The following is a 144179-nucleotide window of genomic DNA, read 5'->3' as shown; positions in this document are numbered from 1 at the left end:
CGCCACGGTAGAGGACCCCCACGCCTCGCCGGCGCTCGCTTTAACGACTCGACGCGCCTCCGCCGAGATTTCCTCCGGAGTGCGCAGAGATCCCGCTCCTTAATAAACTGCTGTTCTCGCCCACGCGCCCGAGACGGCAATGGAAATTTATCGCCACCCGGAATTAAATGTTCGCGTCGTAAGTGCGGAAGGTGAATCGACCGCGGCGGGAACACTTTAATGTTTCAGAAGCACTAACGTCTTGGCGGGGGAATTTGCTCCCAAGATAATGGGGCCGACGAAGATGGTCAAGACTCTGTGCACGTATTTGGCAGAAGAGGGGCATCGTGATTTAGGTCTTCTGCACGAAAATACTGGGATGGTTCCTGTAGTGGACTGTTAAGGCAGCCAGTCCACAGTGAAGTAGCCGAAAGGGCACACGTACACACACGCCGACTGGCGCGAAGTCTGGAACAGGATTCGTAATGAATGTGATAAAGAAAAGAACGTAGCTACTAGAACACGTAACTTTTATATCGTCCTTTGGTATACAGCATTCTTGATGATACAAGTGAGACTCTTTAGATTCATGAAGTAACTAATGGCGCCTTGCTAGGTCGTAGCCATGGACTTAGCTGAAGGCTATTCTGTCTCTCGGCAAATGAGAGAAAGGCTTCGTCAGTGTAGTCGCTAGCAAAGTCGTCGTACAATTGGGGCGAGTGCTAGTACGTCTCTCGAGACCTGCCTTGTGGTGGCGCTCGGTCTGCGATCCTGACAGTGGCGACACGCGGGTCCGACATGTACTAATGGACCGCGGCCGATTTAAGCTACCACCTAGCAAGTGTGGTGTCTGGCGGTGACACCACAATTCCAACAATGGCACCACGGGCGCTTTCTTTCTCCTTCCGCGGGTAACTGACAATTAGTAAAGTGTCTCTTTATATAGAGCGGGAAATAGATTTGGCGCACTGGTAAATGAGAGAGTTACACTACTTTACTGTTTATAGCATCTTCATCTGTGTCAAAGGAGGCTCACTTAGTTCGCAGCAACGCGCTCTTGTCGTTAGCAATCAGCTTTTCACCTATCTTTGTGTTCGCTCTTCTTGAAAGAAACGTCCCAAGCGGTGTCCTTGCTGTAGTTATTGTAAGCAGATAATCTGACATGTGTCTGTTCTTTCGGGAAAGTTGCAGAGGCAGTTGGTCACAGAAAAGTCCAGGATGTCAATTAAAAGCACTATTTAATGTAATCTGACACCTAGAATCTGACGCCCGCTATTGGAATCTGACACCTAGACTGTGATCCCTTCTATTGGAATCTGACACTTAGAATCTGACGCCTGTTACTGGAAACTGATTTATGGAAATTGACGTCTGGAAACTGACGCCTGGAAACTGACGCCTGGAAACTGGCCTGGAAACTGACGCCTGCAATCTGACGTCTAGCATCTGACACCTGGAATGTGACATCTGGAACCTGATATTTATAAACCGATGTCTAAAACCGACGTCTAAAAGCTAGCGACCGGCGACTGATAACTGACTGTTGACGACAGGTGGCCTATGATAGACAACAACAACTGGCAGCTAGTGATAGTGCCTGGCAACTGGCACTTGGCAACTGACGACTGACACTGATGACCCGCAACTGTGACGACTCGTGGTTGGTGATAGCCAAATACGACTGTCGACTGGAAGCTGATTGAACCGTCAATTATTTTCAAAGAATATTCTTAAGAATTTCTGATCTAGCTCTGAAATATTACTTTGCAAACTTTCAATCGAATCAGCCATCAGAACTAAGTCATCGGCATATGCAAGACTGCTTATTTTGTGTTCACATATCTTAATCTCACCCAGCCAGTCTATTGTTTCCAACATATGATCCATATATAATATGAACAACAGTGGAGACAAAAAAATGGCTCTGAGCACTATGGGACTCAACTGCTGTGGTCATTAGTCCCCTAGAACTTAGAACTACTTAAACCTAACTAACCTAAGGACATCACACACATCCATGCCCGAGGCAGGATTCAAACCTGCGACCGTAGCAGTCGCACGGTTCCGGACTGCGCGCCTAGAACCGCGAGAACAGTGGAGACAGGTTGAAGCCTGGTCTTACCCCTGAAACTACTCTGAACCATGAACTCAATTTACCGTCAACTCTAACTGCTACCTGACTATCCATGTAAAGACCTTTAATTGCTTGCAAAAGTTTGCCTCCTATTCCATAATCTCGTAGAACAGACAATAACTTCCTCTTAGGAACCCGGTCATATGCCTTTTCTAGATCTATAAAGCATAGATACAGTTCCCTGTTCCACTCATAGCACTTCTCCATTATTTGCCGTAAGCTAAAGATCTGGTCCTGACAACCTCTAAGAGGCCTAAACCCACACTGATTTTCATCCAATTGGTCCTCAACTAATACCCGCACTTTCCTTTCAACAATAGCTGAGAAGATTTTACCCACAACGCTGATTAAAGAAATACCTCTGTAGTTGTTACAATCTTTTCTGTTTCCATGTTTAAGATTGGTGTGATTACTGCTATTGTCCAGTCTGATGGAACCTGTCCCGACTCCCAGGCCATTTCAATTATCCTGTGTAGCCATTTAAGACCTGACATTCCACTGTATTTGATGAGTTCCGACTTAGTTTCATCCACTCCAGCTGCTTTATTGCACTGCAATCTATTGACCATTTTCTCCACTTCCTCAAATGTTATCCTATTTCCATTATCATTCCTATCCCATTGTACCTCGAAATCTGAAACATTACTGATCATATTTTCACCTACATTGAGCAACTCTTCAAAATATTCCCTCCATCTGGCCAAGCAATCCTCAGGATTCACCAGCAGTTTTCCTGACCTGTCCAAAATACTTGTCATTTCCTTCTTACCTCTCTTTCGAAGACTGCTAATTACACTCCAGAATGGTTTTCCAGCAGCTTGACCCAAAGTCTCCAACCTGTTTCCAAAGTCTTCCCAAGATTTCTTCTTGGATGCTGCAGTTATCTGTTTGGCTTTGTTTCTTTCTTCAACATAACTTTCTCTGTCTACCTGAGTTCTATTATGTAGCCATTTTTGATACGCCTTCTTTTTCCTTTTACAGGCTGCCTTGACTGTGTCATTCCACCAAGCTGTTTGCTTCATCCTACCTTTACACACTACTGTTCCAAGACATTCTTTAGCCACTTCTAGCACTGTGTCCCTGTACCTTGTCCATTCCTTTTCCAACGACTGTAATTGACTACATTCAACTAACTGGTACCTTTCTGAGATAATTGTTATGTACTTGTGCCTGATTTCCTTATCCTCAAGTTTCTCCACTCTTATCCTCCTACATATGGACCTGACCTCCTGCACTTTCGGCCTCATAATCGCTATTTCACTGCAGATTAAATAGTGATCAGTGTCATCAAAGAATCCTCTGAATACACGTGTGTCCCTCACAGCCTTCCGGAATCCTGATCTGTTATTATATAGTCAATGACAGATCTGGCTCCCCACGAGATATGAAATTTTTATTATTTTTATTCTCTTTAAGAAAGATTTACATAATAAGAGATTGATGGGGAGTTCCGAAAGTACCATGGACCAAAAGAAGTGCAGACAAAACAAAAATTTATTTGTACCAGTGCTCAACGCACATTTTTAGTGGTACGGGATGATGGTTTATGCAAGGGCGTATGCAAGTTGACAGAATCCGGTGAGGTGAAAGGGGGGGGGGGCGGCTTGAGTTTGAGTGGTTTGAGATTGAATGGATTTATCTCTTAGAGAAAAATATAAATTGAGTACAGTTTTAATAGTCCTATCTGCGTTGCAGTATCGGACTTGAAATGTTACTAAACGTAGTTGTGATTTTTATTTACAATTAACTGTTTAACACTGTAACATATGTTTCGAGTATATGTGACCATCCCGGAGTTTATGAGATGCTAGCTGCAGAACAGGATTAAAGTTCGCCATGCCGATTACGAAAGTCCGGAAAAACCTAATAAAGCCGAAAATAATTACTGTTCTATCCAACCTTAACAGATACAACATTGAATCTATGCAGCAAACTTTTGAAAACTAAATGTATTTAACTGTACTTAAATTTCTTTCCGAAATTTTGGAAATGAATGAAAAATAAATTTAAGAATATCATTCTTGAATTTAGTGTTTCTACTTAAGTTTCAAGAAGAAGTAAAACTAGTAACAGTACTGGGTACCTCAACAAGTTAGTGTGATACAGAGCATTGAGGTTTGAATTTGCTTATGGACTAAATCGCTAAAGACACTTATCCCATTAAATGGCCCAGCAAAAATACTTCTGTGTGCCATGTTATCTTATAAAATACTCACAGTGCAAGGATACTCAAACAGCCGACATGACGGTCACGTTGCAGTTGCATTTTTCAGGGCATAGATTAATGTGAGACGATAACAGGAAAAATATGGAAGTACACAGCTATAATAATGGGACCGAAGTCCACATCTCGATTCGTTTGAGACGGAATAAAAGATATAACCAGAATAACGAAAATGCATGAGAGTGCTCTTGGTAAAGTAAATAGGATTATCAAAATTGAGCTTGATATATGTGTAGAAAGGTAAGTTTGCAGTTAGTGCGAATAACCAGTTCTGACTGTCCAAAACAGAAGATTGGTAGACGAGCGTGGTATGGCTGACTATGAGGGACAGGTTAACGAATGAATGGGCTAGGAAACAGACCATGTTGAAAGAGAAAATTGTGGTAGTAAACTGAGTAGAAGCAATGGATGGTATATGCCGCTGGGCGAATAGGTGAAAATAGAATCATGAAACTTCTTGGCTACACGAGTTACAAAATCCACAGTGGTCCAGTAAGTTATTTTTATTTACTACATTTACAGACCACAATATTTCATACAAGGTAATTGAATTCGCTCTACGGTAATCACCTTCAGAGATGAGTACAGACATACGTTCCTCCGATGTGACTGGAAAATGGGTTGTACTCGGGCCTATCTGTATAAAAGGTTTGGTCCGTAAATGGAACAAATATACAAAAATTTTTGCTATGTTCCAAGAGATAACAAAAATGTAGATGGTGACTTTGTGGAAGGTGGGTAAATGACATCAGGAAATATGTCGGATCACCATCGTAATGAGTGGAAGAATCTAGGGAAGCCTTTTTCCTGCAGTGAATATCAGATGAGCAATCATTGTCATCATCATCATTAGATAAAAAAATAGCGTCTTGTCACCATTTCCTAATGCACTTATTGTATAGAGGGCTCTTCTTAATAACAGAGCTTTCCAACTCAGAATTCGGATAGGCATAGAATAAGGTCAATGACTCAATTCAGGATTAGTGGTCACATTTTCTGGCATTAGTCAGGGAACTGTGTGGAAGTTGGACTTAACAGACGATTCATCAAGGAAGAAAGCACAAATCGTGAATCCGCATTTACATTTGTCCAAGCTACACTGTTCAAAACACTATCTATACTGTATTACTCAGAATGGAAATTAAGATATGTTTGTATATATCGTTTATTAAACAAAGGTATTAAAGATACTGGAATTTCTGACAACACTTGTAACAACGAAAATAAGATTTCCGCGCGTAACTAGATTAGACTGCTCTTAACAAGTCGATCTCGATCGTCATCTGTAACACTGGTGAATTATCTAGTGCAGACAAACGAATAGTTTAATATTATGTAGTTTTGCCTTTTGCAGGTTCTGTCTATCATATTCCCGAAAACTCGCTGTGACGTGGAACGTGTAAATAGGTTTACAAGTAATACACATTTTCTACGTCAAAGTGTGGCTACATGCTGGCCATTCTCAGAACTGAATATTTAGTTAAATCTTAATCTACAGGAAGTTTTCATAAATATAACCGAAGCAGGTACTTACTATCTATTCAGAAACTCATCCGCGCATTTGAAGGAATCGACAAACAGTAATTAATCTATTTAATTATCAAATATTAAATTACGTGACAGCACCTTCCATGCACGATGCATGTGAAGAAATATACACTAATGAAAAAATATCCCAACGCCATGAAATAATGTAGTGTAATGTCTAGGCAAAACTCACAGTTAATGTAAGCGCGAGAAAAGCTATTGCCAGTGTCACGGGGTGATACATTAATAACCGGTGCAACCGCCAGAATTTTGTGTGCAAGCATCTGCAAACGTGGATGTATTGTGCTTATACGTGCCAGACATCAGTTCGTGGGATGGAATTCCATGCCTTCCACTTGGTCGGGCAGTACAGAGACGGTTAATACTGTTTGTTGATGACGCTGGAGTTGTCGTCCGATGATGTCCCATATGTGCTCCATTGGTGACAGATTTGGTGATCGAGCAGGCTGAGGCAACATGTCGACACTCTGTAGAGCATGTTGGGTTCCAACAGCGGTATGTGAGTGAACGTTATCTTGTTGGAAAACACACCCTCGAAAGCTGGTCATCAATGGCAGCACAACATGTAGAATTACTAGACTGACGTAATCAGGTGCGTGGGATAACCACGAGAGTGCTTCAGTTGTCATGCAGACCATAACAGCATGTGTAGTCCAGTGTGTCTAGATCGCAGGCAGGTTGGTTGAAGACGTTCAACTGGCCTCCTTCTAGCCGACACACGGCCATCACTGGCACCGAGGCAGAACCAGAGTTCGTGAGAAAACACAACAATCCTCCACCCTACTGTCCAATGAGCTCTTGCTTGACAACAGTTCGCAAGCGGAGGTGGTTTGGAGTCAGTGCAATGCACGCTGCAGGGGTCTGGCTCGGAGCTGTCCTGGAAGTAACCGATTTTTAACAGTTCGATGAGCCTCAGCGGTGCCAGCTGCTGCTCGAACTGCTGCTTCAGATGCAGTGCGATGCACAACAGCCATACGCTTCTCGGCAGTGCCACGTGGCCATCCGAAGCCCGGTCTTCTTGTGACGGTATCTTCCCGTGACGTCCGCTGCCAGCCGTCATGTATAGTGGCTACGTTCCTACCAGTTCTGTCTGCAGTATCGCGGAAGGAACATCCAGCTTCTCGTAATCCTATTACTCGACCTCGTGCAAACTGAGTGAGATGTTGATAATGGCGGCTTATTGGTCATAAAGGCATTCATGACTAACATTGACTCAAAGGTCAAAGGTAGCCGAGGCTCACGACCGTTACGTGTGCATTTAAAGCAAAGCTGATTTGCATCCTCATAATGAAGCTACTAACGTCACTCTTGTGCGACTGGTACGAATATGAATAAACATTTCTGGAAGGTGACTATTAACAGCCGTCAAGTAATGTACGAGGGTGAGTCAAATGAAAATCTTAAATATTCTTTTAAATATTATTTATTGTGCAGAAGTGGTACAAAGCTGTATCACTTTTCAACATAATCTTCCTCACGCTTAATGCAAGTCCTCCAGCCCTTACAAAGTGCATGAATTCCTTTAGAAAAAAATTATTTTGGTAATCCGCGCAACCACTCATGCACCGCGTGGCGTACCTCTTCATCAGAACGGAACTTCTTTCCTCCCACTGCGTCTTTGAGTGGTCCAGACATATGGAAATCACTTGGGGCAAGGTCTGGTGGGTATGGTGTATGAGGAAGACAACCTGCAGGCCTGTGATTGTTGCAACTGTTGTACGGGCAGTGTGGGGCCTTGCATTGTTGAGAAAGTACACCTGCTGACAGAAATCCACGTCGCTTTGATTTGATTGCAGGCCGCAGATGATTTCTTTAGGAGATCTGTGTATGATGCACTGGTGACAGTGGTACCTCTAGGGATGTAATGCTCCAAAATGACGCCTTTTTCGTCCCGAAAGAGTCAGCATAACTTTCCCTGCTGATGGTTCTGTTCGAAACTTCTTTGGTTTTGGTGATGAGGAATGGCACCATTCCTTGCTCGCTCTCTTCGTTTCCGGTTGGTGGAAGTGAACCCAGGTTTCGCCCCAGTAAAGATTTTTGCAAGGAAGCCATCACCTTCTCGTTTAAAGCGCCGGTGAAGTTCTTCACAACCATCAACACGTCGTTCTCTCGTTTCAAGAGTCAGCTGCCGTGGCAGCCATCTTGCAGACACTTTGTGAAACTGGAGCGCATCATGCACCATGTGGTGTGCTGAACCCATGACTAATCTGTTAACATGATGCAATGTCATTCAGTGTCACTCGGCGGTTTTCCTTCACTATGGCTTCAACTGCTGCAATGTTCTGTGGAGTCACAACTCGTTGTACCTGACCTGGACAAAGAGCATCTTCCACTGAGGTCACACTATTTGCGAACTTCCTACTCCATTCGTAGACTTGCTGCTGTGACAAACATGCATCACCGTACTGAACCTTCATTCGTCGATGAATTTCAATAGGTTTCACACCCTCACTATGCAAAAACCGAACAACAGAATGCTGTTCTTCCCTGGTGCAAGTCGCAAGTTGGGCGGCCATATTTATACTGATACTGCGACGGTATGTGTGCATCTGCACTATGCTGCCACCTACAGGCCATTCTGCACGCTGTTTGTAGCACGCTTACCAACTTCAATTTCTTGTTACAAATTTAAGGTTTTCATGTGACTCACCCTTGTGAACAGTACTGAAGAGAAGCAGCAGTCGAACATTTTCTGTATTCAGAAAGGCCCGTACAGGACCTGCAACATGCGGTCGTGCATTATCCTGCTTCTTGAAGTCCTGTGTCGTATAATGATACTCATGACATGCTCTACGCATTAATTAAGTAATGACAAATGCAATGTTGTGGCTTAAACCATTTTAATTCTAATCCGTGATGATGGTACATGTATGAAATCGGTCGATATTTGAGTTTAAAAAAAAAAAAACCTAATGGTCAAACATGAAATATGAATAGACATCATCTTTCAAATGCAAAAAGACGCCTACCAACTTTAGTTTATGTGACAAAACTGCTTCTTCACGTGGCGATTTTTTTTCCCGTCATGGTATTCGTTCCTGCTTACTTTACGCCTTACTGTGATAAAGTATGGTTGAATTTCCAGAACGAAAATTTCACTCTGCAGCTGAGTGTGCGCTAATATGAAACTTCCTGGCAGATAAAAACTGTCTGTTGGATCGAGACTCGAACTCGTGACCTTTGCCTTCCGCGGGCAAGTGCTCTACCATATAGAGCACTTGTCCGCCAAAGGAAAAGGTCCCGAGTTCGAGTCTCGGTCCGGCACACAGTTTTCATCTGCCAGGAAGTTTCATAAGGTTAAGTTTTCGAAAACGGAGACTGTTTTCCTAATTGTGGGTGATTCGTTACAAAAACTTCGTAACAGATTAGATATTTATGTGGTTCTTGCTTCTAGACCAAAATCTGACTAAAAACAAGAGTTGTTACCAAACGGAACCCTGTGGAATTTCAGTAGCAATTTGTCCCAAATTATAATATTCACCATGAGAGCTGCGTGATCTATCTTGGACGAACCTTTTGTTCCTCTCAGTCAATTATGGATCGAAGCACTTACTCGTTGTACTTAGAAAATCGTAAAATTTGCGTATCTACAGAAGAACTAATGTGCAATTAACGGCGCTACACATCGGAAAATTTCTATTACTTGGGTTAAGTGCATTTTGGAACATTTCTAGCCACGCGGAGTGGCCGCGCTATTAGAGGCGCCATGTCACTGATTGCGCTGCCTCTCCCGCCGAAGGTTCGAGTCCTTCCTCGAGCATGGGTGTGTGTATTGTTCTTAGCTTAACGAAGTTTAAATGGTGTGTAGTGTAGGTACCGATGACCTCAGCAGTTTGGTCCCTTACTTTTTGGAACATTTCTATGACATTCTCTGTGTATGTCTGATGGGGCTAACTGGCATCTAACAACTCGGGCAGACAGTGTCCAACACGGGCAGGAATTAGGAGCAGCGTCCAGTATCTTATTAAATCAGTCTCCCGCGGTCCGGCCGAGCGAGCCTTTGCACAGCCGTGCATGACGCGCTGATCAATCGCACGCAATTTGCGGCTTTAATTCGCCCGTATCAAGATGGCGGCGCGCTGCGCCCTCTGTGGCGCAAGAAATGTGCTCCGTCAGACGTAAAATTGGAGCCGACTCCGCCAGGTCGGTCGTGGCGCGGGGGCCCGCCTGTTGGCGTACGCGTATCGCGGCTGGGAATCGCGCGTCACATCGACAACGCAGCCAGCTGAGAACCGATGGTGCCGCAAACAATGCGGTTGTTGTGCGGCGGTGTCAGAGTACAGATCTGCATCTGGAAAACAACAAACCGTACATCACCTAAGCCAGCGTTGTTCCGACTGTCTACAGGTAACCATCGCGTACGTCTATAAATGCTATCTTTACGAGCTTAGAGAGTAACTAATGTACAGTGTGACAAAATCGTTGTGAATCACGTAATACACTGCTCTGCAAAACTTAAGGAGGACGAGAAAGAGAAAGTGCACTACTGGCCATTAAAAATGCTACACCAAGAAGAAATGCAGATGATAAACGGGTATTCATTGGACAAATATATTATACTAGAACTGGCATGTGATTACATTTTCACGCAATTTGGATACATAGATCCTGAGAAATTATTAATCGGAACAACCACCTCTGTCCATAATAACGGCCTTGATACGCCTGGGCATTGAGTCAAACAGAGTTTGGATGGCGTGTACAGGTACAGCTGCCCATGCAGCTTCTACACGATACCACAGTTCATCAAGAATAGTGACTGGCGTATTGTGACGAGCCAGTTGCTCGGCCAGCATTGACCAGACGTTTTCAATTGGTGAGAGATCTGAAGAATGTGCTGGCCAGGGCAGCAGTCGAACATTTTCTGTATTCAGAAAGACCCGTACAGGACCTGCAACATGCGGTCGTGCATTATCCTGCTGAAATGTAGGGTTTCGCAGGGATCGAATGAAGGGTAGGCCCACGGGTCGTAACACATTTTAAATGTAACGTCCACTGTTCAAAGTGCCGTCAATGCGAAGAAGAGATGACCGAGACGTGTAACCGATGCCACCCCATACCATCACGACGGCTGATACGGCAGTATGGCTATGACGAGTACACGCTCCCAATGTGCGTTCACCGCGATGTCACCAAACACGGATGGGACCACCATGATGCTGTAAACAGAACCTGCATTCATCCGAAAAAATGACGTTTTGCCATTCGTGCACCCAGGTTCGTCGTTGAGTGCACCACCGCAGGCATTCCTGTCTGTGATCCAGCGTCAAGGGTAACCGCAGCCATGGTCTCCGTGCTGATAGTCCATGCTCCTGCAAACGTCATCGAACTGTTCGTGCATCGTGCAGACGGTTGTTGTCTTGGAAACGTCCCCATCTGTTGGCTCAGGGATCGAGACGTGTCTGCACGATCCGTTACAGCCATGCGGATAAGATGCCTGTCATCTCGACTGCTAGTGATACGAGGCCGTTGGGATCCAGCACGGCGTTCCGTATTACCCTTCTCAACCCACCGATTCCATATTCTGCTAACAGTCATTGGATCCCGACCAACGAGAGCAGCAGTGTCGTGATACGATAAACCGCAAATGCGATAGGCTACAATCCGACCTTTATCAAAGTCGGAAACCTGATGGTACGCATTTCTCCTCCTTACACGAGGCATCACAACAACGTTTCACCAGGCAACGCCGGTCAACTGCTGTTAGTGTATGAGAAATCGGTTGGAAACTTTCCTCATGTCAGCACGTTGTAGGTATCGCCACCGGCGCCAACCTTGTGTGAATGCTCTGAAAAGCTAATCATTTGCATATCACAGCATCTTCTTCCTGTCGGTTAAATTACTCGTCTGTAGCACGTCATCTTCGTGGTGTAGCAATTTTAATGGCCAGTAGTGTAACATACCATACAGTGGTCAAAACAAATGTTTCATATTGCCGAAACCTTAATATTGAGCCTTGTGATCCAGAAACACGTTATGATATCAGTATATTGGTTCGCTTATAACGTAATTCTAGAGAAAACAGTTCGTGTTTCTACCCTGGGGATCATAAGTGCAGTCTATAGCAACCGTGTCATCAGTTAACATTGCAATACTTGTGCTATGTATCACCACGAGAATTGTGTTGCTTCCTAATGTTTTGGACAACAGTACTGCTTTAATGGGGCAGCGAATGAGAAAGGCGGACTTCCCAGTGAATGTCACTGTGCGTCGATGTAATGTCCCTAGAATATGGAACAAGTTTCTAGCGCCAGAATCAGTTGAGGATCGTCACACTAGTGGCCACGGAAGAAAAATAAACAACTGTGCAGGAATGATATCTTCTTATAACTGAAAGTAGACACACTCAACAAATGCGACACCTCTACGGCGGCAGCTCCAACCAGCTACAGGGGCGCAGATGTCAACATAAGTGACCAGAGAGTACGTTCAGACCTCTCAAGGCTGATAAATGCATTTTGGAGATTGGCTTGTGTCTTGTGGGCACGAAACTACTCTTTGTGGACTAGGCAGCAGCGGGACACAACGCTCTTTTCTGAAGACACCCGTATGATATCCATGTGTGGAGGCAACTTGAACAACATTTAAACCTCATCTGTATCCTACGCCGCCACCCTATCAAAGTGGTTAAGTCATGTTTTGCGGTAGAATCATCCATCTCTGCAGGATACCCCTTGTGCAAACGCATGGTAAGATGACTGGTATGAAGTATCGAGATCACATTGTGGCACGCACTGTGCTCCATTTGGCGAACATACTGGGGCGGGATTCACTGTGGTAATGCACGCACCTCATTGTCACAATCTTGTGAAAACCTTCCTAATGGAGGGTACGAACAATGGGGTGGAATGGCCCCATTATTCTTCAGATCTCAGCTACAATGCATGGACCATGCTAAAATGTTTGCACCCACCAGCGAGCACACAGAGGCTGCTGTGGAGGATTGGAGCAGTATCCCACAGTCTTATCTGGAGAGTTTGGTAAGGATTACGAATAATCCAGTTAAGAGAAGGGCCAATTAGTTCATGAACAATGTGTTATGCAAGGTGAAAGTGAGAAAAAACTGTAGTGCCTGCAGTGGAATCTTTTGTAAGGCTTTTTCTTTATTTATAAAGTGGATATATGTTCATCCTCTTTATTTACATTTTCCCGTAGCTATATCACACGGAACAAAACCAATTTTGTTTCCTATTATATTCAGTATTGACAGTAAAGCAATATGCAACATTTATTCTGACCACTGTATTGACAGATAATTAAGTCAAGACCCTAAGCTGTTGACAGGCGTTGATATACAACAACAGGGACAGTTGAAAATGTGCGCCCCGATCGGGACTCGAACCCGGGATTTCCTGCTTACATGGCAGACGCTCTATCCATCTTTCTTGTTGATCTTATTTTGTTCTATATTGTTCGTTGAATTTGTTCGTAGCGGACTTCCGATGACACTCGTTCAAGTTGTTCGTTGACCCGTTCACTCAGTTGTTTACTGAGCACGTAGCTAAACCCTCTGACCGAACACGCTGAGCTACCCTGCCGGCATCCATCTGAGCCACCGAGGACACAGAGGATAGTGCGACTGCAGGGACTGATCACTTGCACGCTCCCCGTGAGACCGACATTCCCAACTTAATGTCCACACACTACATTCGTAGTGCCCCTGCCCACAACGAGCACACATTTTCAACTGTCCCCGTTGATGTATATGAATGCATGCCAACAGCTTAGGGTCTTGATATAAATATCATTTCATTCTAAGAGATCTGCACGGTCACCGACGGTATCTGTTCTTTCGGGCATGTCCGAAAGAACAGACACAGCCCGGCTCGGAAACACGAGGAGTTGAAGGAACGGGACAAGACAGTGCGTGTGTCCATCAGCGAGCAGTTAAGGCGAACTCTACTGGTGTTCTTCATTAAAACATGTTCCCGGGGACTATATTTGGATGACTTTACACTTGCAAGCATCAGCGGGAAAGAGGAAGAAGAACGAAATGTGACGAGTCCAGCTCAAGAATTTGTTGTTGCTGACAGCATTGTTTCACGTGCATTGCCGAGCTTTCCGAACCACAGGCGCTGCTGTGGAGTTGGTTGACAATGGCCAACTACAGCAGCAGATGACCGCTACAACAGGCAAGAAGAGACCCACGTCCAGCAGCGTGTGCAATTGCTCTCGCTCTCCACAATGGGGGGGGGGGGGGGGTTGTCTTTACCCGACGATCAGTACATTATGTTCCGTTGACATCCACACATCGGCGGCTCCATTTGCGATGGTGCCAAGGACATAGGGACTGGACCAACGAGGAGTCGCGTGCTCTTCTCGGATGGAGAGCTTACTGAATAGTGATTCTAGACATTCCCTCATTCGATGAGAGGTAGGAACATGTAGTGCACCCGGAACACTGTAGGACACGATCGTTTTCGTGATCCAGGTGTTAACGGTGTCCTCTGTATCTCTGAACACGACGCACACTCCGGTTGGTGCTATTGTGAGACAGAAGACCTCCCCTTTCCTGTTTTTAAAGGGGCGCATTCGCCCCTGACTTCATTTTTATGGATGATAGTGCGCGACCGTATCGAACAGCGCAGGTGGACGATCATGATGATGGTGATGATGTTCGGTTTGTGGGGCTCTCAACTGCGCGGTCATCAGCCAATCTGAACACAGTCCAATCTCGCCAACCTGGTCGGGAATCGAATCCGGGATCCGGAGATCCAGAGGTACAGGTGGACGAGCTTACCGCCAATCGTTCTCCCCGTGGAATGTTCACGATTGGAACAGAAGTACTCTCCGCCCCTCTCTGCAAGCACAGATGTAAATGTACGTGTGAATTTCCAGATACACTCTCTTTCATTAACTCATAATTACATAAAGGGAACACAGGGACTGAAAAGAACTTGTATTAATACATAAAAGTCAGCCTACTCCTGCTTAAGTGTCTACTAGTCTGCGGAACAGGTAATTAGGAACAAGGAAATAGGCGTTACAAATAAAAAGTCAAAATTTGAGCTCAACGAAGTACGAGTATATACTAACTTCTAGGGCACCATAAGAGCATTAGGAGATGTATTTCCAATGCGTGTAAAATCTAACGGGTATGTGAACACATTTTATGGTTGCAAAAGAATAGTCCAAAGCCTTTATGCAGCGGCGGATCCTAGCATAGGAGCCCCGTTTTATGGTGTTTACACAGCAATAGCCGATACCGAAAACCTAGACTTTCAATTTTAGTACATCTCTTGTTTACGTTTATGGAAAGTTTCAGCGCCAATATTAACAAGTGTTATGTGAATGTACGCGTATTTCTATAGCTTTAGAAGTCATTGGAACAGTATGTCGCTCGATTAATGAAAAGCATGCTTTCTTCGATATACATAGGATTTGGACGCGTGGGGTAGCCACGCGGTCTATGGTGCCTTGCCACGGTTCGCGCGGTTCCGCCCGTCGGAGGTTCGAGTCCTCCCTCGGGCATGGGTGTGTGTGTTGTCCTTAGTGTAAGTTAGTTTACGTTAGATTAAGTAGTGTGTAAGCCGAGGGACCGATGACCTCAGCAGTTTGGTCTCTTAGGAACTTAACACAGATTTCCAAATTTCCATAAGAGTTAAGTTTGTTCCCGAACTTCAGAATTCTGTGGCTTTCTGCCTACTATCAACTGTCGTAAATCTCGTTTGCTGTTTTGAACCATTCGCAAATGAAAGGGGGTGGGGGTCGTAGGAGGTTCATTTTTTTTTATATCCCGAGGATGCCAATACGTTATAGGGTTGAAAGATCACTATTTGTTCGGTTTCATCATACTCATTACTAAATTAACTATCCTCGCGGTTGTCGACAAATGAAACTGTCTACTTGTTCTAAATTGATTTAAAATCCTGGCAGGACTTCCTGAATGCATCTCAACTGCTGCTAGCAATCTGTCTGTCTTAATACGAGGGCTATTCGGAAAGTAATGTCCAATCGGACGCGAAATGGAAACTACTGTGAAAATCAAAAATATTTGCAGCAGTTCGCTACACCTTCCTGCTACTTCTCTATATAGTCGCCGCACCGTCTTAAACATGTATCGCAGCGTACCAAAATTCCAGCATCTAGTAATAGAGGGCATCCGCCTATTCATCCCACCAATTCTCTACGCTGGTCAATAGCTCACCGTCTGTACCAAAATGTTGCCTCCGTAGCCAGCGATTCAAGTGAGCAGAGATGAAACTCAGGGGGAGCCAATTACGGCCTGTATTGTGGGTGTTCAAATAATTCCCGTCGGTAATGCTCTGCAGGAGCATTTTCGTTTCCCCTTTCAGAGTGCGACCGAAAAGTGTTACAAAGAAGGAAACGCATGACAATTATGTTACATCGGCTGCATGAAAGCAGGCGAAATCCCTCACCAGGTCCTGATACGTAGGGGCAGAGACTATTCTCTAAGCATTTTTACGTGTTCCTTGTACACTCAGAACTGAGAATAGCGACGTGACACGATCGAAAGACACACTAGAGACACTGCCCAACACATCTGTGCAAAGCCTCATCAGATCTTCACTGTGGTTTCCGTTTCGCACTTTCCTTTCCGAATAGCCCTCGTAACTGAAAAGGTCTTGTGGCAGGGAGAGTTAACAAAATTTTTAGACAATATGGTTGTATGGAGATAAACAGTGATTAATTTACTTATAATCAATTATTCAAAATGACAGTCACCATCACATTATTTATTTTGCCGCCAACCGTTTTCAACCCGCAATGGGGTCATCTTCAGGGCAATTTACACCTTTTGGTCGCTCGCTGGAGTCGTCATCCTGCCTGTGCATGGTTGGTAACTATATTGGAGATAGTTACCAACCATGCACAGGCAGGGCGACGACTCCAGCGAGCGACCAAAAGGTGTAAATTGCCCTGAAGATGATCCCATCGCGGGTTGAAACCGGTTGGCGGCAAAATAAATAATTCGATTGTGACTGTCATTTTGAATAATTGAGTTAACAAAATAATTAATTTAGAAGGTTAAGTCCTCGGCGTATATAATGGCTGATCACTTTAGTGTAAATAAGTTCTTTCTTATAAGGAAACCCCCTGCAAAGTACATGTTTCTCCTGTAGGTACTGGATCCAAAAAATAGCTGAAAAACGCATTTGGCTTCCATAATCGCCACATAATATCGCCACTGGCTTGTCACCAAGTCCATGTAATGTACGTACTGCACGTGCTCTCAGCTTGTAGAACTCACTTTGGCGAAGCTGAAAAGCAAAAAAAAAAAAAAAAAAAAAAAAAAAAAAAAGAAACATCGCTTTGATAAATTAAATGATTGAAACGCTCAAGGCTTTGCGTAGTCTTGTGGAGGTATCTGAAAGAGGATACTGAGGTATGTTACTATGAAATCAGGAAAGTCAGTCGTGAGGGCGGAATAAATTCGCAAAGATGTTCTCATTTAAGCAAGAAATTATGCATGCAGGGACTGATGGTTTTCTTACGATCACGTAAAGGAAATGACATGACCTACAAAGGAGTCTGCTGCTCATTTTCTATAATATAATCAAAATACAGACTCTCACAGAGAAATGAAGAAAAGAAACTGCTGTGTCTAGACAAGACAGTCTAGACACAAGGGAGGTAGCCGAAAGGGCACGGGTCAACTCAAGCCGTCTTGCGTTAAGTCTGAAACAGGATACGTGATGAAAGCTATAAAGAAAAGAACGGAGCTTCTCGTATACTTAACTTTAATTCTTTGTGGTACATTTCTCTTCATAATACAAGTGAGACTCTCTCCAGATATGGTTAATGGCGCCTTGCTAGGTCGTAGCCATGGACTTAGCTGAAGGCTATTCTAACTGTCTCTCGGCAAATGAGAGAAAGGCTTCGTACGTGTAGTCGCTAGCAATGTCGTCCGTACAACTGGGGCGAGTGCCAGTACGTCTCTCGAGACCTGCCGTGTGGTGGCGCTCGGTCTGCGATCCTGACAGTGGCGACACGCGGCTCCGACATGTACTAATGGACCGCGGCCGATTTAAGCTACCACCTAGCAAGTGTGGTGTCTGGCGGTGACACCACAGAAACCATTAAGAAAATTCATCTCAGGAAAACGTTCCTCTTAAGTCGTAAGTAAGTACGTTGAAATAAATTCTTAATTCACCACCAAACCTACCGAATCTCACAGAACACCTTGGGAAAAAACACACAAAATATCGTCTGCAAGTGAGAGCTTACTCTCATTTCCGTTAGAAAGTGGCTGGTTAGAGTAAATACTGGTGCAGATGGGCAAATATCGAACGGATACACAGATACAGTAATACAGACTGGCCAAACAGCGCTTCACGATCGCGACCGCTCTGGCCACACTCCTGTCTAGCGCTCCGAGCTCCACGGTGAGTGAGGCTGAGGGGCGAGTAGCAGTCACCTAGTAGACGCCAAGCAGCTTGCTGGCAACACTGTTTGAGTCAGACTAGGTTTACAATCTGTATTAGGAATACTATGGTGTCTACAACTTGTGCAACAACCACAAAGTGGAGAAGCTGCATCGATCAATGAGAATTGTCTTACTTTTCGTATCGTTTGAAGGCCATGCAAAGTGCTTAATACACCATGGCAATGCTGTGTTACTGGAACATCATTACAATTTCAGCCACAATGACGACATAATGCACTTGTTTTCTGACGAAAGTAAATACTGGCTGACCTGAAGGCGGTCATTTACGGGAAAACATTAAATAGTAAGTACAGTGCCACAATGGGATTTTCACTCCGCAGCGGAGTGTGCGCCGATATGAAACTTCCTGGCAGATTAAAACTGTGTGCCGGACCGAGACTCGAACTCTGGACCTTTGCCTTTCGCGGGCATGTGCTCTGCCAACTGAGCTAGCCAAGCACGACTCACGCCCCGTCCTCACAGCTTTACTTCTGCCAGTACCTCGTCTCGAACCTTCCAAACTTTACAGAAGCCCTCCTGCGAACCTTGCAGAACTAGCACTCCTGAAAAGTAAAGTTTGAAAGGTTGGAGACGAGGTACTGGCAGAAGTAAAGTTGTGAGGACGAGGCGTGAGTCATGCTTGGGTAGCTCAGTTGGCAGAGCACTTGCCCGCGAAAGGCAAAGGTCCCCAGTTCGAGTCTCGGTCCGGCACACAGTTTTAATCTGCCAGGAAGTTTCAGTAAGTAGAGTGGTTGGAAAATCTGTAATACTAGACATTACCAATGACTTGAACTCATTTAATGTCTTAATGCCAGGGGAGAATTATTTGGTAACAGATTTGTTGGATAAGATTGATGCTAAGGTATCCTATGGAAAAATCAGCTTGAATTTCATGACTATGTTTCAGTAATTGAAACATTTCATCATGAATTCTCAAAGAGTTTCGCCTAACACTGCATTTCGATCTGTTTGTTAGAGCATACTCACATTTCGCTGCTGACAGACGTGCAGCGTGGCAAACAATTCAACGGCCTGTTTGTCTAGTTCAGGAATGTATATGACATTTATAAAGCGTTATCCCAAGAGCAATATCCGGGATTTCACAGACAAGCCACTAAAGTTATTTCAATTTTTCGTTCAACACATGTGTGCGCTGTTATGAAATTGAGAAAGTCCCGCCAACGTTCAGATTCAATAGATTTTAATATGCGTAACTCAATTTCAATATACCGTACACAAACTATACTTCCAAATGTGTTACATATTACAAAATCGAAAAGTTTTTGGGTGTATAAATATCACAGCTTAATCTTAAATGCCTGTTTCTAAAGCTTTATGTAGTTCTGCTACCATATTCATTGAAATGCTGAGTGTAGATTGAGATATAAGGCAAAGTGCTTCGAATTTTGAATGAATTTTATATCATTCTTACAGAATACTAATTAAAAAATTATTAAACTCTCATATACGATATACACTCCCGGAAATTGAAATAAGAACACCGTGAATTCATTGTCCCAGGAAGGGGAAACTTTATTGACACATTCCTGGGGTCAGATACATCACATGATCACACTGACAGAACCACAGGCACATAGACACAGGCAACAGAGCATGCACAATGTCGGCACTAGTACAGTGTACATCCACCTTTCGCAGCGATGCAGGCTGCTATTCTCCCATGGAGACGATCGTAGAGATGCTGGATGTAGTCCTGTGGAACGGCTTGCCATGCCATTTCCACCTGGCGCCTCAGTTGGACCAGCGTTCGTGCTGGACGTGCAGACCGCGTGAGACGACGCTTCATCCAGTCCCAAACATGCTCAATGGGGGACAGATCCGGAGATCTTGCTGGCCAGGGTAGTTGACTTACACCTTCTAGAGCACGTTGGGTGGCACGGGATACATGCGGACGTGCATTGTCCTGTTGGAACAGCAAGTTCCCTTGCCGGTCTAGGAATGGTAGAGCGATGGGTTTGATGACGGTTTGGATGTACCGTGCACTATTCAGTGTCCCCTCGACGATCACCAGTGGTGTACGGCCAGTGTAGGAGATCGCTCCCCACACCATGATGCCGGGTGTTGGCCCTGTGTGCCTCGGTCGTATGCAGTCCTGATTGTGGCGCTCACCTGCACGGCGCCAAACACGCGTACGACCATCATTGGCACCAAGGCAGAAGCGACTCTCATCGCTGAAGACGACACGTCTCCATTCGTCCCTCCATTCACGCCTGTCGCGACACCACTGGAGGCGGGCTGCACGATGTTGGGGCGTGAGCGGAAGACGGCCTAACGGTGTGCGGGACCGTAGCCCAGCTTCATGGAGACGGTTGCGAATGGTCCTCGCCGATACCCCAGGAGCAACAGTGTCCCTAATTTGCTGGGAAGTGGCGGTGCGGTCCCCTACGGCACTGCGTAGGATCCTACGGTCTTGGCGTGCATCCGTGCGTCGCTGCGGTCCGGTCCCAGGTCGACGGGCACGTGCACCTTCCGCCGACCACTGGCGACAACATCGATGTACTGTGGAGACCTCACGCCCCACGTGTTGAGCAATTCGGCGGTACGTCCACCCGGCCTCCCGCATGCCCACTATACGCCCTCGCTCAAAGTCCATCAACTGCACATACGGTTCACGTCCACGCTGTCGCGGCATGCTACCAGTGTTAAAGACTGCGATGGAGCTCCGTATGCCACGGCAAACTGGCTGACACTGACGGCGGCGGTGCACAAATGCTGCGCAGCTAGCGCCATTCGACGGCCAACACCGCGGTTCCTGGTGTGTCCGCTGTGCCGTGCGTGTGATCATTGCTTGTACAGCCCTCTCGCAGTGTCCGGAGCAAGTATGGTGGGTCTGACACACCGGTGTCAATGTGTTCTTTTTTCCATTTCCAGGAGTGTATATAATCAGAATTCGCGCAAACGCACTGATGTAAAGAAGCCAGTTAGCAATGATAGCAACAGTTAATTATAGCAACGGATTTCATGCACATGGCGTAAGTAAATCTCACTAGCGGTAAACAAATTTGAGACCACCAAGATCTGGGTCCTTACTCTGGAGACACTGAAACATCTTGCGCTCCATGCTTCATCTGCGGTCGCCCAAAGAACACGCGAAGATACTACCGTCACCCGCCTGCATTGTCGAATCAAAAAAGCAAAGTATATAGCGAAATTGTTTCGACTGTCAAGCACATCCCAAGAGATGCCACACACCATTACACGCATGCGCAAAAGAGTTGCATTGTAATAAGAAACGAAACTCACAGCCGCGATTTAGTGTGGAAATACACGCCACTGTTTCCAGATGTACAAAGAAGAGATTAAAACTGCAGGGAAATATAAATGTAGAAAGGGATGAAGAAATTTAATTAGCGACTGGTATACTGTATTGTGGATCTATAGAACTGAGAGGAAAGAGAAATATCAGTTCACAAATTTCCGTGAACATTCACGTATGTCATAAATTGCGCCTACGACCCGTGAAATGAATAATTCTCTAATTTCACATTTTTTCGTATGGACTGCTTGTAATTGACGAATTTTTGCCACATTTACTGGAGAATGGAATAATAAATGCAAGAAAATAGTGTAACAGAATTAAGTTGAATTTATGACGGTTGTGTTCTTTACGTTCGTACATGCAGGTTTTGATACAGCGAGGCGACACATATGATGTATGGTAGTTAATTTCAGCGCCGTGCTTTCTTGCGGGTGTTACGCGTGCGTCCCAGGAGACGCTGCGGGGCTGACGGAGTAGCGTGTACGTCGCTGTCTACGCTGTTGACGTCACAGCTAATAGAAACGTAATAGAAACGGCGGTAGGGAGGTGGAAAATTGAATGGCTCGTACGACAAGGAGCGGCGCCTGCGCGCTGCGGGTTGCGTCGCGGCAGGAGCAGGGGCCGGGGAGATCGTGCTGCTGAATGATGCATGGACGGCTGTAGGTGGCGTTTCGCGCCGTTTGGCAGCGGCACAATCTCCAAACATGAGCTATAACCCCGGCACCGGACTTCACGCTAGCCACTTTTCTCATTTTATTCTTTCATTTACAAAAAAGAAGAACGAAGGGAACAGAAAGGGAGGGATATCGAGGGTCTGTCACTGAAACGTGAGTAGAAAGGAGGTCTCAAAATGTCATGAATATTTGAGGCGTGAATTTGTTTTGTCTGAGGCATTTCCGTGGTATGACGATATTCTGTGACAGTCACCGCTACAATGAAAACGCAGTGGGTACTGATGTTGTGTTAAGAACAATGACTTGCAAAGTAGCAGAGCAGCTGAACAGCACGATTCTTCTTAAACACTGTACACAAATCACACAACCATTGAAATAACCGTTGTATAGCAACCAGTTACATATAAATTTTCGATTTCGGTACTTTTTCATTATCTTTCTGCAGCTAAAAATGGTTCAAATGGCTCTGAGCACTATGGGACTTAACTTCTGAGGTCATCAGTCCCCTAGAACTTAGAACTACTTAAAACTAACTAACCTAAGGACATCACACACATCCATGCCCGAGGCAGGATTCGAACCTGCGACCGTAACGGTCGCGCGCTTCCAGACTGTAGCGCCTAGAACCGCTCGGCCACCCCGGCCGGCTCTGCATCTAAACACAGGGTGATTCAATAGCCCCTACCGATGTCGTTTTAGGCCACCCACATTGTTATATCTGGCCTTTAAAAACCACGTGCGAGATTTTCATATCCCCTCACTCGCTACGGGGAAACTATTAGGCCTACAAAAAGAAATGGACAGGAACTTTTTGTAGGAAATGTAATTTAGTTTAATTTTATGCTGGGTTACATTTTCGCTGAGGCCATGGTTTTCGAGCAACTCAAGAAAAACGAACAAAAGTGATCTTCAAACACACCTCCACCCCCACACACATCCTTCATCAGTGACGTCTCCTAGTATGCTGTTCGTGGAACTGCCTCCTGCCACCGTACAAAAATTTCCGACTACTCGAACTCTTCTCAGTATTACACCTTTCTCGTGTGCATTGATTAGGCTATTACTTCACATAGTCGACTACTTCGTTAACATTTTGGTTTAAAAATGTTAATGAGGGTGAGGAAAGAAAAACGACTTTTGTAAACATTACACTAAAACTCACTACGTTTACAATTCGATTCAAACTTAACCCTTAAAAGCACGGTAGTTTCGTAGTAAGAAGGCTTGAGAATACGACTATGTCATTGTTTATTTTAGGCTGCTAAAATTCGCAAAACTATTGATTAAGATTTACGCAAATGTCATCTTTGGAATTTAAAGTGCTCGATTAAGCCGGTGGCGTAATAAGGGCAGCCAATGAAGACCAAAGCAGATAGAATGTTGGACATAATTCGTACAGTCGCAAATTTTTGAGCAGAGATAGAACAGACAGCCACGAAAAAATACTAGAAATCATGACTGGTGGGGGCTGAGATTGAGAGTGGGGGTGAGTTTGCAGGTCACTTTCGTGCTTTTTTCTTAATAACTCGGTTAACATGGCCTCTAGTGAGAACTTTTCCCAGTACAAAATTTAACTTAGGTACATTAAAGTTCCTGAAAAAAGGTCCTGTTCATTTGTTGTAGGACTAACTGTCCGTGTGAAGCGAGTGAGGGAATGTGAAAATCTCGCGCGTGGTTTTTGAAGCCCAGATATAACACTGCGGGTTATTTAAAATGGTAGGGCCAGCTGAATTATCTTGTATAGAGAATCTAGCTTTTGGTGAGTGGTGAAGTGTAATTGGAGTATTACTATCACTTTCCCTGTTTTCCATCCGCGAATGGTGCTTGGGGATAACTACTATATAAGTTTGAGTTTCTCTGACATAGTGTTTTCGCGAGATTTAGGGGAACGGTAGTTGGTACGGTCCAGCGGATAGTGTGGGCCACTTTCTGTTTGTCGCAAAACAGTGAACGCACGCAGTACTTGCATTAAAGCACAGACACCCCTTCACCATTTGCTAGAACTTGAGTATGTAAAAGTTAACTTCGTGTTATAAATATATTTTATTTGTTTCTGAATTTCGAAGCAGGTGAACGGCGTAATTTACAGCACTGGCTTACACTTTTAAACTTACAGTGTAATATTATCATATTAGCATTAATATGTACGTAGTCTAATGTAGATTATATCGTAATAAAGAAATACTGTTCAGTCAATCCGGTTTCTGTTCCTGCCATGTCAGTCGACTACTGTGGGCTGTACCAAAGTCGGGTGGTACGGGTGACATAAGCATTTTTTTGTTTTTGTTTTAGGACACGATACCTAGGTTGAATAAGAAGCGTGTAATTGGAGCCGAGGGGCGTGGTCCGATCGCTTTAATTTTCCTAGTAGTACACTGAATAGAAGATTAAAAACATTGTAGGGAATCAGGAGACATCCGTGACACCTCAGACAGGCTTTGAAATCAAAATTTGACGAGAATTACGAAGAAATGCCCGATTAGCGACGCTAGATAAGACTGATGAATTGCGATTCGGCTGAAAATTTAAAGCTGCTTCACAGATTTAAGAGAGAAAAGAAATTGACAGGTAAAGATTTCTACCAAAACTTCTGGAAGAAGCATTCAGAGCTGCGTTACAAGAAACTTCAATGCACAAGCTTAATGTGTCTGTTAGATTCAATGGATCACAAGTTGAAAGCTTTTTTAAACATTTTTTTCTATTTTTTCATTTCATATACAAATAAATTTGTTTGTTTGTGATCCGTGAAAAACACCTTTTTTAAATTAAAAACCTACATTTTGTCGTATGGTCCGTACTGCCTGACGCTTTTCTTAAAACGTCGAATTGTATGACTTGGAGAATCTTTTCTTCTCATGTGTCGTTTTGATTGGGAATCTTTTCTTCACCATTTTACACCAAAACGAATGTTCAGTTTAATATTGTATGCAGTTATATCTTATTTCAAAACAACAACAAAAGTTTTATGCCAGACTTAGAATAAATGATCCTTACTAGCCAACGTTCTCCGATGGGAGGAAAGTAAGACGTTTTTTAACTGTTATTGGAAAGAACAGCTTTCAAATTATGCACAGCGCCTAATTTTTGGCTTGCTGCATTTAGATTTTAGTTACGTGTTTTCATTCCCGATATGAAATAATTCAAAGCAAGGCGATTTACAATATTAGTATTATCGTTTGAAAATTCTAACCGTAATGGCTTGTATCACTGTATCATACACAAAGTGGAGTAATGAAGCTAGACTATTTTTTTATCTTTCACATCCTACACAAGAGGACAGGTGTGCCACTTTAGAACTCTCCGTTCCGATTAGCGTAGTTCCATATAGTTTGAAGAGGGTTACAGTGGTTCAAATTTAAGAATTTTTGAAAGTGGATTGCCATAAAAATGACGACCGAGGGAAATTTCTCAGAGTCACTCGTTCTGACCAGGGTTTGTAACTAAGCCAAATGTTAAACTGTTGTTCAGACAGCTCTGTTCCATTGGAAAATACGCTGATAAGACGAAATACACTCTACGATAAAAATAAAGCGTCGACGTATCACGAAGGAATTATCCGAAGGGAACGAAAATTGGTAGATGTGACATACATGTACAGACAAACAGACTATTACAGTTTCAGAATAATTGGATCATATATTCAAGAGAAAGGGCTTCACAAAGTGAGTAAGCCAATAAAGCGTTGGTCCACCTCTGGCCCTTATACAAGCAGTTATTCGGCTTCGCATTGATTGATTGAGTTGTTCGGTGTCCTCCTGAGGGATATCTCGCAGAATTCTGTCCAATCGTGCGTTAGAGCGTCAAAATCCCGAGTTGATTGGAGCGCCATGCCCGTAATACTCCGAACGTTTGTAATTGTAGAGAGATCCTGCTAGCTTGCTGATCAATGTAGGGTTCGGCAAGCACGAAGACGAGCAGTAGAAACTCTCGCAATGTGCGGGCATTATCTTGCCGAATGTAATTAAAGGATGGCTTCCCAAGAAGAGCAACAAAGCAGGGCGTAAAATATCGTCGACGTACCGTTGTGCTGTAAGGGTGCCGCGGATGGCATCCAAAGATGTAATCAAATGGCACCCCTGAGCATCACTCCTGGTTGTTAGGCCAAATGGCGGGTGACAGGTTGGGTGTCTACCGAAACGTCTTCGGACTGGAATCTCAATCACTGTATTAGAATTCTTTCAGTGATAAGTCTCGCTTCGAACTGAGCCTCAATGGCCAGCGAACACGTGTCTGGAGACGCCCCAGACAGCAGTTGGTTTCCAGCCTGATTGTTCGCACCATACGGCCCGACAACCAGGGGTGATGGTCTGGGCTGCCATTCCTTTTCGTTGACAGACCCCTTTGGTTGCCTCCCCGACACACTCACAGCACAGTATTACGTCGGCGACATTCTACGCTCCATTTTGTTACCCTTCGTGGCAAGCCATCCGGGGCTTACATTTCAACAAGGTAATGCTCGCCCACACATGGCGAGCGTTTCTACTGCTTGTCGTCGTGCTTCCCGAACCATACGTTGGCCAGCAAGGTCGTCGGAGCTCTGCCCAATTGAGAACGTTTAGAGTATAATGAGCAGCTCGAAGTATTGACGATCTAACTCGTCAATTGGACAGTGTTCTGCACGATATCCCTGAGGACGACATCCAACAACTCAAACAGTACCAAACCGGACAACTGCTAACGTCGGGGCAGGAGGTGGAACAACACGTTATTGACTTTCTCAATTTGTGAAGCTCTTTCCCTTCAATAAATGCCTGTACCCGATTGTTTTTCTGAAGATGTACATCACACCGAATTCCGTCGTATTCGGATAATTCCTTCGTGGTGCGATGTTTTTTCTGTTAAAGTGTATTACGAACACCTGCCTTATAGCTAATGTACCCACATTTTAAACGCTGTATAGTAGCTACTCCAATTGGCACAACTTTGAAAAGTCCTTTCAGGAGTACGTGGCATAGCACGAGATGTTAAGCACAGATCACGAAGTTCCCGAAATGGAGGGCCGGTAGATTTTGGGCCTCGATACGGCGTTCCAGATTAGGTTCAGACAACGTGCACCTACACCACTGAAGCCACGCTTTTCCTGCTGAACCATGCCATCGCGGGTTGGAACACATCAAGCAGGCAAAGATGTAGGGCTCATGAAAGCCGTCCCCCATAGCTGCTTAACAACGGTCTGCGGCATTCACATGCGATTATACACTAATAGCCCCAATAAAATACTTGAATCTTAAATAAATTTCCTTTATTTCATGTCTATGGTCACAAACGTATAGGTCCTCAGACTACCGGTTTCGGTCACCAACAACCGTATTCAGATTTGTGTAATAAAAACATGTCCTAATATTCTGGAGCCATAGCGACATCGTCAAATGCTAAACACAAAATCAGCGCCAGCATCGTCACACATATATATGAATAATAGTAAACACAAGAATCATCTTGTCAGCAGCACTATTAGTGCTGCTGTGAGGATGACTTTTGTGTCTACTATGATTTACATACGTGTGGCGATGCTGGCGCTAATTTTCTGTTTAACATTTGACGGTGCCACTATGGCTCCAGTATATTAGGACACATTTTAATGAAACAGATCTGAAGACGGTCATTGCTGATCGAAACCGGTAGTGTGAGGACCTACAAGTTTAAGAACATAGACGTGAAATACAAGAAATTTATTCTACGTTTTCGGGTCACTGTTCCATTCGCTGCCACGTCACAACTTGTGATACTTGAATCTTTTTGTATCAACACTTACTCTTATAGGTAGTCCCTTGGATGAGTTGCTCAGTTACCCTACCATATCAGACTGTTAATGAAGGTACGAGATTACGGAACAGATTCCTACATATTTGAGGGGTTCGAAGACTCCTTATACAACCCAAAACGTTGTTGATCAGAGACACGGCTATTGTCAGGAGTGCCCAAGGAAGTGTGATAGGACCGCTCTTATTCTCCACATACACAAATGATCTGAACGACAGGGAGAGCAGTAATCTACGGTTGTTTGCTGATGATGCTGTCATGTACTGAAAGGTCGTGCTTCAAATGGTTCAGATGGCTCTAAGCACTATGGGACTTAACATCTGAGGTCATCAGTCCCCTAGACTTAGAACTACTGAAACCTATCTAAACCAAGGACATCACACACATTCATGCCCGAGACAGGATTCGAACCTGCGACCGTAGTACTGAAAGGTCTCGTTGTTTGACTGGGCGAGGATACAACATCACTTAAGGAAAATTTTTAACTGGCGTGATGAATGGTGCCAGCGGCCTTGCCGCAGTGTTAGCACCGGTTCCCGCCAGATCACCGAAGTTAAGCGGTGTCGGCCTAGGCTGGCACTTGGATGGCTGACCAGCCGTCTGCCGAGCGCTGTTGGCAAGCGGGGTGCACTCAGCACTCGTGAGGCAGGAGCTACTTGATTGAGAAGTAGCGGCTCCGATCTCGTAAACTGACATACGGTCGGGAGAGCGATGTGCTGACCACATGCCCCTCCATATCCGCATCCAGTGAAGCCTGTGGGCTGAGCATGACACGGCAGCTGGTCGGCACCTTTGGACCTTCCAAGGCCTGTTCGAACGGAGTTAAGTTAGAGTGATGAATGGCAGCTTACTCTAAATGTAGAAAAATGTGAATTAATGCAGATGAGTAGGAAAAAAATTCCTTAATATTAGAATACAGCATTAGGAGTGTACTGCTTGGCAAAGTCACTTTGATTAAGTATGTGGACGAAATGTTGCAAAGCTATATGAAATGAAACGAGCACGTGAATGGTCGACTTCGGTTTATCGGGAAAATAGCAGGAAAGTTTGGTTCATCTGTAAAGGACACCGAATACAGGACACTAATGCGGCCTATTCTTGAGTACTGGAATGGAATGGCTCTGAGCACTATGGGACTTAACATCCGAGGTCATCAGTCCCCTAGACTTATAACTACTTAAACGTAACAAACATATGGACATTACACGCATCCATGCCCGAGACAGGATTCGAACCTGCGCTGCGACCGTAGCAGTCGCGCGGTTCCAGACTGAAGCGCCTAGAACCACTCGGTCACCGCAGCCGGCTCTTGAATACTGCTCGAACGTTTGGGATCCCTACCAGGTCGGATTAAAGGAGGACATCAGAGCAATTTAGAGACGCGCAGCAAGGTACCGGTAGACTCGATCAATATACTAATATTACGGAGATGCTTCAGGAAGTGGAAGAGGGAAAACGATATGCTTTTTCGAGGAAGACTATTGAGAAAATTTAGAGAACCGGTATTTGAAGCTGACTGCAGAACGATTCTATTGCCACCAACGTACTTCTCGCAGAAGGACCGTGATGATAAGATATGAGAAATTATGGTTCGTGGGGAGGCATGTACACAGTCGCTTCTCCCTTGCTCTACTTGCGGGTGGGACAAAAAAAGATACGACTATAGGAAGGCTTGCGAAGTATGTATGTAGATGCAGAAGTTGATACTCTGTCTGTCAGCTGATACTTGTATCCACTAGTTTACTTTTTGGCCAGTTCCCAAAATTGCAACGTTGTAATTTTCAATAGTCATTGTCTCGTTTTCTTGTTTTTCAAAGTCATGTAAATACGTAAGCAAAAACAGATTTTTTCAGGTCACCGATCACTCAGTTTACTTTATTAATATAAATCAAGGGAGGTGTCCTTTCCCTCAATCAGTAAAACATTTTATGTCCTCTAACTCCATCCACCCATTCAGTTTCCTCCTTTCCTTTTCGCGGTCATATTTCAAAGATCCTCTGATATCTAACCTGGTTTTTTTCCTTATTGCCAGAATTCAAAGCTTTCTCAATATACACTCCTGGAAATGGAAAAAAGAACACATTGACACCGGTGTGTCAGATCCACCATACTTGCTCCGGACACTGCGAGAGGGCTGTACAAGCAATGATCACACACACGGCACAGCGGACACACCAGGAACCGCGGTGTTGGTCGTCGAATGGCGCTAGCTGCGCAGCATTTGTGCACCGCCGCCGTCAGTGTCAGCCAGTTTGCCGTGGCATACGGAGCTCCATCGCAGTCTTTAACACTGGTAGCATGCCGCGACAGCGTGGACGTGAACCGTATGTGCAGTTGACGGACTTTGAGCGAGGGCGTATAGTGGGCATGCGGGAGGCCGGGTGGACGTACCGCCGAATTGCTCAACACGTGGGGCGTGAGATCTCCACAGTACATCGATGTTGTCGCCAGTGGTCGGCGGAAGGTGTACGTGCCCGTCGACCTGGGACCGGACCGCAGCGACGCACGGATGCACGCCAAGACCGTAGGATCCTACGCAGTGCCGTAGGGGACCGCACCGCCACTTCCCAGCAAATTAGGGACACTGTTGCTCCTGGGGTATCGGCGAGGACCATTCGCAACCGTCTCCATGAAGCTGGGCTACGGTCCCGCACACCGTTAGGCCGTCTTCCGCTCACGCCCCAACATCGTGCAGCCCGCCTCCAGTGGTGTCGCGACAGGCGTGAATGGAGGGACGAATGGAGACGTGTCGTCTTCAGCGATGAGAGTCGCTTCTGCCTTGGTGCCAATGATGGTCGTATGCGTGTTTGGCGCCGTGCAGGTGAGCGCCACAATCAGGACTGCATACGACCGAGGCACACAGGGCCAACACCCGGCATCATGGTGTGGGGAGCGATCTCCTACACTGGCCGTACACCACTGGTGATCGTCGAGGGGACACTGAATAGTGCACGGTACATCCAAACCGTCATCGAACCCATCGTTCTACCATTCCTAGACCGGCAAGGGAACTTGCTGTTCCAACAGGACAATGCACGTCCGCATGTATCCCGTGCCACCCAACGTGCTCTAGAAGGTGTAAGTCAACTACCCTGGCCAGCAAGATCTCCGGATCTGTCCCCCATTGAGCATGTGTGGGACTGGATGAAGCGTCGTCTCACGCGGTCTGCACGTCCAGCACGAACGCTGGTCCAATTGAGGCGCCAGGTGGAAATGGCATGGCAAGCCGTTCCACAGGACTACATCCAGCATCTCTACGATCGTCTCCATGGGAGAATAGCAGCCTGCATTGCTGCGAAAGGTGGATATACACTGTACTAGCGCCGACATTGTGCATGCTCTGTTGCCCGTGTCTATGTGCCTGTGGTTCTGTCAGTGTGATCATGTGATGTATCTGACCCCAGGAATGTGTCAATAAAGTTTCCCCTTCCTGGGACAATGAATTCACGGTGTTCTTATTTCAATTTCCAGGAGTGTATGTCCTGTTTTTAGTTATTGTTCATATTTCTTAGTCGAACGCAACTACATTCCGAAAACAGTTTCCAAATACCTTGTTATACGAATTACAAACACTTGCCGTAAGTTATCCCTTCTTTCTGTATGCCATTCTTATCTCATTCATTTACTACAACTTCCATCTGCAGTATGCATGCGTCCGAAGGCAAGTAATCCTCTTGCTCATGTCTCAATCGATCTGATGTTATGTCCATTGGGCTGTGTTCATTTTCTATAATTTTTACTTTGGAGACGTTCATTAACTTACCAAAAACTATTACTGTGTCCATAATTAACTCGAAGGTCTTGACTTGATCCTACGACTACTTCATCATTACGATAGGACCAATGGCTTTGGCAGTAAGAGATGTAGATATATCACGCTTTTGCATTTGGCTTATTAGGCATGGGGACAATTACAGTCTGAAGAAAGACTGTTGCGTGTTTTCGTGTGGTATATATTTTAATGATGAGTGATGTTTGCCTCTTGCTCGAATATTCTCTAAAACGTCAGTTTCATATTTTATTTACGCCAATGCCTTTCTCCTTTTGAGACTTGCTGTGGCATTGTAAGCTTCTCTTGATGTGATATTTTTGTCAGTTTCATTTTCGACATGCTTTTATTTGTAATTTACTGCAGCCACCCACGTAATGCACCAATATACGCCATCAGTGCAGACGAAAACAAGGAAGTCTGACATCGAACTGAACCCTCAATTACAGTTCTCACCAACCGGTCACGGTAAAATGTGAAAAGCGTGTTGCAGTCACGAGTCTGATATTCCCTTCCCTTTGACATTTGAAATTCCAATCAGTAAGAGCCAGCTGTATCGGAAACGTTTCGCCGCGTAGGCACCAGCTGCGCAATTATCGTCTCCCACTTCCAACTTTCTAACTTCTTCCCCAATGATCAGGCGATGGTTGCTTTGATAAACAATATTCACGGAATAATAGGTTCTTACTGGAAGATGTTATGCAGAAAATGTAAAAATTTTTTCACTGATAAATACGTGATGTACTATTTTGCTGTGTTTAAGCTTCTTTATTTAATAGTGACAAAATTACATTTGTGACCTAAATAAAGGACTAATTCCAACTTTTTGTTCAAATGCATTGCTTGATCGATAACATGTAGCAAGAAGGCTAATGGTCCCAAGATGGAACCCTGTGGTATACATTTTAATTTCTACCTGTGCTGGTGGTCTTCCGCCTCTCTTTGGACAGTTGAAGAACTTGGCTTAACTTTGCGCATTGTGTTTCTCAAGTAAGAATTACACATCGTACCGTATATACTGTAAAATCTTTATTCCTCTATTAGAATGCTGGCACAGTTAAATGCTAATTTCAAGATGTTGTTGTTGTTGTGGACTTCAGTCCTGAGACTAGTTTGATGCAGCCCTCCATGCTGCTCTATCCTGTGCAAGCTTCTTCATCTCTCAGTACCTACTACAGCCTACATCCTTCTGAGTCTGCTTAGTGTATTCATCTCTTGGCCTCCCTCTACGACTTTTACCCTCCACGCTGCCCTGCAATACTCGATTGGTGATCCCTCGATGTCTCAGAACATGTCCTACCAACCGATCCCTTCTTCTAGTCAAGTTGTGCCACAAGCTCCTCTTCTCCCCAATTATGTTCAATACCTCCTCATTAGTTATGTGATAAACCCATCTAATCTTCAGCATTCTTCTGTAGAACCACATTTCGAAAGCTTCTATTCTCTTCTTGTCTAAGCTATTTATCGTCCACGTTTCCCTTCCATACATGGCTACACTCCATACAAATACTTTCAGAAACGACTTCCTGACACTTCAATCAATACTCGATGTTAACAAATTTCTCTTCTTAAGAAACGCTTTCCTTGCCATTGCCAGTCAGCTTTTTATATCCTCTCTACTTCGACCATCAGCAGTTATTTTGCTCCCCAAATAGCAAAACTCCTTTACTACTTTAAGTGTCTCATTTCCTAATCTAATTCCCTCAGCATCACCCGACTTAATTCGACAACATTCCATTATCCTCGTTTTGCTTTTGTTGATGTTCATCTTATACCCTCCTTTCAAGACACTGTCCATTCCGTTCAACTGCTCTTCCAAATCCTTTGCTGTCTCTGACAGAATTACAATGTCATCGGCGAACCTCAAAGTTTTTATTTCTTCTCCATGGATTTTAATACCTACTCCGAACTTTTCTTTTGTTTCCTTTATTGCTTGCTCAATATACAGATTGAATAACATCGGGGATAGGCTACAACCCTGTCTCACTCCCTTCCCAACTACTGCTTCCCTTTCACACCCCTCGACTCTTATAACTGCCATCTGCTTTCTGTACAAATTGTAAATAGCCTTTCGCTCTCTGTATTTTACCCCTGCCACCTTCAGAATTTGAAAGAAAGTATTCCAATCAACATTGTCAAAAGCTTTCTCTAAGTCTACAAATGCTAGAAACGTAGGTTTGCCTTTCCTTAATCTTTCTTCTAAGATAAGTTCGTATTGTCAGTATTGCCTCACGTGTTCCAACATTTCTACGGAATCCAAACTGATCTTCCCCGAGGTCGGCTTCTATAAGTTTTTCCATTCGTCTGTAAAGAATTCGCGTTAGTATTCTACAGCTGTGACTTATTAAACTGATAGTTCGGTAATTTTCACATCTGTTAACACCTGCTTTCTTTGGGATTGGGATTATTATATTCTTCTTGAAGTCTGAGGGTATTTCGCCTGTCTCATACACCTTGCTCATCAGATGGTAGAGTTTTATCAGGACTGGCTCTCCCAAGGTTGTCAGTAGTTCTAATGGAATGTTGTCTACTCCGGGGGCCTTGTTTCGACTCAGGTCTTTCAGTGCTCTGTCAAACTCTTCACGCATTATCATATCTCCCATTTTATCTTGATCTACATCCTCTTGCATTTCCATAATATTGTCCTCAAGTACATCGCTCTTGTATAGGCCCTCTATATACTCCTTCCACCTTTCTGCTTTCCCTTCTTTGCTTAGAACAGGTTTTCCATCAAAGCTCTTAATATTCGTGCAAGTGGTTCTCCTTTCTCCAAAGGTCTCTTTAACTTTCCTGTAGGCAGTATCTATCTTACCCCTAGTGAGATAAGCCTCTACATCCTTACATTTGTCCTCTAGCCATCCCTGCTTAGCCATTTTGCACTTCATGTCGATATCATTTTTGAGACGTTTGTATTCCTTTTTGCCTGTTTCATTTACTGCATTTTTATATTATCTCCTTTCATCAATTAAATTCAATATTTCTTTTGTTACCCAAGGGTTTCTACTAGCCCTCGTCTTTTTACCTATTTGATCCTCTGCTGCCTTCACTATTTCATCCCTCAAAGCTACTCATTCTTCTTCTACTGTGTTTCTTTCCCCCATTCCTGTCAATTGTACCCTTATGCTCTCCCTGAAACTCTGTACAATCTCTGGTTCTTTCATTTTATCCAGGTCCCATATCCTTAAATTCCCACCTTTTTGCAGTTTCTTCAGTTTTAATCTACAGTTCATAACCAATAGATTGTGGTCAGAGTCCACATCTGCCCCTGGAAATGTCTTACAATTTAAAACCTGGTTCCTAAATCTCTGTCTTACCATTATATAATCTATCTGATACCTTTTAGTATCTCCAGGGTTCTTCCATGTATACAACCTTCTTTCATGATTCTTAAACCAAGTATTAGCTATGATTAAGTTATGCTCTGCGCAAAATTCTACCAGGCGACTTCCACTTTCATTTCTTAGCCCCAATCCTTATTCACCTACTATGTTTCCTTCTCTCCCTTTTCCTACTCTCGAATTCCAGTCACCCATGACTATTAAATTTTCGACTCCCTTCACTACCTGAATAATTTCTTTTGTCTCATCATACATTTCTTCAATTTCTTCATCATCTGCAGAGCTAGTTGGCATATAAACTTCTACTACTGTAGTAGGCGGGGGCTTCGTGTCTATCTTGGCCACAATAATGCGTTCACTATGCGGTTTGTAGTAGTTCACCCGCAAACCTATTTTTTTATTCATTATTAATCCTACTCCTTCATTACCCCTATTTGATTTTGTGTTTAAAACCCTGTATTCACCTGACCAAAGGTCTTGTTCCTCCTGCCACCGAACTTCGCTAATTCCCACTATATCTAACTTTAAATTTTCTAATCTACCTGCCCGATTAAGGGATCTGACATTCCACGCTCCGATCCGTACAACGCCAGTTTTCTTTCTCCTGATAACAACGTCCTCTTGAGTAGCTCCCGCCCGGAGATCCGAATGGGGGCTATTTTACCTCCGTAATATTTTACCCAAGAGGACGCCATCATCATTTAATCATACAGTATCACTGCATGCCCTCGGGAAAAATTACGGCTGTAGTTTCCCCTTGCTTTCAGCCGTTCGCAGTACCAGAACAGCAAGGCCATTTTGGTTAGTGTTACAAGGCCAGATCAGTCAATCATCCAGACTGTTGCCCCTGCAACTACTGAAAAGGCTGCTGCCCCTCTTGAGGAACCACACGTTTGTCTGGCCTCTCAACAGACACCCCTCAGTTGTGGTTGCACCTACGGTACGGCTATCTGTATCGTTGAGGCACGCAAGCCTCCCCACCTACGGCAAGGTCCAAGGTTCATGGGGGGGGGGGGGAATTTCAAGATGCTAAATCCTTAATTTAAAAATTTAGTTTATGCTCAAGGAATATATAACTACCTACCTTAATACAATCGACTTTTGAAGTTGAAACGACAGGCCAACTACTCGTTTCACTAAATCATCTTGTAACACGTTTTTCTCTAAGATAATGACAGCTTTATATAATGTTATTGAAAACATTACCCAATAATTCTCTCTATTTTTTACTGAAATTGAAACAGAATGACATTACGGGATGTGATTTAGACAGTAGGAAATTTGAAGAAAAGCAAGACATTCGGTTCATTTATTGGTAAGGCAGTTTTCTTGTGAAACGATCGTGTGGTGGCAGATTTTCGATTATGGGAGGGTGATAATTGGGAGGAGGAGAGTAAGTGATAACCATCAATGTAAAGCATGGCATAATATATGGATAGCTTTCCATATTTAAGGGGATACGGAATCACCTATCCCCGCAATGTTAATATATGGCTACTATAGGGAACATTTTCTCACAAACTACTGGAGACAGAGAGGTAAAAATTTTACTGTATGTGCATTCATATGTTACAACAATACTGAAACAACAGTTTATTGTCAAAGTATTTTCTTACAGAGATATTGTACATTTATTTTTAAGTAAATTTTTTCCATCGCTTTTTACTAGACTATCACCCCTAAGTCTTTTGTAAATCAAGTAATTAAAAAATCGTTGTTTCAGTATGTAATAGGGACCTATGTCACTACGTCATAAAAATTTCAGACTTCTAGGTTGACCAGTACCTGAGATAATGTTCCTAGATGAAGTAAAAAGTAAACTTACGGGAAACGGAGAAAGAAGATTAAAACATTCCTGATCCGTAGCTAATACCCCCTTCACAGTCTTCATAATCATCTTCAAGTCTTCTTTTGGCACCCCTCTGCACCTGTCTTGCTTTTTTCACTAATGTCTTGATTATATTATCAGCATGCCTTAGTCTGTGCTGATCTAAAAAGAACATAGCACGTACCGTACGGGAACCAACACACATACCCAACTTTTGAAGGACCTGGCATTTAGTTATATTTCCAAGATTGAAGGTTGCCACAGCATCATACACACCAAAATGTAGTGTATTAATTCCGACAAACACTGTTTTTGGGAGACGATGCCATATCACACTATTCAAGCACTCTTTGGGGTTCTGCGTTTTTCCGTGAAGACATTTCATCAGAAGACTTCTGTCAGCCAGATCTCTGAAAATGGACTTTATTTCTGCCATGATGGCTGATGGTAGACTGTGGTGGTGAATGTATTTCTCTCCTGTTGTTAGTCCCCTATTGTATTTACACCAGCTGTTTTCACCTTTGGGGCACAAACCATGTTGTGGATGCTCATCCGTGGATGCGGTGTGGAAATATAAAGCCCATATAGCTCTCCTCATTTCTTCAAGATTGCCTGTATTTTGCCTGATTGCAAGGCCATAGCAGTTCTGAATGTGGTCTATTATGGAATCAGTCAATCTTCCTCTGCCATCCAAGGTTTTCCCATCATCTAGTTTTTTCCCTTTCATAACTGATTTTAACCTTCTCAGCCTGGCACCCATTCTCTTCTGCACATGTCCTATACATTCAAGTTTGCTTATATTTACACTGTTCCCATATGGTTTGCTTTCCAAAACTTCTTTGAATGCTGTAGAGTCACCATCTCCCAGATATTTGACATAGCGAACATTATACCACTGTGAAGAGCGATGAAAAATCTCACAAATATATAAAAATAAAATAGTTATAATTGTAGTAGAGCTATGTATGATACGTCATTTTAAAGAGGAAACATGGCAGAATATAATACGCCAATAAAAAAAAATTCGATTTTTTAACCCAAAATCCGATTCCGTATCCCCTTAATGCTTATACAGTACTTAAATTTTAGTATGAATAGAGATTGTAGCTGTGAATAATTGAAACTTCTCATCGTCTGTGACTGTTTTACCACTGCGTCGGAAAATAAGTATGTTTTCAGAAAGCTCTTTAAAGCACTATGAATCCACCTTGAATAGTGAGTGGAGGAAAGGTTCACTTTACTCACTCAGTGTTGCCTGTAGGCGAAATAAGTACAATTTTCATTACGTGGGGCATCCGTTCAGAAAGAGACGAGGAGAGCTGAATTATTTCATTTTATTCGAGCTCAAACTGAGTTTTAAACGGCATACGTGCGCAAAGGCAAGTATTGCTTTTACATCAGTATGAATGCTAGTGGAACTCTGAAAAGAGTAGTAAGGTCTTCAGAAAATGGTGGGTTCGCTAATACATTAAATAAATGTTGGTCTGGTGACGTTAGTGTTTATTGATTCAGATATGCTACATTCCACAGTCTTACGATTTCCGTCGTTGAATCACTGCCAAAGCCTGCAACCGTGAAACACGTCTTCTGAAACATTCATAATTAAAAACAAACAATTCCAGGATCAATAAAATTCTTCAAATGGTTCAAATGGCTCTGAGCACTATGGGACTTAACTTCTGTGGTCATCAGTCCCCTAGAACTTAGAACTAATTAAACCTAACTAACCTAAGAACATCACACACATCCATGCCCGAGGCAGGATTCGAACCTGCGACCGTAGCAGTCTCGTGGTTCCAGACTGTCGCGCCTAGAACCGCTCGGCCACCCCGGCCGGCAATAAAATTCTTCTGGTGTATGACCGCGTCATATGTGATAAAACAGCTGATGTTTTGGTCACTTTTAAAATAAGCTCCATTACATATCACACCTATCTGTTGCTTTTAGAGCCGTATAACTGTAAGAGAAGGAATGGCTAGCTGTGAGGAACTATTTCCTGCAGCCACTGGTTACTCTGGTTCTGAATCTGGCACCATACTCAAACACATGGCTATGCACTCTAGTGAGAGGACCCTTCCATATATGCATATGTGAAGCCTGCAACTCACTATATACAAAGTTTTAACTGAGTACGTTTTATATTGTGACGAGGAAATTCAAATGGATATCTGACCTCTATTTTAGCTTTTAAAAGCTGGACTCCAACATGAAATTTTTGGCTGGGGTTTTTGGCGTGTTGCAGAGTTGCCTGCTCATCCTTACTATTCCAGCGATCAGCGAACCACAGAACCTGTGGTACTATTTTAATTGTTTTCACCTTTTTCTCCAAGTTTTAGAACTAGCACAAGACATGATTTTAGTATTTATGATTATATATAAACACACACACACACACACACACATATATATATATATATATATATATATATATATATATATATATGTGTGTGTGTGTGTGTGTGTGTGTGTGTGTGTGTGTGTGTGTTTGCCGCGCGGAGTGGCCGCGCTGTTTGAGACGCGATGTCTCGGAATGCGTGTCATCTCCCGCCGGAGGTTCGAGTCCTCCCTCGGGCGTGGGTGTATATGTTGTTCTTAGCATAAGTTAGTTTAACTACTGTGTAAGTCTAAGGACCGATGACTTCAGCTGTTTGGTCCCTTAGGAATTCATACACATTTGAACATTGTTTTTGTGTGTGTTTAGGGCATCTATAAGTTCTAATTGTTGTTGAAACTGCATCGCAGATTAACTAAGTAGTTTTATTTCAATGAATTTCAAACATCAGCTGTGTACGGGTCGTTGGTAGAATCAACGGGGAGAGTTGAAAATGTGTACCAAGCCGGGATTTGAACGCGGGATCTCTTGCTTAGTAGGCAGGGGCTCTAATCCCTAAGCCACAGAGGAGACAGGAATTAGCGGAGCTGCGGGGACTTATCCCAAGCACGGCCCCCGTCGGAGTCACATTCTCAACTTACTCCACACACTATGAAAGTAGTGCTCCCTACCCATTAATCTCAATGCTCGCTGCAAGTCCACGCATAAATTCGAGCGTATGTGTGCATCCGCACAGAAACAATTCTTGGCTTGTGATCGCCGTAATTATTTGTGTATGGTGTCTGTTCTTTCGGACGTATCAATACTGTCAAAAATAATTTTGATTATCATGTAAAAAAATAGAACAAACTAAGAAAATATCCAATAATTGGTTGTTTCTTATCCCGAAGGAGACAACAACGCCAACATAAAAGGAGCTAAGTACCAGATTTAAAATTTATCTATGTGAGTATGATACTTTTAAAATTACGCACACTGACAAAAATCAGTAGAAGTAGAACGACACAATACAAACTTGCAAGCAACAGAATGCGCTATTTCTGTGTTTTTGACAGGAAAAATTTGTTTTGTGTTAGACTTTTCACCTAAGAAACGGGCAAAAATAGTTGCTCTTTACGAACAGACATATGACTATAAGATACATTGCCTCTGTTGTGGGTATGGAAAATCTAGTGTTTGAAGACTTATTATGACATACAGTGGAACTGCCTCATTGTCTTCAAAGAGAAAAAATAGACATGACTAGAACTGACAAAACTCTGCTTAGAAATAGCAGAATTGATCCTCACAAGATAACTTAAAACTTTCAGAGAGATTTCTCGGCTTGTAGGTTTGAAACTGACTCTTCAACGGTACGCTGTAGGCTTCTTGACTGTGGGCGGAATGCACGAAAGCCAATAAAGAGGCGTATTTTAACACCTACCATGAAGAAAAAGTGTTGGAGTGGGCCAAAATAGATAAATCCTGGACCCTCAATACCTGGTGTAAGTTTCAGTGATGAGTCGCATTTTATTGTCCAAGAATATAGAGCAAGGGTTGTCAGGCGAAGAACCCGTGAGGCAGTCGGAGCTGACCATCTTGGACAGACCGTAAATGACCCTCCCAAGTAAAGTTTTGGGGGTTTCTTCACTCCAAGTAGGGTTCTCGCGATAGCTCCATTTGATGGCATGGTGAATTCAACCAAATACTTGGAAATCTTTATATGCAGGTTTCTGGCCTTCCTACATACCTTTACAGATGGTGGAGAAACATTTCAACACGATCTGGCCCCGTGTCACACTTATAAAGCGATCAAGAAGTTCATAAACAATATTAATATGCTTTAGTGGTCTGGTAATTAAACAGACTTACATCCTATCTACAATTTGCGTAGTATTGTGAAACGATGTCTTGTTAAAAAGAGTCCTTGTTAGGAAATGTGGTAAAAGTGTGGTTTCATGACGACGAACTACTAAATATTTGCTCTAACCTGGCCGAATTTATGCCACAACGTGTTCAGAAACTTATTAATTCATAAAAAGGAGTTATTAATATTCAGTAAGTTACCAACTGCCGTGTACCAACAGTGACAAATATACTCAGTAGAAATTTAATGCTGTTGTCCCAATTAATATGCACGCTACTCTGTGTGACACAAGGGTACGCGGTTAAGCAGTAGACCGAAAGCTGGTGTAGTGTACATTTTTTCGCTCTGATTAGAGTACTCTGGTATCGAACACTTGTCGTAGGGCCACCTACCGAAAGGGGCTTCACTCTCCTTGGCTTTCCGAATCACAAAAATACCGGATCGAAACATTTCTCGTTTGCGTCACGCAGTCCGTTGTAAGTAAAGTGCCCGTTCTGCGGGAGAGGGGGTGGTGACGTGTGAAGCGAGCAGAGGCGGCGATTCCCACGCCAGGCGCTGCTCCTTTCTGCCCTCCTGCCTGGCAGGTGGCAGACGAGCTCCCCCGCCCCCCCCCCCCCCAGCCCCCTTCCACCAGATCAGTATCGGCTCGAGGTAATAGCAAGCCACAGAAAACCCTCAGCCCCCGGCGCATGCTACCCTCAGCTCAGCGGCCTGCATTCATCCGTTACCCCTCTCGTCTCAATTACAAGCGGCCCTCTGGGCAGTGGGGCAGTGGTGCTGCCAGTTTTGTGTCGTACAGCACGACAGCATTACTTGTTAGTGCAAAACATCTTTTGTTTGAAACTAATAATCTGATATAATGAAATTTTCCTTGAGACATTTGGGCCTCATCTTTATCTATGGTAATAACGGAAGGTGGAAAAATTAGTTAAAATTTATGCCACAGCCAGGACTCGAACCCACGTCTCCACACTCACTAGTCATTACACCACCATCGCACAATAATTAACGCACCTGCACGTATTACTTAGTGCAATACTCTCCCTAACACAAACTTCAATTAATATCTTCAGCTTTTTTGCCCTTTCTCAGCTTCCATTATTATCGTAGATAAAAGGTGAGATTGAAATGTCTCGAGAAAAAATTAGTTATATTAAATCTATACAGGGTGGTCCATTGATAGTAAAAGGGCCAAATATCTCACGAAATAAGCATCAAACGAAAAAACTACAAAGAACGAAACTCGTCTAGCTTGAAGGAAGAAACCAGATGGCACTATGATTGGCCCGCTAGATGGCGCTGTCATAGGTCAAACGGATATCAACTGCGCTTTTTTAAATAGGAAACCCCATTTTTTATTACATATTCGAGAAGAACGTAAAGAAATATGAATGTTTTAGTTGGACCACTTTTTTCGTTTTGTGATAGATGGCGCTGTAATAGTCACAAACGTATAAGTACGTGGTATCACGTAGCAGTACGCCAGTGCGGACGGTATTTGCCTTGTATACATTACCCGTGTTAAAATGCAACGTTTACCAATTGCGGAAAACGTCGATATCGTGTTGATGTATGGCTGTTATGATCAAAATGCCCAAAGGGCGTGTGCTATGTCTGCTGCTCGGTATCCTGGACGACGTCATCCAAGTGTCCGGACACTTTGCCGGATAGTTACGTTATTTAAGGACACAGGAAGTGTTCAGCCACATGTGAAACGTCAACCACGACCTGCAACAAATGATGTTGCCCAAGTAGGTGTTTAAGCTGCTGTCGCGGCTAATCCGCACATCAGTAGCAGAAAAATTGCGCGAGAATCGGGAATCTCAAAAACGTCGGTGTTGAGAATGTTACATCAACATCGATTGCACCCGTACCATATTTCTATGCACCAGGAATTGCACGGCGACGACTTTGAACGTCGTGTACAGTTCTCCCACTGGGCACAAGAGAAATTACGGGACGATGACAGACTTTTTGCACGCGTTCTATTTAGCGACGAAGCGTCATTCACCAACAGCGGTAACGTAAACCGGCATAATATGCACTGTTGTGCAACAGAAAATCCACGATGGCTGCGACAAGTGGAACATCAGCGACCTTGGCGGATTAATGTATGGTGAGGCATTATGGGAGGAAGGATAATTGGCCTCCATTTTATCGATGGCAATCTAAATGGTGCAATGTATGCTGATTTCCTACGTAATGTTCTGCCAATGTTACTACAAGATGATTCAGTGAATGACACTATGGCTATGTACTTCCAACATGATGGATGTCCGGTACATAGCTCAGGGCTGGCCGGTGTGGCCGTGCGGTCTAGGTGCTTCAATCTGGAACCGCGTGACCACTCCGGTCGCAGGTTCGAATCCTGCCTCGGGCATGGATGTGTGTGATGTCCGTAGGTTAGTTAGGTTTAAGTAGTTCTAAGTTCTAGGGGACTGATGACGACAGATGTTAAGTCCCATAGTGCTCAGAGCCATTTTTGAACCATAGCTCAGGTGCGGTTAAAAGCGATATTGGTGGATCACGATAGCAAATATCCTTCAACTGCCGGCCGGAGTGGCCGAGTGATTCTAGGCGGTTCAGTCTGGTACCGCGCGACCGCTGCGGTCGCCGGTTCGAATCCTGCCTCAGATCCGGTGAACGTGCGGGCCATGATATGGTGCTTCGACGACCAATCCACCTGTCATGAAATATGCTATTCAATACCGCGTTGTCAATGCATGTGCAAACATTACAGAAGGTGAACTACTCGGTGTTGAGAGAAATGTCGTTACACGTATTGCCAAATTCATTGAGGTTGACGGATATCATTTTGAGCATTTATTGCAATAATGTGGTATTTACAGGTAATCACGCTGTAACAGCATGTATTCTCAGAAATAAGTTCACAAAGGTACACATGTATTACACTGGAACAACCGAAATAAAATGTTCAAACGTACCTACGTTCTGTATTTTAATTTAAAAAACCTACCTGTTACAAACTGTTCGTCTAAAATTGTGAGCCATATGTTTGTGACTATTACAGCGCCATCTATCACAAAGCAAAAAAAGTGGTCCAACTAAAACATTCATTTTTCCTTACCCACTACACGAATATGTAATAAAAATGGGGGTTCCTATTTTAAAAAAACGCAGTCGATATCCGTTTGACTTATGGTAGCGCCATCTAGCGGGCCAACCATAGCGCCATCTGGTTTCCCCCTTCAAGCTAGACAAGTTTCGTTCTTTGTAGTCTTTTCGTTTGACGCTTATTTCGTGAGATATTTGGCCCAGTCACGATCAATTGAGCACGCTGTAGGTTACCTACGCCTGAGATAAAGGAAAGATTTCTCCTTTATGTCCAACACTGTGGTGTTAATCCGATACCGGAGACCCTCCGGCAATAGTGACGATCTAAGAAGGGGAAGGTAAGCTGAATTGTGATTTGAAGTTTGTGTTAAGGAGGGTATTGGACTAGGGTATTTGGTGCAGCTAATTCAGCTGTACTGCTGTGGTGGTGTAACGGCTAGCGTACCTGCCTAGTGGGCAAGGAGACCCATGGCACAAATTTGAAATCATTTCTTCAGCCTCCATCATTGTCATAAAACTGATAAGATCGAATACTACTGTAGAGGCATAGATATCGATCCTATACTTGAATGATCAAATCTATTGTTACAGTCTTCAGCTACAGCGCAGCGGCATCGCTGGAGGGGATGCGCCATCGTTCTACAAGGGAGAGATTGGCTCCTGGAGTTGATTCTGTGTGAAAGAGTGAGTCAATCAAGACAGCAAGCCTGCAGGGCAAGTTCCGGGAGCTCGTGTTCCGCGAATTTCCCGCAGAAAACCAAATTAGTTTTGTGATATTGCCGAGTATTAATAGTGGAGCAGGAGCATGGCCACAGGGCAGATCTCGAGTGCCTGGGCTTCTCACGATCGCTCTTAAAACTGAAGTAATTTGCGGAAAGATTTTACTGATAGTCGCACCAGAGTTAAAACGCGAGTGGAACAAGTATATGTGCGAGCAGAGTTGGAAGTTTTGAAGCTCAGAACTGGATTTCGCATCCGACAGAATACCCTGCAGAATTGTTTTAAGTGATGAAAATGCGATCGCGCAGTGAGGAACTGGCAATGGTAAATCTATAAAAGTCCGTAATAATGAAGTGACTGCAATTGTACATACGTCTGAACCAGTAGGGACGTGCCGCCTGAATTTAAAGTGGAGTAAAATAACTGTATCGTACAACAGTTTTCACATATTAAAACATCTTCATTAATAATAGAATATTTTGGGAGGAACAACCATAGAACAGAGTGGGAGAATAGATAGCGCATGCGTCGTAGATTCATGGTTAATTATAGGCGCGTGTACGTTAGAAGTAACTTCGCCGTGGCTGCTTATTAACGTCCGATGCCTAATTTTTCTAACCAGGCAGACCACAGTAATTACACTACTGGCCATTAAAACTGCTACACCACGAAGATGACGTGCTACAGACGCGAAATTTAACCGACAGGAAGAAGATGCTGTGATGTGCAAATGATTAGCTTTTCAGATCATTCACACAAGGTTGGCGCCGGTGGCGACACCTACAACATGCTGACATGAGGAACGTTTCCAACCGATTTCTCATACACAAACAGCAGTTGACCGGCGTTACCTGGTGAAACGTTGTTGTGATGCCTCGTGTAAGGAGGTGAAATGCGTACCATCACGTTTCCGATTTTGATAAAGGTCGGATTGTAGCCTATCGCGATTGCAGTTTATCGTATCGCCACATTGCTGCTCGCGTTGGTCGAGATCCAATGACTGTTAGCAGAATATGGAATCGGTGGGTTCGGGAGGGTAATACGGAACGCCGTTCTGGATCCCAACGGCCTCGTATCACTAGCAGTCGAGATGACAGGCATCGTATCCGCTGTAACGGATCGTGCAGCCACGTGTCGATCCCTGACTCAACAGATGGGGCCGTTTGTAAGACAACAACCATCTGCACGAACAGTTCGACGACGCTTGCAGCAGCATGGACTATCAGCTCGGAGACCATGGCTGCGGTTACCCTTGACGCTGCATCACAGACAGGAGCGCCTGCGATGCTGTACTCAGCGACGAACCTGGGTGCACCAATGGCAAAACGTCATTTTTTCGGATGAAACCAGGTTCTGTTTACAGCATCATGATGGTCGCATCCGTGTTTGGCGACATCGCGGTGAACACACATTGGAAGCGTGTATTCGACATCGCCATACTGCCGTATCACCCGGCGTGATGGTATGGGGTGCCATTGGTTACACGTCTCGGTCTCCTCTTGTTCGCATTGACGGCACTTTGAACAGTGGTCGTTACATTTCAGATGTGTTACGACCTGTGCCTCTACCCTTCATTCGATCCCTGCGTAATCCTACATTTCAACAGGATAATGCACGACCGCATGTTCCAGGTACAGGCCTATCTGGATGCAGAAAATGTTCGACTGCTGCCCTGGCTAGCACTTTCTCCAGATCTCTCATCAATTGAAAACGTCTGGTCGATGGTGGCCGAGCAACTGGCTCGTCACAATACGCCAGTCACTACTCTTGATGAACTGGGGTATCGTGTTGAAGTTGCATGGGCAGCTGTACCTGTACACGCCATCCAAGCTCTGTTTGACTTAATGCCCAGGCGTATCAAGGCCGTTATTACGGCTAGAGGTGGTTGTTCTGGGTACTGATTTCTCAGGATCTATGTACCCAAATTGAGTGTCACTTCCAGTATAATGTATTTGTTCAATGAATACCCGTTTATCATCTGCATTTCTTCTTGGTGTAGCAATTTTAATGGCCAGTAGTGTATCAGTAATCTACAAAAGCAATAAAACAGACAAGTGGTTTAAAGCGTGTAAGGGAATCTATTTTGGCTGATTAGGGACATTTATGCTTCAGGCTAGTCAGCATGATATCTGGGATGATGCACGATTCAGTCCTGCGTAGCCATACCAACAAAACTACGACGCAGCGTGGAGAATTTAAGGAAACATGTGATGAACAATTGTGACCGGAAAGTCTGTGCAAGGAGTAGGCTATGAGCTACACAGTTGGCACTTCATAACAGGTCGGAGGACGGCAACGGGAAACCATCTCCATGTCCTTAGAACGAGTGGCGGTGCAGGATTTATGCATCTGCTTCCCTGCTCTCATTCCCAGAGTACTGGACTACTTTGACATCGACCCTCTCTTTGCCCAAATGAGGTTGTCACAAGGCGGCCTTTTCATATAGGCAAAAGTGAGAGCTCGAGGTATGCAAACATGTCACACACATATTTCACTCAGTTCACTTGCAAGCATTCAAAGAATGCTTCGATCAAATGTAACATCTTCATAAGCGGTTCCCAGAAGAGTTTGTTCTGCCAGTGAGGAAGTACCTGGCATCACTTAATGTGAGAGAAGGAGCTCAGTTCATTTTTGACGACTGTTCAACTCGTCCAGCTGCCGATGTTATGCACTCAGAAGATGAAAAATTAATAGCTTTGCTTTTGGCTGTATACAAAACGGTATTAATTCAGCTGCTGGATCAGGGAGCATCTAAGCCTGGTTACTGCCGTGAACTGCTCACTTCAGTAGTAAATTCAGAACAAGACATGGAAATATTCTTGAACTACGCAAATACGGAGATTATTGCGTATTCAGTAAGCTTGGCGTGGCAAACCATCAGTCTGACCCTTTTGAAGAATTATAGGAAAAAGTGTTCCAGTGAAGAAAATGCGACAGATGAAAAAAAGTACTTAAGCGCGTTTCAGTAGCAGTGCCATGCAGCCAGCACATGTGCTGTAATACGTCATTGGTCCTGGCGACCTGAACCAAGGTATGTAAAAAAGGACGTAGGCCATGCCATCCCCCAGAGAGCAAAAATTCCTCAGATGCCCTTGCGTGCCGATTAATTTATTGGATCATTGAAACAGTTGTGTTATCGAAATGCTGCGGAACGAGTCTCTTTACAGGACGTATATGACAGTGGAGGCTGCGCATTCAGCACAACACGGAAGTCATGATGTGTACGCAAGGAAAACAACTTGTTTTGTGACAACTGTAAGCAAAGATCAGAGTAACCATGCTGTGACACAGCGCATTGATATTGTACGAAATACGACAAAAGTTACTTCTCGTAGCTTTCCCAAATGTGAGCACCTGCAAAGTGAATGGATGTTTTGACGTAAACGGGCGGACGAAGTGAGTGTGAAAACGACACGGGTGTGTTCAGTTCATTTTCGGCCCGAGGAATAGGAATGAGGTTTCAGGAATGAAATTCTAGGGCTACCTTTAAGACAGAAGATACTATCTACAGCAATATACTCTGCCTCGTGATGACTGGGTGTTGTGTGATGTCCTTAGGTTAGTTAGGTTTAAGTAGTTCTATGTTCTAGGGGACTGATGACCATAGATGTTAAGTCCCATAGTGCTCAGAGCCATACAGCAATACACCTAGCAAACATTCCAAACTGGTATGTGGAAGACATTACAGCAAGAAGGGATGGAAAAGAAAGAATAAGAAATCAGTTCATATATAATAAACGCTGAACATAATTAAAATTCTAAGTTACCATAACATAAATTGGTAACCGTACATCCCCGATATGATGTAGGTTGTGGGTTAGAAACCTATTAGTTGCTTTTGAATTTTTATTTTTAAATCTTGATTGAAATGATCTTGATCGTTATCTTCATTCAACTAACTGGTCTGAAAGTAAATTTTTACTTCTAACCGTTTGTTTCGTCAAATTTTTTAGGATGATTTGTTAGGGTGAATGGCTGCAGCGTGTGATACCTGGGACCCTAACCTAAACACTTTCAAGAAGTCTATTCCACGCCTATGTACCTCTCTTTGTAACAGAAATTATTGCGGTTTAGTTCGCTGAAATTTTATCTGGTTTGTCTGTTATTTATTTGCTTGATAAAGAGAAATTAATGCAGTCGAATACTATTTAGTTAGCAAATTTGGGAATAATAAAAGTAAATGAATTCTTTGATTATCTGTAAGTCGCGATAAATGTTGTTACGCGAGAAGTTTAGAAAAACATCCTTGACGGTAAAAAGAAAGTCGATCAGATCATCACAATAGGTCCCGTTCATCAAGTCAATGAAATAGTGAATAAGTATTTAGAACTTAAGGCTGAGAGTAAAATCTGAACAAAATTAGGGCAGGAAAACAAGCAGCACTAAAACCAAGTGACGTAAACTTGAGAAGGAAAACAAAGCTTTTAGCCCTGTTCTTTCGTTAAAGCGAAGAGCATCCAAAACGAAAGATAAATCTAAATTATTCAACAGTACAAGCAGTATGTTGTCACAATTTTTTAAATCGGCGCAAATGGGATGTCTGTTGAGTACTCGGAAGTCACTGGAAATTGACCATGCATTGACTTTTAAGAATTCTATCGCCAAAAGCATTTGCTTCGGCGCAAAAGTGAAAAATTTATTTGCCATTCAGAGCCACGCTTCAGATTTAAATGCCCCCTGGTATTCTAGAAGATGTCCTATGTTTATTGAAAACAGTGTTAAACACTTTACTACCCTAGAGCGACCAGCATATTTGACATTTGGCGATATGGATGTTGATAGTAGAAGTGAATCATCAAGAGAGTTGAGGAACAGGGAATATATGTTTTAGTTGTGACGTGTGGTACGTGCAGCAGACGTTACTAGGAATATGTGACTTTTGTTCGATGTTCCATATCTCTTAAAGTTGCTGCGAAACAATTCCATAGGCAGGGGTACCACACTACCTTATAGTTCTAAAATAGCTAAGGCAGCGATATATGAACTTTCAGACATAAAAAGAGGGGCCTATAGAGACATTACCCGAGCGCACTTACGAGGGGCGTTCAGAAAGTAAGCTCCGATCGGTCGCGAAATGGAAACGACTATGAAAATCCGATAAAGCTTTGCACAGATGTGTTGGGTAGTGTCTCTAGTATAACCCCAGTTAGCATCACGTCGCTCTTCTCATTTCTGAGCTCGCAGTGAGTGCGTAAAGATGTCTAGAAAATAGTGTCTGCCGCCAAGTACGAGGGCCTGGTGAGAAATCTCGCCTGAAGCTATGCAGCTAACATTACATAACTGTCATGCTGTTTCTTCTTCAAGACAATTCTCGGCCGCATTCTGCAGGGGCAATGAAGATGCTCCTGCATCGTTTTCAAATGGAAATGTTAGATTACCCACAATACAGTCCGCAATTGTCTCCCCCTGAGTTTCATCTCTGGTCACATGAACCGCTGTCTTTGAAGACAACATTTTGACACAGACAACGAGGTGTAGGCCAGCGTGGAGAATTGGCGGAAAGCACTGGCGGCTGCCTTCTATGATGAGGCTATTGAAAAGTTGGTACAACGCTATGACAAAAGTCTAAGTCAGAACGGCGACTACGTAGAGAAGTAGCTGAAAGGTGTAGCTAATTGTTACAAGTAAAACATTTATGATGTTCACTGTGGTTTCAATTTGGCAATCAATCGGAGCTTACTTTCTGAACAGGACTCGTACATGTAACTTGACGAACAAGACAGAACGTACGGAAGGGTCACGTTACCCATTATAAGTTATTGAGTACCAACGTGGCTTGTGCTGTGGTTTATCAGAAGGGCGCCGAGCTGTCAGGCCAGTGTTCACTGCCACTTTGGTCTGTCTGTCTTCCTTCTGTTTGTTGGATACAGACGCCCGTGTCTCCGTGGTATTCCAAGGGCAATGAGATTCCAAGATCTGGTAAGCATTTTAGACTGCTTCATTGGCTGATATTATATTTTTCTGATGTGTTAACCTTATGTATCCGTGGTGCTTGTGAATCTTTAACCAGTGTAAAGTACCGTGTTCCAGAAGGAAGCTTATTTGGAAGGTTGGCAGTGTGCAATAGTGTATGCGTTACTTGTTTTGATCCGCCCCAAATTAATTCTTCTGTTTTTTAAAGTAAAATTGTTGGTCATGAAATTTTCAATTGGGCGCGCAGTGAAATGTTTAGTGTGACCAGTTACCACGGATGTTTAAGTGTTCATGTCAGAATGTGTATCGGTTTTGCTATTTTACTGGCCTATTTATAATTTGCTTTTGTTGTTCTGGTTTCTTGAAGCTAAGGCTAATGGTCTACACTCTCTTAGAGCGTATGTAGTGCGTCCGTTATACTTAAGTGGTTAACATAAATTTTAGTCTATTCCAGGGCGCATTTGTTCTCTCCGAGCTGCTATGCACTATTGTGTGTACGGATAAGCTTTGGTAAGAGCTCAAGTTAGTTAATTCTACACTAAGAGTTATTTCATGCACGGCTGTGTGTTAGAATTGTAATTAAAACTATTTGTGGTGCAGGGAACTGTCTTTAATAATATTTTCTACTTCATTGCTTGTACGTGTTACCCAGGATGGGGCTCCACTTACGCCCCGTCGGCTTGCTTACAAGGGGAGGCCGCCAATTGTGAAATTCAGATTCGATTCATACTGCGCATAATAAAAGCTCATGGCCAGAGGTGTAACGTGGCAAAGCACCAAGATGCACTTCTCAGCCGTTGTCGAGAAAATCGACAGTTAAAAGAAACCGCTGCGGTGAAATACTGTCTACGATTAATAATTTTCTACAGCGTCGTGGCGCAGCGGTAAGCGCTGGGGTTCGTAATCCAAAGGTCGCCTGATCGAATCTCGGGCCATGCAATTTTTTTTATTGTTAGTTTTTTGTAATTAATATATATATATATATATATATATATATATATATATATATATATATATATATATATGGCTCTGAGCACTATGGGACTATATATATATATATATATATATATATATATATATATATAACTGCCATAACCTACTACGGTGTCGTAGCAGGCGGAGAGGTGATACTCCGACGTGGCGCGTCCCAGGTAGCGGATAGGGGGGTCCTCACCGGTTTACCGGCGGACTTGAGCGAAATAAAATAGCTCTCGCGGACCAAACACTAAACAACCTCTACGGCTAACAACCGCAGTTGTAACTCGGAGCTTGCTCCATACAAGGTTGACTACCTTTGAAAGTCAAACATGGAAGGAAATCTTTCAAGGAATAATCCACCGCTTGGCAATAACCAAGGAAGACTGCACTCGGATACGGTGGGCAGTCACCTGAAAGATAACTTGGATGAGTCGGAGCATCTGAAAATACCCAAAACGGACAGACGACCAAAACTCAAGACAGGACAAATAAACTACATTGCGACACACAATATAAATTCCCTCATACAACCAGGCAAACTCAAAATTCTGACGGATGAAATGGATCGCAAGGGGATTCTCATAACCGGACTTCAAGAAATGAGAAATACTGATCAGGAGCCGATAGAATCACAAGGATATAGGATTTATAAGGAAATACCAGGGAAAAGAGTCATGAAACAGTGTCCACAATTTGGAACAGGATTCGTGCTGAGTCTGAAAATAATAGAGTCCATAATAGAATTTAAAGCACAATCTCCCAGGCTCTCAACATTAACTCTAAAAGCTGCAAAAAAAATGTACACAATAATAAATGCCCATGCCCCGACAAATGATAAAAATAATAAAAAAGAACACAGAGAAGAGGTAGAAAAATTTTGGGAGCTCTTAGATCAAACGACGAATAACATTAATAAAAATCACATCAAAATTTTAATTGGAGACTTCAATGCCCAGTTAGGAAGGGAAAAGAGATATAGAGACATAATAGGGAAATTGACAGCACAAAGAAGAACAAACAAAAATGGCATAAGACTAGTGGAATTTTGCAGAAACCATGACATGATCTCAAAGTCGACGTATTTTAAGAGAAGACCAAGTAAACTAAAAACTTGGAAACATCCAGACTGGAAAAAAGGAGAATGGCAACTGGACCATGTCTGCATGGATAAGAATTACCACAAGGAAATTTACAATGTGAAAGTACTGAGAGGGACAGATACCGGATCAGATCATTACATGATAAAAATTAAAATTAAATTAACCCCATTAGCAAAGAAAAAATCCCACCAGAAAAAGAAGAGAACCTATGACCCTCATAAACTGATACAAAATGAGGATTATGAAGCACAAACCAGGGATATAAAAATAACAGATGATCTGGAAGAAATAATTCCCAAATTGAAACAAATAGCTGAACAAGTTGCCCCTATAAATCCAAGGAAAAAACACCAGTGGTGGAACGATGAATGTGATGAAGCAGTGTTGGATCGACACCAAGTCTGCTTAAGGCATCAAAATGAAAAAAACAGAAAAATCATATTTTGAGCTCACAAAACAAAGGAAGACAACACAAAAAATAATAAGGAGAGTTAAACGTCAGTACCAAAAAGATATACTTCTAATGATAGAAACAAATAGTGAAAAAACAAACTCAAGAGACTATTACAAAACATTTGGCAGACAATTACAAAGATATGATCCTCCAACATTAATGTTAAAAGATAAAGATAATAACCTAGCCCATAGCAATAGTAAAAATACAGAAATTCTAGCAGAAACATTTAACAAGTTACTAAATTGTGAAGATCCCCCAGAACTTCTTCAGATAAACACAAAAACCCCAATTAAAACACCAGCAGAAAATATAAATCCACCTACAATTAATGAGGTCTACAGAGCTTTGAAACAACTCAAAAACTACAAAGCAAGTGGAGAAGATCAAACGTTTGCTGAACTTTGGAAATATGCAGCAGAACCAGTAGAGATAGCATTACCCCAATGCATAGTAAAAATCTGGAATGAAGAGAAATTACCAGAAAATTGGACTACTGCTATAATACATCCATTACATAAGAAAGGAGAAAAATCAAATCCAGACAACTATAGAGGAATTTCCCTTTTGGACTGCACGTATAAGATCATGTCAAGAATACTATACAACCGCTGTAAAGATCAACTAGAACTGGAACTGGGAGAATATCAAGGAGGATTTAGATCCTGGAGAAGCTGCCCAGAACAGATAATCCCCTTGAAGTTAGTTATGGATGTCTACAAAAGAAGGCAAAAACAACTAGTCATAACCTTTGTAGATTTCAAAAAGGCGTATCATTGCATCCATAGATCTTCAATGATGAAAATATTAAGGAATTTTGGACTTCATCCTAAATTAATAAAAATGATACAGTTAACCTTAACAAACACCAAATCCAAAGTAAAATTTAGAGGAGAAATATCTGAACCATTTACGATTAAAACAGGGTTGAGACAGGGAGATTGTTTATCACCATTGCTATTCAATTGTGCTCTTGAATATGTAATGAGAGAATGGCACAAGGAAAATCCTATGAATATTAAAATTGGAACTAAGAAAGATAAAATAAACCTAAATTGCTTGGGATTTGCTGATGACCTAGCATTACTAGCTAATAATATTCAGGAAGCCACGAAACAAATAACAAGCTTACAAAATATAGCACAAAAATTAGGACTCCCGATATCATTTGTTGTTGTTGTGGTCTTCAGTCCTGAGACTGGTTTGATGCAGCTCTCCATGCTACTCTATCCTGTGCAAGCTTCTTCATCTCCCAGTACCTACTACAACCTACATCCTTCTGAATCTGCTTAGTGTATTCATCTCTTGGTCTCCCTCTACGATTTTTACCCTCCACGCTGCCCTCCAATGCTAAATTTGTGATCCCTTGATGCCTCAAAACATGTCCTACCAACCGATCCCTTCTTCTAGTCAAGTTGTGCCACAAACTTCTCTTCTCCCCAATCCTATTCAATACCTCCTCATTAGTTACGTGATCTACCCACCTTATCTTCAGCATTCTTCTGTAGCACCACATTTCGAAAGCTTCTATTCTCTTCTTGTCCAAACTGGTTATCGTCCATGTTTCACTTCCATACATGGCTACACTCCATACAAATACTTTCAGAAACGACTTCCTGACACTTAAATCTATACTCGATGTTAACAAATTTCTCTTCTTCAGAAACGCTTTCCTTGCCATTGCCAGTCTACATTTTATATCCTCTCTACTTCGACCATCATCAGTTATTTTACTCCCTAAATAGCAAAACTCCTTTACTACTTTAAGTGTCTCATTTCCTAATCTAATCCCCTCAGCATCACCCGATTTAATTTGACTACATTCCATTATCCTCGTTTTGTTTTTGTTGATGTTCATCTTATATCCTCCTTTCAAGACACTGTCCATTCCGTTCAACTGCTCTTCCAAGTCCTTTGCTGTCTCTGACAGAATTAAAATGTCATCGGCGAACCTCAAAGTTTTTACTACTTCTCCATGAATTTTAATACCTACTCCGAATTTTTCTTTTGTTTCCTTTACTGCTTGCTCAATATACAGATTGAATAACATCGGGGAGAGGCTACAACCCTGTCTCACTCCTTTCCCAACCACTGCTTCCCTTTCATGCCCCTCGACTCTTATAACTGCCGTCTGGTTTCTGTACAAATTGTAAATAGCCTTTCGCTCCCTGTATTTTACCCCTGCCACCTTCAGAATTTGAAAGAGAGTATTCCAGTTAACGTTGTCAAAAGCTTTCTCTAAGTCTACAAATGCTAGAAACGTAGGTTTGCCTTTTCTTAATCTTTCTTCTAAGATAAGTCGTACGGTTAGTATTGCCTCACGTGTTCCAACATTTCTACGGAATCCAAACTGATCTTCCCCGAGGTCCGCTTCTACCAGTTTTTCCATTCGTCTGTAAAGAATTCGCGTTAGTATTTTGCAGCTGTGACTTATTAAACTGATAGTTCGGTAATTTTCACATCTGTCAACACCTGCTTTCTTTGGTATTGGAATTATTATATTCTTCTTGAAGTCTGTGGGTATTTCGCCTGTCTCATACATCTTGCTCACCAGATGGTAGAGTTTTGTCATGACTGGCTCTCCCAAGGCCATCAGTAGTTCTAATGGAATGTTGTCTACTCCCGGGGCCTTGTTTCGACTCAGGTCTTTCAGTGCTCTGTCAAACTCTTCACGCAGTATCTTATCTCCTATTTCATCTTCATCTACATCCTCTTCCATTTCCATAATACTGTCCTCAAGTACATCGCCCTTGTATAAACCCTCTATATACTCCTTCCACCTTTCTGCCTTCCCTTCTTTGCTTAGAACTGGGTTGCCATCTGAGCTCTTGATATTCATACAAGTGGTTCTCTTCTCTCCAAAGGTCTCTTTAATTTTCCTGTAGGCAGTATCTATCTTACCCCTAGTGAGACAAGCCTCTACATCCTTACATTTGTCCTCTAGCCATCCCTGCTTAGCCATTTTTCACTTTCTGTCGATCTCATTTTTGAGACGTTTGTATTCCCTTTTGCCTGCTTCATTTACTGCATTTTTATATTTTCTCCTTTCGTCAATTAAATTCAATATTTCTTCTGTTACCCAAGGATTTCTATTAGCCCTCGTCTTTTTACCTACTTGATCGTCTGCTGCCTTCACTACTTCATCCCTCAGAGCTACCCATTCTTCTTCTACTGTATTTCTTTCCCCCATTCCTGTCAATTGTTCCCTTATGCTCTCCCTGAAACTCTCTACAACCTCTGGTTCTTTCAGTTTATCCAGGTCCCATCTCCTTAAATTCCCACCTTTTTGCAGATTCTTCAGTTTCAATCTGCAGTTCATAACCAATAGATTGTGGTCAGAATCCACATCTGCCCCTGGAAATGTCTTACAATTTAAAACCTGGTTCCTAAATCTCTGTCTTACCATTATATAATCTATCTTATACCTATTAGTATCTCCAGGATTCTTCCACGTATACAACCTTCTTTTATGATTCTTGAACCAAGTGTTAGCTATGATTAAGTTATGCTCTGTGCAAAATTCTACAAGGCGGCTTCCTCTTTCATTTCTTCCCCCCAATCCATATTCACCTACTATGTTTCCTTCTCTCCCTTTTCCTACAGACGAATTCCAGTCACCCATGACTATTAAATTTTCGTCTCCCTTCACTACCTGAATAATTTCTTTTATCTCGTCATACATTTCATCAATTTCTTCATCATCTGCAGAGCTAGTTGGCATATAAACTTGTACTACTGTAGTAGGCATGGGCTTTGTGTCTATCTTGGCCACAATAATGCGTTCGCTATGCTGTTTGTAGTAGCTAACCCGCACTCCTATTTTTTTATTCATTATTAAACCTACTCCTGCATTACCCCTATTTGATTTTGTATTTATAACCCTGTAATCACCTGACCAAAAGTCTTGTTCCTCCTGCCACCGAACTTCACTAATTCCCACTATATCTAACTTTAACCTATCCATTTCCCTTTTTAAATTTTCTAACCTACCTGCCCGATTAAGGGATCTGACATTCCACGCTCCGATCCGTAGAATGCCAGTTTTCTTTCTCCTGATAACGACGTCCTCTTGAGTAGTCCCCGCCCGGAGATCCGAATGGGGGACTATTTTACCTCCGGAATATTTTACCCAAGAGGACGCCATCATCATTTAATCATACAGTAAAGCTGCATGTCCTCGGGAAAAATTACGGCTGTAGTTTCCCCTTGCTTTCAGCCGTTCGCAGTACCAGCACAGCAAGGCCGTTTTGGTTAATGTTACAAGGGCAGATCAGTCAATCATCCAGACTGTTGCCCCTGCAACTACTGAAAAGGCTGCTGCCCCTCTTCAGGAACCACATGTTTGTCTGGCCTCTCAACAGATACCCCTCCGTTGTGGTTGCACCTACGGTACGGCCATCTGTATCGCTGAGGCACGCAAGCCTCCCCACCAACGGCAAGGTCCATGGTTCATGGGGGAAGCGATATCATTTGATAAGACTGAAATAATGGTAACGGATCCACTTGTAATAGATCACATCACAGTGAATAATAGGGAAATTAAAATAGTGAAACAATTTAAATACCTGGGTGAAATTATAACACATAAATTGGACGAGAAACCTGCATGGCGAGCAAGAACTAATAAAATGATAAAAGCTCAAAAACTAACATGGTCTACGTACAATAAAAAATGTCTATCAATTAAAACAAAATTAAAACATTACAAGACGGTGGTTCAACCAGAGGTTACATACGGAAGTGAAACTCTTTTTAAAGTCACCCAGAAAAACAGAATTGACAAAAGTTTAAAAGTAGAGAGAAGAATTGCTAGAACATGCATAAATAAGAAATATCAAAAAGCTGGGCAATGGCGGATAGTTCCAAATGAAGTGGTATACAGAGAACTGGAGCCCATCACTGATACTATACGAAAGAAAAGGATCTCTTTTTGTGGTCACATTCTGAGGATACCAGAAACCAGATTATCAAGGAAAATTATTGAGAAACTCTGGAAGTTGAAACAACAAGGAGGATGGCTTAAGGAAATAAGAGAGGATATGGAAGAACTGGAAATAACCCTGGATGATTTGCAGAACAAAACGCCAAATTTAAAGAAGTTGAGGGACACAGAAATAAGATTTAAACCAAAAATTGACAAACGACATACAATGAAAAGGGTATTTACAGATAAGGAACGACGAAAAGCATCGGAACGAATGAAGAGATACTGGGCCACTCGGAAGGGGAAAATACCAAATAAGAGGACCAGAAATGATTGACTGAAGTGGTCCAATGAGGCCGTAAAAGCAGAAGAAGAAGAAGAATATATATAACTATTAATGAATTGCTTATGCACGTTGGTGAAGGCGGATCGCTCTCCAATTGTACCGCCTCCATTTTTCCGTTTGTTGTACAGGGTGTACCAAAGCTCTCACGTCCGCACCGATTTTCGACGATGTTATAAGTTGCGCTATGGACCGCATCTACCTTCTTTCGAAGTTAGCAGGCAACTACGCTGTTATGCGGCGGATCGATTCGGCCCATTCAACATCTGTCCTTCAAGTGTAACGAGCGAGTAACGGAGTTTATATTTCATACCTGCCACAACAAATTTGTGTTCGTGGGGTCTCTATTCTAATTCGAACGTTTGACTTACGCTATACGTATTCGTTTCGGAATATCAGTTTTACGTCTTCCGTTAACTATACGTGGTTAACATTATGAGGACAATCAATAACATTTATGAAATACAACTTTGTTTGCGGAAAACATAATGATGTTCGAAGTCGCCAGTTTTTCCACGACAAACGACTTTCAAGAACTTATATGCATAATTGTTGCAACTGATTACCGGGAATTATATATATATATATATATATATATATATATATATATATATATATATATATATATATATGTGTGTGTACACACATTTGAATTACAAAAAAAAAACAAATACTAAAAAAAAAAAAAAGGTTGCATGGCGCGAGATTCGATCCGGCGACTTTTGGATTACGAACCCGAGCGCTTACCACTGCGCTACGACGCTGTGGAATATTATTAATCGTAGCGAGTATTTCACCGCAGCGGTTTCTTTTAACTGTCGATTTTCTCGACAACGGCTGAGAAGTGCATCTTGGTGCTTTGCCACGTTACACCTCTGGCCATGAGCTTTTATTATGCGCATTATGAATCGAGTCTGAATTTCACAATTGGCGGCCTCTCCTTGTTAACCATCTGTTTACGTCATGTGGAGTGCATACACGTGGCAGTTCTCGTCTCTGCCTTTCACGCTGTTTCCTCCAACCGCAACCGCACCACTTAATGTTCCTGCTCAAGTTAAGTTTATACGTGGAGTAATAAAGAATTTGTATCCGTTAGCTTGTGGCCATCACCTTAAGCAAATTTTGATGTTCGTTGGGATCCCAATATATACTTTAATATGTTATAACGTAATTATTATTGATATTGGAAAACGTCTTAAATCTTCAATTGATTTGTGTTTCTGAGCTAAAAGTTGTATTGCCTAGATATAGGTGTTAAATTGTTTTTCATTGTTTTACGTGTGGTTTTAGTTTTTCTTGTGAGTCAAGTTTAAATCATGTTTTATTCTCACCATTTGGTGAATAAGGCCTTTGTGCTCTGTTCTGGTCCCGTTGTTTAGATTTACGTCTGTCCTTATTACGACTTTACCCTTATTTCATTCCGTCTTGTACAGGGCCTGTCTTGGCTTGAAGAACAAGGCATCACGGACTAAAGTTAACCGAAAATGTTCTGTAAATTATTCAAATTGGCATTGGGCAAAATGGCTCTGAGCACTATGGGACTTAACATCTGTGGTCATCAGTCGCCTAGAACTTAGAACTACTTAAACCTAACTAACCTAAGGACATCACACACATCCATTCCCGAGGCAGGATTCGAACCTGCGACCGTAGCAGTCGCGCGGTTCCGGACTGAGCGCCTAGAGCCGCTAGACCAAATTGGCATTGAATTTTAAATGAGTCTCATTGCTTAGGCGTTAAATTAAAAAAAAAAAGCTGGCTGTTATGTGATCGAAACTGTAAAATAAATTTGTTCTACCATTCACTGATGCGTGTAAACTCCCCACTGGTCCAGCGCTTCCACCGCGCGGGATTAGCCGAGCGGTTTAAGGCGCTGCAGTCATGGACTGTGCGGCTGATCTCGGCGGAGGTTCGAGTCCTCCCTCGCGCATGGGTGTGTCTGTCCTTAGGATAATTTAGGTTAAGTAGTGTGTAAGCTTAGGGACTGATGACCTTAGCAGTTACGTCCCATAAGATTTCACACACATTTGAACATTTGAACCAGCGGTTCCCGGCTTTCCTACCTGGCTGAATTAAGAGGCTGCAACTAACACAATTTCATGAATCAAAATTGCTTGAATTCTTTTCTCTGGTAAGAGGATTAGGTATATTTTAAACAACCCTACGCCATTTGGAGTAAGGAACAGGGTGCGTCTCCTAAAACAGATAAGGAAAGCAAGTCATACTTATTTCTCTAGAAACATGTCGGTTACCGCAGAATTAAACATAGCCTTTTCTCAGTGTGGGACTAACATTCTGTGTCCCAAAGTTTCATTACCAGTGAGTTCTATGGAAATAGCGTTGATGAATCGCCAATACGAGAAATGTCAGAAGCTGTGATTGTCGAAGAAAATTTATAAATTTATGTCGTAGCAGTCATTGTGCCATGACTCTGTAATCTCAGATGTTTTTCCGGATGCGGTGACTTATACTGCAGCTATACTGCATTTAGCGGTTCTAGGCGCTCAGTCAGGAACCGCGCGACTGCTACGGTGGCAGGTTCGAATCCTGCCTCGGGCATGGATGTGTGTGATGTCCTTAGGTTAGTTAGGTTTAAGTAGTTCTAAGTTCTAGGGGACTTATGACCACAAATGTTGAGTCCCATAGTGCTCAGAGCCATTTGAACCATTTGATACTGCATTTAAATGTCATAATACTGACAAACCATTAGGTTCTTCAACAGCAAAAAGTGATGTAGCTGAAATTGCTGCTCTTCGTGAGTGTAAGAAACGAAGTTGGAAAGCATCAAGAAACGTGCTACAAGAAGGAAGCAGCTACGGACTGCATCTTCTTCTGTTAAAAAGCAGTAGATGTACAGAGCAGGCTACACTTAACATCTGCTTCTTCCCCAAATGAGAGAGTTATTTTTCATCTTAATTAGCATTTATTTAGTCCTGAGGCCTGATGTATCTGCCACACCACTTGGTTTGATTTGTCCAACAGTGTATCGCACCTAAACCAAAGTACAATGAACGAGTCGTACGCCATACCGTCTAAGGTGCGGCGCATTTGTTCGCTATAAACCACCGCAGATTTTCGTTAAATATGATTCAAACAATTATTTAGCCATTGTCTACAGAAGCATCTTTTTTTAGTTCACTTTTCAGTTGTGGTGAGAGCTAACACATGCGACTGACCACTTTCAAATCGGCACAGTTTTTATAACAGCACTGGCAATCAACATTTAAATAAAAGTACTGGTAAAATAGTAAACTGTTCATTAAATAAAAATACTAGTATGACAAAATGTGAAGTATTGGTGCTACGTTCATTTGCTTTGTAAATGTGGAGAATAAGACGTTTCGACAAACATTTACAATGAAAAAGATATAAAAACGCCGTAAATCAATAAATAAAATAGATAGAGATATCTAGCTTTCATGGATGAAAGCTGTAGTGAAATGCTATCACCTGAGATACCGTTAGTTGAAATAAAAGCGATTAAAAGTTGATAATTCAGAGGTCCATTGATTAAAATTTATGTACTATCAAATATTTACTTCTGCTGTTTTAAAGATATTGAAAAGTTGTTGTGTCTTTGGGATTTCCTCATTTTTCTGAGATCGCAGATACATTCAGATTCGCTTTTATACACATATAAGCAAAAGGTTTGCATCCCCTTGGTTCCCAGAACTCCTGAAGATAGACGTTGACGGTGGATACTGTATCACAGACACAGTCCCTTTGACTGTTCAGAGATGTTACTAAACTCGCCAAAAGATGTAAACAACCATGCATGAGCAGCGCCTATTAGACGACGGGTGTCCGACAGCCGATCAGTTCCAGTCATTCCACCAAGAAGGACGTACACGGCTCGTGTTGTCTGTAGTTCAATCATGCCAAGACGGACAATAACGCGGATAGATCGCGTCCGCATTGTTACCTTGTTCCAGGAAGGGGTCTCAAAAAGGGAAGTTTCTAGGCGTCTCGGAGTGAACCAAAGCGATGTTGCTCGGACGGAGGAGATACAGAGAGAACTGTCGACGACATGCCTCGTTCAGGCCGCCCAAGGGCTACTACTGCATTGGATGACCGCTACCTACGGATTATGGCAGGGAGGAACCCTGACAGCAACGCCACCATGATGACTAATGCCTTTCGTGCAGCCGCAAGACGCTCTATTACGACTCAAGCTGTGCGCAATAGGCTGCATCATGCACAACTTCACTCCCGACGTCCGTGGCGAGATCCGTCAATGCAACCACGACACCATGCAGCGCGGTACAGATGGGCCCAACAACATGCCGAATGGACCGCTCAGGATTCTACATCTACATCTATATTTATACTCCGCAAGCCACCTAACGGTGTGTGGCGGAGGGCACTTAACGTGCCACTGTCATTATCTCCCTTTCCTGTTCCAGTTGCGTATGGTTCGCGGGAAGAACGACTGCCGGAAAGCCTCCGTGCGCGCTCGAATCTCTCTAATTTTACATGCGTAATTGGCATCACTTTCTCTTCACCAATGGGAGTCGCATATGCCTTCAACCAGACAATCGTCGGAGACGTGTTCGGAGGCAACCCGTTCAGGCTGAACGCCTTAGACACTCCGTCCAGCGAGTGCAGCAAGGTGGAAGTTCCCCGCTATCTTGGGGTGTCATTATATGGGGCCGACGTACGTCTCTGGTGGTCATGAAAGGTGCCGTAACGGCTGCACAATACGTGAATGCCATCCTCCGACCGATAGTGCAACCATATCGGCAGCATATTGGCGAGGCATTCGTCTTCATGAACGACAATTCGCGCCCTCATGGCGCACATTTTGTGAATGACTTCCTTCAGGATAACGGCATCGCTCGACTAGAGTGGCCAGCACGTTTTCCAGACATGAACCCTATAGAACACTCCTGGGATGGATTGAAAACGGCTGTTTATGGACGAAGTGACCCACCAACCACTCTGAGGGATCTACGCCAAAGCCGGTGGGAGTGGCCGAGCGGTTCTAGGCGCTACAGTATGGAACCGCGCGACCGCTACGGTCGCAGGTTCGAATGTGTGTGATGTCCTTAGTTTAGTTACGTTTAAGTAGTTCTAAGTTCTAGGGAACTGATGACCTCAATAGTTAAGTTCCATAGTGCTCAGACACATCTGAACCATTTTTGATCTACGCCGAATCGCCGTTGCGGAGCGGGACAATGTGGACCAACACTGCCTTGATGAACTTGTGGATGGTATGCCACGACGAATAGAGGCATGCATCAATGCAAGAGGACGTGCTACTGGTTTTTGGAGGTACCGGTGTGTACAGAAATCTGGACCATCGCCTCTGAAGGTCTCGCTGTAAGGTAGTACAACATGCAATGTGTTGTTTCCACGAGCAATAAAAAGGGCGGAAATGATGTTTATGTTGATCTCTATTCCAATTTTCTGTACTGGTTCCGGAACCCGCGGAACCGAGATGATGCAAAACTTTTTTTTATATGTGTGTGTAACTGTGACTTATTGTCGAATCTCAAAGCGTTCTAACTGAATCCTTGAGATTGTCTAAGACTACGTCATCTGTTGGAGCACTGTCTCCTGCACAAATGAAATGCTAGTGGCAGCCGTGCAAATTCCTAGCGTTGGGATTCACCTGTTTCCGGTGACACTGTTCGTTCCTGCACTTGGACACGGCCGTGGCGGCCGCATGACGTTTTCGTCAGCCGACTCACACCGAACACAGCAAACAAATTCAGCTCTCCTCAATATCAGTACCAGTTGGACGATTAACGTAAAACGCTTCTGGTTTCAGTGGTGAATTCCCCTTACGGTTACCAAAAGGTTTCGTTTCACTTTAATGAGGCTTAGAGGCATTACCGAAAGAAGTGACATGACAGCGAGCGCCTGAATCGCTCTTACCGCCAACGGAGAGTAGAAACAGAAAGGATAATAAATCCAGTGCTGAATGCGGTAGCCAAAGTTCATCTTGACTAGGTCCTCCGAATATACGAGGGCAGTTCAATAAGTAATGCAACACATTTTTTTTCTGAAATAGGGGTTGTTTTATTCACCATTGAAATACACCAGGTTATTCCCCAATCTTTTAGCTACACTACACTATTTTTCAACGTAATCTCCATTCAATGCTACGCCCTTACGCCACCTTGAAATGAGGGCCTGTATGCCTGCACGGTACCATTCCACTGGTCGATGTCAGAGCCAACGTCGTACTGCATCAATAACTTCTTCATCATCCGCGTAGTGCGTCCCACGGATTGCGTCCTTCATTGGGCCAAACATATGGAAATCCGACGGTGCGAGATCGGGGCTGTAGGGTGCATGAGGAAGAACAGTCCACTGAAGTTTTGTGAGCTCCTCTCGGGTGCGAAGACTTGTGTGAGGTCTTGCGTTGTCATGAAGAACGAGAAGTTCGTTCTGATTTTTGTGCCTACGAACACGCTGAAGTCGTTTCTTCAATTTCTGAAGAGTAGCACAATACACTTCAGAGTTGATCGTTTGACCATGGGGAAGGACATCGAACAGAATAACCCCTTCAGCGTCCCAGAAGACTGTAACCATGACTTTACCGGCTGAGGGTATGGCTTTAAACTTTTTCTTGGTAGGGGAGTGGGTGTGGCGCCACTCCATTGATTGCCGTTTTGTTTCAGGTTCGAAGTGATGAACCCATGTTTCATCGCCTGTAACAATCTTTGACAAGAAATTGTCACCCTCAGCCACATGACGAGCAACCAATTCACCACAGATGGTTCTCCTTTGCTCTTTATGGTGTTCGGATAGACAACGAGGGACCCAGCGGGAACAAACCTTTGAATATCCCAACTGGTGAACAATTGTGACAGCACTACCAACAGAGATGTCAAGGTGAGCACTGAGTCGTTTGATGGTGATCCGTCGATCATCTCGAACGAGTGTGTTCGCACGCTCCGCCATTGCAGGAGTCACAGCTGTGCACGGCCGGCCCGCACGCGGGAGATCAGACAGTCTTGCTTGACTTTGCGGCGATGATGACACACGCTTTGCCCAACGACTCACCGTGCTTTTGTCCACTGACAGATCACCGTAGACATTCTGCAAGCGCCTCTGAATGTCTGAGATGCCCTGGTTTTCCGCCAAAAGAAACTCGATCACTGCCCGTTGTTTGCAACGCACATCCGTTACAGACGCCATTTTAACAGCTCCGTACAGCGCTGCCACCTGTTGGAAGTCAATGAAACTATACGAGAAGAAGCGGGAATGTTTGAAAATATTCCACAAGAAATTTCCGGTTTTTTCAACCAAAATTGGCCGAGAAAAAAAATGTGTTGCATTACTTATTGAACTGCCCTCGTAATTAGAGAGGAATCTTTCGTCCCCTTATCATCATCCAGAACAGAACGATCTTCTGGCCTGTCCGCCTGCAAATTAAGTTTGTGATCAGTCACCTGAGCAGTGAAGCACTTGCCAAGGTTTGAAGCGAAACCAACATTTAGACAATCCTTACACTGACGGGGAGTTGATGCAACTCAGTGCGTACAGGCCACAAGTGTTTAATCATCAGAATTAAAAGTCGCCTGTAAAGGCTGTAGAGCAATCTTAAGTGATCTTGTTGAATATGAGAGAGAGAGAGAGGAAAGAAATTCTAGAATGGAATAAGAGAAGCGACATAAGAAAAGCTATAACAAGCACAACCTGGAACTCACATGGGTACTGTAATAGGCCTCATCCGTTTGTAAATATCTCAACAGGGTGAAATATTGGATCAGACAACAGAGCGAGAAAATGGAACGCCTGAAATAGCGGATACGCGGAACCCGGATCCAGGCGCAAGCTATCAGTTCAAAAATGGTTCGAATGGCTCTGAGCACTATGGGACGCAACTTATGAGGTCATCAGTCCCCTAGAACTTAGAACTACTTAAACCTAACTAACCTAAGGACATCACACACATCCATGCCCGAGGCAGGATTCAAACCTGCTACCGTAGCGGTCGCGCGGTTCCAGACTGTAGCGCCTAGAACTACTCGGCCACACGGGCCGGCAAGCTATCAGTCCTGATTGGGAAAGAGGCAGCAGCCAGATGTAAATTCACACACTCTTTAGTCATAAGATACGAATATCATTGGTTGGTTGGTTGGTTGATTTGGGGGAGCGGACCAAACAGCACAGTCATCGCTCCCGTCGCATAAGGAAAGAATGAGGAAGGAAGTCGGCCGTGCCCTTTCAAAGGAACCATCCCAGAATTTGCCTGAATCGATTTAGGGAAATCACGGAAAACCTAAACCAGGATGGCCGGATGCGGGTTTGAACCGTCGTCCTCTCGAATGCGAGTCCAGTGTCCTAACCACTGCGTAACCTCAGTCGGTAAATATCGTTAGCCACGGATTACCTTGAAATTTTAGTACAGTTTTTGCAGCGTATTTTAGTCTTAGGAGGGTTTCTCTGGTGAATACGCGCATGTTTTATTTACATGGGAATCTTACTGCGTTTTATTTTTCTTCCAGCATATCTACTATTGTACGAAAACGAATTTTTGTCGTCTTCTTTCTACGCCCATGTTGTGTTATTCCTATTGCCTAGTGGATATTAGTAGTCGTTTCCGGCTGTTGTAGAAAGAAATTTGCAGTGGCAAGCCACGCGGCTGACCAACAAATTTGGAACGGCGAACGATAGTAATACGTCATCTTTTGTAATATAATTTAGAATTATGTTTACGTTTAATACGGTGTCTCATCTTTGCGTATAAGTATGTCAGATTCTAAAGGATATAATTGTTATGATTTATCGTGAATAAGCTAGTATTTTTTCTGCTGTAGTAGACGGTCTATTCAACGTTTTAATGAGAACGAGGGCAAATAGTCAGCCAGGTGCAGCTTTGCTGTCGGGAAACTGTTTTGGAGCCTATCCATGTTGTTGGGTGTTTAATTTCGGCCGTCCGGCAGTAGTACGAATTTTTATAGTTTACTGGGGAAGCGGCTATTCTCTAGGAAATTTAGATACACAGCGCACTCCTCTCCGTCGTTTATACGGTTTCATGCACTAAGGCGATGTTATACTTTGTTTCCGCTCAGCTGTGAATCCGAAAATCCTACCTCATGTTTATTGGCAATCATTAAGACTGACATATAATGGGAACACCAAGTGTATACTTTAAAAATGAGTTTTTTGGTGTGGACATTGGTCTTTCACCTTTCCGAAAGCCATGTTTTGACAACATTTATAGTTGTTTCATGGAATTCATTAATAAGAAATTTATTAACTGGAGACGTAGAAAAAATCAGGTAACCAGTTGCAAAAGGTTTATTAGCACTTGACCTAGATTTAGATGTTTCTAAAAATATCTTCTTCGGGAGGAGTCGGCCTTGTTACATCACACGATGGTACATTAGATTACCTGAAGCTGAGCGGCTTTTGTCATGTATAAAATTGACAAAACAATTATCCCAAGCCATGGCTTTAGATAGCAGCCACGTTACATTTGGCGTACTTCAGAATGAATACTCACTAGTAAGTGCCCACAGTGAGCATTCATTCTGAAGTACGCTAAATGTAATCCATGCCATATGAAACCATTGAGTGGGATAATTATTGTTTTGTCAATTTTACATATGACAAGAGACGCTCGGATTGATGTACCGTCGTGTGGTGTAACAAGGCCCATTCCTTCTGAAGAAGATATTTTTAGAAATATCGAAACCTAGGTCGAGGCTAGTAAACTTTTGTTTTACAACTGGCTGACTGATTTTTTCCGCCTCTTCAGATATGCACACTTGCTGTTTCACAGCCATGTTTAAGACTTTGCGCTTAGTTCTGAACAACAAGCGAGACGAGTAACTATAAGACCGGTGAGTGGAAGCCGTCCACTGCTTATAAAAACGGTAGCCTCACAGGTCAACGACAGTCAGTTTTACCCCTGACGAAGATGACGGATGTAGTCATCGAAAGCTTGGCATTTTATCCAAATTTGACGCGGCAAGTAAACCGAGAACTTTTTATGCAAGGACTCCGTCGCGAAAGACTTCGTAGTCATATCGTGTAAGACTTAGTCTTGTCTGAGTTTCTTGTAGTCCCTCTTCAATGTGAGCATCGATAATCTTGCTGTGCGTATTATTTTAGTTAGGGAACAGTGTAATTTTCATTAATATTTAGTTTACATGACGTGATCCTTTGCAACTTGGCGGTGGCGAGCGGTGACGCCAAGCGATGTAAAAACTCAGTTTTGTATACCGTGCATGAATGTGTTGTGTGCTTTTGTGTGCTTGTACTAAATTTTATTATATTTATCGTCAGTTTCGTATATTGTTTTAGTGTGTTTGGCAGCTTGCATTCTGCTGCACCACGTGCATTACGTTGTAGGTTATGAGGCTGCGATCCTGCTTAATCACCTCTTGTGAACGGATTGAATCCTCAGTTCCACTAAGGATCAATAAGCTTTTTTTGACAACTGTGCCTTGAAATTAGTGAATTAGTAAAAAAACCTGGATCGGACCATTGTCCTGAGAAGTTTCTCTTTCACCCAATGTACTTAAATGTAGAATACGGAACCATTCTTCTAATCTCTATCCCTTTTTCTGTACGGATGGTCAATGCGAATGTTCGCGTGTGTATGCATCAAGTAAATTCTACCCGTTATTTAGCACAATTGATTCTACGTGTAGGGGCTGTGTTCGTACGATAGATATGGTACCTTGTGTCAAAGACCAGCTTTCAAAGCAATTGTGCTTTTTTTTAACATTCTCGAGTGTTTCAATTCAGAAATTAATGATCGGTGGCTTCTTAAGTTGCAACTGTCATATCTCCCAGCACAACCCCGCTTTCTGCTCAGGCCTCTACATATCATTCAGTTTTTATCTTTCTTTAATAACGACCAGTAAAATTTTAATGTTTTCTTGTTTATCCAGTACGAGGATATTCTTTCGATCATATAACGATCTGCGAGCAGTCTTTTTCTTTTTTTCAGTCTGTTTAATCATATTTAAATTAGTTTGAACAGCAAATCTAAATTTTTGTGCGTGGAACTTTTTCATCTCAAGCAAAACTAAGCTCTGTTTTGCATCGTGGTTAGTGGTTTTTTGGTTTTTGAAGTCAGGTACATGTTTCGTTCAAAACACCGACTTTGTCATTTAATCTGAGTATCACTGAACATGTACTGTACACACACGATTTGATTACTTACGCATTTCCTTATTCATCTGTCATAACACTGCACGTTGTGACACCAAATTATTCACAAAATTAATTACAGTGCTCATGTTAGTTGATTTAGTTATTAGTTTTCTTTTTATTTCATTATTTTGCTTATTATTATGTTTTGTTAAATGAGACAAACATAAATCTTTGTGTTGTACACACAATTTTCTAACGCAACTCTTTATTATGTCATAGTATCTCTTTTTTATTCACACTCATTGAAGAAGGGATCTTCAGTGTTACTTTTTACTGCTCATTTTTTGTTCGTTGCACGAAACTGATTTTTGTATGTATGAGCATGATGAACTCACAGGACAGCACAACTAACTTGCTGAAGAGATTTTATATTTTTATGTTAAATTATTTATAAAACTATGCTCATGAAAGTAGAATCTGTGCCGATGCCATTATTGTTTGTTATTTTCGATCACACTTCAAGGGCAGTGTTCCACATTCTTTACAATGGAACGCATGGACTGGGTTGTATATTTTTAGTATGAAACGTAGACAAAGTTCCACTACTTTTATTTTTAAACATGCACTGAGTTCCATTTACTTTGATTTTATGTTGGAACTCTTCCATTTGCTCCGTGTTTGCATAAAAAAAACAGTAATATCAGCAAATTGAGTCCGCCTTGATGCCTTGATGCAAAACACCTTGTTGTGCGTTTTATTTCTTTATTATCCCAAACTAGTTTCGGCGACAAATATCACCATCATCAGTGGGGTTTATTAATCTTATTTATTGAATGTTACAGTATGTTTTAAGCAATTATTGGCGCAGTTTGCGGCATATTTTCTGTGCTCTTTTTTTGCCTTTCTTTTACTTAGCGAACATCATGTCATGTTCGTTGGATGGTATGTAATTGTTTTTATACACAGAAGGCAACCACATACCATCCAACGAACATGACATGATGTTCGCTAAGTAAAAGAACGGCAAAAAAAGAGCACAGAAAAGATGCCGCAAACTGCGCCAGTAATTGCTTAAAACATGCTGTAACTTACAATAAATAAGATTAATAAACACAACTGATGATGGTGATATTTGTCGCCGAAACTACTTTTGGGATAATAAAGAAATAAAAGGCATAACAAGGTGTTTTGCATCAAGGCGGACTCAATTTGCTGATATTACTGTTTCTCCATTTACTTTCTTACAAAGATGCTTACTGAAGACTGTTAGGAGTTCATTTTATTTAGGTCCAGTTTTGATACTATATTTGAGAAGAAATTCTCTTCTTTTTCAAGGGCACTAAACAGTAACTATTGAGGATACATGTAAGGGGAGCTTATCTCTTTCACTTTGGAGGGACGAGAAGGTTTGTCACATGTCGCTAAGAGACAATATATATCATTTTATGTTGCCTCCTCGTAAACTTTCTGAATGGAAGAGCAGGGCCTGTGAATTTAGTAATTCACAAGCTGAGGGCCAATACACTGCCAACGTTTAGCTTGTTAACAGAGAAGACAACGAGTGCTGGAAGAGTAAATGCTGCATGCTTTCCCACATGCACGAAGAGAGAAATTGAAACTTCGTGTTAAGATCTTATAGGACCAAACTGCTGAGGTCATCGGTCCCTAAGCCTACTCACTACTTAATCTAACTTAAACTAACTTACACTATGGACAACACACACACACACACACACACACACACACACACACACACACACACACACACACACACACACACACACACATGCCCGAGGGAGGACTCACTCGAACCTCCGACGTGGGGAGCCGCACGGACCGTGACAAGACGCCTCAGACCGCGCGGCTACCCCGCGCGGCAGGAAGAGAGAAAGGGCTATTTTTAGTCGTCACTGTGGCAAACCTCGCAATTTCCTTTCCTCCTACGGTAATTTTGATCATTGTGCGAGCGTCGAGAGTCCTTCAGTTGCTGCTCTGGGGCGAGTACACTGCGGCTGTTCATGTCGGAGAATCGCTGTTCAAAGGCCAGCTTTAGCTCGAAGCTTCTTTAGCTGTTTTGGAGTAGGTGTCGCATACATGGTTTGTGTTGTCTTTGCACTGCATTGTTCAGAATTTGCGAATCTGTTTCGCAACTTGTGATAGCTTTTGATCGGTAGTTCTCTGCCATTCTGGGATCAAGAATTCGATCTTATACAGTGTAAGAGCCTTTTGTGAGTTTCCCAGACTTAAGAAAATGTTTTGCATCTCAGTTTGCAGTCTTTCAGAGAGAATTCAAATGCCATCTACTCAGATACGGTGTTTCTCAATTCGAAGATTATCACGTTGACATTTCATTTAAAAAATGACATTGTACACATATTGATATTTAGCTTTTTGATCAATGTATTTGTAAATTAATGAAACCTTAACTTGAATAGCTTGGATTTGAGACAAATAAATTAGTATTTTGAAGATAACTTTTCTCCCACAACGTTCCGATGAGGCGACTGTTACCGTTATAAAAAATATCGACATATTATCTTAGCTCACAGAGTTGCAATCTCACTGTAATGGTATCTCCAAATCAATGCATATGCCGTTACGGGAAACATGTTTTTTTTTCTGTAACCTAGAAAGTTAGCTGGCTCCTTTTATATTAGATAAAATTAATTGAATTATATTTTGTTGATAATGAAACTTCAGCTTCATTGGCACTTAGCAGGTTCATAATTGTAATTATAACAGTTGCACTATTACGTTTTATTCTATCAAACCACAGAACGTCCACCCCCTTGACTGAATGGTCAGTGCATGTTACTGCCCTGCAGCGGTCCCAGATTCGATCCCCGGCCGGGTCGGAGGTTTTTTCCGCTCGTGGACGGGGTGTTGTGTTGCCCTCGTCATTATTCCACCATCACCGACACGCAAATCACGCAATGTGACGTCATCTGAAAAGACTCGCAACTCGGCGGCCAACTTCCGCAGGAACGGACTCCCGGCCATCAATGCAATACTATCATTTATTTTCAAATCATAGAATTACCATTTGTGTGCTGAGTACGTGAATGTGTTAGGTAACTTAGGTAAACAACTGCCGTACTCTGGTCGACTCACACACCCCACAAAACAGAACGTACGGAACAGACCACAAAATTTCGCGCTGATAACATTATTCCAAATTTCTCGCGAATTTCATGTTAGCATCTGACATGAGTCTAGGTGTAGTACTCAGTTGTGGCATATGAAAATTTGTGGCGGACCAGGACTTGAACCCAGATTTCCAGCTTACCACTTCGACTGTCTGTGCACACTTCGCGTCCTGACTCAAACCTCCATAAAAGGCACTGTACACTCAGCACTTCCAGACCCATGCTTCTGAAAGTTTCTCTACTAGATGTGTTCCTGACACACAAAGAATAAAATGGTTCAAATGGCTCTGAGCACTATGGGACTGAACTTCTGAGGTCATCAGTCCCCTAGAACTTAGAACTACTTAAACCTAACTAACCTAAGGACATCACACACATCCATGCCCGAGGCAGGACTCGAACCTGCGACCGACACAAAGAATAACTGCGAGTTTGAAATCTGCATCTCAAGTGCTCATAAGTCGAGCTTTGTTGACGATTTTCTTTCGATGTTACCACTCATTGGTGAGGACTTTATTTTATGCTTTACTAAAAACTGTGCTCTGAGTGTGATATAAAACACTGGGATTCTGCTCTCGGTAATAGTCACTACCTGTGTGAAATGAGAAAAGGCAATGATGGTTACAATGCGTCTCATATAAGTGAGTGATTCAAATGGAAACCTTAATTACTTATTACGATGCAAAGGAGATAATACAGAAAATTTACTGCTCTTTAAAAGGAGTGAAGTATTCAGAAGGCAAGTAAGAAAAGAAATGAAAATTCACTGGTTGTGAGGGTAGGTGATGTTATTTCAGTGATTAGAAAATCGGGTGAAATTTACGAAGAACTTGGCAGTTCCCCATATGCCAGTATGACGTTGCACCCCGCTTGCGTGGATGCAGGCACTGATTCGATTAGGAGGGGTGCCTCTCGTTGATAAGCTGGCCCACAACTGTTGTAACCGGTCCTTGATATACTCGACACTGTTACCGAGAAGGAGGCGGGACTGTTACCGGGAAGGAGACGACGCCCGTGCTGGTCTCACACACGATCTATCGAGGAGAGATCTGGGTGCCTTACTGACCTATGGACTGGAAGTAAGAGAGTGCATTATAAGCTCATGAGAACGAAGAACTGGTTGCCTCAGTTTTAACGTTTTCATTCGAATCACACTACAGCTGATGCATCGATGAAGCGAAAATATTCGGTATTTGTAGATTCTTGCAGATATGGCGAACAAAATTATTTGTGGCCGAATATTGGAAAAAGTGCAGCATATATTCCGGCCAAAATGGTATGTAAAGGTAAATGGAGGGTACCCGTACAGACAAATTCCTTCCAATTAAGTGGATGAAACGACCCTTCGGCAACTCCTAGCCAACAATGTGAGACGATTCGTTTTTCGTGGGGGACGGAATTGAGAAAACAGGGAACTGAGCAGTTGCCGGCGTGCTTTCATCGCGCTAATTAAGACACAAGCGTTGCATCCTTGAGCACCGTGGTGACAGACAGGCGCATTTGTTCGTGGACGCGGAGGGGGCGAAATGACAGCCGGCGCTAACCGGCGGTAATGAACGCCTCGGCGTCGCGCGCTTTGTGGGTCCTGCGGCACGCACGGGCTCCTAATTGCCACTGGCGCCAGCTCGGCGCCTCGCCGCGCCAGCCAGCACAAGTGGCGTGGAGAACGGGCTGGGCCACCAGCAGCGGTGGTCTGGCGCGCCAGTACCTTTGTGTCTGCGCGCTTCCTCAAAACTCTTACTCCCGTGTCATCCTTCCTGCGAAGCCCGGAATCGACGGACAACGGTCGTGCTGGGTTTCACTGGACCGTAGTGCGGAAGAGAGACACAACTCGTCTCCACTGTCTGCTTGTCGCCAATGCTGGACTGTTCTCAGAACCGCCCCAGTAAGAAACTGCCGAGATTAGTGTGAAACCGGGCGTCATAAAAATTTTAAAAGAAACCGGGAAGTGAAGGGAGCGGTCAGAGTCGGCGAGCGATGAATCCTTCCTCTAGCTAACGGACTTTCTTTTGAACGACAGTCGCGCTGCAGATGAAATGGACCGTCACACGGCTCTGATCATGCTCGTCCACCGCACGTTCACGTTTGTATGCCAGCGGCGTTGTTAACAGAAGACTTTGTGAGAAATGTCACTCTCTGTGTCACAGGAAGCAGTAATCAGTATGGTAACGCTCCAGAAACGCTAGGTCATCACAAACTACAGATACTATCTCCAGGAGCGTTGTAATCACGCTTCCTCTGAAAGATAAATGTTGGTTGTAAGGAAGCAGATAAGCAAAAGAGAGAAAGGGATATCAGAATGATGACAGCAGGTATTAAAATCTTCGAAGCCTGTTTCCTCAGCCCACCTTCAACACGATAATACGTGATCGTGGAAAGATAACTGAAAGTTTCTGCGTCAGAATTTACCTTGGAACAAAATGTTCAAAAAATGACATTAAAGTTTGGAAGGGAGGAGACGAGGTACTGGCAGAAGTAAAGTTGTGAGTACCGGGCCTGAGTCGTGCTTCGGTAGCTCAGTGGTAGAGCACTTGCCCGCGAAAGGCAAAGGTCCCGAGTTCGAGTCTCGGTCGGGCACACAGTTTTAATCTGCCAGGAAGTTTCATATCAGCGCACACTCCGCTGCAGAGTGAAAATCTCATTCTGAATGACATTATACTTCGTATTCCGGGTACTGGATGAAGACAGGTTCGTTTTTGGAACGTGCAGTAACAACTGAAGGCTGCAACAATAGCGGCCGAGCTAATGCATTGTATTAAGACTACCGACAACGAATAGCTCCTGAAAGGCATTATGATTAATCGGAGAGGACAAGAAACAAATTAAACTATTATAAGTCATTAAAGTAAATGTAAATTTACCTTAATTAATATATTAATTTATGACACCGCCTTTAAGTCCTTACGTTCAGGAGAAAGGCTAAGAAATAGAGCAAAACACTGCACTGAGACACTAACATTTGTCCTTTTTAAAACAAACCATGAACGAAATACAGTCAGAGGCTGAACTCCTACACAATTCACTACATAGCTGAGATCGGGAAGCTGTGGGGATAAAATTAAATGTTTTATTATAGGCTTCAGGGCAAAATATGGAGTGGAATATGAATTCTACAGATCTGCTAATGGAGACTTAAGGACAATTACACTGGTAAACGAAATATTCATCTGTACGTAGGACTGCAAACAATCAAAATAGGTTACTGTTACATGATATGTTACGTAAAATGTTCGAGAGTATACTGATAATTACGGTATTTCTATTGAAACATTTTCTCCTTCGTAAGCGTTACTTGTTGAAAACCTCATTTTGATGTCCATTCGTTGAGGAAGTATCACGGTACTCCATGTCAGACTAGACTCCCGAGTACGTGATTATATGTCGTTTCTAAAATCATGTAGTGAATCATTAAACATCAACACTTCTAACAGCTGAATAAGAATAGGAATGATTTTGGAAGGAATGTTCAGTCTAAATTGCAACTACAATCCACAACAGAAAAATATTCTCAATCTAGAGAGGAAATTGCAATCCAGGTAACCTCCTTTATAGCTTCACTAATCTCATTTTGATAATGCTAATAATATTCCTTTTCTGTAATAAAAAAGGAAGACATTGGCGATCTAGATCGACCAAGACTTTAAAAAGGTTTCGATAGTGCTAGGCAACAGTCATACAGTATTTTTTGAAGGAATATACGGTCATTCGACTGTATATTACTATGTTTTACTTCTGAACAATCGAGATTCCGGTTTTGGCTGCTTTGGGCTAAGCACAATGAGAAACTCAGACAGGAGAGTACTGCAAATGTTAGAATAAGGAAAGGTTCTCATAAAAGTATAATTAAAAATAATGTAAGTATATTTCATCAAAATATTGGGAGTTTAAAGAATAAAGTAGATGAGCTTCTGGTTTGTTTAGAAGATTTAGAAGCTGAGAATGAAATAGATATACTATGCCTGTCTGAGCATCACATTGGTACTGATATGGATAAGGTAAATGTAAGTGGATATAAGCTCTCTGCACATGTAATGAGAGAAAATATGGAGAAAGGAGGAGTTGCCATATATGTCAAAAGTTATCATTGTGCAAAAAGTATAGAAACAAAAAAGTTTTGTGTAGAGAAACATATAGAAGCATGTGCCTGTGAGCTTAAATTAAATAAAGGCACATTTATAATTGTAACTGTATATAGGTCCCCATCAGGAAATTTTCATCTATTTATGAAAAATTTGGACTCCTTGTTGTGCTATCTGTCAGACAGGGGGAAGCAAATTATTATTTGTGGGGACTTCAATGTAGATTCTCTGAAAGAGGGTAACAGGAAAAATGACCTTGAAGTATTACTCGGTTCTTTCAATTTGACACCCATTATTGATTTTCCTACTCGGGTGGTAAAGGATAGCAGCTCACTAATAGATAACTTCTTTATAGACCAAGATAAGTTTAACCAGATAAATGCTCAGCCTGTTGAGAATGATCTTTCTGATCATGGTGCACAGCTAGTTACAATATATGACATAGCTCCATTCAGCAATACTAAACAGTCCTCCAAAGTAGTACGTTCAGTCAACGATTTAACAATTGCAAATTTCAGGGAAAGCCTACAGCAATTAGACTGGGATGAGGTGTACCGTGAACCTGATGCCAATTTAAAATATAATTTATTTCATGACATTTTTGTAAATGCATTTGAAAACTGCTTCCCCAAGAAAATAGTTAAATATACTCGTAAGAAGCCTTGTAACAAACCATGGCTCACTAAGGGTATAAAAATATCTTGTAACCGGAAAAGGGAAATGTATCTGACAGCAAGAAAGAGTAGTGACCTAGAAACTATCAAAAATTATAAAAACTACTGTGTTATATTAAGAAAAGTTATTAAAAAATCCAGGAGTATGTGTATCATGTCTGAAATCAGCAACTCTGATAATAAAATTAAAACAATTTGGAATATTATTAAAAGAGAAACAGGTCAACCAAGAGCAGAGGAAGACAGTATTACCATCAAATTGAATGAAAACTTTACGAACAAAAAGTCAGAAGTTGAAAATATTTTTAATAATCATTTTCTAAATGTTGTGGATATAGTAGGATCCAGGTGTTCATTAGAAGATGCTAGGCTGTTAATGGAAGAGGCCATACCTATGCAATTCGATACAATTGAAATCTCACCCACTTCTCCCTCTGAAATTAGGAAAATAATAAACTTGCTTAAAAGCAAAAACTCACATGGAATTGATGGCATTTCCAGCAAAATACTAAAAGCTTGTTCTCAACAGATAAGTAAGATTCTCAGCCACCTGTGTAATAGCTCTCTGGAACAGGGCATTTTCCCTGATAGACTGAAATATGCTATTGTTATACCTTTGCATAAAAAGGGGGATAGACCTGATGTCAACAATTACCGTCCAATCTCCCTTCTAACAGCTTTATCCAAAATTTTTGAGAAAGTAATGTATTCAAGAGTAGCTTCACATACCTGTAAAAATGAAGTACTAACAAAATGTCAGTTTGGTTTCCAGAAAGGTTTTTCAACAGAAAATGCCATATATGCTTTCACCAGTCAAATTTTGAATGATCTGAATAACCGAACACCACCCATTGGGATTTTTTGTGATCTCTCAAAGGCTTTTGATTGTGTAAATCATGAAATTCTGCTAGACAAGCTCAAGTATTGTGGCATGAGTGGGACAGTGCACAAATGGTTTAATTCGTACCTAACTGGAAGAGTGCAGAAAGTAGAAATAAGTAGTTCTCGTAACATGCAAAGATCAGCACATTCCTCAAACTGGGGAACTATCAAGAATGGGGTTCCACAAGGGTCAGTCTTGGGTCCTTTGTTGTTCTTATTATATATTAATGACTTGCCATTCTATATTCATGAAGAGGCAAAGTTAGTTCTCTTTGCTGATGATACAAGTATAGTAATCACACCTGACAAACAAGAATTAACTGATGAAATTGTCAATACTGTCTTTCAGAAAATTACTAAGTGGTTCCTTGTAAACGGACTCTCACTGAATTTTGATAAGACACAGTACATACAGTTCCGTACAGTGAATGGTATGACGCCATTAATAAATATAGACCTTAATCAGAAGCATATAGCAAAGGTAGAATATTGCAAATTTTTAGGTGTGTCCATTGATGAGAGATTAAATTGGAAGAAACACATTGATGATCTGCTGAAACGTTTGAGTTCAGCTACTTATGCAATAAGGGTCATTGCAAATTTTGGTGATAAACATCTTAGTAAATTAGCTTACTACGCCTATTTTCACTCATTGCTTTCATATGGCATCATATTTTGGGGTAATTCATCACTGAGGAATAAAGTATTTATTGCACAAAAGCGTGTAATCAGAATAATAGCTGGAGTCCACCCAAGATCATCCTGCAGACATTTATTTAAGGATCTAGGGATATTCACAGTAGCTTCTCAGTATATATACTCTCTTATGAAATTTGTTATTAACAACCAAACCCAATTCAAAAGTAATAGCAGTGTGCATAACTACAATACTAGGAGAAAGGATGATATTCACTATTCAAGATTAAATCTAACTTTGGCACAGAAAGGGGTGAATTATACTGGCACTAAAGTCTTTGGTCACTTACCAAATAGTATCAAAAGTCTGACAGATAACCAACAAGTATTTAAGAAGAAATTAAAAGAATTTCTGAATGACAACTCCTTCTACTCCATAGAGGAATTTTTAGATATAAATTAAGAAAAAAAAAACAAAAAAATATTTTAAAAAAATAAAAAAAAATAAAAAAATAACAATAAAAAATAAAGAAAAAACACAATAAAATAAAGTTGTTATATTAACTTAAGTATGTTGTTAAATTAACCTAATTATGTCATGTATTGGAAAATTCGACTCGTTCCACATCATTACGAAATGTCGTGTTCATGATCCATGGAACTAGTATTGATCTAATCTAATCTAATCTAATCTTTACCAAAAATGACGTGCCTGTACGATAATGTGCTTCAGTCCTACAAGACGTTAATTTTGTACTATTTGTACCGATACTAAGCAAATGTGTTGGACTGTGTATTTGTCATCCTGCACAGTACACAGCTATGTTAATGTTCTTACATTGTACTCGATCATGGTGTTAAAGCTGAAATCTAGATTTACAGAAGAAAAATGCGGTAGTATACGGTCAAATGACGGTGTATTATTTCAAGAGAAAAAACCTTTAAGGGGGGTAGGACGTCAAACGGGCCGAGCTGGAGCAGGAGAGACACCACAGAACATTTAAATTCCACTTTCTATACTTTTACAAATAAATTCATAAAACTTTGTCAGCGTGACCAGGGGGGATTCAGGATTCACACTCGTAGCAGCAAAAGCTCAAAAACATAAGGAAATAAATTTTTTTTACATGTGAAATTTCATAATTTTTTCACTTACTATTGGCTTCATTTGTTGCTATAGGTAAACTTTTCTTCATAAGTAAGACAGATTCTTCCACGAATTTTGCACTGCTTGTTAAACACAAACTTCTTAATGCAAAACTCTAGAATTTTCCAAACCTATTAAAATCTGTGGTAACAGTTGAGATAAATAATTATAAAATTTGAACTTCTTCTAAAAATGAAGTTTAAAATGTAACAGCTCATTCATTTTTCCATAAATTAATTAAATTCTATAGTTCTAATCTCTCTCACTTATGAAGAAAAGTGTACCTATAGCAACAAATGCAGCCAATAGTAGGTGAAAAAATTATGAAATTTCACTTGTAAAAAAAATTATTTGGTTATGTTTTTGATCTTTCATTGCTATGAATATGAATCTTGAATCCCTCCTGGTCATGCTGATAAAGTTGTAAGAATTTATTTGTGAAAGTCTACACAGTGGAAATTGAAATGCCCTGTGATGCCTCTCGTGCTCCAAGTCGACCCGTTTGGCGTCCTCCTCCCCTTAAAACACACTGTGTGGAAATCTTAAGGACGAAAGTACCTTTCGCCTGATGTGACACTACCAAGTAACATAGCTCGATCAAACGTGGAGCATACACGGGAAGAAAGACTGCTTCGGTAAAGCACAGAAGGTAATTGAGAAAAATACGCAATGAGACGAACAGAAATGACTCTCTTATTCGTGGACAATAATTACGCTTAAGTCAGTGCGGTTCACAATGGTTCACTGGGCTTTCCAAAACAGTTGTCATGCTTCTTAATATGGTGTGTAATCACCACGGATAGCATTGGATGCTCTGCGGCATGCTCCTATGCTGGTCACGAGGTTGATAAGGAGTTCCTGTGGTGGGGCGTTCCATTCCTCTACCACCCCTGCCGGATGGTCATTGGTGCATGTGACCATGTTGCAACAGGTCCCGCCACCGCATCCCACATGTGCGCGATGGGATTACAGTCGTGGGACCGGGAAGGCCAGTCCATTCACCGATTACCCTCTCCTTCCAGAAGCTCTTCCAGTGCTCTGTGCGGTGCGGTCGCGCATTGTCGTCCATAAAAATGAACTCAGAGCAAAGACGTACACGAGGAAGAAATAAAGTCACAGTAACATTGACGGGTGAGTGTACCGTATTCAAAGATTTGGAGGTCAGTACGCCAAGTCTACTAATACCAAATATCGGCCTTCATCTGAGGAAGAAATTTCTGAGGATGTACGTCTGGAGTACAGCACTGTATGGTAGTGAAACTTGGACTGTGGGAAAACCGGAACAGAAGAGAATCGAAGCATTTGAGATGTAGTGCTACAAGAAGAGTGTTGAAAATTAGGTGGACTGATAACGTAAGGAATGAGGAGTTTCTACGCAGAATCGAACAGGAAAGCAATATGTGGAAAACACTGATAAGGAGAAGGGACAGGATGATCGGACATCTGTTAAGACATGAGGGAATGACTTCCATGGCACTAGAGGGAGCTTTAGAGGGCAAAAACTGTAGAGGGACAAAAAAACAAAACAAAAAAACAAAAAAAACGCCCATGCAACATTATGACTCCCTGACTCCCCGTACCATAACGCCTGGACCATCGAAACGTCTGGGTGCAATACGTGTTCCCAGCTCTCGCCAGACGAAGGTACGTCCAGAAACCCTATTCCAGTGTTAACCCAAGCTGCGCGTAATCAACCCCTCAGCGGGAAAATGTAGTTTTATGAGAGTTAAAAAAGGGGTACAGTGGTATTTCAGTCATGAAACTAAATTATTTTTAAAAGACCATTACTGTTACCAGTATTCTGTAACACTGTAATAGTGATTGCATACTGCCAATGTTACAGATTTTTTTTGAAATGCCAGCATTAACAGGTGACACATTATGATGGAGATTCAGAATGTTAAACGAATGTATGAACAAACTCTCCATCACACAGTCTACCCACTAGACACATACTTTGCACTTTGTAATATGCATCCACGACAGTAAAAGTGAGACATGTACAGTCGTGGACAAAACGAGCGAGACCCCTCGCCTTTTCATTATGCTGACCCGCACGGCTTTAAAGTCTGCTACACAGCATAACAGGCAAGGCGACGAAGTGCTGCCAACATACTATGCACAGGCGTGAAATTGACAAACTATCTGAACTTTTTTCGGCTGTTTTCAATAATTGGTAAGACTATATTAATGCTGATTAGTGTGTTAAATACAACACGTAAATATAAGACAGAACTGAAAGAAGAAACGCTAATTGGTATGAACTGTACCAAAAAAAAATAATGAATTTCAACTTATCGAGATAAAATAACTGTTTTAGTAAGACAAAGAACCCCAGATTGTTACGAATTAGCAAAATATTATCCGCATTCGGCCGCGAAACGGTCTGTGTCAACGTTCAGACCAGTCATACTGGATTACTGTTGCTGACCTACCATGAAAGTGTGCAAATTTAGCAATGCGTGAAGATTCATAACGAAATTCAGTTAAAAATCTTTCAGTGCCACATTTAAGTCAATTCCATTATTGACAGAAGCGGAAAAAGTAGGCAGTAACATGTATGAAATTCTACAAGAGTGTCATATTGACATCCACAGGGCGCCAGTACAGAATAAAGGTAGCGATAAAACGTATTGGGGGCGCGAGAATTTCTTAAAATTGCTTTGCTGATGTTCTACCTGCCTCCATCGAGATTAGAACCGAAAACAAACCAGACCTTCCTTTCACTACGCTAGCAGACAACCCCGGCAAACAGCCCTCTATTATTACCCCAGAAATGAATAAGCCGGCAATTTCGCAATGAAAATGGCAAAATGATCTGCAGTTTCTGTTGCATAGAGCTTTCTGGACTCAAAAACATGAATTTTCTTCCTTTATGTCACCGCTTATGTGACAATCATTCGGGATGTTTATCGAAATAACAAAATACAGTTATTAGAGAGTAAATTTAGTAGGATAATTCTGCACCACCCCAGGAAATAAATGGCTACATAGCTGCCAAACGTATTCTACACTGTTTCTAATTCTCCACTAGACTCGCCACAGCCAGAAAACGTTAATTAGCCGGAGTGTTTCTTAAGCTAGCTAGCAATGGGAATGTTCGCACTTCTAAAACGCGGTGGCATTAATACTGAGATGTGAATTACCACGTGTATAGGCAAATGGATTCTATTTGCATTCCTGTAAACGTGATTTAGATCGAAAGCGTAGCTACGATTAATATGCTGATGTATCGACTGCAACTAGAACATTTCGAATAAAGAGTAGGGGGTGTTATTTATGCGGCCCTCACCTTCAGTAGCTGTCGTAGCTGTTTTCGTTGTTCGGATTTCGACACCTAAACCGGTAAAAGCGGAACCGTACTAGTCTCACTTTCTTGACCGTCTATCGGTCTACCCAACCCTTAAAACCAGTTTACCTCCAGAACGGGTAGACATAATAAGTGGAAATGTATCGCACTTCTTGCGGTAACCCGTCCCTTGGTGGTGCAAACAAGTGAGCTTCTATGTCAACGCAGTCTAAAGATACGGCCGTTTATGTAAAGAAAATTTACGCGAAAGGTCAAAAAATGGGTTCAAGAACTATGCGACCAAACTGCTTATGTCATCAACCCCTAGAACTAGAACTACTTACACCTAGCTAGCCTAAGGACATCACAGACATCTATGCCCGAAGTAGGATTCCACCCTGCGACTGAAGCAGCCGTGAGGTTCGTGACTGAAGCGCCTGGAACTGCTCTGCCACCGCACCCGGCGAAACCCTATTCACCTCATGTATAATGATAAAATATGCTGTCTAGTGAGGATAAACTGTATTCGCCAGCAACTCAGATCGTTTGATCACAGAACTTTTACGAAGCTACATTCAAAGTTTGTTCGAAGTCGTCTGCAATACCCATTTATAAACACCCTAGGAACGTCGTATGCGATATCCACTTCTGAAGACGCTGGCAGATACTGCAGTACCATCACAAGTAGGTAAGAATTTATTGTTATTGGTCCATGCATGACACTTTATTTCAATATCAATTTAACGCGCCTAGGTGTTCGTATATGGCTGAAGCTAATGAACAAAAAGTAAATAAACAGCAAGCAACTTCGATGTTCAAATCAAATGAAAGTCACATGTCGCAATTACAACATAATTTCGTTGTTACATCTACATGACTACATCAACAGGATTTCTTTGCAATCCAGACTTACGTGCTTGGCAGAAGGTTCGGACTATTTCTCTACCGTCAATACAGTGTGTGGGAAAAGGATTACTTAAATCTTTTCTTGCGAGCCTTGAATATCATTATTACTATGGTTTCTTCCTGTGTAAGTTCCCGAGGAAATAATGTTTTGGCATTGAGAACAGATGTTGGTGATTGAAATTTCGTGAAAAGATCTCGCAGCAACGAAAAACGCTTCATGAACGTTACCCCAACTCGATTGTCAAATCTGGCACTCTCTCTCCCCTATTTCGTGACATTACAAATCGTGCTACCGTTCCTTGGACGTTTTTGCGTGCACAGTCAATCACGTCTGTCAAGGATATTATAGCAGTGGACGGACAAACGTAGTGTAGGCAGTGTTTTCAGTTTGCCTGTTGCGTATTCTTAGTGTGCGGCCAATAAAACGCAGTCATTCGTTTGCCTTCCCCACAAAAGTGTGTTTTCGATCGTTCCAGTTTAAGTTTTACTGGGTACTGAGATGAACTGACAGTGATTTGACTTGTGTTTTGTCATGTAACCGAAAGTTAATTATTGTTATTGGTCGCAGCTTTCGTGTTTAATGTATTCCTCATTCAACAGAGTACACTCCTCGTACACCACACATAACTATTTCAAAGTATTAAATTGTCACTGATGTTACCAAGTTGCAGTGGTCACCTTAACTTGCCGTTTTGAAACAAAGGAAAATATTATAGCGAAATGTAGCAACTAAGAAGCTGAGTATCCAAATAAACAAACATTTCCGGTTTAAGTAGTTGCAGTAGGTCTACTACACAGTGACGTAAATTAGGAGCAAAGTCCATAAGTAGATTGTTATCAGGAAAACCAGAACTCATAATGCAAAGTGCCACTACAAGAAAGAAAATTTCCAAACATGTCAATGAGTAGTCAAGGAAAGTGGACGCATTCTGTCTACTGAATTCCAACGCACGCCACTTACGAGGGGACACGCCAAATGTCATACCCCGATCTTGCTGAAACTTCGCTCAGTGAGAGAGGGGACAAAATAAGCGAACACGTGTCTCGGCTTATCTGCTTACACTCTACCGCTTCTGAGAAAACGACGGTCAAAGCGTTCAATGCGCTGTTGCTATAGTGTAGATACCTCTTAGCGGGTAAGGATTCAACTGAAGCGGTGGCTCTGCGGCTACCATAGCAACTTCGGAACTTTGCGCTGCGAGTTCGAAACCCCGTTTTTCCTTTTTTCCCCCTCACTCTCTGAATTATCTACGAATGTTTATTCTAATTGATGTTGAAACACTGTTGTCGTTATTCGTCAGTTAATTTACTGTGTAAAGAAATAAGTTAAAAAGGGAACACACAGTGAGTGGTGGGGCGATCACTCTGTTGTAGAAATAATTCAGAAGCCAAGATCGCTTAAATACTGTCTACTGGATAACCGGTTTCAAGGTATGCCATCATCGGATCTGAATGTAGATTAACATTTATAAACCATTTGGATATAACGATACATGAGGCAGACCAGATGATGTTAGATCAGCTTGTCTCATTCGTTTATTATTTTTATAATTCATTAATTACACATAAAGTTAATTGGCGAATAATGACAACATTATTTCAACATAAATTAGAAAAAAAACATTCGTAGATAATTCTGATAGAGAGGCACGAAAATAATAATAATGAAAAAAACAATATGGCCTCGAACACGGGAATCAAAGTTAAGAAGGAACGACGGTAGCCACTGAGCCACCGCTTCAATTGCGTTCTCGGCTGCAGAAGGTATCTACACTATAGCAACAGCGCGTTGATAACTTTGACCGTCGTTTTCTCGGAAACGGTCGAGTGTCTGCAGATAAGTCGAAACACATTTTCGCTTATTTTGTCCTCTCCTTCACTGAGCAAAGTTTCCGGACAATCAGCCTATGACACCTGGCGAGTTCCCCTCGTTAGTCGAGTCGCTTCTTACGCCCGGCGAGAATTATGTATGCCTCAGAGTAAACTGCGCCACTTGGAAACACGGCGAGCGGGGATAAACACGTTTTCCTTCTCATAAGGCAACCTTCTACAGCTAAAATTCACGAAGTGCTCTTCAGGTTGCCTCAGATATTTCAGAAATGTTTCTTGCGTTAGGCCTGCCGCATATGCAAAACGTAAACATTTCATTTCATGTAATATTTATCAGGATAAGACATGACAAGAGTGGACCAGTCCCTTCTGAGATAAATTACAGATTCTAAGTTGCTCCACTATGTAATGCCACGGGTACGGGCTTGCGATCTCTCGTTTATGCCATCGATTTCCGTGTTACACATACTTGGCCACTGCGTTGTGGCTGCCATCGTGGAGGAGGCAGCTGTTTCCTGCTAGCGCTGTTTCCGCAGCAGATATTAACCGCGACGAATCATTCAGTCAACGCTAAATGGTCCATCTAGCTGAGGCAGACAAGGGTGCTATAATAGCACTCCATGCAGAGGGATCTTCAAATGGCTATGTAGCAAGAACTATGGGTCTTCACGAGTCGACGGTAGCCAGGTGGGTCAGACGAAAGGAAGAGAGTGGTAACCTGAATGGGAGGCCTCATGGCCGTCGCCGTAAAACAACAGCAGCTCAGGATCAGCAGATACGCCGTTTCAGTGAGAACCACCCATTTGTCAACGCACGACAAATTCAGCAAACGTCGGGTCTCGTCACTAGTCGTCTAAGGGAAGGTGGACTGAGAGCAAGAAGCGCTGCTGTGAAAGAGACATTGACTGTTTCCCACAGAGAAGCTCGCCTTGCTTTTGCTGCTGAAAATGTCGACAAACCTCTCCAGTTTTGGAGGCGAGTGAGTTTCACGGACGAAAAAGTTTTCTCTACGGCATCAACCGCAAAAGTACTTGTTTACCGGCCTAAAGGTGCTAGGTATAATCGAAAATATATTTACAGTTGCCGAAGGAGTGGCAGGGAGTCGGTAACGGTATGGGCATGACGGAAAAATAAATAGCAAACATTCATTCAGAAATATATTCACAATTTAAGTTATTATGCACTGGATGTATATGAGGCCTGCAAGGAAGCCATATATTTGTCAACAAATGGAAGAAGTTTCGGAGCCGGAGTGGTTTTGCCAAATTAGAACAGTTCTGATTTTAGAACCAACGTAAAAGAATATTCCAGGAATAAAAAAAGTGAAAGAATATTATTCTGCTTCTAATCAATAAAATTGTCCACCTCTTTGTAGCCCACATAAAGCAATAGATAAAAAAAATTTAAACCATTCCTTATATTTGTTATTCTTCTTCAGCTTAAAATGTTCTTCTGCAATATAAAACATGCACTCTTCTAAGTTTTGTTTATTACGACGTAAAACACAAACTGTCCCAGAAGCCACGAATAACTGTTATTCTTTGCGGACGGGTAACAGACTTCAAGCTGTTGTGGAAGCCGAAGGAGGTTATACGCGATACTAAGCAGCATCAGCAGAGGTGTTTTTCTTTTTTCAGCCCTTCACCAATCAGCTACAACAGCTGTTTCAAGTTTTTTTTTTCAGACGTATATTTTATATAATTTCAAGGAATCGCAGAAAGTGGAATGTGGACAAACAAATTAATTCACAGCAAGATATGTAATATTTAATTTGATAAGAGAAGAAATACTCACCTTATATATTCATGCAGTCTCTAAAAATTACATGGCACACGTGTATATGCAAGAAGGGTACAAAACAATTCAGCGCAAAGGAAAAATATTGAGCAGAAGCTCGCCGATGAAGGCGTAATTGGAGAACAAAGGTTGGGCTAGAAGGAGAGGTAAGGAGGCCCGAAAAAGCAGAGAAAAATCAAATACCCTGAGTCGTTGTCGCAGCAGAGGGCGGTTGGTATATGCGATTCGGAGCAACAGCAGAAGAATAGTTTTATTTACTGATTTTTGAGGCTTTATTTTGTGACGGCTAAACAGTGCTGCATCATGAGACCCACTATTTGTCCACATGTGGCTAAATATCAGAGGTGTAAAAAATTTTGAGAGGTTGCGAAGTTCTCTGGAAGAGTAACGTGTTTTAAACAAGAAGATGATTTTTAGTTCATTTCATTTTAACCATTCACACTATGCTTTGACATTCTAATCTCTGATTTCATTTTATTATTATGTATATTTTCTTCGGTGAAAGTCAACGGTAGTAAGTTTCAAGATATGTAGAATAACTGGAAGTTTTTAATTTGTGGAATAGCGTATTTAACAGTTAATATTTTCAACAAATCTTTAGTTACAGGACATATTAAGAAGCAAGTCAAAAATGGCATTGTGGAAAGATCAGGTTGGTCTCTAAAGGGTAGCGACGGTAAAATAGCAAATACGAAACTATGGGTAATAACTATTGTTAATGGCGAGGAGCCATAATCGATATGCCACTACTCTGTAATTGTATTTCTGAAGTTTATCGTCAATCCTAGGACTGAAACCGATACTCTGTTTTACGTAAAGAATATAACCTTCAAAATTTATTTAGCAACGCAGAATATTAAATCATAGTTTATTGACCAGGAACCTAATCCAACTGCCTTTAATTTTATTCTCGCGGATGACATTGAGACAGTAAATAACAACAGAAATAACAAAACTCTCAGAATCAATATAGAGAATTCAAGTGTCCAGTGAATTCAAAAGTTTGCTATAATAGCGAATAATTGCTTTTACTGACTCCTTCATGCTTACGTTTCCTGTCAGACAATGTTTGAAACTAGGACTAGCAAGGTAAACAATTTTTCCACAAATTGTGAAATTGGAAGTCGGAGAACCAGTTACATAAATTACGATGACGACAAACGTTTTTCAAGTAAACTGATCACAGGAGGCATCCAACGCATTTATCGTGTGTTACATGCACAGTATGTAAACTGGCAACGCCACCAACACACAATACCACTAACAAGGGAACATCCCCATCGCACCCCCACAGATTTAATTATAAGTTGGCACAGTGGATAGGCCTTGAAAAACTGAACACAGATCAATCGAGAAATAAGGAAGAAGTTGTGTGGAACTGTGATAAAAATAAGCAAATTATACAAACTGAGTAGTCCATGCGCAAGATAGGCAACAACAAGGATACGGTGAGCTCAGCAGCGCCCTGATCCCGTGGTTAGCGTGAGCAGCTGCGGAACGAAAGGTCCTTGGTTCAAGTCTTCCCTCGAGTGAAAAGTGTAATTTTTTATTTTCAGACAACTATTATCTGTCCGTCCGTTCGTCCGATGCGAGGTAACTGCGCCGTAGTATGATGACGCTACACCTAAAGAAACATCGAATCACATGACGTAAGTCGACTACAGCGCACGCAAAAGAGAGTATTCCTGCTAACGAGGCTCCCTGGCTGGCAGTTGACTGTTCGCTACTTTGGACGAGAGTGCATTAAATACGTGGGATGCATTCCGTGGGCAATATGAATCCAGCAAATATAGCTCGCGACTTCAATAACAATGCCAATGAATATTTTCCGAACTGTAAGGCATCGGAGTGTTCCTTAAGGGATCGAACGATTGTCGAACATTTGTATGATTATTTCCTACATTTGCTGATAAACGGTACGTGTGGTGATGATTGTCTGAAAATAAAAAATTAAACTCTTCACTCAAGGGAAGACTTGAACCAAGGACCCCTCGTTCCGCAGCTGCTCACGCTAACCACGCGACAACGGCGCTACCGAGCTCACACTCTCCTTGATGTTGATTATCTTGCACATGGACTACTCAGTTTGTATATTTTGCTTTTTTTTTCATAGTTTCACACAACTTCTTCCTGTTCAGTTTTTCAAGGCCTATCCACTGTGCCAACTTATAACTAAATCTGAGAAGGGTGCGATGGGGAGGTTCCCTTGTTAGCTATAAACCAACTGTAGCAAAACGGAGCATCCTCGTTATCCATGTGATGGATAAGACGACTAATTCTCAACATAAATGTCAATGTAAGCATTAATTTCTGTTGGAACGTGCTTACTGGACCAAATAACATACATTTCCCACGTCTTCAATGCGAATCATGTAGCAAATGTAATTTAAAGGACATAAAAAGATCGAGTGAATTTACTAACATAATTATGAACCACTCACGAACGTAAATCGATGGTCACATAGTTGTCAAAAGTATTCTATAGTATCGCCATTGTCCATTAGACTAGCAGCAGGAAGAAAACGTTCGCTCAGCTGTGCTGAGACATCTTGCACTGACGAAGCTCGAGCTTCGAAGACGCCACAGTATCGTCTGCCACCATTTCATGGGAAACGAAATATCTCAAGTATACAGTCTTAGACATAAAAACTAACCGCCAGCCGGCCGCCTCAGAGACTAAGTCCGAGTCGTTCACTTAACGTGGCCAATAAAACACAATCTGGCAACACTGTTAGACGCGGAAGTCTTAGGAGGAAGTGTTGTCTACTTCCGAGATGTTCTCGGATTGTGTGAGCCCTTGGTCTAGTGGTGCCCGAACGGTAGTTCAGTGTGTTCGGTCAGAGGGCTAGCTGCCCTCTAACAATAAAAAAAAAAAAAAAAAAAAAAAAAGAAAAGAAAAGCTGGTTTAATGGATCAACAACGAACTGAAACGGGTGTCTTTCGACGTCCGCCCCGAGCAGATACAACGAACGAAAACGAACAAATTGATATGAACTTTGTGCATTCTTAACTTATGGTCGCCTGTTTGCGTCCAACTGTTTTTTTTTTTTTTTTTTTTTTTTTACCCGCATTTCGGTCTAAAGTTATGAGTCTGATTGAGCATCGAAGATAATTCGCATAAAATTCTACTCACCAGCAATAACAAGTATTCCAGAAACAACTCCGCAGGACAGCTCGCGGCTGCGTCGCGATCATAACAGCTTACGCTCGAGCGTTTCCTCGCGCTGCAGCGGCTACCGGCCACCGGCCAGACGCCACCCGCCACCTGAAATTCGGCGCCGCCCATGTGAACGCGGCACCTCGCTGTCAGTGTATGTATCAACTGTCATTTTCAAATTTGAAGTTCTAGTTATCATCTTGCAGTTAAGCACTGGATTTTGCATACGTGAAAATCATGAACTACAGTTAAGCATTGTAAAATTGAGGCGCAAGTGGAAAGAGGTGTAACATCTGCAACACAACGTTTACTTTTGGTATAACAGAGGGGTGAATGCAGAGGAGGCAGCTAGAGAGATTTGAACTGTGTTTGGAGCGAGTGCTTTTGGGAAAAATACGCCAGAAAAAGATATTCGTGTATCAACAAAGATCGTTCTGGCGTGAATGATTTTCCACATTAAGGAAGTCTCGACTACTGATATATGTGATAGATTACCATTTTACCATCATGCGACATTTGCATTCAACAGGCAAAGTTCAGAAGTCTGGTGTAGGAGTACTGCATGCTCAAATTCGAAACAACAAAAATCAACGGAGTGACTATTATTGAACGTCATCAGGTCGCACATCGAGCATTCCTATGCAGTTCTGTTACTGGTGACGTGTCATGATGCCTTTATCGTTAACTTCCTAAGAAGAAATGAAAGGGGGAGCCCCACCAAAAGAAGTAAACTCGAGGAAAGAGTAGTGTGAACATAATATTTTACATCTGATAAATCCAAAAGTGTGTTTTGGGCTACGAATTCTGCCCCCAGGGTGTGTGCAACACAGCTGGAATTTGTTGCCAACAACTGAGACACTTTTCGGTATCAGTGTAAGAAAATCGAGGAACAAAACTACATCACCTGTGCTACTGCATGATAACGCACTATGTTGATTTGAGAAACAAAACTATCCAGGAGATTGATAGGAAAGTCGTCTCTCAGGCACTTGTATTGATAGGGAAGTCCTCTCTCAAGAACTTGTCCCTCTCGTCATATATTTGTAAAATTTTACCTTTCCCGCTCTTGATCGATCAACCATCAAGGCAATTCATTTCTAGACGAAAATACTCTTATAACTACTCTGGTTTAATGACATCGTTAGAACCAGTAGGTTTCTACAGGCGTAGAATTTGTAAACAACTTTAGCATTGTCAGATCGTTTTAGATATCGTGCAAGAGAATTCTGCTGCTGATTAATTTCTCTTTGATAATCACTGTTGCGTTTAGTAAACTAATGGAAAATGCAATTAAAATACTCACTGTACTATTACAAATTAAATTTAGCTTACTACAGAAACATCACGACGGCAGTCTAACTTAATGAAGCATTAAGTGTCTGTGAGACGATTGAGCCTATGTTAACACGAATTAGTAGGATATTACCGACTTTTAACTTCGAAAAGATCTTTATTTATTTCATTTCCTGTACCATTCGTAAGTATTATGAAAATGTAACATTTCATAGATAAAATTATATATTAACAACAACAAAAAACATGTCGGTAGAAAACAAAAATGGCATTATGAATTTGGCAGTACCGTAAGGTACTAAGGGTTACTGAAAGAAGCAAGACGAATTTTGCTCTAGCGTTGTCTTACGATTTCCTTATTGAGATTTTGTCTGCCTGCTTGTAGCTGTGCTACAAAAGAATGAAAAGTCTGGCTTTCAGCGAGTCTCGAAAGGCGTACGAAAGCAGCTTGCACCTGGCAGCTGAGCATGTTACCTGGGAAGTGGTTTTTTCCTAAAGTGGGAAGACATCCTTTTGTGGTTGAATTGTTGGCAAATTGTTAGTCCGTGTTTATTTTTTACTGGGGCTCTGATGAGCATAGTCGTAAGTCGCTTGTTGATGGGCCGGCTGCGGTGGCCGAACGGTTCTAGGCGCTTCAGTCCGGAACCGCGCGACTGCTACTGTCACAGGTCCGAATCCAGCCTCGGTCATGGATGTGTGTGATGTCTTTAGGTTAGTTAGGTTTAAGTAGTTCTAAGTTCTAGGGGACTGATGACCTCCTGCCCGCATCTCGTGGTCGTGCGGTAGCGTTCTCGCTTCCCACGCCCGGGTTCCCGGGTTCGATTCCCGGCGGGGTCAGGGATTTTCTCTGCCTCGTGATGGCTGGGTGTTGTGTGATGTCCTTAGGTTAGTTAGGTTTAAGTAGTTCTAAGTTCTAGGGGACTGATGACCATAGATGTTAAGTCCCATAGTGCTCAGAGCCATTTGAACCATTTTTGATGACCTCCGCTGTTAGGTCCCATAGTGCTCAGAGCCATTTGAACCTTTTGATTGTTGATGGGTGTGATTTCTTTGACAGAGTTGATGATAGATCTGTGTTCGAGAAATGCAATGCCGAAGACTGGTACGCCTTTCGCTACCTTTAGTTGTATTTTGCTCTTGAAGATGCAATGGTTTCCCTAATGCAAGATTTCATTGTCAGTTAGTCGTGGTTCTTAAAGAGCAAGGATGAGAATTTTTTGTCGGTCGATTTCTTTTGTGAGATTATTTAGTTTTCGTGTTTGGATCAATGTATCGATGTTTACTTTACCAGACAGGACCAGAGGGTGTTGAAGCCTTTGAAAAATATTTTCAGCCAAGCTCATTGAGCTAACAGACGCTGACCAGAGTAACGGTGATTTTACTCAGACGTGTCTGGATTTTGGGTTCAACGGACTGAGTAGCCGTTCAGGATTGTGTTAGTATTTGGTTCACCCCCCTGTATTTGATTTACTAGGTACCACCCATATGGGGGAGGGTTTCCCCTATCCGCCACACGCGATTATTATTATTATTATTATTATTATTATTATTGTTATTATTGTCATTATGTCATCAGCAAATCCGATATGGTGTATCTTCCCACCACTGAAATAGACGTGTATTGTTCGACTCAGTATTTCCATCACATAAATGTGAGTTATAATTACGTTACATCGTTGCTAGTAGACATATTTCTCAATTTTTCGTAGACAGTTGCTACGTTACTCCATCATAGGAATTTATGTGCGCAGCATTGTTGCAATACAGACGTTCAAATTATCCGATTTCTGTAATTTGATTTCGATACCAGATCGTTCTAATCGGATTTAGCCAGGCAGTCTTAATGTGGAAATCCGACTACGACTCTCATCATATGATAGACGGGGTAAACCACATTCTTAATCGGACTGTTGAATATAGATCACTTATCTATGACAGGGCCTGAATTCTTAAACACTGTGGAAAATAATAATCCAATGTGCTTATTACAAATACGTTATTTAAATATAAATATATGAACTAACGAGATAACACTCAATTTACAGGAGCAGAGCCCCATCCATCATAGCAAAGCAGTGCGAGATTGGTTTCAGGGCCAAGAGAGGGTAAAGCTGTTGCCGTTTGTTCCACGATCACCAAACATTAACCAGATAGAGAATATGTGCCATGTGGATCTACAAAAGCAAGCGACCTTTGGACAAAATAGAAAACATATGTTGGGAAGTAAACCATCACCCTACACTGTCGACGGCTTAATGAAATCAACTCCCCTACGCCTTCGAGAAATCTTACGTAATGGTCGTGGGTGGGTTGGTTACTAAAAGTATAAAAATATGTTCAAATGTGTGTGAAATCTTATGGGACTTGACTGCTAAGGTCATCAGTACCTAAGCTTACATACTACTTAACCTAAATTATACTAAGGACAAACACACACACCCATGCCCAGGGGGGGGACTCGAACCTCCGCCGGGATCAGCCACGCAGCCCATGACTGCAGCGCCCAGACCGCTCGGCTAATCCCGCGCGGCTACTAAAAGTATACCCGTCCACAAAACCCATGTGGACAGTTATCTGATAATCGGTCAAGCTTTGCTTTGTCGCAGCTCTTTAGCATACAAGTCCATTTACTTTCTGTCTCCTCCTTGCAATTCTTGCAATGCAAGGTAATTAAAAAAACTCATCCACTCGACGCCAACTGAGGAACTGACTGGTGCATATGTTGTTCAACACACAGTAGTTGTCACCCTGACTGGAATCAATGATTGTGTGTGTGTGTGTGTGTGGGTGTGTTTTCGTGTTTATGCACAATCTGAATCAATACTATTAACATTAGAGAGACAACCAACAATAAATATTGAATCAGATATGACTGTAAAGTATTTTAATGCGATGGGAAGTTACAAACTGAATTTTCACCCAACCCACGTCCTGCAGATTACGTTAAGTAAGATGTATTAACTCCATAGTATCGTTAGCAGAGACAGTGCGCTCTTCTTGTCGAGGTTCGCGACACGTGCAGTGATCGGCAGTGCCCAATGGCGCCGCGATTTGTTTATGCTGGCTGAGCATGGACACTGCAGCAGACGCTTCGCCATAAACAGAAAGAAATCACCTTGGCTCTGACTGCAGTGAGCGGATATCACTGCCTGCGTGTTCTTATAGTAACCAACGTGAGACTCTACTCACAGGTGCCATGGAGCAATTGCAACGGGTATCATGTCATTAGTCATCAGAATATTAACCAGTGACGAAATGTCCACTCTATTTGAATCCGAAGAAAATAGGGCCCTGCTCGCACAGGAATGTGAGGTGATACCAAAATTTATCCAGCATAGAAAAATTAGCTGCAGCGTTTTCATGTATGCAGTAGTAGTACACAAGGAAATATTATGTTTTGGAAGCGTATATTTCATTTCCTCTTCTCATATTAACGCCCTTGTTTTAGCATGAAGTGAGAAAATAAACACGAAAAACTTAAGTTCCTGAGAAGCATATGAGTCATTTCCTCTTCTCGTATCATACCTGTTGTTTTAGTATGAGGTAAAAAAATAAAGAGGTTAGGGTTCTGAAACATAATATGACACCAGATTCTTATCGTAAGCGCTATCGGAAACGCAAAAAGCAGGGAGCTATCCATTCTTTTGTCGAAAAGTCTGTTTCCTTTCATGCATTACTCACGCTAGGAGATTCTTATTTAAGGATTTGTGAGCATCAAGTTCTTCAGCAGAACAAGCCTTATGTTATTGTGCTAATTACGGTATGGAAAAAATGCAACAAAGACGAGTTCCGCTGGAGCAGTGAGGATATTTGCACATGTCTGTATTCAGCAATGACTGCCAGCTGCCACAGAATCCTTGTGGCAGGCAACACAACTGTGCGTGCACTTCAGACTTCATTCAGTAAGTCGTCAGGAAATGGATGGAAACGTCAAATTAACGTTGCTATCCGAGTCGTATTCAATCCAGAATGAGGTGTTATTAAGGTAGTTGAACGTCCTAGCAATTACACTTCTATAATTCCCGTATGAGTATTCCGATAGCCAAAAGAACCCGTTAGTGTGAAACCGTCTGGAACTGCATTAACCTCAAACTGCAAGAGCTTGAGACAATACGTGGACTCTTCTCTTCGCTAGGTGATCTATTACTGATAGCCCGCATCTCGTGGTCGTGCGGTAGCGTTCTCGCTTCCCACGCCCGGGTTCCCGGGTTCGATTCCCGGCGGGGTCAGGGATATTCTCTGCCTCGTGATGGCTGGGTGTTGTGTGCTGTCCTTGGGTTAGTTAAGTTTAAGTAGTTCTTAGTTCTAGGGGACTGATGACCATAGATGTTAAGTCCCATAGTGCTCAGAGCCATTTGATCCATTTATTACTGATATTTAGGATTCTCTCCGTCCTAGGCGATCTTCAAAGGCGCTTTCCGCTATTCTTGACAAACATGAGAAACTTGTTATCACTGCGAGTTACAACTGCGTGATGATAATGGTTCAGGTTGTCAGTAGTTGTGGTTGTGTTATGCTGTCAAACTGCTTACAGCAACGTTAATGGTGGCACACATAATGTAGCGCTGACTACCTACTTAAGTAAAGATAGTGTTGTGGCGTCGTCGCTTGTCTTTATTTGGCCTCAGTTTGAGTAATCAGATTTAACGAACATAGTACTACATCCGCGGGCTGCTAATGATACAGTATGACTATAGGGATCATCTTGCGGGTATTACATTAATTCAGCAATGAATTGCTTAAAAAAAATTACCCTCAGCTATGCAGCTGGAATGACTCACTACACAGGTACTCTACGTTAAACTTTGTTAAGTGATCAGTTCGCTGCAATCCTGCTTCTACTGTTTGTAAATACTTGTATACTTCAAAAACGGTTCAAATGGCTCACAGCGCTGTGGGACTTAACGTCTGAGGTCATCAGTCCACTAGAACTTAGAACTACTTAAATCTAACTAACCTAAGGTCATCAGACACATCCATGCCCGAGACTGGAGTCTAACCTGAGACCGTAGCTGTCGCGCGGTTCCAGACTGTAGCGCCTAGAACCGCTCGGCCACCCTGGCCGGCATACTTGTATACTGACCATTCGTTATTTGACTGAATATGAACTACAATCTAATTCGCATGTATACGACATGGGTTAGCGCCGGCACAAAGGTATGACTAGGGATTGGATGCCTTTGGAGTCCCGTTATTTTGATGGCAAGACAAATGTTCGCAAATCACCTCTATTGCCTCAAAAAACAATTGCATCTTAAATATCGAGGGACCGATGGCCACACTGTCACAGCGTGTTGAAATACAGCAACGACGGCAGTTGAAAATTTGTGACCGACTGAGCTTCGAACCTAGACCTCCTGCTTACTAGACAGACGTGCTGACCACTGCACTATTATTTGTTTAAAAAGTTTGAGAAGACTTTCAGCACCAGCTAGGCGGGGGCAAAGAGGGCAGGGGTCGAAAATCCGAGGCCTGGCCACAATGCCTCCCCCATACCTGTCACTGAGCAGCTGGATTATTCACATGTATTCCATGTGTGCATTCATATATTCCTTTAAATTGAAGAACAGAACTGAAGTAGTCATTAAGGTAAAATAAATTACAGATTGTCGCCTCCAATGGCGTGCGTTCCTTGTGGAACATAACTTATAACATTGAACAGGGTGACGGAAAAATAAATAGCAAACATTCATTCAGAAATATATTCACAATTTAAGTTATTATGCACTGGATGTATATGAGGCCTGCAAGGAAGCCATATATTTGTCAACAAATGGAAGAAGTTTCGGAGCCGGAGTGGTTTTGCCAAATTAGAACAGTTCTGATTTTAGAACCAACGTAAAAGAATATTCCAGGAATAAAAAAAGTGAAAGAATATTATTCTGCTTCTAATCAATAAAATTGTCCACCTCTTTGTAGCCCACATAAAGCAATAGATAAAAAAAATTTAAACCATTCCTTATATTTGTTATTCTTCTTCAGCTTAAAATGTTCTTCTGCAATATAAAACATGCACTCTTCTAAGTTTTGTTTATTACGACGTAAAACACAAACTGTCCCAGAAGCCACGAATAACTGTTATTCTTTGCGGACGGGTAACATTTCCAGTCGGGCTGTAAAGCTTCAGTTATAGGTATATGACTTTCTGCGGTTCTGTTGATAGTGCTAATTTCTTCCTAGTCCAGTTCGAAATTCTGATTCTATTTTCACATAAGAAGGTGTGCGTTACAGTTTCTACAAGCCCACATTTGTCGCAGTATAGAGATGGTCTCAATTTTATTTTTCATAATCGTTCGGCTGTGGGTATGGTTTCGTCTACAACGTCGCACCGTACGGCACTGACTCTAGTTGGTATAATTTTATTGTTCATATTTTTCCAGACGTTCCTCCAATTTTTTGTAGGTTAATTTACCGGAATTGGTTTGTGTAGACGATGTCTGGTAACATAATCATAGACGGTTCTAGTGTTGGTTTGTGCTGGTAGACGTCTTATACAGCTCCAGTCGCCATAGTACTTTCGGACGTAATCTATGCTGGCGTGCTACATTAACAGGAGCGTTCCTGTCCCCAGGCTCTAACGAGAGGAACATAAGTTTCGTGATGCCTGTCTTAATGGCGTGTATTAGTTTAAAAGCACGTCTTTAATTCCAAGTCCTCTGTTTTGCCTCTACAAAGTCGCCGTGTGACAGGATACTTTGAAGATTTTTTTTCCACTCATACCAAGAGGCTACAGCTAATATTTAATGTGCTGTGACCTGCAGTATCGGTAAGACTGCTGCGACATGATAAATTTTGCTAAGTATGTGTGTATTTATAAACTGAACTTTCTGCAGCCAGTCTAACGATCGCATGTCGTGGGCCTTCAACAAGGTTCTGATGACATTAAGTTTCCGCTCCCAATTGTTCGTGGCCATGCGCTTGGGATTCGCCCTTAATCACAATCCGAGTTAGAGTCTCTCTTCAGTTACATCTAACAAAAAAAATGATTCAAATGGCTCTGAGCGCTATGGGACTTAACTGCTGTGGCCATCAGTCCCCTAGAACGTAGAACTACTTAAACCTAACTAACCTAGGGACATCACACACATCCATTCCCGAGGCAGGATTCCAACCTGCGACCGCAGCGGTCGCGCGGTTCCAAACTGTAGCGCCTAGAAGCGCTCGGCCACTCAGGCCGGCAGTTACATCTAACCAGTGCGCACCTATTGCACTACTGTAAGAACCGAGATACAGTATTTTGGATTTAAAATTTTGTAAATTTGTGACAAGATCTTATGGGACCAAGCCCCCCGGCCATTATTTCACTCGCTCGCCCCTACACTGTATTCCCGCGTGGGTTCGGACGATGTCGTGCGTCTAGCACTGATAACTATAGATGAGCCGCCGAGACCCAATTAGTTATATAGGATGTTTCAGGAGAAATAGTAAATATTGTAGGAAATCGTAGTATAGAAAAAATTGTTGAAACAGTGACATATAACATGTGTCCAATTTTTATCGAACATACATATAGCTGGGTTATAGTGTATCTAGAGGTAGCCCTGGATGGAAAAAATATTATGAACACCTCACATAAAGAATGTGTTCCACTGCGAAAGACAATCTTATAAGCACTAGAAGCTGCTGTAGGGTAAACTGGGGTCGAAACCCAATACTTACTGGATATACACCTCTGCAAAAAGACCATTGATAATTTATAGGCCTATAATATGAACAAAGTCGAACAGAAGGTGGCTGCTAGGGAGTCTGGCAAAGTGCAGAGACTGATCTGCTTTCACAAACAGATGGAATTAGCAGGACATCCACTCCTGTGATTGATATTACGCTAGACATGCCCGCCTTACACCTGTGGCTTAAAATGGAGGCAGCGGCAGGGACATAAAGGGTATAAATTGTAAATAGCTGGATATAGTTAGAATATACGGAATCCCAAATCAGTTTGGCGATGGTTGGGGAAATGCCGACTAACTATACAATAACTTCTAGCTGTTTCAATAAACCTTGCCATGTAACACTTGGAAGCAGGGAGCAGTGGAAGAACGAACCACTACACCGTGCAGTAGACATAATATAGTGGTTTACTGACAGGTCGAAAACAGATGAAAGTACTGGGTCCGGTGTACTGCCTAGAATCTCTTTAGGGAAGACGGCCACAGTATTACATAACATCTTCTATCAGCATGTGCACGGAGGAGAATTAGAGTAGAGCCTACAAAAATCGTAGCATCTACTTTTATTCAGACAGCCAAGCAGCTCTGAAATCTCTATCAGCCCCTGTAACTAGATCGAAGGTCGTGGCAGAATGCCATGAAGCATTTTCTTTCGGACATGTCCGAAAGAACAGACACCACACATATCTCCATAGGCAGAGTGTTTCGGGAGGAATAGTAGATATTTTAGCAGGTGGTAGTACAGACGAATTGCATAAAAAACTTCCATATAAATGGGTCCACTTTTTATTGAGGACAGAGATACAGCTGATAGTACGTAACCCTAACACACTCAAATCAAAGGCAAATGAGAACGTTCAAAGTTGATTTTCAAAAATTCCGCCACCAACTTCAATGCACATTTGACTTCTCTAGATAACACCACGTGTAGCTCTTCTTAGGTCGTCTTTGCGTTCTTTTATGGGGGCTGCACTATTCATAATCCGAACGATCAAATCGGCTTTTGGGTTTACTTTTTCTTTGTAGACTTCGCCTTTAACCTGTCACACGGCGACTTTGTAGAGGCAAAACAGAGGACTTGGAATTAAAGACGTGCTTTTAAACTAATACACGCCATTAAGACAGGCATCACGAAACTTATGTTCCTCTCGTTAGAGCCTGGGGACAGGAACGCTCCTGTTAATGTAGCACGCCAGCATAGATTACGTCCGAAAGTACTATGGCGACTGGAGCTGTATAAGACGTCTACCAGCACAAACCAACACTAGAACCGTCTATGATTATGTTACCAGACATCGTCTACACAAACCAATTCCGGTAAATTAACCTACAAAAAATTGGAGGAACGTCTGGAAAAATATGAACAATAAAATTATACCAACTAGAGTCAGTGCCGTACGGTGCGACGTTGTAGACGAAACCATACCCACAGCCGAACGATTATGAAAAATAAAATTGAGACCATCTCTATACTGCGACAAATGTGGGCTTGTAGAAACTGTAACGCACACCTTCTTATGTGAAAATAGAATCAGAATTTCGAACTGGACTAGGAAGAAATTAGCACTATCAACAGAACCGCAGAAAGTCATATACCTATAACTGAAGCTTTACAGCCCGACTGGAAATGTTACCCGTCCGCAAAGAATAACAGTTATTCGTGGCTTCTGGGACAGTTTGTGTTTTACGTCGTAATAAACAAAACTTAGAAGAGTGCATGTTTTATATTGCAGAAGAACATTTTAAGCTGAAGAAGAATAACAAATATAAGGAATGGTTTAAATTTTTTTTATCTATTGCTTTATGTGGGCTACAAAGAGGTGGACAATTTTATTGATTAGAAGCAGAATAATATTCTTTCACTTTTTTTATTCCTGGAATATTCTTTTACGTTGGTTCTAAAATCAGAACTGTTCTAATTTGGCAAAACCACTCCGGCTCCGAAACTTCTTCCATTTGTTGACAAATATATGGCTTCCTTGCAGGCCTCATATACATCCAGTGCATAATAACTTAAATTGTGAATATATTTCTGAATGAATGTTTGCTATTTATTTTTCCGTCACCCTGTTCAATGTTATAAGTTATGTTCCACAAGGAACGCACGCCATTGGAGGCGACAATCTGTAATTTATTTTACCTTAATGACTACTTCAGTTCTGTTCTTCAATTTAAAGGAATATATGAATGCACACATGGAATACATGTGAATAATCCAGCTGCTCAGTGACAGGTATGGGGGAGGCATTGTGGCCAGGCCTCGGATTTTCGACCCCTGCCCTCTTTGCCCCCGCCTAGCTGGTGCTGAAAGTCTTCTCAAACTTTTTAAACAAATAATAGTGCAGTGGTCAGCACGTCTGTCTAGTAAGCAGGAGGTCTAGGTTCGAAGCTCAGTCGGTCACAAATTTTCAACTGCCGTCGTTGCTGTATTTCAACACGCTGTGACAGTGTGGCCATCGGTCCCTCGATATTTAAGATGCAATTGTTTTTTGAGGCAATAGAGGTGATTTGCGAACATTTGTCTTGCCATCAAAATAACGAGACTCCAAAGGCATCCAATCCCTAGTCATACCTTTGTGCCGGCGCTAACCCATGTCGTATACATGCGAATTAGATTGTAGTTCATATTCAGTCAAATAACGAATGGTCAGTATACAAGTATGCCGGCCAGGGTGGCCGAGCGGTTCTAGGCGCTACAGTCTGGAACCGCGCGACAGCTACGGTCTCAGGTTAGACTCCAGTCTCGGGCATGGATGTGTCTGATGACCTTAGGTTAGTTAGGTTTAAGTAGTTCTAAGTTCTAGTGGACTGATGACCTCAGACGTTAAGTCCCACAGCGCTGTGAGCCATTTGAACCGTTTTTGAAGTATACAAGTATTTACAAACAGTAGAAGCAGGATTGCAGCGAACTGATCACTTAACAAAGTTTAACGTAGAGTACCTGTGTAGTGAGTCATTCCAGCTGCATAGCTAAGGGTAATTTTTTTTAAGCAATTCATTGCTGAATTAATGTAATACCCGCAAGATGATCTCTATAGTCATACTGTATCATTAGCAGCCCGCGGACGTAGTACTATGTTCGTTAAATCGGATTACTCAAGCTGAGGCCAAATAAAGACAAGCGACGACGCCACAACACTATCTTTACTTAAGTAGGTAGTCAGCGCTAAATTTTGTGTGCCACCATTAACGTTGCAGTTTGACAGCATAACACCACCTCACTACTGACGACCTGAACCATTATCATCACGCAGTTGTAACTCGCAGTGATTACAAGTTTCTCATGTTTGCCAAGAAAAGCGGAAAGCGCCTCTGAAGTTCCATTTCCATTACGCCTAGGACGGAGAGAATCCTAAATATCAGTAATAGATCACCTAGCGAAGAGAAGAGTCCACGTATTGTCCCAAGCTCTTGCAGTTTGAGGTTAATGCAGTTCCAGATGGTTTCACACTAACGGGTTCTTTTGGCTATCGGAATACTCATATGGGAATTATAGAAGTGTAATTGCTAGAACGTTCAACTACCGTAATAACACCTCATTCTGGATTGAATACGACTCGGAAAGGAACGTTAATTTTACGTTTCCATCCACCTCCTGACGACTTACTGAATGAAGTATGAAGTGCACGCACAGTTGTGTTGCCTGCCACAAGGATTCTGTGGCAGCTGTCAGTCATTGCTGAATACAGACATGTGCAAATAGCCTCACTGCTCCAGCGGAACTCGTCTTTGTTGCATTTTTTCCATACCGTAATAGCACAATAACATAAGGCATGTTCTGCTGAAGGACTTGATGCCCACAAATCCTTAAATAAGAATCTCCTAGCGTGAGTAATGCATGAAAGGAAACAGACTTTTGGACAAAAGAATGGATAGCTCCCTGCTTTTTGCGTTTCCGATAGCGCCTACGATAAGAATCTGGTATCATATTATGTTTCAGAACCCTAAACTCTTTATTTTTTTACCTCATACTAAAACAACAGTTATGATATGAGAAGAGGAAATGACTCTTATGCTTCTCAGGAACTTTAGATTTTCGTGTTTATTTTCTCACTTCATGCTAAAACAAGGGCGTTAATATGAGAAGAGGAAATGAAATATACGCTTCCAGGACATAATATTTCCTTGTGTGCTACTACTGCATACATGAAAACGCTGCAGTTAATTTTTCTATGTTGGATACATTTTGGTATCACCTCACATTCCTTCGTGAGAAGGTTCCTATAAGGTTACTATAAGAACACGCAGGCAGTGATATCCGCTCACTGCAGTCAGAGCCAAGGTGATTTCTTTCTGTTTATGGCGAAGCGTCTGCTGCAGTGTCCACGCTCAGCCAGCATAAACAAATCGCGGCGGTATTGGGCACTGCCGATCGCTGCACTTGTCGCGAGCCTCGACAAGAAGAGCGCACTGCCACTGCTAACGATACTATGTAGTTAATACATCTTACTTAACGTAATCTGCAGGACGTGGGTTGGGTGAAAATTCAGTTTGTAACTTCCCATCGCATTAAAATACTTTACAGTCATATCTGATGCAATATATATTGTTGGTTGTCTCTCTAATGTTAATAGTATTGATGCAGATTGTGCATAAACACGAAAACACACACACACACACACACACACACACACACACACACACGCATGCACACACACACAGTCATTGATTCCAGTCAGGGTGACAACTACTGTGTGTTGAACAACATATGCACCAGTCAGTTCCTCAGTTGGCGTCGAGTGGATGAGTTTTTTCAATTACCTTGCATTGCAAGAATTGCAAGGAGGAGTCAGAAAGTAAATGGACTTGTATGCTAAAGAGCTGCGACAAAGCAAAGCTTGACCGATTATCAGATAACTGTCCACATGGGTTTTGTGGACGAGTATACTTTTAGTAGCCGCGCGGGATTAGCCGAGCGGTCTGGGCGCTGCAGTCATGGGCTGCGTGGCTGATCCCGGCGGTGGTTCGAGTCCTCCCTCGGGCATGGGTGTGTGTGTTTGTCCTTAGTATAATTTAGGTTAAGTAGTATGTAAGCTTAGGTACTGATGACCTTAGCAGTCAAGTCCCATAAGATTTCACACACATTTGAACATATTTTTATACTTTTAGTAACCAACCCACCCACGACCATTACGTAAGATTTCTCGAAGGCGTAGGGGAGTTGATTTCATTAAGCCGTCGACAATGTAGCGTGATGGTTTACTTCCCAACATATGTTTTCTATATTTGTGCAAAGGTCGCTTGCTTTTGTAGATCCACGTGGACATATTCTCTATCTGGTTGATGTTTGGTGATCGTGGAACAAACGGCAACAGCTTTACCCTCTCTTGGCCCTGAAACCAATCTCGCACTGTTTTGCTATGATGGATGGGGCTCTGCTCCTGTAAATTAAGTGTTATCTCGTTAGTTCATATATTTATATTTAAATAACGTATTTGTAATAAGCACATTGGATTATTATTTTCCACAGTGTTTAAGAATTCAGGCCCTGTCATAGATAAGTGATCTATATTCAACAGTCCGATTAAGAATGTGGTTTACCCCGTCTATCATATGATGAGAGTCGTAGTCGGATTTCCACATTAAGACTGCCTGGCTAAATCCGATTAGAACGATCTGGTATCGAAATCAAATTACAGAAATCGGATAATTTGAACGTCTGTATTGCAACAATGCTGCGCACATAAATTCCTATGATGGAGTAACGTAGCAACTGTCTACGAAAAATTGAGAAATATGTCTACTAGCAACAATGTAACGTAATTATAACCCACATTTATGTGATGGAAATACTGAGTCGAACAATACACGTCTATTTCAGTGGTGGGAAGATACACCATATCGGATTTGCTGATGACATAATGACAATAATAACAATAATAATAATAATAATAATAATAATAATAATAATCGCGTGTGGCGGATAGGGGAAACCCTCCCCCATATGGGTGGTACCTAGTAAATCAAATACAGGGGGGTGAACCAAATACTAACACAATCCTGAACGGCTACTCAGTCCGTTGAACCCAAAATCCAGACACGTCTGAGTGAAAATCACCGTTACTCTGGTCAGCGTCTGTTAGCTCAATGAGCTTGGCTGAAAATATTTTTCAAAGGCTTCAACACCCTCTGGTCCTGTCTGGTAAAGTAAACATCGATACATTGATCCAAACACGAAAACTAAATAATCTCACAAAAGAAATCGACCGACAAAAAATTCTCATCCTTGCTCTTTAAGAACCACGACTAACTGACAATGAAATCTTGCATTAGGGAAACCATTGCATCTTCAAGAGCAAAATACAACTAAAGGTAGCGAAAGGCGTACCAGTCTTCGGCATTGCATTTCTCGAACACAGATCTATCATCAACTCTGTCAAAGAAATCACACCCATCAACAATCAAAAGGTTCAAATGGCTCTGAGCACTATGGGACCTAACAGCGGAGGTCATCAAAAATGGTTCAAATGGCTCTGAGCACTATGGGACTTAACATCTATGGTCATCAGTCCCCTAGAACTTAGAACTACTTAAACCTAACTAACCTAAGGACATCACACAACACCCAGCCATCACGAGGCAGAGAAAATCCCTGACCCCGCCGGGAATCGAACCCGGGAACCCGGGCGTGGGAAGCGAGAACGCTACCGCACGACCACGAGATGCGGGCAGGAGGTCATCAGTCCCCTAGAACTTAGAACTACTTAAACCTAACTAACCTAAAGACATCACACACATCCATGACCGAGGCTGGATTCGGACCTGTGACAGTAGCAGTCGCGCGGTTCCGGACTGAAGCGCCTAGAACCGTTCGGCCACCGCAGCCGGCCCATCAACAAGCGACTTACGACTATGCTCATCAGAGCCCCAGTAAAAAATAAACACGGACTAACAATTTGCCAACAATTCAACCACAAAAGGATGTCTTCCCACTTTAGGAAAAAACCACTTCCCAGGTAACATGCTCAGCTGCCAGGTGCAAGCTGCTTTCGTACGCCTTTCGAGACTCGCTGAAAGCCAGACTTTTCATTCTTTTGTAGCACAGCTACAAGCAGGCAGACAAAATCTCAATAAGGAAATCGTAAGACAACGCTAGAGCAAAATTCGTCTTGCTTCTTTCAGTAACCCTTAGTACCTTACGGTACTGCCAAATTCATAATGCCATTTTTGTTTTCTACCGACATGTTTTTTGTTGTTGTTAATATATAATTTTATCTATGAAATGTTACATTTTCATAATACTTACGAATGGTACAGGAAATGAAATAAATAAAGATCTTTTCGAAGTTAAAAGTCGGTAATATCCTACTAATTCGTGTTAACATAGGCTCAATCGTCTCACAGACACTTAATGCTTCATTAAGTTAGACTGCCGTCGTGATGTTTCTGTAGTAAGCTAAATTTAATTTGTAATAGTACAGTGAGTATTTTAATTGCATTTTCCATTAGTTTACTAAACGCAACAGTGATTATCAAAGAGAAATTAATCAGCAGCAGAATTCTCTTGCACGATATCTAAAACGATCTGACAATGCTAAAGTTGTTTACAAATTCTACGCCTGTAGAAACCTACTGGTTCTAACGATGTCATTAAACCAGAGTAGTTATAAGAGTATTTTCGTCTAGAAATGAATTGCCTTGATGGTTGATCGATCAAGAGCGGGAAAGGTAAAATTTTACAAATATATGACGAGAGGGACAAGTTCTTGAGAGAGGACTTCCCTATCAATACAAGTACCCGAGAGACGACTTTCCTATCAATCTCCTGGATAGTTTTGTTTCTCAAATCAACATAGTGCGTTATCATGCAGTAGCACAGGTGATGTAGTTTTGTTCCTCGATTTTCTTACACTGATACCGAAAAGCGTCTCAGTTGTTGGCAACAAATTCCAGCTGTGTTGCACACACCCTGGGGGCAGAATTCGTAGCCCAAAACACACTTTTGGATTTATCAGATGTAAAATATTATGTTCACACTACTCTTTCCTCGAGTTTACTTCTTTTGGTGGGGCTCCCCCTTTCATTTCTTCTTAGGAAGTTAACGATAAAGGCATCATGACACGTCACCAGTAACAGAACTGCATAGGAATGCTCGATGTGCGACCTGATGACGTTCAATAATAGTCACTCCGTTGATTTTTGTTGTTTCGAATTTGAGCATGCAGTACTCCTACACCAGACTTCTGAACTTTGCCTGTTGAATGCAAATGTCGCATGATGGTAAAATGGTAATCTATCACATATATCAGTAGTCGAGACTTCCTTAATGTGGAAAATCATTCACGCCAGAACGATCTTTGTTGATACACGAATATCTTTTTCTGGCGTATTTTTCCCAAAAGCACTCGCTCCAAACACAGTTCAAATCTCTCTAGCTGCCTCCTCTGCATTCACCCCTCTGTTATACCAAAAGTAAACGTTGTGTTGCAGATGTTACACCTCTTTCCACTTGCGACCCAATTTTACAATGCTTAACTGTAGTTCATGATTTTCACGTATGCAAAATCCAGTGCTTAACTGCAAGATGATAACTAGAACTTCAAATTCGAAAATGACAGTTGATATATACACTGAGAGCGTGGCGCGCGTTCAAATGGGCGGCGCCGGATTTCAGGCGGCGGGTGGCGTCTGGCCGGTGGCCAGTAGCCGCTGCAGCGCGGGGAAACGCTCGAGCGTAAGCTGTTATGATCGCGACGCAGCCGCGAGCTGTCCTGCGGAGTTGTTTCTGGAATACTTGTTATTGCTGGTGGGTAGAATGTTATGCGAATTATCTTCGATGCTCAATCAGACTCATAACTTTAGACCGAAATGCGGTAAAAAAAAAAAAAAAAAGAGCAGTTGGACGCAAACAGGCGACCATAAGTTTAGAATGCACAAAGTTCATATCAATTTGTTCGTTTTCGTTCGTTGTATCTGCTCGGGGCGGACGTCGAAAGACACCCGTTTCAGTTCGTTGTTGATCCATTAAACCAGCTTTTTTTTTTTTTTTTTTTTTATTGTTAGAGGGCAGCTAGCCCTCTGACCGAACACACTGAACTACCGTTCGGGCACCACTAGACCAAGGGCTCACACAATCCGAGAACATCTCGGAAGTAGACAACACTTCCTCCTAAGACTTCCGCGTCTAACAGTGTTACCAGATTGTGTTTTATTGGCCACGTTAAGTGAACGACTCGGACTTAGTCTCTGTGGCGGCCGACCGGCGGTCAGTTTTAAGTCTAAAACTGTACGCCAATGTGTTTCTTTCACATACCTGTGTGGCGCTAAAGTGTGGTTATGGATAATAGGTATGCTCAGATTGCGAATCTTAAATCATAAATAAAGAGAGGGAAATGAATTAGGCGTCCTTCGTCTTCCGTAACATCTAATATATTTTAGTTATTCTATCTTAAATGAACTGCGCAGAAAATCATTCACCAGAACTAAATAACTTGTTAGCAACATCAGATGATATTAACAGCTTGCCGGCGCGGGTTAGCCGTGCTTTCAACGGCGTCATTCCGCGGACCGCACGGCTGCTTGCGCCGTCAGTTCGAATCCTTCCCCGGTCATCGATGTGTGTTAGGTTACTTTGATTTAAGTAGTTCTAGGTCTAGGGGCTGATGACCTAAGCAGTTTGGTCGCATAGTTCTTGAACCCATTTTTTGACCTTTTGCGTAAATTTTCTTTACATAAACGGCCGTATCTTTAGATTGCGTTGACGTAGAAGGGTTCCATTTTTACCGGTTTAGGTGTCGAAATCCTAACAACGAAAACAGCTACGGCAGCTACTGAAGATGAGGGCCGCATAAATAACACCTACTCTTTATTCGAAATGTTCTACTTGCAGTCGATACATCACCGTATTAATCGTAGCTACGCTTTCGATCCAAATCACGTTTACAGGAATGCAAATAGAATCCATTTGCCTATACACGTGGTAATTCACATCCCAGTATTAATGCCACCGTGTTTTAGAAGTGCGAACATTCCCATTGCTAGCTAGCTTAAGAAACACTTCGGCTAATTAACGTTTTCTGGCTGTGGCGAGTCCAGTGGAGAATTAGAAACAGTGTAGAATACGTTTGACAGCTATGTAGCCGTTTATTTCCTGGGGTGGTCCAGAATTATCCTACTAAATTTACTCTCTAATAACAGTACTTTGTTATTTCGATAAACATCCCGAATGATAGTCACGTAAGCGGTGACATAAAGGAAGAAAATTCATGTTTTTGAGTCCAGAAAGCTCTATGCAACAGAAACTGCAGATCATTTTGCCATTTTCATTGCGAAATTGCCGGCTTATTCATGTCTGGGGTAATAATAGAGGGCTGTTTGCCGGGGTTGTCTGCTAGCGTAGTGAAAGGAAGGTCTGGTTTGTTTTCGGTTCTAATCTCGATGGAGGCAGGTAGAATATCAGCAAAGCAATTTTAAGAAATTCCCGCGCCCCCAATACGTTTTATCGCTACCTTTATTCTGTACTGGCGCCCTGTGGATGTCAATATGACACTCTTGTAGAATTTCATACATGTTACTGCCTACTTTTTCCGCTTCTGTCAATAACGAAATTGACTTAAGTTTGGCGTTGAATGATTTTTAACTGAATTTCGTTATGAATCTTCACGCATAGCTAAATTTGCACACTTTCATGGTAAGTCAGCAACAGTAATCCAGTATGACTGGTCTGAACGTTAACACAGACCGTTTCGCGGCCGAATGCTGATAAAATTTTGCTAATTCGTAACAATCTGGGGTTCTTTGTCTTACTAAAACAGTTATTTTATCTCGATAAGTTGAAATTCATTATTTTTTTTTGGTACAGTTCATACCAATTAGCGTTTCTTCTTTCAGTTCTGTCTTATATTTACGTGTTGTATTTAACACACTAATCAGCATTGATATAGTCTTACAAATTATTGAAAACAGTTTAAAAAAATTCAGATAGTTTGTCAATTTCACGCCTGTGCATAGTATGTTGGTAGCACTTCGTCGCCTTGCCTGTTATGCTGTGTAGCAGACTTTAAAGCCGTGCGGGTCAGCATAAAGAAAAGGCGAGGGGTCTCGCTCGTTTTGTCCACGACTGTACATCACATATGCTTAAAAACATGCAGATGCCTTCCCCGAGCTGTAGGTAGTTCTTCAATAGAATAAAAATTGACATCTTGGATATTCGGGCAAAGAATTACATTAGAATAAAAATTGCTTCATTATTCGCTTCACTAAAATAAACGATGTAATTGATAGTATAACAGAACAGGAAAGATATAATGGATACTAAACTTTTGTAAGAACTCCACAGTATTATTATTATTATTTTATTATGATCTGTAGCGTGTGCGTATGTGTGTGTATTGAACCAGGTGCCTAGAAACGACGGAGAGGCTTCGTCCCGCCGTAGTCCTCAGTGGTTCACAACCCCACAACAGGCCACAGCAGTCCACCCGCCCCACCAAATGGTTCAAATGGTTCGGAGCACTATGGGACTTAACATCTGTGGTCATCAGTCCCCTAGAACTTAGAACTACTTAAACCTAACTAACCTAAGGACATCACACACATCCATGCCCGAGGCAGGATTCGAACCTGCGACCGTAGCAGTCGCGCGCCCGCCCCACCGCCACCCCACACCGGACCCAGCGTTATATTATCAGTAGGAGTAGCACTAACTAGATTCCATGCATTAGCAGCCTGAAATGGCCGAATTTCTGACAGTTCTGAAGTAAGCAGTCCAGCTATCAAGTAGACACTGCAGGCCTACTTTTGATTTGGTTGATTTTAAATGGGAGTTGGTAAGTGCTGCTAGGGAGAAGACTGGTGCACAGGTAGCATGTTTTGTAAGAAGTACTTACCCTTGATGTTAACAGTTAGCTTTCCTTTTTGAGATGGAGTTGTAGCTAGCACTCGCAAATGCACTCGAAGCTGCTTCACAATACTATAAAAAAAAGGTTGCTAGAAATGACTCGCCTACAAAAAGTAAATATCCTTCAGATTTCTTTATTTACAAAATAAAAGTGGTCAAAAAGAAATCGTTGTCATTCTAAAGCTAGGCACTAATATTGATGATGGTGGAGGATAGGGATTTGCACTCAGGGGTAACTGTCTCAGAAAGTTTAGGAGTCACAGTACTATCCAGATTAATACCTGTCATCAAAGAAGTACACGTGACTTTGATTCTAGTTTGTCCAGTTCCTGAGCCCTTAGCAGCATCGCAAAAGGTTCCTTCGATGTGGGAGTGTCAAAAGAATACAACGTACTGGTCGCCGGGCAAAGAGACCACCCCCATGCAGTCGCCGTGCCACTGTGTAGCTGAGACTCCGTGTCTTGGAGTCCCGTCAGATGTAGCAGCAACTGCAAGCGCTATTTGACGTAGGTACCTTCTTGTGCGTAGCGCAATGTAGCAGTTGACCGTGGTCGACCACCTACTCTCCTTCGTGCGGCAGAGCGGGCGATTCAGAACGGTCCTCACGCACGTGAAATAATGCTGTAATATCAAACTCCTGGCCTACAGTCGCCACACTTCCTCCTTCTTCCAGTTTCGCGGTGATTCTTGACCAGTAAAGTCATTCATATCTCGTCTCCTGACCATACAGTAATGAAGGACGCCACCACTGTGCACCGTAACAGCTCACAGAGTGACACACGCTGTCTCTTCCCGTTCCCTTTACTGCTTCATGTGGCGGGGCCAGCCTCGCTTTGCGCTATTGTTACACTGAACTCACGCCGTCTGATGTCCAACTTACTGTGCACGACTGAGACACCTCTGATAACATGCTCCCGCAGTTTCATTCACTTCCACCGAGTAATTAATGTGAATATGTTATGTTCGTTTACCTGTCTCTTCCTTAAGGGGTTCCGGAAAGGCTCAAAATCATGAAAAGTTCAATTTTTACTTTTTTGCGTTTTCTGAATCTGCAGACTATTACCTTTTAATAGATATATAATTTATTCAATTCCGAAGACTACAACTATTTTTAAATTTTTTTTGAAATGTGTTCTACATGGGCGTGACCCACTGTGGCTCTGTTAAACTGCTGTCAAATGGTGTTATTATTAACGTCCGTGTTCATCAGGTACATTTTAGTGATGTGAGATAAAGTATGTGTTGTGGCTAACCTGTGATGGTTCAATATATATCGCTGGTGTGATTCTCGATTGTTTCATGTTTATTTACTCTGTCGTTATCTCGAAAATATTCGTAATTAATTCTGTTTCTTGAGTCTCTGTTTTGTTGAAGTATAATAATGAGTAAAAGTAAAGTTATTAGAAATCCTCTGAAGGCTTTTAAGAAAAGGAGAAATGTTGGAAAGCCAAAGGTATTTAGAAATATGGGAATGAAGATAGGTTCTAACATGGTACGAGCGATGCTTGCTTTAGACAAGGAACGCCTTCGGGCTGCAGACAGGGCTGTAAAGAGTCTAGAAATACAAGCAAGAGTAAACAGGAGGAGGAACAAGAGGAAGCTGGAGGAGGAGTTTGCAGAGGATGAAGATAATCCATCCTATGGACCTGGAATTCACTAAAAAGTTAATCCAATCTTTGTCGCTCGATTCCCAAAACTTTTATTTTCTCATACTAATTACATGTTTTCTAAGGATCTTCCAAACATATTTGTTTCAAACTTTCAGTAAATGTTACACAGTACCTTCTGCATAATTTAACACAGCCTTTTTCCAAAAAACTGTATATTTTTGAATATATAAATAAAAAATTGCAAAAAAATGTTGTGAATTTTCATTACAATTGAAAAAAATCATCTTTAATAACTGAACTAAAATTTTGTAAAATCCCTGTGTTAAGTTGTAGCCCATATTCCAATAAATAATCTGTAAAAAGTTCAACTTCCTACCTCAAATACTTTGTGAGGGAAGATGTAATTTATAAGCGTTATTTTAACATTGCAAGTATAGGGCGTTCCGGAGCCCCTTAAGATTTGCAGAACAGTGTTGTACGAAATTATGTCTACTTTTGCTACCAACCATTTTGGTAGAAAAGTCTTTAAATGCAATGGTGTCCAAAATTAAAGCAACAAACCGCTATTTCCCTCCTTCTGTCTAGTTCGCAATATAATCATACAAACTGTCAACCAGACATCGGAACTATCTTGTTCTGCACGGAAGATGCATTTCTGGTCAACGTCCACCATGCCAACGATGACGTCAGGGCACATATGGAGCGTGGCAGTGTTTGTCGGGCAGTCCCACAATCACAGTCGCTGTGTACACAGCCACAGACGGTGCAATATGGCACAGAGAAGACGCCTACAGACGCTGAGGAGGACCGTAGGAAGAATGAAATGAAAATGAGCGTTTGGCGTCATTGGCCGGGAGGCCCCTTGCGGGGCAGGCCCGGCCGCCTTGGTGCAGGTCTTACTACATTCGACGCCACATTGGGCGACCTGCGCGCCGGATGGGGATGAAATGATGATGAAGACAACACAACAGCCAGTCCCTGAGCGGAGAAAATCTCCGACCCAGTCGGGAATCGAACCCCGGCCCGTAGGACGGCAATCCGTCAAGCTGACCACTCAGCTATCGGGGCGGACTATAGGAAGAATGGAAGCAGGAGAGTCGCAGACTTATGTGTCCCGATGGCTTAATGTGAATCGTTCTGTTGTTTCTCGGATGAGACCACAGATTACAGAGACTGAAACTGTACCCCGGAGATCAGAGCATGACCGGAACACGTGTGACATCAGAAAGAGTGGACCGTTATTTGGCTGTAATGGCACGACAATACCGCCTGTGTACCGCACAGTAACTGGCATCTGACGTCACAGCACCCACTGGACTTGTTGTAACAAAGAAAATGGTGTACAGAAGGTTTAAGCAGAGTGTCCTTCATCATTGGAGACGTGCTGTCTGTTTACCCCTGGCGTATCTTCACAAAAGGGAATGTATAGAGTGGAGCCGTCAACACTCCACCTGGACGGTCGAACGATGGGCCAATGTTCTTTTCACAGAGTAGTCCTGATTTGGTCTGGAGAGTGATTCTCGACAGATTCGCATCTGGAGGGCACGTGCAACACGATTTCGGGACCCAAACATTGTGAAAAGAGACCGATATCGACAAGGATCCCTAACGGTGTGGGCATCGATTATGTTGACCACTCCAACACCTCTTCATGAAATTGTATGGGTGAATCAGCAAGATTTAACTGCTGTCAGGTACCGTGAGAAGATCGTGGGCTCTAATGCGCTGTTGTTGCGACGTGCTGTGGGCCCAGACTTCGTATTGGTGGACGATAATGCTCGGCATTATAGAGCACACGTGGTTGCTGTTTTTTCGGAAACGGGAGGTATTGCACGCACGGCGTCGCCTCCTCGCTCTTCCGACTTACATCCCCTAGAGCATGTTTGGAACGCAGTAGGGAGATGGGCTGCATCACGTCAGCATCCACCAGCCAGTCTCCCAGACTTGCGAGCAGCTCTGCAAGGAGAATGGACGTTGCTGCCTCAACATGAGATTGATGACATCATTCACAGCCTGTCTCCTCTACGTCAGGCCTATATTGGTGCCAGAGATGGTCACACCCCATACTGAGCATATTAACCAGTTGTCAGAATGCGTGTGCAAATCTGCTAAGTTGAAATAAAAATAACATTTTGTTTACCGTTATGCATGTTGCAGTTGATTACGTTATGTATTCTTTACATTGTTTCTACTTTACTATCATCTGTTTGCATTGTTTTGTGCCAAAATAAATCAACCTTTCAAAATTTCCGCTTGTTGCTTTAATTTTGGGCAGCACTGCACTTCATTATATCTTAGAAACATTATATACATATTTTAATGAAATAAGGAAAGATAAATTATTACTTTTAATTTAGAAAAAATCTTAACAAATTTTTTTCTTTAGAACTGAGAAGTCCGTCAGTATGCAGGTCTGATACATTCAGAACGTTGTTTTATGCCATGTTTACCCCTTTTACACAATTTTTTAAAAAGTGCTTGAAGACAGCCAATTTTCTCCTTTGTTTATATGAATTGCGTTTCGTGCTTTCATCCACCTTCTATTGGCTTAACACAGCCGTATGTACATTGACTGGCCAATGTAACTGATATATACACTCACAAGAAATGCTATAAATTCTAATAACACTGGGACCAAAACTGTCTTTTATTGGGCGCAGCATCTCTAATTTTAGACTGCATTACATATCTGCCAAAAACTGTGCCTGTTTTACTGAAGAAAAGAGTGCAACTACATTGATCAGATCGCACGAACTATTTTGAGACTTATTAAATATCGCGATTTCGAAAAATCTGCTGTTGCCGAACAGAGCCTCATGAAACTGAAATATTATCCTATGGGTCTGTCTACTCGAATTCTGTCACCAAAGAGACCACTGCGATCAGAATGTGAAACAACAACAACTTTAACCGGGACGATTGCTACATCCTTAGTAAAGCCTGGAAGCGGGAGCTTGATGCTGAACAAAATCTCTGGTGGTGCTCAAAGGCAACAGAAAAAATGGCTCCATAATCCCCTGTCTAAAGAAATCGACATCGCTGCCACAGTTTTTTAATCGTAAACTACATACTTTCTGGTAGCATGTAGAGGTTCCATGACTTCGTAATGTCTCCATGACGTAATTCGGCCACCTCAGGGGACTATCTAACAGCTTACGATAATCTCCTGACAATGACGACACAAGATATATTCCAAAGATAGTGTCTGAATACAAATAAAACGGCTAGAGCTCCGTGGAACATTTATTTATTCATAAAAATGGTTGTAACTGTACGTAAATTGACAGAAAAAATTGCAACACCGAAAAAAAGTTGTTCGGCATAATGTTAGCAGGCGTGTTTTTACATCTGAAAGATGATGTCCATTCAGATTTCGCCCCAGTCACATAAGAGTGACTCTTAATAGCTCCACTAGAAGAATGCAAATCTTGTTTGCTCTAAACACACGCTGTAACGGTCGTGAGCGTTAGTCACCTTTGAGATCTGACGTGGTGAGTTGTTAGTTAAGGATGCCCTTAATACGACAAGGGCACTATCGTCAATACCATTCTGAGTGTGCACGATGCCGTGTAATAGCGTTATGAGAAGTTGGATGCTCCTTCAGCGATATTGTAGAAAGACTTGGCAGGAATGTAGCCACTGTATACGATTGCTGGCGACGGTGGTCACGAGAATGTAAGGTCGATCGAAGACCGCGATCCAGACGGCCACGTGGTAGTACTGAGATGCGTATGGCTCTGGCGAGTCGTTTTGCATCTGGAGCAGCAATTTGAGCAGTAATTGGCACTAGAGTGATACATCGAACTGTTACAAAATGATTACTTCACAGACGGCCCAGAGCCAGACGTCCTGTAGAGTGCAGTCAATTGATCCCATGCCATTTGCGACTTCAGTGGTGTCAAGCGGGACCTCCTTAGAAGGCAGGGTGGAGATATGTTTTCTGAAGAGAGTTTGTTCTGCTTGTGATGGCCGTGTGTCGGTTAGGAGGAGGCCAGTTGGGGTCCTGCAACCAACCTGTCTGGGTGCTTGACACATTAGACCTGCACCCTGGAGCTATGGTCTGGGGTGCGATTTTGTGTGACAGCAGGAGCACTCTCGTGGTCTTCCCACGCGCAATGACTGAAAATTCATGCGTCAGTCTGGTGATTCAACCTGCTGTGCTGCTTTTCATAAACAGAATTTCGGGGAGTGTATTCCAACAGAATAACTCTCGCCTATATGGCGCTGTTGCAATCCAATATGCTCTACAGAGTGTCGAAATGCTGCCTTGGCCTGCTCGATCACCAGATCTACCTCCAGTCTTGCATATATGGGACATCACTGGACGACAACTCCAGCGGCATTCACAAACAGCAGTCATGAAACTCCAGTCCACGAACTGACATCTGCGGCCTGTACAAGAAAATGCATTAACGTTTACATGTTTACACTCAACATTCTGTCGGTTACACGGGTTATTAATGTACCAGAGTATCATATTTGCAATGGCGTATCTCAAGCTTACATTAAAATATGATCTTGCAATGTTAATTAGTGTATGGCACCTAGACAAGTTTACTCCAGAAATTTCAATACTCTAAATTAATTAGTTTTCGTTGTTGCGATTTTTTCCGTCAGTATATCTGCTTTAAAAACTTCTCTAAAATGACATTCTTAAACGCTACTTCGTGTTGGATACAGACACAGGCGCTGTACCACTTGTTAGATGATTAGGTGCATTTTATCAAAATTGTATGGAACGAGTCAGTTTACGTGATATTTACACATGATAGGTGTTAACATTACTGAACACATTACTTTTTTAATCATTCTCTAGCAACTACACTTAAAAAAGTTTAAAGAAATAGATAAAGAAGAAAAAAGAAAAACAGGATAATCGTTTTTAAACATAAATAGGTCCATGGAATAGAAGGATTTGGTCCAGGGGAAATGATTTTATGTTAGATTTAAAACTTGCTTTGCTAGTTTTGAGACATTTCATGTTGTTGGACTAATGATCAAAAGATTTTTGTTGTGTTACGTTGAACGCCTTTCAGAGCCATTGACGGCATCAATAATGATTAGTGTTGTAGGTATGCGCATCACTGTTCTTCTGAAACTGGGATGGAGTATTTATGACGAACATCGTTAGCAAATTTTCTGTTGTGACGGCGCATTTAAAATGCCTAGCTCGTTGAAGAGATATCTACATGACGTCCGTGGATGAACACCACTTATTCTAACAGCTCACTTTTGGGCAAACATTTCTTTTTAAGTACCTAGTTGCCCCATTAAGTTTGTCCGTAAGACAGACATTATTGAGTGAAAATATGTCGCGAGGTTAATCCGTTTTCCCCCAAGATTAGCAGTTCAACTGAGAGCAAAAGCAGCCGAACTTAACTGTCTGAGAAGCTTAATAATATGCTTCTTCCAGTTCAGCTTTCCATCAATATGTGCACCTAAAAATTTTGCAGTATTCAACTCTAAATATGGACTCCATCTCGTGTGCTACACTAGTTGTTGGTATAACGCTATTTCTTGTGCAGATCTGAATACAGTGCCTTTTTTCAAAACTTAGGGACGGTATATTTTCAGAGAATTACCTAACAATTCTTTGGAAAACATCATTTCCAATCTCTCGTGTTGCAGTCTGTATAATAGGATTTACTGTAACACTGATATCGTCTGCAGTAAGTGCCAGTGTTCTGCTGGTTTACAGCGTGCAGTCGCGGACTCGTGGTACATCTACAGGTTCTCTGTTACACATGATCATATCGTTCTTCAAAACAAAGTAAAGAACTATATTTAAATTCGAGCTGCTCATTCATTAATTTTTCTGTCTCTTTTCTCTTCCATTGAAATACAAGTATTGGCAAACCGAGAGAAAAGCATGCTTGACAGTCTGCAGGTTGCGCTGTTACGTTTCACCACTGACGGCAACTGTGCAATGTCTCCAATACGTTGCAAGTGTTCTGTGTACGTGTGAATGCGTGTTTTTTTTTTCCACCAGTCGACTGGTTTGATGCGACCCGCCACGAATTCCTCTCCTGTGCTAACCTCTTCATCTCGGAGTAGCACTTGCAACCTACGTCCTCAATTATTTGCTGGATGTACGAGTACTACAATCTCTGTCTTCCTCTACAGTTTTTGCCCTTACAGCTCCCTCTAGTACAATGGAAGTCATTCCCTCGTGTCTTAACAGACGTCCTATCACCCTGCCCCTTCTCCTTATCAGTGTTTTCCACATATATCTCTATGATTCTGCGCAGAACCTCCTCATCCTGGCCTTATCAGTCCACCTAATTTTCAACAGTCGTCTGTAGCACAATCTCAAATGCTTCGATTTTCTTCTGTTCCGGTTTTCCCACAGTCCATGTTTCACTACCATACAATGCTGTACTCCAGACGTACGTTCTCAGAAATTTCTTCCTCAAATGAAGGCCGATATTTGATATTAGTAGACTTCTCTTGGCCAGGAATGGCTTTTTTGCATAGCTAGACTGCTTTTGATGTCCTCCCTTCTCCGTCCGTAATCGGTTATTTTACTGCCTAGGTAGCAGAATTCCTTAACTTCTTCTACTTCGCGAGCATCAATCCTGATGTTAAGTTTCTCACTGTTCTCATTTCTACTACTTCTAATTACCTTCGTCTTTCTTCGATGTACTCCCGATCCATAATTTGAACTCATTAGCCATTCAGCAGATCATGTAATTCTTCTTCACCTTCATTCAGGATAGCAATGTCTTCAGCGAATCGTATCATTGATATACTTTCACCATGAATTTTAATTCTACTCCTGAACCATTCTTTTACTTCCGTCATTGCTTCCTCGATGTACAGATTGAGCAGTAGAGGCTAAAGGCTACAGCCTTGTCTTACACCCTTCTTAATACGAGCATTTCGTTCTCGGTCGTTCTCTCTTATTATTCCCTCTTGGCTCTTGTACGTATTGTATATGACCCGTCTCTCCTATAGCTTACCCGTACTTTTTTCAGAATTTCGAACATCTTGCGACATTTTACATTGTCGAACGCTTTTTCCAGGTCGACAAATGCTGTGAACTCGTCTTGATTTCTCTTTAGTCTTGGTTCCACTATTAACTGCAACGTCAGAATTGCCTCCCTCGTGCCTTTACTGTTCCTAAAGCCCAACTGATCGTCATCCAGCGCATCCTCAATTTTCTTTTCCATTCTTCTGTATATTATCCTTGTAAGCAACAAGGATGCATGACCTGTTAAGCTGATTGTGCGATAATTCTCGCACTTGTCAGCTCTTGCCGTCTTTGGAATTATGTGGATGATGCTTTTCCGAAAGTCAAATGGTATGTCGCCAGACTCATACATTCTACACACCAACGTGAATAATCGTTTTGTTGCCACTTCCCCCAATGATTTTAGAAATTCTGATGGAATGTTATCTATCCCTTCTGCTTTAATTGACCATATGTTCTCGAAAGGTCTGTTAAATTCTGTTTCTAGTACTGGATCCCCTACATCTTCTAAATCGACTCCTATTTCTTCTCCTATAACATCAGACAAATCTTTCCCCTCATAGAGGCTTTCAGTGTATTCTTTCGACCTATCCGCTCTCTCCGCTGCATTTAACAGTGGAATTCCCGTTGCACTCTTAACGTTATCACCCTTGCTTTTAATGTCACCGAAGGTTGTTTTGACCTTACTGTATGCTGAGTCTGTGCTTCCGACAATCATTTCGTTTTCGATGTCTTCACATTTTTCCTGCAGCTATGCCGTCTTAGCTTTCCTGCATTTCCTATTTATTTCATTCCTCAGCGACTAGTATTTCTGCATTCCTGAGTTTCCCGGAACGTTTTTGTACTTCCTCATTTCACCTGTCAACTGCAGTATTTCTTCTGTTACCCGTGGTTTCTTCGCAGTTAGCTTCTTTCTACCTTTGTTTTCCTTCCCAACTCCTGCGATGGCCCTATTTAGAGATTTCCATTCCTTTTCAACAGTATTTCCTACTGAGCTATTCCTTATTGCTGTATCTGTAGCCTCAAAGAACTTCAAGGGAATCTTGTCATTCCTTGGTAGTTCCGTATTCCGCTTTTTTGCGTATTGATTCTTCCTGAGTAATGTCTTAAACTTCAGTCTACTCTTCATCATTACTATTGTAAGCAGGCTGTATAGGTTTTCTTATTGGTAACGCCACGTAGCGCTCTGTATGAAAATCACTGGCTGTGCTGTGTGCAGTCTGTGGCTAGTTTGCATTGTTGTCTGCCATTGTAGTGTTGGGCAGCTGGATGTGAAGAGCGCGTAGCGTTGCGCAGTTGGAGGTGAGCCGCCAGCAGTGGTGGATGTGGGGAAGTGAGACGGCGGATTTTTGAGAGCGGATGATCTGGACGTGTGTCCATCAGAAACAGTACATTTGTAAGAATGGAAGTCATGAACTGCTATATATATTATGACTTTTGAACACTATTAAGATAAATACATTGTTTGTTCTCTATATAAAAAAAATGGTTCAAATGGCACTGAGCACTATGGGACTCAACTTCTGAGGTCATTAGTCCCATAGAACTTAGAACTAGTTAAACCTAACTAACCTAAGGACATCACAAACATCCATGCCCGAGGCAGGATTCGAACCTGCGACCGTAGCGGTCTTGCGGTTCCAGACTGCAGCGCCTTTAACCGCACGGCCACTTCGGCCGGCTGTTCTCTATCAAAATCTTTCATTTGCTAACTATGCCTATCAGTAGTTAGTGCCTTCAGTAGTTTGAATCTTTTATTTAGCTGGCAGTAGTGGCGCTCGCTGTATTGCAGTAGTTCGAGTAACGAAGATTTTTGTGGGGTAAGTGATTTGTGAAAGGTATAGGTTAATGTTAGGGCCATTCTTTTGTAGGGATTATTGAAAGTCAGATTGCGTTGCGCTAAAAATATTGTGTGTCAGTTTAGTGTTGATCAGAATAGGTAAAGAGCGAAATGTCTGAGTACGTTCAGTTCTGCTCAGCTGTTTGAAAATCAAATAACGTAAGGGATTTACCAGCACAGTAATTCACTAATTTTTCTAAGGGGACGTTTCATATGTCGACCCTTAGCCGAGGCTACCTCACTGGAATCTTCTGATTTTTTCTTGTAGTTTGTGTAATTAGTGTAGCTATTGTTTATTGGTAGCGCGTAATCATAGAGAGAATTTCCTTTGTAGTTGTAATTTTTCATTGTTGTACAGTAAAACAGTTGTGGCATGCATGTAGATTTGCACCAAGTATTTCGTAACTGCGCTTGCAATTACTAGATATTATTTTCAATGCTATGTTCATGTGTTTTCTTATTTTGCTCTTCAAATTGTGCTTTTCTGTGTTATCGTGTGAAATATTGTGACAATAATGGCGTGTGAAAAACGTAACACTAGGCTCCAAAGTAAACTGAGAAATAATAGTGACGACGAGCGTAGCTTAATAGCACCACTGTGTAATGAATTAACAGACACTGAAAGTGGTAATTTGGTAATTATGCATAGGTAAATGGAGCGGGCGGCAAATAATGGCGTGGACAGTGAAACAATTAGTGAACAGGGAAGCATTATAGATCGATCGGTCGGCAACAGCTCGCCTCAGGAATCCGAAATGACAGGGCACAATCTCGCAAATACTGTAGATTCAGTTTTTGGGTCATCACCGTTTTCTCAAATAAGTCAAGACACATTTTACGCTTGTCAAAATGTGAATGTTGCCTTTGCAAATTCACTGCCGAAAAACACTGAGGAACATGTTTCAGACACCGGTGCATTGTTATTACAATTAATACATCAAATGGGACAAACACAGCAAAATTTTCAAAAGTTAGACACAATGGAACAAAACCTTGGAAAGTTAGACACAATGGAAGAAACTCTTCAAAAGTTAGACACAATGGCACAAAATCTTCCAAGGTTAGACACCACGCTTGAACAAACACGTGAAGACTTAAGTACTGAGTTACATAAAATCGAATCGAAATGTCATAAAGTCTATTTACAACCTATTTTTCGCGGCATGAAAATACATTACAGAATCACGAAGCAGCCATAAAAGAACTTCAAACTATTGTTCATGAAAATCATGAGACCTTGCAAGCTAAGATTGACTCAGTTGCATCTACCGATTCGGTTACGCAACTCGCAAAAACTCAGGGAAACTTAAAGGACACAGTAGATACGATTTCAACACAAATGGACACTCTGAAACTTGGTTCAGAAAAACACACTGACGAAATAAGTTCACTATCGGAGAAAGTAGCCGAACTTTCGGATCAGTTCACTAACTTATCTACAAAGGTGGATGATGATCTGAATGACACAAGACCTGTAGCCTTCACTGACACAGTAGAGTACGAACAAATTCGGAAATTCAAACAAAATCAGAATCAAATTAATACGCAACACCAAAGAGAAATCCGGGAAGTACAAGATCAGTTGACACAAGTAATACAAGAATTGCATATTTCAGAGGACACTCGCGCTCCAATACGGGAAGAGGGACATAGAAATACGCAATAGCCACAAAATAATAACATAGGGCACTTCGGAAATTATGAAAGAAATTGGCAAGGTGCACCGAATTTTGAGATGGAACCGCCGAAACGACGTAACAATGACCGACATGCGACTCGCCGACATGATGATTTTGACTATAAGCTGTTTATTACTATACGTAAATTCAAAACATTTAAGAGTTCCGGCAACGACATTCATCCACAAGCGTGGCTTCATCAATTCTCTCGTTGTTTTCTTCCCAACTGGTCATTAGAGCACAGATTAGAATTTATGTGTGGATACTTAGAGAATGAACCAGCTGTAAGAATGCGATCGCTCATTCACGATTGTCACAGTGAAGGAGAATTTTATCATGCCTTCATCTCAGCATATTGGTCTCAAGCTACACAAGACCGAGTAAAACATAGCATCATAATGATGAAACATTTCGAACAATCTGAATTTTCCAGTCTTGTGAAATATTTTGAAGACATGTTGCACAGGAATCAGTACCCGTCAAACCCTTACAGCCCCTTAGAACTACCGAGCGAGGTGGCGCAGTGGTTAGCACACTGGACTCGCATTCGGGAGGACGACGGTTCAATCCCGTCTCCAGCCATCCTGATTTAGGTTTTCCGTGATTTCCCTAAATCGTTTCAGGCAAATGCCGGGATGGTTCCTTTGAAAGGGCACGGCCGATTTCCTTCCCAATCCTTTCCTAAACCGAGCTTGCGCTCCGTCTCTAATGACCTCGTTGTCGACGGGACGTTAAACACTAACCACCACCACCACCACCCCTTAGAACTCATCAGCATTTGCTTAATCAAATTGCCTGAAACTTTACGACATATTATTTTGGCAGGACGTTGCAAAGACGATATTGAAGCTTTTCAGGGACTGTTACAAGAATTGGAAATTGACACTGACAATCGCGGAACGCGAAAACAGGAGCACAACAATTACAGGTCACATCCGTCACAATTCCGCGATGACAGAAATAATAACTGGATTCGACAAGGCTATTCTTACAACGTAAATCGTGACCAAAACAGACACCACCCATATGACAACCGTTGGCAGAGTAGTAATAATTACAGGGAAAGATCACCTCTCCGTGGTAATGACTATCACAGAGACAATCAGAGAAACAGACAGTATGGGAACCAAAATAATTATTATCAAGGGAGACAGAATAACTTCAGACGCAACGGTCCAGCGCGCAATTACGATTCAGGGAGAAATTCTCCACCACGTGGCCGACAAGAAAGAAACTATGGAATCTACTGACATGACGACAGACGATATGATCGTAACGACAGACCTGAATTGCATCAGAACTGCCGGGATTCAAACAGGGCAGGGCCCTCTCGACAACGTGAATTTCTAGAAGTTAGATCTCCAAATCCCAATAACGACGCGCGCCAACAAAGAGACAGACAATGACTCGCACCACAGGCAGCCACATGCGCCGGCTGGCTCAGCGAAAAATAACATAGACGCTAACCATGAGAAAAATTTTAGCATTCCTTACTGACGTATACAACATGATAATTGCTTTGAAGCTGAAACTCTGCGCACTAGAAAGGGTAAATGATTGCAGCACATTTCAGATGTAAAAGCGTTTATTGAGAGATAATCTGTTTTTTTTAACTTAGTCTTTGCTATAAAATTTTTCACTTCACGTTACTAGTACTCTTTGTCACACTTAGAAACTGTTAACATGCAACTATGTTTTAAAATTAACTATCCAGTCTAGAACCTAGGGAACATATTTAGACAGTAATTACAAATGCATTGTTATAGTGGACAGACGACACATTGTTATTGTGTGTGTACATTCTTCCTTGTTAATTGCACGATTACGTAACGACTATAAAGCTTACATACTTAGAACATATACTGCTAATGAGATTTTAATGCAACATTTTGGTTTAGTTGAAAAGACATTCTTTATTTGAAGTACTTTCTGTGAGAATAAAGAAGATTTAGTATTTGGTTTCTTTGACAGCTACACGATTATATCATGACGCTACTAATGTGTGACACAATTTACATTGTTGCTTTTGCGGTGTATCTGTTTTATATCTGCACAGTTTTAATGTATTATTCTGGAAAGTAAAACATGTTTTAGTAGTAACTTTTGTGGTATAGCTACAATGAGACAGCCTTTTCCATAGCACAACAATACGTTACATTATAGTACCTTCTTGATCACGGTAAGGTATGTAATAACTACGATATCTATACGCAAAGCATTTCACTTTCGTGTATGATGTAAGTACATTGACTTCCACAGAACTTTGCTTACGGACGACGATAATTACGACACTTGGCACATTTTTTACCCTTAAGTAATGACAGAGATTATGTTACAACAAGACGCACAATTTAGCGCGGCAGTACATGTATTTGAGTGATTAATGTTGTACTTAAAACATTTATTTTTAAAGATTTTTGGATTACAAAGAAAGTTTTTCGTGATACATTTCATTCCATTGCTGTAATCTGTAACACCTGAGGATATAAATACATTAATCCTCAGGGGGGTACACACCTGCTTTGTGTACCATGTGTTTGGCAAGCACAAGGAGCCCTAGCTAATATGGTATTTGCTTATACAACTTTACACATCGGTACTATGTTTCTCTAACACATAAATTACACAGCTATCTGATCATTTAATTGAGAGAGAGAAACATTTTTTTTACTTTATCAGTGACACATGTTTACGCAATTACACAGTTGGATAACTTCTCACTTATGAAATTGTATTTTGACAAACTGCCAATTGGCTTCTGTCTCGGGTTCTTCGGCCGACGTTCATCTAATGATTTTTCTGACCTTTCGCCAGCACGAGTGGCTGGCATTGTCAAAGCTTCACCCTCCATTGCCGGTGGTGAACTGGAGCCGAGCTCGCGGGCGCAGACTATATGTACCTGGCGCGCCAACGTCCGAGGACTTCTCCGCGGTCATTTCCGGTGCGGTTCTCCTCTTGCTACCTGCGACGGTCGTTCGCTGCAGTACGGGAAGCCAGGATCCGTTTACCTTAAGGCTTTCCTCTTTCTTGTTCAAACTGTTCGCGTGTTTTTGTATTTCTACAGCTTCTCTGAACAAGCGCGTGTGATAGTGCTTCTCTACAGCCAGAACTTCCGTGTCGGCGAATTTTATTACGTGGTCGGTCTCATTCAGTGCGTGCTCTGCCACGGCCGATTTCTCCACCTGCCCCAACCTGCAATGTCGCTTATGCTCTTTGATCCTGGTGTTAATGGATCGTCCAGTCATTCCGACATAAACTTTTCCGCATGTGCATGGTATGCGGTATATTCCCGACATTGCAGGTGGGTCTCTTTTCTCCTTCGCCGATCTAAGATACCCTTTGATCTTCCTTGTCGGTTTGAAAATCGTCTTTACGCCATGTCTGCCGATTCTGTCCGTCACTCTGGGAATGTATGGCAGAAAGGCCGTACCCGGCAATTCTTTTTCTGGTTCCTTACTTCGCCGAGTGTTTGGCTCTGTTACACTTCTAATATAATTTGTGGAGTACCCATTGCTCCTCAGGACAGTTTCCAGGTGTTGCATTTCTCGTTTGAGGTGTTGCGGCTCACATATTCGTCCTGCTCTCGTTATGAGCGTACTAATCATGCCTCTTTTCTGGCTCGGGTGGTGGTTTGACAGTTTGTGCAGGTATCGGTCTGTGTGAGTCGGTTTTCGATAAACGCTGTGTCCCAGATTTTCGCCGTCCCTTGTGACCAGAACATCTAGAAATGGCAGTTTCTTGTTCTTTTCTACTTCCATGGTAAATGTTATGTTGGCATGGAGGCCGTTCAAGTGTCTTAGGAAGTCACCGAGCTGTTCTTCACCATGGCTCCACACCACGAAAGTATCATCGACGTACCTGTACAACACCTTAGGTTTGCAAGTCGCCGAGTCCAGTGCCTGTGCTTCGAATTGTTCCTTGAAGAAGTTGGCCACCACTGGACTGAGAGGACTACCCATGGCGACGCCTTCCAGCTGTTCGTAGAAGTCGCCATTCCACGTGAAATAGCTCGTGGTGAGACATGCATGGAAGAGCTTTCTGATGTCTAGCGGGAGAATGGAACCGATGTGCTCCAGAGCGTCACTGAGTGGCACTTTCGTAAATAACGAAACAACATCAAAGCTGACCAGGATGTCGTTTGGTGCAAGTTTCAGTTTCTTCAGCTTCTCAATGAAATGTCCTGAGTCCTTAATGTATGTGTCGGTTTTCCCCACGTGTGGCTGGAGCAGAGAGGCCAAGTCTTTTGCCAGTTCATATGTCGGTGATCCAGGAGCGCTAACGATCGGTCTCAGTGGAACGTTGTTCTTATGGATCTTGGGTAATCCATACAGCCGAGGTGGTAGGGCTTCTGTGTTGCGCAGGTTTCTCTGTATGTCCGCCGGCAGAGAAGACGCCTTGATTAATCGATTCGTATTCCGTGTTATACGTTGCGTCGGATCTGCGCTTAGTTTTCGGTATGTCGTCGGATCTAATAGGTCTCGGATCTTTTGCTCATAATCTTCGGTCTCCATTACGACGGTCGCATTCCCCTTATCGGCAGGCAGTACCAATATACTCTTGTCGGCGTTGAGATTCTTAATGGCTTGTACCTCTTCTTTCTTCAGGTTGCAAGCTGGTGGTTTTGCTCGGCGCAGTATCCTGGCTGTTTCCGTGCGTATTTCCTCTGCCCTTTCACAAGGAAGGGTACGAATGGCTGCTTCGGTGTTGGCAATGATGTCCTCCATAGGTATAGTTCTCGGGATGATAGCGAAATTCCCTCCTTTTAGAAGAACAGACACTTCCTCTTCGGTCAATTGTCGTTCAGTGAGGTTGACCACTGTGTGTGACATGTCGGGAGTCGCCTTGTCGGTCTGCTTCCGGCATCTTTCAAACTTTTTCTTCTGTCGCTCGGTGCAGCGCTCGAGTTCGTTCTGCATGCTCCTGTGAGTGATGCTGTCGATTTTTTCCCAGTCGTCTCGATACATTCTGCTACTTAGTTGATAGAAAATGTCCAGAAGTTCCTGATCCGTTCTCGCCAAGTCTCTCCATGTTGTATGTATTCGCTCACGAAGAAAAGCTCGTTCCATTCTGTCGTAGATACGATGTGCTTGGGTGGTGGTGAATAGGCGCTTACATCTCAAGAACTTCGGTGTAGCACATTCATCTCGGCAACGTGACAGAAAAAAAAAAGAGAATTGTTGGGTACGGCCTTTCTGCCATACATTCCCAGAGTGACGGACAGTTGAACGTCGGCCGAAGAACCCGAGACAGAAGCCAATAAGCAGTTTGTCAACAAGTGGCCACGAAAGCCTCAACAATTTTGAAATTGTATTTTGTCTGTACTTTGTGAGCTCTTCATATTTTTTTGGAACCATTGTGATACTATGAGAGCTTTGAATGTCGCATTTTGTATGGGATCATGATTTTTAAAGTATGTTTCAGGTAGATGACACTATTGAAAGGAGCAGAGAATTTTCTGTAGGTTTTGAATTTACTGGAGGAAGCTACGACGATTTTGAGATTTGGCTGAGGCGTTGTGATGTTATTATTACGACGACAATGTGTATTATGCTGTTCCGGTATGTTTATGATCAATAAGCTGATGCTATATGGGGAATTTGATTATGCTATGTATTTATTATGATGAAATATTGAAGACCTGTTGATGAATATGTATATGTGAAATAAGGTAAGGAATATTGGGTAGTGGTTAGGGACTCTGATTTGTGAAACAGGATGCTGGAAATCAAGAATCGTACTTTAAGAGTTATGAAAGGTGTGAATGTATCACAATGCCGGCGAAAATTTTTTGGACACTGTTATATGCATAGGATTTTGTTTCTACACATTTGCAACGCAAATTGTCGACCTGTGAAATTTTTTATATGAGACTGTCACTGTAGTGCAAACTGGTGTCGTAAATATTTCCGTAAGAAAGCTAAATGACCTTGACGTAATGCGTTATGGGTGACCAGCTGTGTGAGTCGCCTGGAGAAAAAGCCATTAGGTGGAAAAAAAAGAGACCATTAACCTCGCTATTGACATTTCTTTGTAGAAAGCATTGCAAATACGACGCGCTCAAACTTGAAAACATATGATTACACTGTGGAGCTCTTAATTTATGATATTTACTAAAATGCCTAATGAAATGATGAGAAACATTTTACATCTATTGTCTTTCTAGTTGAGAGTTTTTTTTTGCCTTTGGAGACGCCATTTGCCTAGTGAATGACGTTTCATATGTTGCTTTATATATATATTTGCTCATTTCGTTTAATATCTAGTTTCCAGCTGCACTGCAGCATTGGTTAAAATAAAGTTTAATAGATGTACTAATATAAATATTTTCTGTCTACAGAAACAGTAAATAATAATTGTATGATATACTTAAAAAAAACGAGGGACCGCAAAAAGACATTTCCACTTCACAGGAATTGCATACATAATTTTTGTCAGTGACTTGGTAACTTGTCTGCTAGAGTAAGTCAAGGTGATGCATCACTCTAGTGTTAAGATGTGACATAGGTATTAGACATGGCCATCTTTACTGTAATATTTTTTCTGCTTGAGCTATGTCATGTTTAGATATAGGTTATTGCATTTGCTGCTGCTGCTTGCCAGTCATAGTGCTATTAAATTTCACTTTGTATTACTCTGTTAAGCCAGTTTTACTATTGACTTATTTTTCTTTTTGCTGCACATTGGCTCATATTAGTGATAATGTTGCATTTGCTTTGCTAACTTATATATATTGCTGCTTACTTTGCCAATTTGAATTTTTTGTCATTGCTGTTTGTGTTAATTGTTTTGTGCTGCTGCATTGCCTTGTCCCTTAGTTTAGCATCTGAGCTCAGTAGATTTAAGTTAGCTTAAGATGGTGTACGCTATATGAGAGAACGAGTTGTGATGAATTGGAAGAAATGCATTGAGAAGCTATAAGAAAATTGTTTGGCCAAAAAAGTATTTTGAAAGAGGATATGAATAAAAAAATAGGGTTTAGGGACAACAGGTTTAGGTAGGATTTTCTTGGAAATAAATGATGAGATAAGATAATGGAAAATAAATAGTGAGGTAAGAAATATGTCAACATATAAATACAGAAAGCATGCTTGCATTGGATTTTTTTTTGGTGGAAACAAATGTTGAAATAAGACGAATGATCTATGGAATGAAGTTTTGGGTTTAACTGCAGTACCAAATGTTGCACTGAAAACAAACCCTGCCCTTTCCTCTTGTGTTATTCTGCTATGTGTTTGTGTACCCTTGTGTATTTGTGTTTTCCTGTCTTTATATGTTTAGCTGATGAGAGTTATGTTGTAGAATTTTTCTAATACTATGTTATTTACTTTGTAAAGATGTTTAGACATTATTTATCGGTTCTGTTTTGTTGCTCATGCGTGAAGTTGATGTTTCAAAAGTTATTCCGATCTTTTATGTATGTACTTATGTCATAATTCCTGTAACATTGATGTATATGTTATTTCGATTCTTTTGTAAAGCCCATATTACTACAAATGTTATCTGTATTGTTATGTTCTTTAATGATGTATTTTGTACCTTTGTTATTGTATTCTCATGTTATAAAATTGTAATTGACACCAGTTCATCAAATTAATTAACTTGTAGGCATTCTTTTCACTGCACATATTTCTGTTGGTCATAGTATATGCACAATATGTGAAAAAAAAGAGGACTGTTAGTGTTTGGATGTGTGTTAATAATTCAACAAGGGACTGATTAACAGCATTGCTGGTTCTAAGGATAATGCCAAAAACTTTGTGAGTGCACAAGTGGTGGTTTATGGACTTGCTATATTGTCTGCAAGACTTCTAAGGACGAATCCAAAAACTTTGTGCGTGCACAAGTGGTGGTTTATGGACTTGCTATATTCTCCGCAAGACTCTTCGATGGTGATTGTGCACCTGCACAGTCGCAATAGTTGGCTGCTGGCCGTCTCTACAAGGACTACATTGGGTCTGCATCTTTGATGGCCCACGAATACCATTATTTCTACAAGGACTGCAATGGGTCTGCACCTCTGGTGGCCCACCAATACCGTAATTTCTACCAGGACTACAGTGGGTCTGCTCTGTGATGACCTACTTACCAATATTCTTCAAACCATCGACTGACTCTGCTGTGGGTTTGATCTGTTGTGGCCCATTACCTGTCTGCATGTCAAGAGTCAGCACTGTCTCTCCGTTGGAAGGACAACACTACTTGTTCAAGACTGCATGAAAATCCACTACTTCCGTGTGCATTTTCGTTTACTGCTCAGACTTTGAAAAAAAAACCACTGCAATTTTACTATGATGAACGATCACGACTGTCTTTATGGACTGTGAGACAACTTTAGCTGCTGACCAACAACGTATCAATAAGTGTGTGCATTTGATTTCTTTGTTATTGCAATTGTGAAAAAATTTTAACAAATATGTATTGGCCAGTGCCCAAAACAATTTGTATAATTTTTTGTGGGGAGCATGGGGGCTATGTAAGTAGGCTGTTTAGGTTTTCTTATTGGTAACGCCACGTAGCGCTCTGTATGAAAATCACTGGCTGTGCTGTGTGCAGTCTGTGGCTAGTTTGCATTGTTGTCTGCCATTGTAGTGTTGGGCAGCTGGATGTGAAGAGCGCGTAGCGTTACGCAGTTGGAGGTGAGCCGCCAGCAGTGGTGGATGTGGGGAAGTGAGATGGCGGATTTTTGAGAGCGGATGATCTGGACGTGTGTCCATCAGAAACAGTACATTTGTAAGAATGGAAGTCATGAACTGCTATATATATTATGACTTTTGAACACTATTAAGGTAAATACATTTTTTGTTCTCTATCAAAATCTCTCATTTGCTAACTATGCCTATCAGTAGTTAGTGCCTTCAGTAGTTTGAATCTTTTATTTAGCTGGCAGTAGTGGCGCTCGCTGTATTGCAGCAATTCGAGTAACGAAGATTTTTGTGAGGTAAGTGATTTGTGAAAGGTATAGGTTAATGTTAGTCAGGGCCATTCTTTTGTAGGGATTATTGAAAGTCAGATTGCGTTGCGCTAAAAATATTGTGTGTCAGTTCAGTTTTGATCAAAATAGGTAAAGAGCGAAATGTCTGAGTACGTTCAGTTCTGCTCAGCTGTTTGAAAATCAAATAACGTAAGGGATTTACCAGCACAGTAATTCACTAATTTTTCTAAGGGGACGGTTCATACTATATTGTTATACATTGTGTCGCACCTTAGTGAATTTGAACATGGACGAATTGTTGGTGGTCGCATAGTAGATGCTTCCGTCACCAAGGTAGCTGAAGTGTTTGGTGTTTCAAGAGGCACCGTGTCGGAGAACTGCACCGTGTACAGCGAAAGCAGAAAAACATCGTCCGTTAAGTCACAGAGCGAACGAAAGTGTGTGTTGAGTGATCGTGACATACGGTCATTGAAGAGGATAGCGACGAAAAGTAACAGGACGACAGCTGCGAAAGTCACTGCATAACTGAATGTCGCACTCGCTAACTCTATCAGCATCGAGACAACAAGAAGGGAGCTCCAAAATCAGTGAATTCGAGGGTGAGTTGGAATTCCAAAGAATCAGTGATGAAAGTGTCCGTAACACGAAAAAGCGATGCCGAAGCCATAAAACTATGTGGGGCGATGGAAGGAAGCCATTTGGTCGAGTGAGTCTTTTTTAACACTGTTTCCAACTTTTGGCCTAATGTACGTCCCAAGAGTGGAACATGGCGAGGATTCGCCCATATCATGACATTCCAAGGCCCCTGGCACCCTGCATTACTGCCAATTATTATGTCTCCATTTTGTCTGATCAGGTCCATCACATGGTACAATGTTTGTTCTTCAACGGTGAAGCCGTGTTCCATGACACAGGGCCCTTATCAAGCAAATCGAACCGCCCAGGATGGTTTTGTCAGTCCGTCGATGAAGTGTCCCGTCTCCCCCGGCCACTACAGTCACCAGATCTCAGTGTTATTGAGTCTTTGTGCTCTACTTTGGAGAGAAGGGTGCGTGATCGCTAACCACCTTTATCAGCGTCATCTACAGTTGCCTCTAGCTTGTAGGAAGAATTGTATAAGATGCCCTTGAAAACCATAGAGGGACTATGTCTATTCACGACTCGATACTGTCTTGCTTGCCAACGATTTTCCTGTGTCTCCCATGTATCTAGTGTGTCGAGTTTCAGTCAATTGCACGTTGCGTGTAGAATTTTCAGGGTGTTTTCGATACCAATTGCTACATGGTTTGAACTTCATAAATGATGGCCAAAGCAATCTTACGTTTGAGACTAATTGTTTTCTAAATCTAGTGGTAAAATTACGACCAGGGCCCATGTGATCCACATTGTAATCTATATGAATAAAATGTTTCATACTTTCTATGCATTTTCTCACTGTTTACCGTTCTCTGTGTAAGATTAAATCTTAGTTGGCCTGATATCCGAAATGCTGCTTTGTACAGAATGGTGAAAGTGCGCGCTAATTTTTGTGCAATATCACCACGATTAGTCATTATAATAATCTTTATATTTTTTATTTTATTTTTTTAGTTCTTGTGTGGGTGCTTGACGCGTCCTTTGCATTTTTTGATAGATTCTGTAACTAAACATATTTTGAACCCGTTCGCTACCGCTTTTGTTTTGCACAGCATAACTGTTGTGACTTTATTTCATTGTGATGCAGCTTTCAAAGGCAAACCACTACTGCAAAACTATGACTTTTTTATGCGGTGGGGGATGGCTACAGTCCACCTTATTATAGCACCTGGCTCTGTTAGTTTACGATAAACTGATAATTCCAAATCATTTTCTGTCTTTGTTCCAAGTCTATGAACCTTATCTTCCATGTGTCCTTTTTCTGTACTGTATTTAGTACCGTTGTACTGATACCTGAACATTATATAGAGGATGCGCTGATCCACTTCCCCTTTTATGACAACAAACATGTTGTTAGTGTAGATTGTTTCCAAATTATATTATCTCTAAATCGTTGGTAAATATGTCTTCTAAAAACTCACAGACGCTATTGCTCATTGCCAAACCGTGTTTTTGTTAATATTCTTTCCAATCAAATTCACACTAATTAAAACTCAAGGTAAACTACAAACAAAACACAAACATCGTCGGTGCAGGCGTTGAAGGCCCAACGGTACCGACGAGCCGTCGTGTCAACCTCAGCCTGTAAGGGTCAATGGGTGTGGATACAGAGGGACATGTGTTCAGCCATTGTCACTTTACGAAACTGGTGTTGCTACTTCTCTGTCATGTAGCTCCTCAATTGGCCCCACAAGGGCTGGGTGCACCCCACTTGCCGACAGCACTCGGCAGACCCTGACGGTGACCCATGCAGCTGCTACCCCAGCCCGGCTGCACATTAGAGATGGGTCGAACTCGTTCATTCCCGTGAAGTACTTCATTCATTTCACTCTTTGCCGTGAAGCGTTCAAATGAAGTAGTTCATTCATGAAGTACGGAAGCCTGGCGAAGTTGCCCAGTTCGCCGTTCAGCCGCGGCTACGCTCGCTTCGCCTCGCTCGTACAATAAAGCTTCGTAATCATATTTTTACCAACAGATGGCCGAACTATGCAGTAACGTGCACGCAACGTTTTGCGTCTTACAGCGTCTGAGTTAACTTAAATACAGGATGGTCGAAGGGGACAAAGGAAAGATAAACAGAGAAGCCTGTCACATATAAAGAAGGTATTACGTTTAATCTTGCTCGACATTTTCTCATGAAGCGCCAAAAAGAGTCTTCATCTGCCAAGTGAAACCTTATTTGTTGTATTTATGGACTGAAAACTAGGGCTACCAACGAAATGCAGTCCAAGTTTATGTTCCTTTTAAAATTTAATCCAAAATAGAATGAGTATGTTTACCACTGTCACAAAGTCTATATACCTACGTTAAGTAATTATTCAGAAGTTTTCCTGGATATTTTATTTTTATTGAGAATAATAACCCTCTAAATTCAAAACGTAAACTGTCACCTGTAGTCATTGGTACGATTTCAGGTAAAATCCCTCTTTATTTTATTCGAAAGCAGTTTTTGTGTCTGTTCACGCTTATACAATGGCTAGCAACACGCGATCGCGTAAAAGTAGTGAAATTTGGGGTTTCTTCGCCGATTTAGGTTATGTGAAAGCAAAGTGTATTTCACCGCGCGATTCGTCGACGGGCAGTACAGGGAGGATTGAAGTGAAGAGAGAATGAGTGACGTAGCGCCAATGTAGTGGGAGAGGGAGAGGGGAAGAGAGTGAGTGAACGAACTAGAAAAAAAGTGTGGAGTGTACCATCTGTGGAGAGTTTGAAGTACCAGTTCATTGAAATTGAGTGGTTAGTTCACACTTCACTGGAGTGAAGCGTTCATTTAAACGACTCATTCACGAGCTCCCCATCACTACTGCACATGACTTCGGCGATCTTACGGGAACCAGTGTCACCACTGCGGCTACGCCATTGGCAAGCTGAACTGTAGCATTTCCAAAAATTCATAGTTCACTTTTTCTGAAGGAAAATCCAGTCATTTCATTCCCCTTTTCTATTAGTTAATGAAAACGGAGTAGTCTGGAGCAAGTGCGGCTCATGTTTGAACGCTTTGAGGTGGAGCCAGCCAGTATATTTATTGAAGTATATTTTTCAGCAATGTATTAGGAGAATTGAAATTGTCGGGAAGCATTTTATCCATACGGGTTTAAATAATGATAGGAGAACACTTGATGTCCGTGACGTACCGTTGTGCCGTCAGATTGCCTCAGTCAATACCACCCTTAATCATACCAGATGGCTCTTGACACCATAACGCCTCTTCAAAACACAGAAGAATGGGGCCTATGCCCAAACAGCCGCCATGCTCACCGATGATGAGTCATACGGGATAGTGCAGAACTGCGATTCATCGCTTAACACAATGCGCTGAACACAATGTATCCCGATAACAAGACCACTGCCGACCGGTTCTAGGCGCTACAGTCTGGAACCGCGCGACCGCTACGGTCGCAGGTTCGAATCCTGCCTCGGGCATTGATGTGTGTGATGTCCTTAGGTTAGTTAGGTTTAAGTAGTTCTAAGTTCTAGGGGACTGATGTTGAGTCCCATAGTGCTCAGAGCCATTTGAACCATTTCAACAAGACCACTCAAAACACAGTCGTTTCTGCTGTAAGCGGCGGCTCGTGAGTATAGATTGTGTTTGTTCACAAATTTTTAGATTCAGTTAAATATGAGAGTGTGAAATTAATGGTATCTGCTTATCAAATTGTTCATACAGACACCGCCACTAATAATAATGACAACTGTAATAATTATAACATGCATAACTTGTCTGAAAGAAGAAAGAATTGTTTTGTGGAACTTTTTTTGTTTTGCACATAATTAAGTACAGTGAGGGCAAGAATGAAATAATGTTTAAGTTTCATTACTCTTCGTTTCGCATTTTTGTGAAATGGGTGTTTTTGTGCTTTTTTCTATTTTTGAGACAAACGTACAAGACCCCTAACACTTGTATTAGCTGACGAGTTAATTTCCAGGTTGAAAATCAGAGATTCTTACATTACACCCACACAACAAGTTACACTTATTATACATTTTTTTTGTTACATGTCCGCTTGTAGTCACGTTTATTTGATGTCGTCACCTTCGCAATAAACGAATCTGGTCTGGGAGGCCCTAGTTTCTTTGAGACTAACTTTTCCTGACTTTTCTTGCTGTTGGTAGTTAAAACATACTCAACAGAAGTTCATATTAACGCTGCACACGAAAGTCGATTCGTGCACAGTAAAAAACCAACTGCAAACTGCCGTTTGTGGAAATGATTAAATTCAAGTAGTGCTGTCTACCAACACGGTCACTTGACTAGAATGCAAATGAGGCGCTGAGAGCCGTAAGGGCCAAAAGCACTCCGTCATCGATGCCACATTTAAGTGAATATCAGAGGAACCAGTGAGACAGCTTTTAGCAAATGTTCATATACACAATGAGGACTGATCTACTATAAGATCAACAGATGTCAAATGCATGAACAAATGCTACAGTCTCACAATCGACGACGATGTGGTTCATGGTCCTTAAAACCTCAAATGGATTACTGTATGGTAAAATCCCAAACTTAGTATATTTTATCTCATTCAGAGTAATATAAAATAGCTTCTTCTATCAGTATAACTACACTCCTGGAAATGGAAAAAAGGACACATTGACACCGGTGTGTCAGACCCACCATACTTGCTCCGGACACTGCGAGAGGGCTGTACAAGCAATGATCACACGCACGGCACAGCGGACACACCAGGAACCGCGGTGTTGGCCGTCGAATGGCGCTAGCTGCGCAGCATTTGTGCACCGCCGCCGTCAGTGTCAGCCAGTTTGCCGTGGCATACGGAGCTCCATCGCAGTCTTTAACACTGGTAGCATGCCGCGACAGCGTGGACGTGAACCGTATGTGCAGTTGACGGACTTTGAGCGAGGGCGTATAGTGGGCATGCGGGAGGCCGGGTGGACGTACCGCCGAATTGCTCAACACGTGGGGCGTGGGGTCTCCACAGTACATCGATGTTGTCGCCAGTGGTCGGCGGAAGGTGCACGTGCCCGTCGACCTGGGACCGGACCGCAGCGACGCACGAATGCATGCCAAGACCGTAGGATCCTACGCAGTGCCGTAGGGGACCGCACCGCCACTTCCCAGCAAATTAGGGACACTGTTGCTCCTGGGGTATCGGCGAGGACCATTCGCAACCGTCTCCATGAAGCTGGGCTACGGTCCCGCACACCGTTAGGCCGTCTTCCGCTCACGCCCCAACATCGTGCAGCCCGCCTCCAGTGGTGTCGCGACAGGCGTGAATGGAGGGACGAATGGAGACGTGTCGTCTTCAGCGATGAGAGTCGCTTCTGCCTTGGTGCCAATGATGGTCGTATGCGTGTTTGGCGCCGTGCAGGTGAGCGCCACAATCAGGACTGCATACGACCGAGGCACACAGGGCCAACACCCGGCATCACGGTGTGGGGAGCGATCTCCTACACTGGCCGTACACCACTGGTGATCGTCGAGGGGACACTGAATAGTGCACGGTACATCCAAACCGTCATCGAACCCATCGTTCTACCATTCCTAGACCGGCAAGGGAACTTGCTGTTCCAACAGGACAATGCACGTCCGCATGTATCCCGTGCCACCCAACGTGCTCTAGAAGGTGTAAGTCAACTACCCTGGCCAGCAAGATCTCCGGATCTGTCCCCCATTGAGCATGTTTGGGACTGGATGAAGCGTCGTCTCACGCGGTCTGCACGTCCAGCACGAACGCTGGTCCAACTGAGGCGCCAGGTGGAAATGGCATGGCAAGCCGTTCCACAGGACTACATCCAGCATCTGTACGATCGTCTCCATGGGAGAATAGCAGCCTGCATTGCTGCGAAAGGTGGATATACACTGTACTAGTGCCGACATTGTGCATGCTCTGTTGCCTGTGTCTATGTGCCTGTGGTTCTGTCAGTGTGATCATGTGATGTATCTGACCCCAGGAATGTGTCAATAAAGTTTCCCCTTCCTGGGACAATGAATTCACGGTGTTCTTATTTCGATTTCCAGGAGTGTATAACATATGCTGATCTCCGGTTTAAGTTTGCTATACAGTGAGTGAATTGGCATATCTGAGGAGATGGATTTATGTCAAGTAAATGGGGATAAAGTCTGCTGCAGTGTCCTACCACCTGATGGTATTGATGTTAACTTGTAGTTGAGTGGTAAGATTTCACTGGCACACCGTGATGATGATGGCGATGAAATGATGAGGACAACACGAACACCCAGCCCTGGGCAGAGAAAATCCCCACCCTGGTGCATCACGTAGGGGATCTCTGCTGCGGAACACCATGTTCAGCACTGTGCGCTGAACGCCGTGCCCCAAAACACCTGTGCCTGCGCCAGCGCTGTACTCTGTCATCAGATCTGCCACAGATCGCCGCCTATCCTGCTTCAGAGAGCGGGCAAGCCTCTGATGTCTACGTTCTGTGAGGAGGTATGGACGTCCAACTCCTTGTCGCCTACTCGCGGTTTCAGCATTCTTCAACCACTTTCCACAGTGCTCACGACAGTAGGCGGCGAACGGCCGTCCAGCTTCGACGTTTACGAGATACTTGCTCCCTGGCAATGGGCCTCAACAACCTGACTTTTATCAAAGTCGCTTAAGTCGGGGGATTTCCGTATTTGCGCCACTTATCGTCTCTGATTCCCCACTTGTATCGGCTTTGCTCATGTATTTTTCTTACCACGTGACGTGCCCTTAGCGCCACCTACCAGCATACAGCCTCGCAGTGGGCAGTGGTCATAGTGTTCTGGCTCATCAGTGTACATTGACATCCGGCTATGCCTACCGGTGTTTCACTTTTGTGTCACAAAGTACAATTTTACTTTAAATTTCCTTGTTTGGTTCGGAGGAAGCTCATTTATCATGTCAATGAAGTCAATTTCAGCAGCTGTGTCGTGTTCTGTCGACAAGAAACATTTCGCATCACCTTCAGCCGATATCAAGTACGCTCATGCTCATAAATTAAGGATAATGCTGATACATGGTGAAACAACGCTCTGGTGGGCGGTTTGTGGGTTTAAATATTCTCGGGGTATCACCATTCTTTTGTAGGGATTATTGAAAGTCAGATTGCGTTGCGCTAAAAATATTGTGTGTCAGTTTAGTTTTGATCAGAATAGGTAAAGAGCGAAATGTCTGAGTACGTTCAATTCTGCTCAGCTGTTTGAAAATCAAATAACGTAAGGGATTTACCAGCACAGTAATTCACTAATTTTTCTAAGGGGACGGTTCATACTATATTGTTATACATTGTGTCGCACCTTAGTGAATTTGAACATGGACGAATTGTTGGTGGTCGCATAGTGGATGCTTCCGTCACCAAGGTAGCTGAAGTGTTTGGTGTTTCAAGAGGCACCGTGTCGGAGAACTGCACCGTGTACAGCGAAAGCAGAAAAACATCGTCCGTTAAGTCACAGAGCGAACGAAAGTGTGTGTTGAGTGATCGTGACATACGGTCATTGAAGAGGATAGCGACGAAAAGTGACGACAGCTGCGAAAGTCACTGCATAACTGAATGTCGCACTCGCGAACTCTATCAGCATCAAGACAACAAGAAGGGAGCTCCAAAATCAGTGAATTCGAGGGTGAGTTGGAATTCCAAAGAATCAGTGATGAAAGTGTCCGTAACATGAAAACGCGATGCCGAAGCCATAAAACTATGTGGGGCGATGGAAGGAAGCCATTTGGTCGAGTGAGTCTTTTTTAACACTGTTTCCAACTTCTGGCCTAATGTACGTCCCAAGAGTGGAACATGGCGAGGATTCGCCCATATCATGACATTCCAAGGCCCCTGGCACCCTGCATTACTGCCAATTATTATGTCTCCATTTTGTGTGATCAGGTCCATCACATGGTACAATGTTTGTTCTTCAACGGTGAAGCCGTGTTCCAAGACACAGGACCCTTTTCAAGGAAATCGAATCGCCCAGGATGGTTTTGTCAGTCCGTCGTTGAAGTGTCCCGTCTCCCCCGGCCACTACAGTCACCAGATCTCAGTGTTATTGAGTCTTTGTGCTCTACTTTGGAGAGAAGGGTGCGTGATCGCTAACCATTTGACCTGCTGTCATCGCACGGTGGTGCCGGCAGCAGTCCACATAGGCAGAGGTGTGTTGGTGCACGTCAGAGTACGGTGCAGCGAGTAAGTGTGCAGACGTTTTCAGACTTGCTAATGGTGACTGTGTGTTGAAAATGGCTCAAAGAACACATATTGATGACGTTGTGAGGGGTAGAATACTAGGGCGACTGGAGGCTGGTCAAACACAGCAGGTCGTTCCACGGGCCCTCCGTGTGCCACCAAGTGTGATCTCAAGATTATGGCAACGATTCCAGCAGACAGGAAACGTGTCCAGGCGCCACAGTACGGGACGTCCACAGGGTACAACACCACAAGAAGACCAATATCTCACCATCAGTGCCCGCAGACGCCCACGGAGTACTGCAGATAGCCTTGCTCGGTATCTTACCGCATCCACTGGAACAGTTGTCTCCAGACACACAGCCTGCAGACGACTGGACAGACATGTTTTATTCGCCCGGAGACCTGCAATGTGCATTCCACTGATCCCTGGTCACAGGAGAGCCCATAAGACTGGTGTCAAGAACACGTTACATGGTCATTGGAACAGTGGCCCCAGGTTATGTTCACGGACGAGTCCAGGTATAGTCTGAACAGTGATTCTCGCCGGGTTTTCATCTGGCGTGAACCAGGAACCAGATACCAATCCCTTAATGTCATTGAAAGGGACCTGTATCGAGGTCGTGGTTTGATGGTTTGGGGTGGGATTATGATTGGTGCACGTACACCCCTGCATGTCTCTGACAGAGGAACTGTAACAGGTCATATGTATCGGGACGTTATTTTACACCAGTATGTCCACCTTTTCAGGGGTGCAGAGGATCCCACCTTCCTCCTGATCGATGATAACGCACGGCCCCACCGAGCTGCCATCATGGAGGAGTATCTTGAAACAGAAGATATCCTGTTCTCCAAACCTAAACCCCATCGAGCACGTCTGGGCCAACGTTCCGCTGCATTTCTTCAAACCCCTACGACACTTCAGGTGCTCCGACAGGCACTGGTGCAAGAATAGGAGGCTATACCCCAGCAGCTGCTCGACCACCTGATGCAGAATATGCCATCCCGTTGTGCAGCCTGTGTACTTGTACATGGTGATCATATCCCATATTGATGTCGGGGTACATGTACAGGAAACAGTGGCGTTTTGTAGCATATGTCTTTCGGGACGGATTTCTCAACTTATTATCAATACCGTGGACTTACAGATCTGTGTCGTGTGTGTTCCCTATGTGCCTATGCTATTAGCGCCAGTTTTGTGTAGTGCCACGTTGTGTGGCACCACATTCTGCAATTATGCTTAATTTATCAGCATGAGGGTAGTTTTTTTACCATCTTTAATTTGCTGAAGTTGCGTTCAGAAAATACTGTTGTCACTGGCACTGTTGTAAATATCGTCAAGACAGTGTTTGGGTAAACATCTTTGAACCCATTCTTTGAAACATCCTTCAACGGATCATATTAGCCGAAACGTGGGAGTGATAAAAGTACTAGTTTGAGGGGCAGCTAAATTACACGTTCCGGTACACATGTTTTACTTCATTCGTCCGTCGCCGTGTCTAGCTCCAGCCCTCACTCGACAGAAATAGGCAAAATCAGTAGCCTTCGGTGAAATAGTGTATTTGCTTCAGCAACTGTTTGCTGGTCTGAGACCTTACAATACCTTAGTGAAGTAGCAGCAAAAACTCCCTAGCCGAACATGAGCGAGGTGTGCAGCTGTGTGAACCAAAGACATTGTAGCCACACAAACTACGTTAGCGGTAGACCCCTGTTCTGCAGTAGTCTGTTCTGAAGACGATATGACACTGTAACAACAATATCCGTTTACAGTCGCGAACCGGGGGAAACGCCTCTTTCGGTGGCCGAAGACAGTAACACGATGGTTAGGAAACTCAAGGGCATCTATCTATCTCTCTTGTTTCTAGCTCGGTTTTTCACCACTTCTGCCCCTGCGTCATTGGCGGCTGTGTAACTCGCCATCCCCTCAGTACACTCGTGGTAACTTCTAGTTGGTAACAAGATCCTTGGTTGCTAGTGCTAGCGAGTTATTTGTAACTTTTAGGCCCTACAGTCTGGAACCGCGCGGCCGCTACGGTCGCAGGTTCGAATCCTGCGGCCGGCCGCGGTGGTCTCGCGGTTCTAGGCGCGCAGTCCGGAACCGTGCGACTGCTACGGTCGCAGGTTCGAATCCTGCCTCGGGCATGGCTGTGTGTGATGTCCTTAGGTTAGTTAGGTTTAAGTAGTTCTAAGTTCTAGGGGACTGATGACCACAGCAGTTGAGTCCCATAGTGCTCAGAGCCATTTGAACCATTTCGAATCCTGCCTCGGGTATGGATGTGTGTATGGATGTGTGTGATGTCCTTAGGTTAGTAAGGTTTCAGTAGTTCTAAGTTCTAGGGGACTGATGACCTCAGATGTTAAGTCCCACAGTGCTCCGAGCC

This window comes from Schistocerca nitens, chromosome 2 (genome assembly GCF_023898315.1).
Source record: "Schistocerca nitens isolate TAMUIC-IGC-003100 chromosome 2, iqSchNite1.1, whole genome shotgun sequence".
NCBI classification, from domain to species: domain Eukaryota; kingdom Metazoa; phylum Arthropoda; class Insecta; order Orthoptera; family Acrididae; genus Schistocerca; species Schistocerca nitens.
Note: the sequence above shows the minus strand (reverse complement) of the source record.